We start from the raw sequence: 125312 nt of genomic DNA on the forward strand, positions 1-125312 counted from the left end.
CCAGCTCCAAAGGCATTTCATTTTCCCTCAGTTTTGGCATGGGATCAGAGGGTGGCTCTCAGCCTCTGATCTAAATAAATACTCGTGATTTGAGGCGGTGCTGTTTGCATTGTTTGTTGCTCCTGGCAAAACAAATGTTGATCTTACAGCATGGCCATTAATATTTTGATAAAGTAATGAAGCCACCTGGATTTTGGGCAGAGCCAGGCTGCTGTATGAGGGACCTGTTAGCTCACAGACCTGGGTGAGGAAACCCAGCAATGGCAGGTGAGTCTGCAGTGGCATTCCCAACCTGGAAGGTGGGAGTGCAGGCTTGTCATCATCCTGTGTGTCCTGGTCAGGTGCTGCTCAGGGGAGAGCAGCGAGTTCCCAACCCTGTGTGCTCCTGGGCAGAAATAGGCCTTAATGGTTTTGGTTTCTCCTGTGAAAATGACCATGCTTGTAGCAGAGTCTGAGGTGGGTGACTCCTTTGGGCGTTAATCCTCACAAGATTAGGGGAGGTAGGAAGAAGCTGTTCACAGCCTCCTCTGTGCTTGCCCTGAGTGGAGGTTTCCATGTGAGACTTGTGGAGTTGTTGATGGCCTGAGCTCCCCGTATCTCTGCTGTACATGGGGCTGTCGGGCACCTTTTGTGAAGGCTTGACAGCATCATCAATACCAGCATTAGAGCTCCTTGTGCAGCTTATGAGGACAGGATAGGTGTGATTGGATGCAGAGCCATGTGAGAAATTGGGCAAGGTCACTACCATTTTTTTCTTGGCTCTCACAAAGGCCGTGCTTGCTTCCCTGATTCCTCACACAGGGACATGAATTTTTCAATGCTGCTGCGACTCAGTTGGCAGGATGAGTAAAGAACCCCTGGGGCTGGCTCTACCTTCCTGACAGGTTGGGGTGAGTCCAGACAGAACTCCCAGACAGCTGGGGTATCAGGGCAGGGGTGCCGGCATCCCCTCTGAAGGCCCATCTCTGTGGACAGTCACTCCATGTCCACGGGCTCTGTGAAGTGGTCTGACAAATGGCAGTGCCCACACAGGGCACTGCAGAAATCAGGCTGTCCTGCCTGGTCTCTGATCTCCGGTTTCATTTTCCTTTGCTGCTGCTGCCTCTGGCTGTGGGAGCAGAAAGTGAACCTTCCCCAAATGTCTCCCGATCGGCACCTGGAATGCACTTGCCGCTGGATGAGCTCCTACTGCCCTCGAAGCTTGGCTGGACCCTGAGGAGCCAGGCTGTTCGGCTGCTGGGTGAGGGACTGTGCTAGTCCAGCCCCCAGCAGCAGCACTGCAGGAGTGGGGGGCAGCAGGAATGGGGCGAGCAACCATATTGCAACTCCCAGAGTCTCTGTGGCTCCATCGCTGCTCCAACCGGGAAATAATCTGCACCAGACTTGTTTCCTGGCATCAATCAGCTCCCTCGATGCCAGCTCTGATGTGTAGGCTGGCACATTGCAGGAATGGGGGGTGGAGCGGGTGGAAGCAGTGGAAGCAGTCGTGGCTCCGTTGCCTCTGCCCTGACCTGCTGTGGCCTCCCCTGGTCCTGGCTCCATGGGGATTTTCTCCTCAACTAGACATCCAGCACAAGACATCCCCTTTTCCCATTGGGTTACACCATTTCCTTCCGTTCCTCTCTTTACTCATGTTGCTTACAGACAGAGAGTCCACTGTGATCTCCCAGGTTAAAGCCAAATCGTTCCCATTCCACTGAGAGTGGTTCACATTGGAAGTGGGAAGTTGCTTCCACTGAACTGCTCATGGTGTTCTGCCCCAAAGCAGGTCCAGTTGGGAAGAGCCAGTTTTACACAAGTTAGATTTAGCTGCATTCCTCAAAAGCCAGCGGAGGTATAGCAGCAACATGTAACTGCCAGAGCCAAGGCTGCCACAGGGGCTTGACATGGGAGTGAATTCCTGTGGTCCTTTTGCTTTACAGTGAAGGCTGGCTTCGTGCTGCTCCATGTGCGAAATGGGATTTGCCTCGAGCTGTGTTTTCAGCAGGGCTCGAACACGGAAGTTCTCACGAGGCGAGACCTTCCTGTGGTGGTGGGGCTGTTCTGTCTGTACTGCAGCAGGACACTGAGCTTGTGGGAAATGACCTTTGGCAAAATATTTCCATCAGGTTTTTCAATGCTCCCACTCTTTCCAGATATACCCCAGTTCAAATGTGGCACGGGTAAGCCAGCAGCTGACAGGGCAGTGTTACCATGGGACGTCCCGTCTGCACCAGAGCCGGGCTGTTCCATGCAGAGGAGGCGGGATTGTGCCTTATCATATTAACTGTGGGACCTTCTACCTGGAGATGAAAGAACAAAAGCCTGGGCAGACAGTTAATTATAGCTTCAGCTTCAGAAGCAGAGTTAATGAATTTTAACGTGCCTCAATTAATAACTAATTGGGTTTTGCGCCTCGACTGTGAGTGGAACTGGAGGGGTGTCCAGGAAAAAAATGGGCTAAAGATGAGCAATTTTAATTGAAATACTATGGGATCCTTGTACAAGCAAATGGTACCTGGTGTTATTATATGGCTTGAATGTAGAGGGAAATCAAAGGGGAGATTGTTTCCAAGAGGAAACAAGTGGCAGCATTACAGGGCTGACAGGGCACAGCATTATTGTGTCACCTGTACTGTGCAGGTTGGACAGTCCCCAGTTCATGGCATTATTGTGTCACCTCTACTGTACAGGTTGGGCAGTCCTCTATTCACATTATTGTGCCACAGGGGGAGTGAGTCCTGCGGGCACACCAGGGTGTTCCACCTCGGAGTTCCAGGAGTCAGAGAATTTAGGTAGAAGAAATAACACGTAGCATAAATTTTTTTATACTTTAGGCTGGAATGTGCCTGGTAGTGCTATTGGTCTAATGAGATATTTTATGTCTTTTTCTGTGGAAAGAGAATTATTCTTTAAGCCCACAGTTAGGAGAATGTCCAGTGTTTTGCTGTGATTAGCGTTAATTCAGGCTCTGGTGGGCAAAGAGGTGAAGGTAACAAAGGTTAAATTGTGTTTGCAGTAGTTTAAAGGAGCAATAAATCCTGGAGAGGTGCAGAAATAGAGGAACACTCTGCATCTCAAGCAGCAGAAAATTGTTGTCTTTTGAATTTGGTACTCTGAGTATGAAGGAAGAAAGGAAAATATATCTATATGCTGTTCTCCTTCTTCAGTACCCTTTCCAGGGAATATTTATCAGCAGCCTCAGCCACCAGGCAGGAAAACACCCAGAAGCCAAAGTGCAGCTTTAGTTTGTTTTGTTTTACTCTTTCTTTTTTTTTTTTTTTTTTTGGCTGGATTTGAACCCCCTCAGAGAGAACATGGCATAATAAGAAGAGAAGAAATAATTAATTTGTTCAATGCTGCATTGTCAGGCACCGACCCTCCACTGACAGCTATTTACACCGGGCTGCTCATCATGCCCTTCACAACTGCTGCACAATAAATAATAAAAGATTAAAACCTTAAACCTGGAAAACTTAGGAAAAAAATATTAGAAAATTTTATTTCGGATTATAAAAATCCATGAATGATTTACTTTAAGGGACAATTTCATTGCTGCCATGTGCAGGAACTAATGATCACGGAGGGCTCCGGATTGGTGAGAAGGCTGCTTGGGAAACATAGTCATGGGTAGGTGATAAAGTCCTCCTTGCTCCTGCGCTGCCTCACTGTCACCGTGATGGCTTTCACCGTTTGTTACAAGAAAATGATGGGCCGTGTACATATTTATACCTGGATGGCAATAACATTGGCAATAACCCTCTGGGAGCGAGCCACCTTGTTTTAGGGAGCCAGCTCGCTTCCCGGTGCCAGCAGCCCTCACCCTGCGTGCGGGGGTGTGCATGGGGTCCAGTGATGGACATTTGCAAGGGCATATATTCTTTGTCATGAAGGGTGCTGCTTAAACTGGGAACAAGCACCAAATGTGCACGGTTCTTCCCTGGGTGCTCCCCTGGTACTCCCTTAGTGAGGGAATTGGGTCCCTGAGGGCCTTATGGTCCCTTTTGGAGAGCAGTATGTGTCCTGTGGTTCCTGGGATTTCAGTGGCTAGAACTTACCTGTCTGGGCACTGCCCTTGTGTAAAAGTGGGTTCATGCTGGCCATGAGGAAAGGGTGGTGAATGCAGGGCTGGATCAGCTGGGAACCACTATTTGGGTTTTATTTTTTGTTTTTAAATCCCCCTATGCAATTAGCACATTTGTGTCCAGGCTGCTGTCAGGCAGAGCTGTCAAATGGAGCAGCAGGTGGTGGTGCCAAAGCCCAGAAGAAAATACACTTTAAAGTGAAAAACAGTGTAGGGTACAGAAGAGAACTGGTCATGCTTTGGGGCACAGAGAGAGGCAGTTGTGATGATGGGTGGAGGCACCTGGGAGGTTTAATAAGCCCCATTTGGAAAACTTCTCTGTGCATCCCAGCCCTCTTCCTTATTCATGTCTTGCCGCATTTATTCATGCTAATTTTTATTCTTTGTTCCAGACTCAGCGTTTGCCATTTATGAGCCTTGATTCTGGCACTTACCATGTTTTAGCCCAGTCTGTCTGTCTGTCCAACTGCAAAGTTCCTGTTATTGGTGACTTTATTAGAGCTGTAGTTCTAGGTGTGTCCCTTGCCCTTTCCTCCAGGCCTCATGGTCAGGAGGCTGCTAAAACCTTTATGCTTCTTCACTACCACCTTCTGTTGAAAAAAACTCAATGTGAAATGGTAGGAGAGAGGTTATAAACTGAATGCTTCTTTGATTATCAAATTCTTTCCATGGGGCCAGCTGACAGCAGACAGAGGGGTTGGGATACAGTCCCTGTGGCTCACAGGCTGTGGTGCAGCCCAGCTCCACCTTCCCCTTGCCCTCTGAAGTGCATCCAGGCTGGGCAGCATTTTGGCACCTGCCTGTGGCTGCACAGAAGGGGCCGTGAGCAGAGCCTGCCAAGTCCTGGGCCCTGGAGGAGCCTCCAGCCCAAGCCCCACAGGTCACCGGCCATGCGTGCGCAGTGCCGGGCCTGTGCCCGCCTCGGCCAGCTCCCTGTGCCATGGCCGGGCTCCTGGCTGGCTCCCACAGATCCCGGTTCCGCATGCCTCCCCTCGGAGGGACTGTGGCCAGAGGACAGCAGCAAGGGCACAGCCTGGGCACGAGGAGCCCGTGAGGGAGAGGGAGGTGTCAGGGTGTGCTGGCTCCTGAGCCCGCAGTGGCAGCGTTCGCACCCGGTGGGGTGTGAAGTGCCCCTCAAACCCGTGATTCTCTGCTCCTCGCACCTCAGAGGTGACCAGAGCACAGGGAGGATGGGCACCCGGTGATGGGCAGGGGCCAGAGGAGGAGCAGGCTATTCTTAGTGAATCAGTGTTAAGCTGACTTAATTTATCAGTGTTAAATGCTCATTTGGAAGTTGGATGTGGGTGACTATTTAATGGCAGCACTCTATCTTTTTACTAAGCAAGTCTGCACATGTGTGTTCACGGGGAGCAAACGTGCAAAGTCCTTTAACATGACCAAACTGCAAATAGTGTTCAGAGCCAAACCAATATGGAGCATAATTTGCCCACGTGTTTCTTCTGTTTCATTTAACATCTGCCAAGCATTTTAGGAGAGGCCCTTGGTTAGCTCAAACAATTCCTCATGGGCCACCAGGAATCCTTCCCCATCAGCTCCTATCCCAGCCCTCCATCCCAGTGCTGCACCCCCTCCAAACAACTCACCTTTGGTTACCTGCAGAGCTGTCAGCTGAATGCCCTGTGCCCATCTTGGCATAGGGAGGGTTTGTGCTTCAGTCCTTCCTTTAAAACCACTTCTCTCTCACCTGCACTGGTGCTTTGCCTCACAGTGCCTGGCTGCAGCGAGCTGCTGCATGTAGGGACACCTTGCACTAGATTGGGTGCGAGTATCAGTGGCAGAAACGTGTGGTGCAGATAAGGCAAATGCTGGGATAAACTGGTTTTAATTTATTCCCCCACGCTGGTAAAGAAACTGTTGTGGGCACTTACTGTAACCATGCCTGGTACTGATGTAACTCAGTCTGGTCCTGTGGGCATTTAAGCTGTATTTGACATGAACTGGAGTGAAATGGATTTCCATTCATCCATGCAGACACTTCCAGCAGTTTGACCAGCTCAGTTTCAGAAGTGGTTTTAGGGCATGGGATCTCAGGCACAGCTGGGGGAGGTGGGGATGGGGAGGGAGCTGTGGTGGCTGAGGAGCCCGGAGGTGACAGCCCGTGAAGGGATGGTGCAGGTACCTGGGTGCCCACTCCAGCATAGCTGGCAGGTGCTAAGTCACAGCCCAGGTTGCCTGAGAGGGATTTAGAGCTGATGCTGCACCCTCAGATGGACCAGCATACTCTGTAGCAGGGGAAACCATGCTCCAAGCCAGCAAATGGGAATATTCTGCCTAAAGCAGTTTAGGTTTTTCATGTTGTTACTGCTCTGATGCTGAGCAGAGATTTATGAGGTGCTCCGAGGTGGTGATTGAATGTATCTGTGCTTCAGGACCTAATCATGTAAGCAGGAATTAAAAATGGGATTTTTAAGAGGAATACCGACTCTCCATCAGTTGCCACGGTTATCGGGGATTCTTCCAAAGCCCACAGCAGAGCTGCATTTATTTAATTTATTTTGATATCCAAATCTACTTAGGGAAGGAATTGGTAAGATAAAATAAAAGGGAAGCCGGGGAAAGATGTGCAAGTTTCCCACCTGAGAGGTGGAGCATTGGGTCTAACAAGAGTTCCTGTGGTATGTAATGTTTTACTCCCATCTCGCTCCTGCTCTGCACAGAAAGAGTTTCTCCTACGTGTATGTCAGGAGGGTGGCAAAACAGTAATGCCACCAGTGACTGTGAAGAGAGAGGGGGACTGATCAGTACTTCCCAGGGGGTGGAATCCCAGTGAAAGGGCTCAGCTTCAGGATGGGAACCACGTTCTGTATCTGCAGGGCTTTATTGCAAGTTGGTGGGTACCCTGAGCTAGAACAGTTTGTGACCCAGGAGTGAGGCACTGCCCTTGCTTCTTCTGACTCTTGCCTGCTGTAGTGTGAGTGGGTGACATGGAGCCCCCATGGAAGCCCTCAAGGATGTGGGTTAGCCCTATGGGCACTCAAATGTGACTCTGTTGGTGTCTCAACTTCGTGGAGTTTTCCTTGAGCCAGAGCTCAGGCTGGAGGTCAGAGCTCTCCTTCCATTTGGGTCTGTGCTGTTGGTGGTTTTCCAAGGGCAGGCCTCCTTCTACAGCCCTTTGGAAAGGAGAGAGCCTGAGCATCAGTGTCTCATTAGGGCCAAAGAAAACATAGAGCTAGCTGCCAAAGCCTGACATGTCTCACTGTCCCTTCTTCCAGCATGTCCCATCCATTGCACTGCCCCTGTGGGGAGTGTGCTCCCTGGAGCAGGAGGAGAAGGAATTGGGGAGCAGCAGGGTGTGAACCACTCCCCAGGAGCTCTGCAGGCACCTAGGGCAGAGGCCGTGGAGGTGTGGGTAGTGACACTGTACGGAGAAATCCCATGCCTTCCTATCTCTCCATGTACACTTTGAAGAGCCATGCTAACTGTTCCTTTTGAAGAGTGAAACCCCTGAGCTTCTGAACCACCAGTTTCCTGCCTTTGTGCCAAAAGCACTGCCAGATCCATGTCTCCTGAGCCTTCCTCACCACAGATTGCTAAAGCAGGTCTTCGTGTTCTGTGGTGAGTCATTTGTGTGTTACAAGCTCCAAAATGTGGGTGTGGAGGCAAGTTTCTGAGGGTAAGTGAGAGCTAACCCTGGATGCAGTAACTGCCACATAACTGTACAGAGTGCAGGCACTGCTTCTCCGGGAGATCCGAGAGCTGGCTCCAAGCTCGTGGCTACAGCCACAGGTCAGCATGAATTTGGGGCCAAACTACAAACCCAACACAATGGAGGAGATTCAGGAGGAGGTCCCTGCTCCTGCTTGGCTTGGCTGAGCAACCAAGTCGTTTGGGCTTTTCTCTTTTTCCATGGACTCTTAAGCTGGAACCAAAACTCTAGAGGGAAGGAGAAAGCTGCTTGGGTCAGATCTGAGCAGGGTCTGAGGAACCCATAAAAGCAGAGTTTACAAGTTGTTTCACTGCTGTGCTGGCAGGCACTGCTGGGCTCTGCAGAGGGTTTTCAGAAGGTCACTGCATGCGGCAGTGACTCATTGCAGCCACAGTCCTGGAAGCATGAACAGTTGGAGCAACTTGCAGCCTGGAGTTTTCCAAAATACGAATGTTCGTGAAAGGAAAAAAAGACACCAAGGGTTTTTAAGGATTTGGTTTTGTAAAAGACATGTGAGTTGGAGGATTATGGTACCTCATGAATATCTGGATGTTTCATGTGCTGGTATTTCCCTGCGTCACCTGGCTCCGTCTTTGTGTTTGGATTTCCTTCCCGTGTGCCTTCGCTCTTGTCCCATTTTTACTGAGTCTTCAGCTTTCCAGAAGTAAAAGCAGTTTATAGCCTTTGCAGGGATGCCTTAAATGTCCTCCCTTTCCTCCCAGCTGCTTCGTTCTCTCTTGGCTCTGCTTTGGGGATGTATTGGAGGAGCTAGGAGATGTGACCTTGGGACTACAGGCAGATAAGCTCTGTGCAGAGAAGCCCTTTTCCACAGAGGTGGAAAACAGCTGCTTCTCTGCCTGACATGAGAGGAGGGGAAACTAATTCCAGCTTTTAGATGGTGCTAAGAATAATCCCAAGAAACTGCCATCAAACCAGTGACATGTGGCTTTTGTCTCACCACCAGTGGTGTCTGTTCCTCAGAATGGTCGAGTGCCACAAGAAAGCAGTTCTTTGAAAGGCAGGATATGGTAACGTACCGGGATTCTTTGTGCTGGCCGCATCTCATAGTGTTGCATCACTGGTGAGTGGCACGCAGGACTTCCTCACCATAACTGCAGCCATCATCCAGCACAAGGTGCCAGCCAAAGTCCCAGCCTAGTTGCGACCCCCTGTTTTCCCTCATGTAGGGGCAAGGATGGAAGGAACCAAACCTGCTGCACTTGGTTTACAGGGCTGGAGATTAACACAGCCCAGTGCTGGTGCAGGGCCCAATAAAAATTAAAGGTCTTTGCGGTTATAATGAGATATTCATTCATGGCAGTTCTGGATATAAATTCAGCTTTTACTGTGTGCTTAGCTAGGGGAAATGGAGCACAACAGGGCTGAACTCATGCGTCCCACCTTAGCTGCATCCCACAAATAACGGGCCTTAAACACCCCTGTCAGCAAGTCCATTTCCCGTGGCTGCCAGTGGCAGTTCCCAGGCCAGGTATCCTCTGCAGTAATGGAAAACTGTTGTTAAATAATTAATATAACCTGTCTCCTGGGAATGCTGATGGTGACAAGGCCATAACTGGTGTTTGCAATTTTTGTTCCTGCCAGAGGAGGGAGTACTGTGGGGGAGGCCGTGGTGCGCTGGGGACAGGGAAACCGAGGCAAGTGGGACACAGGCCAGAGCCAGAGAGGCCTGGCTGGCTTGGTGACTGTGAGCTCAAGTCACCTGCCCTTGACTGAAGCCACTGTATACCCTGGAGCAGAGTTTTGGAGCCCCGGGAGGCCCTAGTGATGGAAGAGGATAATCCCCGGTGATGTTCCCCCAGCCTCATGGGGTGGTTAGTGGGAAGTAGGGACCTGAAGGCCAGAGCTCGTCTCAGAGGGACCAGGTGAGGGAGGGTGACAACTTTCTGGCTATGTCCCTGGGGTTTGCTAGTGATGTCCCTCAGACCTCCCTGACTAGGAGACTTTCAGCTCCTGCTGGTGTCTATCCAGTCTGTTCTGTTGGTTTCTTGGGGTTTGGGGGTGGAGGGATGTGGGGCACAGTGTGTAAGTGGATTTTCCAGCTGACTTTGCAGCTCAGAGCCTGGCATCTTCCACATTGCTTTCCTGCTGGAGTCCCTTGCAGAGTGAAGAGCGCTCCCTGAAAGGCAGGCTGCTTTGGCACTGCTTTCATTAGATAGAATGGGAGGTTTGCTGCTGGTAATCCTGCCACAAATTCAGAATTAATCACAGCATAATGGAATCTGGTAGTGCTAGTTGTTAATTCTCTATTGAGTCTGCAGCCCTGTGTTTGTTCTCATTTGTTCTGATCAGGGCCATTGTCTCTAATATTGCTGCATAAAGGGTAAGAAATAAATCAGCGGTGTTTAGCTTTCCTAACCATCTGCTCTGGCTCCCATCCCAAACTCGGTTTTTAAGTTGGGCGCAGTTTGCGTGGTTTTGCCTTGTGACAGAGAACATCTCTGGGGAGAGGAGGGAAGGAGAAGTGGCTCCTGATCTCGTCTCAGGGATCAATCATTGCAGGGATACTGCACTTGAACTCACCAGGTTTTCATTGTCGTGTAGGTGGTTGGGCTGAGCTTTGGCAAAAGTGTCTAAAGGAACTTCTTTCTCTCTGGAATAATGGGATTAATGCTTTTAACAGCAATGTGCTACTTGTAGGTGTAAAAGCACTTGGTTTGGCTGTGGAGTCTCTGTGCTTCGAGGGCGTTCGATCTCAGCGAGGTTCATCCCCAACCTGTGTGCGCTGTAATGCAGCTCTCGGGTCGTTACAGAGCCTTCCTGTGGAGCGAAGCCAGTTGGTTTTAAGAGGTGTTGTTAATGCAGTGAAAATCAGGGCATTTGGGAGCTACTGCATCGCCACAGATGGGACATACATCTTGTAAACTATAAATTTTTAAAAATTATTTAGCATCTCCATTGCTGTGTTGGCCATGTGGCAGCGAGCATGGGATAATTCCACAGCTTTCATTAGAGCACACAGTCATCAAACATTTAAAGTCCACAGGCGATGTTTTCAGGAACTATTATAATAATTAGGAAAGGAGAATGGGTTTAATAAGAGTTGTAAACAGTGGTTGCCAGCCAGACCCTGTCCCTCCCTGCAGACCCATCTGCGTGGCACATCTGGGCATGTGGAGCAGGGAGCAGCATGTTCCGTCCCGGCTGCCCTGACCAGAAGGGAAGTTGTGGGTGTCTGCGGTCACTCTGGGACACAGCGGTGACAAACTCGAGGAGGACAAATCTGTACAAAACACAAAAAGGCTCATCCATACCCTTCCAGTAGACACTTGTGCCCAGCCTCCTGGCAGCTGTCACTGGGTGCTCCGGGCTCAGGGGCACAGAGCCCTGCAGGCACAAAGGGATGTCCCCACGAGGGAAGACCCGCAGCTGGAGCTGGCAGCCAGTGGCCTCACCCTCCCCAGGGACCTGGGCACAGAGTGCTCGAGCCAGATTCTTGTTGTCAGGCACTGTCATCCCTCTGGGACCTGGCAGATACAGCACCGTAGGGTTTTAGTGCATTCGAACTGTCCGAGGGAGACATGGGAAGTTAAAATCGTGAACTCTTACTTTAAACTTACAATGGCCGCTCTAATGTATGGTAGTGGTGCAGAGCAGTGCAATCTCTCAGAGTAGCTCCTCCTTGCAGGGGTACAACGTGCTGTGTGGAAGGAAGCTCTGGCAGCTGGAAATCCAGTCGGGCCGTGTTGATCGTGAGTGTCTTCTAAGTGATGAGAAGTTACAGCCCCAAATTACACACAGAGGATTCTCTTATTCTGGAGAGAAGATTCCCATGACTGTGGTTTGATATTCCATGAACAACAGCCGTGGTCTGGAGTGCTTCCCTTCTGTGTAGAGCAGTGTGGGCTGCTTGGCTGCTCTGGTCCCCATTCCCTGTCCTGCTCTCTGCATTCCTTTGGAATTCCCCTGGTGATGAGCAGTGGCTTTGTTCAAGGTGATGGAGGTACTTGTGTTTTTACTAAGGAAAAGAGCAAAATAAAGATAAGGTGGAGGGGAAAGAGATTCCAGTGCTCTTAGTAAGCTGTTGAATAAGTTGCTGCTTGCTGCAGCTGCATTGTTTGTCCTGCCAGGTGTTAAATAGGCTTTGCTCGAGTCAGAAGGTCCATTATGTCATTCCATGTGCAGTGGCAAGTTCAACCTCTTGAGGAAGCAGCCAAGGTACTGGGCTGGGGGCCGTGGGTGGGCTGGCTGCAGGCACCTCTGGGCTGGCTAATCCCCAACCAGGAGAGACTTCCAGTGCAGGCAGTGCTTCCAGCTGGGCTCTCCCTTCTCCCCATGAGCAGACCCCTCTCTGGGCGGGGGACACAAACGACAGCTATGGTGACCTGCCTGTCACCAGCTGCCTTCCAGACAGACCCCAGCAGGGTCTGCACCAGGGAGCTCTACTGGAGCCACACCCTGAGGTGCACAGCCAGGCAGGGGGGCACCATGGCATGGGGGGAGGCATCTCCTCCTTGGCTTTGAGCTGAGGGCTCCTCACTGGGCCTGGCAGCCTGGCTCCAGATACCAGGTGGTCTCCCCCGCTCCCGGCCCTCTCCACGGCATGGGCTGGGTACCGAGTTCCACGGAAGGGTGAGCACCCTGATAGGAGCAGGCACCACCACCCTGGCTCCCCGGCCTGGTGTGGGGCTGTTGGCCACTGACCTAAATTGAGACTGAGCAAGGAGAGCAGCTGCCCCACCGCTGCTGCTCTGTTTTCAGCGCAGATCGAGCCTCCCTAATCCCCTCGGATTTTGTATCTACCAAAACAGCTTGGGCCCATCAGTAAATTGTGGTGGCATATGGTCCAGGTTTATGAGTAATCTGGCACACGCTGAAGGCAAGGAGGACGTCATCCTTCAGCAAATACAGAAAATATTGTGGGGCTTTTTTTTATGACTGTATTCAATATAGTTGATGAGAAAGCTGTGAGAAATGTTTACCTTTGAAGCCAGTCCTGTTTCAACTTCAGCTGCTGGAAGAAGCCGCTGCCTAATGGGAAACAAATAGAAATAACAGGGGAGTCTCATTGGTCCTGCAAAGATTTTGTCACTTAAACTGACCCTGTGGGGTGTGTGTAGAGCTGGAGGGGAAGGCAGACAACCGGTGTCATCAGTCACCCTGGATACAGCTAGTGCCACATCAACCGCTTGGAAAAGTCCTCATCACCTCTGTATGGGTGAAGAAGTTCCTCTAACTAGGGTGTTTAGCAGAGGCACAGGCTCATTCCTGAAGAGAAGAGGGAAGTGCAGTTTGGGTTGCTCTGGGAGAAGGAACCTGACCTTGTTCGGAGGTAGCAGCAGGTGTCCTGGCGCAGTGTCTGGATGTTCTGTGAGGGTGCAGAAAGCACCTCCCAGTATCAATGTACTCAGCATTGGCTTTGTTGGAGCAACTCACCTGAGAGGTTTCCAGGTCTTGGTCAAGGAACCCTCCATGCAGTCCTGTCCTGGCAGGGAGATAAAGCTGCAAGCGGTTCAAGCTGCGCCAGCCCACACGACGGCCCTTCTGGAAGGGCTGGGGCCATCCCTGGGCTCAGCCCATGTCCCCAGGAGACGTCTGCTTCAGAACTGGGGCGTCACGGGGAGCAGGAGGACAAGGGAATGGAAGGAGCTGTGTTGGGTAAAACGCTGCAGCAGCATTGGCAGAGCTTTCCTTTGGCTCTTGATTTCTCTTTGTGGCTCTGACCAGTGACACTGCTTTTCCCTTCAGCTGGGATGCAGAGCTGATGGCTGTTCTCTCCTCCCCTCTCAGGTGCTGTGGGCTCTGGAGCCCCATTCCACAGAGGGCTTGAACTTCCTTTCACTCTTCCCAAAATTCACGTTTCCTCAGTGCGTTTGAGAGCCCAGCTACAGGAACTTCGCTCTCTCCCAGCCTTCCCACACTGTGTAATGCTTTGGCAACACTGAATGTTTTCTTTGGTTGCGTAGACATGGAGTGACATCCGAGGCAGAGATCATCTCCGAGGGGAGGTGCACGTGTCCTTTCCCGTGACCTGTTCAACAGCATGGAGAAGGAGAACATGGCTGGCTCCAAGTGCCACCCTTCTCCTGCTGCTGAATTCCACCTGGAATCACCCCAGACTTCAAGGAAAGTTTTACCTCTTTAATCCAAGAAAGGGCCTCAAGCAGCTCACAAATAGCTTAAACCTTGGGTTTTTAAAACTTTAAACAGAGCCTTTGGGATTGTATTTGTTCAAATCTTATGTATCTTGGTGGCTCAGATTTTTAGCTCTTTGCCACACCTTTGAAGCAACACACTGTGCAGTTTAAAAGACTGCTTTGCTTTTAAAGTGGAAATTGATTTTTTTTAAGGCTGGAGATTGTAGGTTTTCTGTCTTTCTTTTGCATAGCCCAATTTTGCATGCTGGAAACTAAAGAAAATACATTAAAAAGCTGGGATCCAGAGCGTGTGATCGCAGCAGCAAGATGGGGCAGGGTGCAGTGTCCTGGTAGGCACCAGCAGCCCCTCGTGGGTCTGCCATTGTTGAGGGAAGTTGCTGGAGCTCCAAGCCAGGAGCTGAAGTTTCCTGCAGTTCCTGGAAAGCCAAGGGCATCTGCTCACAGTTCTTATTTTAAGTGTGTGTTGACAGGATCTTCACATGCTCCATTCTTTGTTGTCAATGCTGTGTGTACTTGGATGGATCAGGGACGTCCCCCTCGTCCTTCTGGGCTACCCTGGCACAGCCAAGGCCCTGCCCAGTGACAGGGGCATCTTGGGGGGTCCCTGCCTGCCCCCGGAACACCAAGGCACATGTCACACCTCGGGCACTTCCCACCTGGCAAACGGGCACCACGCTGTGTCTCCTCATGCTGCCGCTGGTGTGAGGGAGGGCATGGCTCTGGGAAAATCTACTGGGATTTTCCAAGGCAACCTAGGGGACAGCTGAGCCCCAGGTGTGCAGTGGAGCTGTGCTCTTCAGCTATCTGTGCAACTGCTCTGTTTTCATATGGATGGGACATCACTGGGGGTCTTTGCAGCCGTGATGACAAGATGTCTCAGGGATTTCTTCCCTGGGATGGGGCAGTGGGTGGTGGTGACATGGAGTCTGTATTTGCACCCATGCACACAGCATGACCTGGTGTCCTGCTGCTTCTGCAGGACATGTGCTGGGCCCTGGGAACGGAAGGAGTTAAACTGCTTCCAAATTGGCCTCTTCATGCTAATAAAGTACCTTGGAGCTGGTCCAGCAGGCAGACACCTGGGTATTATCCGAGCATCTGACACCCCTAGAGAACCAGAGCCTTGATGAGCTTTATACACTCGCAGAAATCTTGCAGAAGAAAGGAGGCTTTCCATAGAAAATGGATTTTCAGGACCAGCTGAAGGACATGATGTTCAAGATCATTGCTTTAAAATAATTTCAGTTGCATTTAATGTGAAGCAAAGAAGAAAAGAAAACCCAAGACAGTGAAAGGATAATTAATTCTGAGTTGGAGCTGCAATTTGGAAGGGCTGTATTGTGAAGTGACCCTTTACCAACTGATACCTGAACTGGCTTTTCTCAGAGAGGCCTTTGCAGTGAAATGTCGTGTTGTTTTACTTTTATACCGTATGTTTATTCTTCCCTGGTCTTACAGAGTGACCTTGGATTCCAGCCTTGCCTAGAAAGGCCCGGTGTCATGAGGGTTTTCCACAGGGAGCCCTGGCATGGGCTGAGCTGAGCAGAGCCCTCCAGAGCCAGTCTTCCTTTCAGCACAGCACTGGCTGTCCCTGGGCTCATCCCACCCTTACTTCTGTCCTGCTTTGTCCCTCCTTCTCCCCAAATCACCACAGCTTGCGCCCTTGCCAAGATAAGTTTTGCAGAACTCCTCTCTGGACCATGGAGCATTCCTTTGGAGAGGCACAGTGTCCTCACTCCCAGGGTCTCACCCCACAGAGCTCTAAGTGAACTCGGGTCAGGGGATCACCCTCTCCGCTCCAACCTCCTCTCCCTGCTGTGTTTTCTCCATTCCTAGCACATGTTCTACTGGATTTATCCAGAAGCTTAGAGATGCTTTTTATGAGGAGCTGTTCCAGGGACCAAAACCTGTACAGAATATGATATTTATTACTGGGCAATTCCAATGTAATTTGAAAAATATCTATTTCTGGCCTACTTGCTCTTCCTCAGCTTACAGAGAAACCACATAAAAAGCATTGAGGCCAGAGCTCTAATGAGATTCACATTTTGGACATCAGATTAGTACAATAATGCATTTCACACTGTTGTTTCCTAATTTGCCTAATCAGATAAAGGGAGATGAAGCATCCTGGAGCCCAACCTCCCCGTTCCAACAAGGCAGTGCTGAACCCATCACTTGTGCACTGCAATTAGTGTTCCCCACACAGGTTGGTCAACACACAAAATTGAATCAGCGTCTCGCAGCTCTGTCAATAGGCACCATCCATCCCTGGGCTGGCAATGCCCCAACAGATGTCCTGAGGATCTGCACAGTGCGTGGATAGCTGGAGAGGCCTTGGGAAGGAGGGAAGGCTCTGGGGCCACTGCAGTCTGTGCCGCCGTGGCGGGGTCTCAAACAGGCGGGTTCTGTGCTGTGGTAAATCCCGGGTAAATCCTTGCTCCAGCACCACAGTCAGAGCAGTCAGGTCTCCCTGTGCCCCCAGAAGACTGTCCAGGGCAGTGAGAGTGTCGCTGGGGGTTGGGCAGGTGTCAGGGCCAAGGTGCGACTTGTGTCACTGCTAAAGCAAGGGGGGTGGTCAGGGAGGAATCTCTCCATGGCTGGGTCTTGTGTGACATCCTGAAATACACTGGAGTTGTGCTCCGGTTACGTCCATGTCCCTGAAGGCAGCTTAGAAGCAGTGTGATGTTGGGAACAGGTTTTCCTAACTGTCCTGCTGAGCAGTGCTGCAGGGAGCTGGACAATTTTGGGTACTGCCCGATCCACCACACAGAACAAGGCAGTTCCACTTACAGCAACTGGGTGCTGAGATCTGGGACCCCTCTACTGACTGTGGAGCACATCTGGAAACCCCACAAACACTGCAGGATTGGTGCACTGCAGATGCTTTTCTCTGACAGTGTATTAGAGAATTGAACAGAATGGGAAATGGTGTTTTTAAAGGAAATCCAACCAACGGGGTTAGGCTTGGAGTTTTGCTGCAATTCACTGTAAGTCAGGAACAGCATTTCAGTGCTGGTGACATCAGAGTAGACCTAAGAGTTTTGCTAAAAACCTCCAAAGTATAATACCATGTTTGAGTTCTGTTACACAGGAGATTTCTCCTGGATTTGGTTCTGCTGTAAAGCACATCCAGCTATGCAGAGGGGATTTTTGCCTCCAAAGGTGCATTCATTCCCAGACCCACTGCGGAGATGTTGGTGTGGTTTGTTGTGGTGGGCCCCTGTGCCCTCCTGGCACATCCCAGAGCTCCCCAGAAGGCAGCAGCCACAGGCCCCAGCTGAGCATGCCTTTGATTTCCAGTTTGAGAAAATAAGCTCATTTGCAAAATCAGGCAGAACAAGCAAATGAAAAAAATAAGTGTGAATTAAATAATACGATTTTAGTGCAAACATGGAAATAAATTTCCATAGGCTGCAGAACCATCCTTGTAACACAGGAAGAACCGTTTCAAGTTCACTGCCAAAAACCAAAAAATCACTAAGTAAAGGCAGCTTCTTGTATCCAAAATCCTTCATTATATTAAAAAAATTATTGCAGCACAAAATTTACAAGTGCATCACAGGACCCACTTGCACTGTTAAACAGATGGCACCTACACAGGACCCAAAAATATATAACAATTTTAATTGAGCCAATGCAAAACAGATTTGTGAAATAAAATAGTACATACCAGGTCTAATAAAGCCCTCCCTAGAAATGGTGACATTAATTTTGTAATGGCACAAGAGGTACTCGGAAGCTGCTCATTAGCAAATGTGCCGCTGCGGCCTCTGAAGTCCCTGCTCAGCACGTTTTCCCTGCTTTGCCTGTTCCTGGGAGTTCTGTGCCAGCTCTTTGGCCACCTGAGGCCGTGTGCCTAGTGTCCTGTTCAGGGGCACCTCTGTGGGCCAGAGCTCTGGCTCTTGGCTTGGGACAACAGCCAAACCCACCTCTTTGGCAGTCAGGTCTGGGACACTGTTCTGGCTACAACTGAGCTTGGCATCCACAGCAGGTGACCTGGTTACCTGTGCCCATCCTGCTGAGGGTGTGGATTTTAGATGGCTGGGTGGGGGGGTCGGAGCCAGGTCCTGCCTCCCAGTACTGCACAGTGGAGCTTCTAGAATTCCCCTCAGCGGCTCCTCTGGCAAGGGAGTAGTTCCCTGAGCTGAACTCTGAAGGCGGGTGGGGATGGCACCTTCGCTGCTTCCCAGTGAACTGGGAAAAAGTCCTGTCCTGCAGCAGAGCAAGACTTCTGTAGTCAGGAGGCAGCAGTCAATGACTGGTTTTTTCCCACCTGGAAAAAACCCACATTGATAGCACTGGTTTTGTTCACCCTTCCGTGCAGCCTGAATTGTGACCAATAAAAGTGCTGGAAAGGGAGGTTTGGTCTAAAATGACAGAACACAGAATTCCCAAGTCCTTTACCTTGTGCAGGGGAAAAACCTAAAACCTCCCCTAATTAGAACTGCCACCTTTTTTTTTTTTTTTGCTTGAGTATATCAGCTTGATTTGAACTGGAAGGGGGTACGTTAAAGGTGTCAACAGAGTTTTGCAGAGGCCAGGTATCTGAGTCCTGGGAGTCTGTCAGAATCCCAGGAAAGGGATGCAAACATGACCTGCATCAGGTGCCATGTACTGAGAGCGGTCAAAGATAACCTTTTCTTTGCCCTTAAACCCCAGCCCCAGCACCCCCAGGAGTGGGGCTGCACCCATGTGTGGGAGCAGTCCTGTGTGATGAGGGCGAGTGAACAGTGTGTAAAATGAACTGCAGGGTGTGAAGTGCAGAGTTGTGGTGTTGCATTAGGGACAATCAGAAGAAGACATATGTAGCACAGTCATTTCCTGCAGGAAAAATCCCAACCAGAATTTATACTGGCCAGCCCAGGCTGTCCTGCAGGGTGAGCCTGCGTTAGGGTTAGGAATTCCCTTCCATTTCCCCTGGGATCAGCCTGACCCAGCTCTCCAGTTGTACCCGGCACATTCATGCCTAATGTGCTGTAGTTCTTGTTTAATCAAAAAACTGAAAGGGAACATGGAAAAATTCATTTTTATTTCTTACTAACTGCAGCCAAGTAATTTCTGCTATTATCAAAATATATAAAATAAACCCAGCCTTGCTATATTGAGGATCTTGTTGTTCCCATGAGTCCTGCCTTGCATCGTTGGTGAGAGGGTGCCCTTAGGGCTGCCTGGTGGCATTGCTGGGCTTTTTGTACATGACTCCTCAGGGAAAAAAGTATCTCACCCACTTGCTGTCCTTGCTGGTGATGCTCTGGTAGGTGGAGAGATGTGTGATCTGTTGGCCAGTGGGTTCATACGTGCCTTAGGTAAAACATTGGCTGGTTTGCTCCCAGGCCCATCTACTTTTGCAAGACACTGTTTCTGTTCTCATGCAGTCTAAAAGTGGTGCCAGCAGTGCTACTGAGACATGGTCTGTTTGTAAGGAGATACCAAGCTTTGATAGTGTGCAAGGAACATACTCTGGTAAACCTCCCACTCGCAGTTCTCAGGCACTCTGAGCCCTCCTGCCAAGGAAGTCTCACTTGTGTCATTTAATCAGTGGATTTTAAAGTATAATTAATTATCACCCTTCGCCTCTTGCCCCCCAAATTATTTGTGACGGTTATTCCACACTGTGTAATAAGGAAACTCTCAGGTATTATCTGCTGTGAAATGCCAAGTGCAATGTGCTGTGATACTATGCCAATTAAAAGGGAAAATCCATGTAGAGACCTGAAATCCCGTTTTGCTTGGTATCCGCCATTCTGTGAAGAACTGCTCATTCCACAGTTTTGGATGAACATGAACAGACAGAGAGGACAAAAGATGATGAGTGGATTTCTATTTCTGTGGCTATGTTGGTTAAAAATATTTTTTGAGAAGCAGCAGATACATGAGGGAAAAAACCCTCTTCATCTGCATGTTCTTTTACCAATGCAGCTCAGAACGTGAGCGGACGCTCCAGCAGTGCCTTGGAATGTGTCGTGTGTACGTGGAAAATGGAGGATAAGGAAGAGGGAGCTGAGTGTCTTAACTTGGCATCTGCTGAGCTCTGCGCTTCTGCCTGTAGCACCTCAGCACCGTGGGGAGCAGTGCAGGAACCTCACCTGTGTCCTGCCACACCTGCCTAGTGTTGGCTCTTGGTCTGGCCTTAGGCTGGACAGCGCACAGAGGTTTAATCAGGGGCTCCAACTAAGCCAAGGGCTTGGTGGTTGGGAACTGTGGGCTCAAGCGTCCCCAGCCCAGGGCCAGTGGCACCCAAGCTGCAGTTCCCCAAGGTATGGCAGTGCCAGGGCGTCCCTGCGGGCACTCAGTGGTTCTGGTTGCGTGGCTGATGCCCCGTACGGCATGAGCCAGTGTCCAACAGGGTCTCCGTGGCTGGGGGGAGTCGGAATCCTTGGGCGCGGCCGTGCTGGCTTTCCCGCCGTGCCACTCAGGGCCAGGGGCTGGGGGCAGCCTCTGGAGTCTGGTACCGTGGGTGACTGTGTAGCTGGAAAATGAAGGTCTGAGCTGTGCAGACCCAGGAGGTTACGGGGGAGGAGAAGAAGGAAATAATGACTGAAACTCAGATAATAATTTTATTTATAGTCTAATGTGCAGACATGGTTGTTGCTGATGAGGCTACCAGTGACATAAATAAACTCAAGCAGAAGATGTAAGCGAGTGCATATACGTAAAGGCTTCTTTGGGCAATGCCACGGATTTGGATATGGACCAAGAGAATTATTTCTGTCCCTTGCGATTCTAATGAAGAGCACAAAGGAGATAATTAGCCCAGGATGCTCCGCATTGCTCTTTCCATCTTGCGCACACTCATGCCCACCAAATGTGAAATGTTCGCCTTTTCCCCTCCAACATGATGGTTGTTGAACTTATTTTTAGTGTCATTTGATAAGCCTCCCTGCTCGCAGAGAGACATCCCACTGACCCAGCCACTGGTCATTGTCTATACCAGTTCCCATCAAAGCGGGCGCGCTTTGTCAGGTTTCGACTCGAATATCCATTCTGCCTCTGAAGTACAGTATCGAAAGTGACTGGATCATTTGAGCCTTTTTCTTCAGCTGCTCCCTCCTTCCTCCCCCACAGTGTTTCCGCTCACGCTAACATAATTTGGCATCGTCGACGTGACACGACACTGGTTTTTCTAAAAAATTATAATACATACATTGTCGATGTTTTGTGATGGCCGGCACTCCCATAAATTTAATTTCCAAATTGGTGGAAGGAGGTCTTTCCCACTGCGGAATCGTACCCAATGCTTGGCGCCCCCTTCACCGCCGAGGAACACACATACAGTAATAGGTCATTCAATGTCAAAAGGCATAAAAAAGATGAGCAAAATCTTCACAGGCTGCTGCTTGCTGTTGCCTTTAATTATATTAATTAAACTTTGAAATTCTCATGCAAAGAGAGTTGCTGGCTTGTGACGCTGAAAAGCCCTTGGAGATTTGTGGGGGGAAAAAACCCTGAGATACCAGCTTAGTGGCTACTGCTTTTTTTAATCTAAAAAAAATACACAAGCCTACGACTGCTAGGTATGTTTATAGATGATGATGTTTTATGCACTACTGAACTGTGAATGCAGGAAAGGGGAAAAAACCACCAGCCACAGTGTCAAGGTCTTGAAGCATCAGTCCCTCCAACTCAGCTCCAGATCTCTACTTACAGGCTGTCTTCCCGTGGAATAACGCTCTAGTAATTCCTTCCTGTCCCGGGTGCATAATGAGAGAAAGGTGTCTTCAAAAACTAAAGGGCAAAGTCTTGCTCGCCACCGATACCTCGAGGCATCCTGTCTACATTTTGTCATGCGTGTGCACTTTTCAGTGTTAGAGTGACAAGATTTCCAGTCAGAAGGTTCCCGTAAGGCACGACGGAGGAGCTGGCGAGGGTTGGGGATCTGACATGGCTCTGAGGCACTCGGCTCTGCGCCTGCTTAGCCTGGTGGGAATTGTTATCCTGCGCCTGTGGCAAGTAGTCCCTGTGTAAATACCACGTGCCTCCACCGCAGCTGAGGAACGCTGCGTCTCCGCTACAAGCACATTGTGTCCTGAGAATCTGTAATCCTTAAAAAAACAGCAAATAACAAAAATAGAAAAGCATTCTCATCTTTGGTGTCTGCGCTGTCCTTTGGTGTTGCACGGAGCAAGGCACACGCGGCAGCACTGCCCGGCAGAGCACCAGCGTGTGGGCGGCACGCAGGAGCCGGAGCAGGGATGCAGAAACCTGCGGAGCTCGGGCTGGATGATGGTCCAAGGGATGCGAGGAAGGGCTCGGTTCTCTTGGCTGGGTAGGACAGTGGCAATGTGGCTGTCTCTCCTCCTGGTATCTGCTTCTCCTCCTCTACTGAGAGGGAACTCGGGTGAAGTTGATACAGCGGCCCTGGGGAAGAGAGAAGCTGTTACTGGCAGAGTAGCACACACAGTGAGGCTGCTGCATGCTAGGAGGAGGCTGTAATTGAAATTCAGATGTTTGAGAAAATAACAAGCCCATGAAAACCTTTTAAGAATTAATGGAAATTATCCAGAGTGAGGCACCACATTTGCCTTACAAATGCAGCTGTAGGCAAATGCGAGGACATGGGCGACACATTTTGACACTCCCATGTCTTCTGTGAGCATAATTCACAAATTCTGGGTAACTGCACTGAGCAAACCTAAACCCATCTGACCGTGGGAAAGGAAGAGCACGGGGGAGGCAAATCCTGCCCCCTGGATGCCCCCCGAGCCAGGTCCTCACACGGTGAGCATGGAGAGATGTGACTGTTAGTTAGTGGAGCTGCTGATGATCTGAAACTGCATTTTATTAGCATTAGCCCCAGCTCTGCATCTGTAAACTCTGTCCTTAAGGGCTGTAAATCTCTGTGCACAGAAAGAAAAGGGGTTTCTCATGCCATACCTGAGCAGATACCATTTGCCCATCAAGGGGCCCGGGTGAATCCTGACAGCTTTTGGTGTTGCTGAATGAAACCAATTCGCTAGCCTAAGTCATGAGCCCTTTTTATCCATTTGGAGCTTACTTAAATGCCCAAACTCCCAACGGATCATGGAGCATTGCAGTAGGATGTGCTCCCACACAGCAGCTCCCTGGCACAGCAGCGATCCCTTCCCTTTTGTCATGGGCACGTGTCAAGGATGGTGCCCTGTGACGGTGCTGGGTTTGGAGCAGGCAGCAGTGCTTGTGCTCTGAATCCTTATTTCTGCTTAAAGATGTATGGCTGGGGGAAAATTGCTGCTTTCTTGTGAAACCTGGGAGATTCTGGGCTGGGCTTCATATTCCTTTCATTTATTTAGTTTGATCAGCAGTTTTACTGGGTAACAAGGAGGGTGACAGCACACAGGTATCTGGCATGGCTCCAGCAGGTCTCCACTGGCACAAATGGAACATCAAGGGGTTTCCTGATGCTTTCCTAATGGTTGTGTTTCTGTTTAAGGAATATAAAACTGGTGGATGAACGGGGACAGGAATTGTAAGAACTTCTGGCTGCTGCCATCTGTGTTGTAAATGCAGAAGAGGTGCAGAGAGAAAAATCAGGGAATTCTTTAGGTTGGGAAAGTCCTCCAGGGTCACCTAGTTCAGCCATTCCCCCAGCACTGCCAAAGCCACCACTAAACCATGTCCCCAAGAGCCACATCCACATGACTTTTAAAACCCTCCAGGGATGGGGACTCCACCACGGGGGTCTGACCCCCTTTCCATGAAAACACTGTTCTGGTATCCAACCTGAACCTCCCCTGGCACAGCATGAGGCCATTTCCTCTTGTCCTGTCTCTTGTTCCCTGGGGAACAAGACTCCCCCATGGCCACAACCTCGTGTCAGGGAGTTGCTGATCAACCAGGAGCACAAAGAGGTTCCTTTAAAGGCAAAGGATAATAGGCCTGGCATCTTTATGTGCCTTTCCATGGGCTTCTTCTGATGATTATTGGGTTGGGTTTTTTTAAATAAGCATATCAAATGAATTCTGAGATAGAAGCAAAGTATTTCTGGAGCTCAAAGTCCTGAAATGCTGTGAATTCAAGCACTTGTGATGACAGAGCTGATGTCAAAGAGCCACTGACAGCAAGGTGTTCACAGCCAAGGTAGTGCCACAACAGCAAAACAAGACTGCAAAACATCAGCAGGAAGCAGGGAATGGGGAATTGCAGTAGTACTCAGTGATGTAATTAATATTGCAATTTACCCAGCCATGCAATATTTCTGCTGTTGTCTGTAGCTTTCTCACTGCTCTTTAAAGACAATTACCAGTGCATGAATTTAGATGAAGTTTGGGCTGGCTTGGAGGGTTTTTCCTGCCAGAACGAGTTCCAGGCAGAGGGAGAGAGAGGAGAACCTTAAATGAACAATGCCTGTTCTGGTTCCCCACTAATTCCCCATGTCTCTGCCCTCAGCCTCCTTACTCCAGGACTCATGGGGAAGGGAGGAGAGAAAGAAGGAATGTGGTCAGGCAGACCCCTAATTATGTAAGAGGCAGGGAAAAAACACCCTGAGCTGGGGAACCTCAAAGCCCTAAGAAATAACAGATCCCCAAACACTATCAGTGTCAGTAACAGGTAATAACAAATACTCAGTCAGTTTAAGTGGGAATTTCAACCATGTGCATTCTAGATGGACAAACTGAGGCCAGCAGGAGAGAAAAGACTGGTGTTCACTTGTTAGCGATTTATCACTCCAGATCAACATGAACTGCAGGTTTTATTAGAAACGCGGGCTGGGTGTGATGTGACCAGCATCACTGTCTTCTGCAAGCTGGTGTGGAGAAAAAAACTGCATACTCATGTAAGTCTTTCCTCTAAAGGCATCCAAACCCACCCATACAGCAATATCTGTGTCATTATTGAGACCAGCTTTTAGAAACAGAATATTAATTTTTTCTTCTGATTAATCTGATCTTTAGAGACAGAACTATTTATTAAGTGGAAGCACTATTTACCAAACAATAGTTTAATAAGTCTGGTTTTGGCCTTTACAATTAAAACCTGTGTGTTCATGTAACCAGTTCCACCGGTGCATTCCCATGCTAGTGGGACTGTCATGATCCCCCAGTGTGGTGGTTACTGTTACACTCGTGTCCCTGTGCTCAATTAAACCATCACTCCAACCAATTTGAGTTCAGACGTACCATGCCTTGTAAATCACTGGATCATAAACCTTAACAATACCAACATGTAGTCAGTATGAAATTGCACTAAATTAGTGGTTTAGGACTCGAGTAATTAAAAAATGAGTTATGCAGGCATTCTGTGATCTTTGTAGGGAATATGAGAGCTGTCTCCATGCACCAGATCTAGGAGGAAAAAATCCACCCTTAAACGCTCACAGATGTACCACAGGTGCTGCAGGGTCAGAATGTGGTGGGTGTTTAACAAAGTAAAAGAGGAAAGAGATCTATGGCTGGCAAGAGGGTTTTACCTAAGAAGGAATTCTTTCATATTACATCAAAGCCATTCGTTAAAACTGTTGAGTTTTTTTTCTGAATGTAAGCTATGGGATGAGCAAGGCAGAGTCCTCGTAGGGCACAGAATCTCAGGGAGTGGGTGCTCACACCCCACCCCAGGTTAGAGCCTCAGCTGGCAATGCCCAAAATGAAAGGCACCAAGAGGCGGCTGCAGGAGCAGCTGTGTGTCACTCTCTGATCCTATACAGCTCCGTGGAGCAGTGCTGGAAGCACATGGGGCAGGAGGGATCCCTTTGGGATGGTGTCCGCTCTGAGCCTGGAGCTCAGAGGCAGGTGTGACGAGCACCTTGGGGTGTCTGTGTGTGAGCAGCCCTGTGTCACTGTCCCACGATCCCAGTGGGCATGGGGACACGGCACAAGCTCCTCTGGAGCCCAGCCTGCCTCCTGCCCAGGCTGCCCTGCACGCCCCTTTAGTATTCCTCAGGAACTCAACAAGGGCAGGCAAAGCAGGCTGGATCTGGGATGGGATGTGACCATAGCCAGCATCCAGGCTGAGCTGCTCCACCTGGTCTCAGGTACTTGTCCTTGTGTGTGGATTCCTATAATGTGCTGCGTAGTAGTATCCATGAAAAAAAGTTCCCTTGGGCACTGCTGAGGTGTTCAGCATCTGGCTCAGGACTAAGAACAACTGCTTTTCCCAGAGGAGCAGTGGTGTTCTGTCAGAACAGTTGTTGTTACCCCCTGTAATATCTGATGGCCTAAAAGCTTGGCTCCTTCTGACCTTGGAGAACTGAGATCCCTCACTGCCCATTGCTGAGGCTTGTGTGCTCCTCTCTCTGCCGAGCGTCCCATGGAGAGCATGTGCCCTTTTGGGATTTGGCATTGATCTGGCACATGTGAGCTCTGTGATCAGTGCCCACAGAGCTGTGAGGAAGGAGAGGACTTCGGAATAATGTCTGTGAGGAAGGAGAGGACTTCGGAATAATGTCCCTTCTGAGACAGGTGTTCAGCAGTGTTGTTTCTGTGGGTCCTCACCCTCAATGGGTTCCTCCCTGTAGGCCTTGCAGTAAGGACACCTGTGTGCACCTCTTCCTCTCTACTAATGCAAGGGAACAGGCTGTTCCATCCTTTCCAGACCTCTTCAGAATCCTTACCTCCCAGACAGAGCTCACTGGGATAACAAATGTGCTCTGGACCTGCACACTTGTGTGCACTGTTGACAATAAAAGGGAATTCTGAAGGAGTAACGCCAGGAGGGATTCCAGCTGGGCACTGATGCCAGTGCCTGGCAGCACCAGCCTCAGAGTCCTGTTTCCTTACCGGATAAATCCTGGCACTTGCCTTGGGCGGTGAGAGTGGAACCAGACAGCCTGTGCGGGGCCGGGGGTCACGACCCTGCTGCCCGACGGGGCCCTCGGTGACCTCCCCACACTGTAGGTGGCAGAAGCAGCATTACCTGAAGCTGCTGTCACCTTGCCCATCTCCTGGGCATTAAAATTCCTCTGGCATTAAATCCAAGTGCTCCTTCCCTGGCTTCTCTGCTCAGGATGTATTTCACTGTTACAACGCTCCCTGACCCCTGAACACCCACTGACAGGCTGGAGTGTACAGCTGAAGGGAACTATATATATATTTTTAAAACTAGCTATTCCTGTGTTTACTTTGGAGAGGGGCTGCTAACCCACCCTGTCCTGTGCAGCTCTGAGCAGCCATCAGGGATTTAAATTGACATCTCTCTCCCACTTCCTCTTTGTCCCCCAGGATTCAGTAATATCTCGTCCCAGAGACCTGGGGAGCTCAGAGTATTGTGAGCATTTGGAACTGCCTTTTCACCCTGCTGACACAGCCCAGATGTGCTGCCACCAGCACACTTACTGGATACCAGGCAAATCCACTGGCAGTTGTCCCCTGTTCCTGCCCACAGCAGAAACCCTCGCTTGGTGTTCACCCCCTGCCCAGTGCTGCCATCCCGCAGCCGTGCAGGTGGCACCTGGAGAGCTCCCACTGGGCAGCCCTGAGCCATGCTGCAGGAGTAGGGATTTAGTGCCTGGACAGCTGCCTCACAGCACTGCATGCTGCTGGAAGGGCTGTTTGTCCCACAATAAATCAGCAATGATCCCTTACAGGAGTGATCCTGAACTGGTGTTACTGCTGCAGTTACCAGCATCATTCCTGGGGCTGCCAGAGGAGGCTTTTCCCTAGAATTCCTGAATTGCTGGCTGAAACACCCTTGACAAAACTGAGGTGAGCTCTGAGCCCCAAGAACATGGCAGGGTGGGCTAAAAGGCCTCCTAAAATAACCACATCATAAAAAGGAACAAAATACAGGTGAGGGGTGCTACTTGGGCCCTAATAAGGATTTTTTTTCCCCTTTAACAATTTTTACCAGCAACCGAAGTGGAAAGGCATATAATTTGTGTATTTTCCTCATATTTGTGTGATGTAGCCTCCTTAGTGTGTGCGTGTGAACCTCACGATCTTTCCCAGCAATCAGACAGTCCTGTAGGTCATCTTCCAAAGGTCACAGAGCCTGGGGTCCAGGAACTGTGGTTTCACAAGGAACCTCAAAAAAATGGCTGCTGTGAGGACAAGGTGCCAGCACAGTTACAGGTACCTCACAACCACTTTCCACCCCTTGGGTCTACTTTAGCTGCAGGCAGTAAAGGGCAGGAAAAGGAGGACAGGACTAAGTTGTTTTAAAAGATAGTTCTTGTCTTTCTGCACCTGATAAACACTGTATTTTGGAGCATGGGCTGAGAAACCAATCCTGCCAGGGACGGGTTCCAAAGAGGTAGTTGAAAGATGTTTCTTTCAGTGCCTGTGATTTAGGTGTGTGTTTGGAGCAAACACTGAGGGGTGCAGGGCAGGCATGTGTGTGAGAAATACTGCTGTTGGCAGCTGGGGTATCGAACCCAATGCATGGATGGAGCTGCTGCCGGGGGAGTCAGGGGTATTGGCCGGCAGCTGTGAGGAAATGCCCTTAGAGCAAGCTTTCCACACACTAACAGCACTTACTTTGGAACTGGGCATGTGGACATGTCGGCACAGTTGCTCCAGCACACCACACCTCGAGAGTGCATGTCACCAGTGCTGTAGCCCTGTGGGACCTGGGTGCAGGGCTTCTGTGGCACCCCAGGAGATCCACCTGCTCTCCTCCTCTGTCCTGGGGCCCAGCACCCGGTGGTGGACCAGGCGGTGACGGCACAGGCTGCGGGCAGCCAGGGAAGGGACAGAACGAGCGCTGGGCTTGGTGTGGGCATTTGCCGTCCTGCCCTGATGGGTTTGGGGAGTGCAGAGGGAGGGATTTCTTTCCTTTGCCAAGTTTTCTGTGACTGCTTTATTCAGCAGTTCTCCAAATAAACTCCTGCCTTGACCCAGAGTGGTTGTGACAGGCTGCCTCTCCTGCGAGCCGGCCTTCCAGGGCTGGGAGGAGGGAGCGTCGAGCTGCTGAGCCGGCCAGTGGGCCTTGGGGGAGGATAAAACTGGCTGCGTTGGTAGCATCTGCTTCAAAAGGAGGTTGTGGCAGATATTTTATTCAGCAGAGCTGGAGGTCTCCTGTCTCTAGAGGGCAGGAGTTTGTTGTTTTCCTCATGCAAGGCAAACATTGCTTATGCAAAAGGAAAGGATGTGGAAATGGCCTGGAGAGTCCCCGTTTCTCTAGCAGAGATCCTTTGGAGCGGGGGCCCTGCACACTCTCCCCGATCCTTGGCAGTGAGCCTCCCTCATTCCCAGCACATTTCCAGCCTCCCTGGAAGTACCCCCAGCCTGGCAAGGTCTGACCCCTCTTTCCTGAAGGACACGTTCTCATTTCCCTTTGCGGCCTGCCAATGGAGGGCTCTTCTCCTGGAGCTCTCATTACTCCTTGGAAGGCAGACTGAGCCCGTTCAACTGCCAGAGGGAAGGTGCTCTGTGTCCTGGCACCGTCCCAGTGCACACCTTGCCCAGTGTGAGCACTCACCCGCTCGCTCACGTGGCACCAAAACCAGGACACATCTCCTGCCATCCCAGAGTGACACACAGAGCTGTCCCTGGGACAGCTCCCTCCTCCTGTGGGAAACTAGAGGGGTGGGATTGTGACCCTCATTTCCAGGTGAAGCTCCAAGAGCCCTTCCCTCATTCCTGCACCATATATGCATCGCTGCAGCAGAGGGAGAAGGACAGGAGAGAGGTTTTCTCTGAGATATGTCTCAGAGAAGACTCTTTGACCTCTTCCAAAACTTTCTGAGATGAATCTTGCCATGAATGGGGATCTCATTTATGTTATGGGGAACTCCAGCCACCCTGACAGCAGGCCTGATCTCTAGTGCCAAGAAGTGTCCTTGTGTCAGCATCCTAAATGACACCTTGGGTCCTCTATGTCTTTTTTAGGGAGGAAAAAAAAACATAGTCTGCTACTATAGATGCATCACACTTCAAACCTTGTAGAGTCAGAAAAAGAGCCCAATTTTAAGCCCATTAAAACCAGAAACCATCCAAACCTGGTGCTTTGGTGCTTTTTTCATCTAAAAAGGCAAAAAATATCAGAAATACACAGTTACTAGGGATAGCAACCTCTAAAGCACAAGTCAAACATGCTATTGTTCATTCCTCCCTTCTGTGCACCTACCATGAGAATAATGGAATTTATCCCTCTCTGAAATCAGGGGTAGCAACATATAAACCGGAACTGACAAGAGGAACCGTTCTCCTCAAACTTCTATCATGACCCCAACTCAAGCCTCTCCTAAAATCCCCCTCCTTTAGGAATACTTCCCAGTGTCCTTTTCCTGATGTACCTCTCTAAGCTCAGCCTTTCGGAAGAGACATCGTCCTCTTCAGATGGCTCAGAGATTTAAGACCCAGGTGCTCTACAGCATCAAGTCTGTAAGTCATCCAGGGTCACGTTCTGAGCCCGTAACAGAGAAATGACACAGCCAAATCCTGGCCTGTGGATCATACGGCATCTGACTGGCTTATGGCAATGGCTTGTAAGAAGAGAGGGCACCCCCGTTCTGTGGCATTCAGGACGCTATGGAAATTATTTTAAAATAATTGTCACGCAATTATTAATGACAAAAAATCCACTTTGTAAGTTCTGTGGAAAAATGTGAATCTCTGTGAAGCACTAGGCAGGGGTTTAAGTTTTAACGGGTCTCTTAGGAGAAAGACTAGCAAGGCTGCAGCATGGTGGGAGGGTGCAGCTCTCTGGGGTTGTGCCCACTTGGCTGGAGCTGGAGCTGGAGCTGGCTCTGGCTCTGCAGACGGTAGGAGAGCCCAGCAGGACCCCTGCTTTGCATACACACTGCACGTGGCAGCCCTCTAGATGCCACTGTGACCCAGCTGTGTCCGGTGGCCAGGGTAATTCAGCACTGGTGAGATGGAGCGTGGGCCCAGGAAGGACGTGGGTGCCAGGGTGTTCCCCACCCCTCAGCCATGTCGGCTCCCCTGGCACCACAAGAGTAAACTCTCCTTCCTGCACACAGACCCCTCAGCACATTGTTAGACTGTGGGTGGAATGCCAAGGGATTAGTAATCCAAACTTTCCAGATATTTGGACATCCCGCCCCCCAGTAGTAGTCCCTGATTTCCTACTACCAGGGTATTTGCTACAATTCCCCTGCTGGTACCACGGTCGCCAACAGTTACCAGCTCTGTTAATTTTTAGGCTCTGCTTCTGCTCTCATGTGCCTTGCGGAAAATCGGGAGTAATTCCTTTCCGGTCAGCTGTGTAAGGCTCACGGTACTGAGATCTGTACAGTGACAGTGTGGTGTCCATCAGGGGCTCCTCCTGGACCCCCCAGCAGCTGGCCCATCACACACCGTGCTGGCAGCCTCCAGGTGTGTGCACTGGGGTGCCCTCCATTCCTGCCTTGGGCTCACTGGAAGTCACTGTTACCGGTGTGCCTATGGGAATTCTGTTCTCTGGCAGGCGGGAGAGGTGTCCCATGGGGACACAGTCACACTGCATTTACTCCCTTCCCTGTGCATTCTTCCTAAGTGCCAGCTACTACTAAAAAGGTGTGTTTGTTGGGATGTTAGTGTGCTCTGAGTGCTGAGGATGGACAGGGTGTTTATGGGGTTTGCTCCATCACTTCTAGACGCTGTCCAGATCCTTTGACTGCCAACCCCTCTGTGCTGCCCGTGTTTCTCTTTAGGACCTCTCCCGTAAAACCCAGGAGTGGGTACATGCTCCTCGGTTTGTCCTTGTTTTCAGTTCCCACCTTTCCCCTTCTCCCTTCTTTCCTTTGCTCAGTATAATTTATATAATGAGTGGGGGGTTTGGAGAGGCTTTGTTACACACATGCCCAGAGATTGTGCCATTAAGTGCATTTTCTAAGTTAATAAATAAATCTGCTCATTTGTTGTAGGATTCTGTTGTCGATTTGGGAATAGTGAGCTCCTGCAAATCTCAGCTTTCACCTTGCCAACCCTCGTATCCCTCTAAGTGCACTGCAGTTCCTTGGAACCTGTTGGGGGTTGGTGTTGGCATCCCTTTGCTAGATCACATTTATGCATTAGTGCCATCTGTGCCTGCTGCACCTTCTGTGAGCCAGCCCGGCCAAGTGACTGGCAGCTATCTGGGACTGCACACAAAAGGAGAGGGAACAGAAAAAGGGGAAAGGAGGCAGAGTCAGTAAGGATGGCACCTGGAGCTGCCTGTGTGCTGCTGGCACTGGTGGCACAGGGGAGCACCGACCTGCACTGGGGTCTCTCCCTGCTGCTGCTGCTGAGGAGACCTGCCGAGTCCTTTCTGGAGCTTTCTCTCTAAATAAGAGAGAAATAAATACCTGTTGTGGCATTCAAATCAGCACTCCCCATCCTTGTGTTCTGGAGGAGAGACAAACTGCCAGGACTCGAGAGAAGCATTGGCTGCAGTCTGGGAACAGTTTGGGGTCAGCGCTGGGCTTTGCACTACCCCGTGTTTCCACTGGGGCCGGGCGGGGCCCAAGCAGTGCCGTGGGCTGTCAGAGAGCACTGAGGGTCTGTGAGCACTGGAGGCAGGAGGGATGCAGGGTGGCAGTGCTGGGTTACCTATTTGCCTTCTACTTGGGTAAAACCTGCTGGAAAACCTTAGGTGTGAAACAGCCTCTCAGGGATTCTCCCCGTCACTAAAGGGAGAGGGGCGCGTTTGCAGCCGTTCCTGCGCCAAGAACCGAACTGCTCTGAGGTCCCAGTGGGGTCTGAGGATGTAAAAGACTGTGAACTAAAAGCTCACTTTACTGTATTTGTGGTTTAAGACCAGTTCCCTTGAACCCAAGAAAAAGGTTTGTGCATACTCTCAGCTGACAGTTTGGATCGATGTGTCCTACGCAGGCAGGTACAAAATACAAGAGCAGACAGAAATACAAATGGAAGAGTTCTTACACTGGAACAGAACTGTCTGCTAAGAATTTAGAAGTGAACTATCTGGCTTAAAAATTAATTAAATCGGTGCAGTGTCAGTCTGTCAAGAAAAATAATGTACCTTACCAGCCTAACCTACATCAGGGAGGAGCACAGGAGCTCCTGGCAGAGGGGCTGAGCAGTGCCCTGAGCTGAGCACCCTTGGTGCTCAAACACGTCCCTCTCAAAGGAGGGCTCACCTGTGTGTGTGTGCCTGGACACTGCCCAGACTGAGCAAACTCTCCTACTCGCAATTAGGTTTATAAATATTTATATATAATAAGTGGGGGGGAGGTGTTTCATTCTGAATGACCACTTTCACACTGTAGAGTCTTTTCCACTAAGAATATGATACTTGGAATTCAAGATTTGCTTTTTCTTTCTTTCCATATGTTCTGTGTTAAACATATGCTATACTTTATATTTAAAAACTAGCAGCAGACTGAAAAAAAAATTGCCCACACCACAAAAATATGTTTGCTTCATTATCCAAAGCTTCTGGGTTTCTGTAGATTTTTACCAGGCGGGGAGCAGCACACTTGAGGGCAATCTCAGAATGGGGAATAAATGAGAGGAACTATGGAGAGAGGGAACATCTGGTTCTTGTTTAGGGCATGGATAAAGCTGGCCAGGGCTGCACATGGCCTGGTAGAGGTGATAATGGAAGTTGGGAGCTTTGGAATTAAGGAAGCCCGTGCACTTAATTTAGGAATTGGTCTTGAATACTTGGGTAATACTTGAAGTGGCCCCTCCTGAAAAGCTGCACTGATGCAAGTGGAAAAGGAGCAGCATGTGGCGTGTTTAGGTCCCTCCCCTCCCAGCTGGGTTTACATGGGGTTTGCTCCTCACTGTGGAAGCATGGAAGGCTTGGCTGGGGTGGGCACACACTTGGGCACGGCACTGCCAGGGGTGCATTGCCCTGCCAGGGGGGCACTGCCCAGCAGGGGCCCGCCATGGCAGGACAGGGATCCATCCTGCAGTGCTGAAACGTGAAGGAACATGCTTCCCACTATTTCATATCCACCTGGGCTGGAGGACAGTGCTACCAGGAGCAGTGTGCTCGAGGGCATTCCCAGAGCCTGGAGCAGGGCCGGGGCTGCTCCCAGAATCCCTGGCTACACTGGGCCAGAGCTGTCCTTCCCCAAAGGAGCTTTACCCCCTCACCTGGTGAGCTGAGCTCTGCTACAGAGCCCTGGCCCAGCTGGCCAGGTGTGTGGGCACAGCAGACCCCACATACTGCCACTGGGAGCCTCACTCCAGGCTGGCTCCTGCCTCCTGCCTGAGGAGACACTTGGCAAGGTGAGCAGGAGGAGGGGACAAGAGATCTAAGGGATTTGAAAGAGATCAGAATTATCCCACCTAGTGTGTTCCAAGCTTGAGGCAGGAGGTACAGATTAGTTTGACTGGTCAGAGGAAAGGAACAGCCCCCACACAGATCCCTGTGTGAGAGCACGGAAATGGCACGGAATGGTTACATGGAGGTGAGGTGTGAGAATGCCGTGCTAAATGGTGACTTTGGGAAAGGCGGCGGGGTTTGTCACTGCTATATAAAACCGAATTTCGGGGCGGTTGCCATGGCGACGCCATGTTTGTTGTACACAGAACTGAGCCATGCGCTGCCCGGGGACCTGCTCCCCCGGGTTTGGGGCTTTTCCGTGACTGCTGGATTCACTGTCTGGGATGGGGGAGGCGATGCCCCGGCATCCTCATGCTAGGTGTGGATGTTTTAAACTTTATGAAATCTCGGGTAATTCAGACCTTGTCTCTGGAAGTACCTGGTAAATGACCACAGCAGCACTCAGGAGTAAAAAGCAATGAGGTGTGCACAATTATCTTCCAAAGCTGCAGCCACACGGACTGAACCTGAATTTAATTATAACGTGGGTAGAATGGTGCCTTTCCTAAATCCTCTCACTGATGGGGATGTCAGCTCCTTGGAGTTGAAACCATAACGGAACTAAAGGCTGCACTGGTGAATTAGAAACTTCTAAACAAAAATTCTCTGGCAAAAATGAATCATAGGTGCTATTGTAATTAGTTGCATATTTCAAATTATATTTTCAAACAGGTGTAGTTAAATGAGTAAAAATAGCTTTGTGAACTGTCCTCAAATGGCTGCATGCATTTAACTGCAGTTAGTGAAGGGCTGATTGAAGCTAAATGATTTCTAAAATTTTTAAATGACCCAGGCATGTTGTAAGGGGCCTTGTACCAGCTGTAATAGAATTTAATCCAGCTGGTCTGTCCTTTGCCTGTGCAAAGCCTTGCTGACATAAATGGCCCTTTTAAGCCCCACTTTGCTTGTGTAAAACACCTTTGCACGAACCAAGGGAAGTTTCAGAGTCTGTGAAGTACATCTGACAAACAAGTACACAAATTCAAGCCCTTTTTTCCTGAGGCTCAGTTCACACAGGGAGGTGCACAGAATCCTGCCAGTATCATGTAACACTCCATTAGAACGTGTGATATGTAAAGATACTGGGAAATACAGTGAGGAGATACACTTGCAGAATCTAGCCAAACAATCAGAAAAAAAATTAAAAATCCAAGAAACCAAAACCCAGCAGGAGCAGCTGGAATGTGATCAATCTCTGCACTGATTCCAGTCTGAGCAAAGTCTTTCTAAAGTAAAGGCTGCTCCTGCAATGCTCCAGCCCCACTACCACAGCATTATAAATTAATGCCAGAGATGCCAAAAGGCCCCTTAAGTAGAAAATGTCAACATGTAAACGTTGAGCAGGAGATTCACAGAAGCACAAAGAGTCCCCAGGTCCCCCTGAAACGCTTCCCAACCCCTGAAGCCCTTGGAAAGCCTCAGCCCGCCAGCCCTGCCACAGCAGCTTTCCCAGTGGAAGTGCATTCCCCTGCTGACCAGGGAAGCTGGCAGGGACGGCCACTCCCCTGCCACGGGTGCCATGGAACAGCGGGTGAAAGGCAAGCTTCCATCCTGCAGAGGAGCCATGAGCTCAGCCAGGGTCTCCCCACAAAGAGCCAGCTTGCACTTCTGCAGAGCTGTGGCCTGTGGACAGGCTGGCTGAGACAAAAGGAATGGATAACATGGAAAGAAGAGCAAACAAAAATCCCTCCACTGCTAAAAGGAGGGATTTACACTTCGCTGATGGCAGCACACGGTATTTTAGGAGAGCTTAGTACAACCCTCCAATTTTTTCGGGGCAAAGCCTGTAATCTGTAAGGTTTGCTGTGGGTGGAACATGAGCAGGATGGAGCAGCAGTGCTTCTCCAGGGAGTGTTCAAAGGTCTGTGGATGTGGCACTTGGGAGCATGGGTGGCCCTGGCAGTGCCGGGGGAGCAGCTGGCTCAACGGTCTTAGAGGTTTTCCAACCTGACTGCATCAAAAACCCACTTCTGCAATGTGTCATCTCCTGGTGTCTTCAACCGAAGTAAGGACTGTAGAAGCCCGGTGTGGAATGACACCAGGACACACTCAAGGAAGGTATTTCTGTGAACAGCTGAGGTTCCTGTGCCACAGCACTGTCCTCCCTGTGTCACCTGTCCTCCCCTGTGGTACCTCTTTGGGAGGACATTCTCACCACAGCTTCGCTACTACAAGTACAGAGCAGAATAAAGTGTTTCTGCTCTTTATCTTTTTCCTTCTCCTTCCCCCAGACAAGTGATTTGGATTTGGATGTACCTAATTAAAACGAAGAAAAAAGTGGCATAAGCTTAATTAAGATTTTAATTCAGTTAGAGCCTATAGGAATAAATCACTGCAGACTTGGAAGTGACAATCAGAAAATACAGTACCTGGATCCTCCTCTGTCATAGGGATGGTAACAAATGATGGGGAATCCTGAGGAGGAGACAGGGATGCAAGAGCTTAAAGGTGCAGGTGCATCTCTAAGCCAGGGAACCCTGTGTTTGCACCTACACAGTCTGGATCAAAGTGCAGCCAAACTGGCTTTTCCAAATACAGTTTCTGACTGGTGCCCATGAGAACCAGAAGAACTGTTGGATTTTTTGGTGGGATTCTGGGACATGGACCCGTTCTTTGGAAATGTAGGCAAGAAATTGGGAAAAATGTGAAACGTTGGATTTTCCTAAGCAAAATAATGTCTTTTCTTAGCATTTAGTACTGATGGTGAGCACAAGAATGAAATGCAGACTCCTCTCAGCTGATGGCCTGACCATGGCAGGCAGGGTGAAAATGGATAGAAATGAGGCCCAGGCAACCTCTCCTCCTAAATCCATGCAGAAATCCTGGGTTTATTGTGTTCACAGAATAAACCTAATTAAGATCCCCTGAAGTGGACAAAGTTCCTTTAAGTAGCACCTCAGCTTGTACACATTAATTACATGCATTTTTAAACTAAAAAACTGCAGTAATTTTAGTAGTTCTATGATATTACAGTGTTTAGAAAAAAGGGGGAAGGGGGGGGAGAATGTACCTTCACTCCTTGGCTAGTAAGTTCTCTGCAACAAGTATTATTCAGACTTCTAGCATAAGTTTTCAATTCCAAGTGAGGAATTCCTTCAACTTCCTTCAGAGGAATCACCATAGCATTAAAAAGAAGGACTGCTTTATGTTAAGGGCTACTTCTTGCTTATTCAGGGTGCCTAATAAATTGAGCAAGACTAACTACTGTACTGCTGTCATTAAAAACAACTGTATTACCTGAGCATTAAACAAAATGCAGTAGGAGAAAAAAGTTCTGATTTTCACAATACTGTATTTTAAGGATTATAAGGGAGGGGAATACAAATATGCGTGTGGTGTGTATATGTGTGTATCTATGTATATATATATATTCCTAAACACAGGCAAAATGATTCTCACACTCCCCCATCTGGCTCAACATCTGGTCCCCACCAAAGGGCAAAGTTAAAGTACTTGGGTCAGGGAACTAAAGGTCAGGTTTGGACTTGGGAGAATCCCATGAAAGGCAGGCAATGGGCAGACTGGGAAGGCAGTGCACAGGACTGCTGGCACAAGACAATGGCAGTTTAAATGCAATAGCTGTTCAGCTCTTGAATGCTTTAAGCACATCCCTCGGTGCTGGCAGGATCTCCCGTGTCTCCGACTCTGTCCTGGAGTGACCCTGTGGCTGACAGGGACAGGGATGGGGACAGGGACCTGCTGGTACCCATCTCCGAGCACTCTGCATGTTCAGGGCCCTTGTCCTCTCCCTAAAGGCAAGTGTGGGTTTGTGTCTGCACAGAAATGGACACACACTCAGCCTTAACTATCCAGCTTTTTCCTCTCTGAACTGATTCAGTCATTCAGCGAGCACGTCACTTGGCAGTTCCGGTGGTCCTGCTGTCCCTTAGGTGGGCTGTGTGCCTTTGGCCCCAGAGCCCCTCCCAGGTGCTCCCTGTCCCCAGCAAGGTTACATACCAGTGCTTGCCCACTTGTCGCTCTTGGCAACAGGCAAACAGACTGTGTTCAGCCTTCCCAGCTTCTAAAACTGTGCCTTAGGTGAGGCAATGAGTGGCTCTGCCATCCTGCCCACACCTGGAGACGTGGTAGTAAGAGCTGTGCTAACGCTGTGCCTGTGCGGGATGGCCCAAGCACTTACTGAGAGGTGTGATGGTTTGAATAAGTCCTGACAAGGCTGAGAACAATGGAAATGGGTTGTAGGATGCTGAACAGGCACAGGACAAATGTAATTCGGTTTTCCTGACTGGGAATTGGGCTCTTCACTTGGCTGTCCTCAGCTCAGGTTTTAAAGTGCAGGTTGAAAACTCTTGGCAGAGGTAAACAGAAACAAAGCCAGTGATGGCCCCTCACCTGTGCAGGATAAATGGGAAAGGCTAAAGCTGTGTCCCCACTCCCCAGCCTCAGCCCACAGGTCACACACTATTACTCACATGTGGTCCCTGCCTGTGGGAATCGTGTCACACCAAGCAGTGGCCAGAGAGTCCAGCCCCACCTGGATCATGGCATTGACAACACTCCCAGATCAGACATTTTCATACAGAAAATGCTGTCTCTGTAACAGTGACAATGTTATTTTAAACTGCATTTTCCTTTGGAATCCGCCTTGGTGCAGTTACAGTCACACAGTCACACTGTCAGCTGAATTGTGGATCCCGCTTGGCTGGGTGTTCCCCTCTTTGCCTTGCAGAAAGAAGCCACAGCGGAAAGGGAGGGAAATAACACATCTGTGCTGTGGCCTGTCTCCTCATCCGAGCTGGATGAGGGTCCCACACCTATGCTCTGTGCTGTCCCCTCCATCCCTGTCACTCCCCTGGGCAGGAGAAGCAGCCCAAGCACAGGCTGTGCCCGGGCAGACCGTGGCAGACTCCTGAACACCTTGAACACCTTCCCCCCTCACAGGGCACTTCCCAGAGGTGCCATTCCGGCGCCTTGCTGGGCCGGGACAGGCCCCAGGCAGCTCCCAAGGCCGTGTGGCCATTGTAGCTAACTGTGCAATTGCATTTTCAACATAATTAGGTGCCTAATTGTGCGCCTGGGCCTGGCTGCTGTATTTGCACGTGTACCTAATGATGATTTATCGAGGAGCTCTCTGGCCACAATGCCTCGCTCTCCAGCCTGGCAGAGGGGCATCCATAGAGTGAGAAGTGAGCCTGGGTGCTGGCTTTTCCCTAGCTTTTATTTTAAACCCAACTCCTTTTTATATTGGAGTTTTTAAACCATTGAAGCTGCCTGAGCAATGCAAGAACTCCAGCCAGCAGTGTCACAGGGAGACAAGTGCAGTGCTGCACTAACAGCACGGAAAAAGGAGAAATTCCAGGGGAAAGGCCGGGCCCAAGTTAATAAATGGAATTGCCGTGCCAGGCTTCCTAACAGTGCTGATGTTAGACTTCTCCGGTGGTGTGATGTGAGGCAGTAAGAACCTGCACCAGCCATCACCAAGGTCAAAAGGGATCCTCTTTCAAGACAGATAAATTCTCGGTGTCCTCTCCCAGGATTATCCAGCTCCTTTTAGCTCAGAACTGGCTGAATTCCGACACTGGAGTTCTCAGGGCCAGCTCAGCTGCGTGGCCATGCAGTCGGACACTTAATAGACACAGCACTGTGAAAATGTCTATTATTTCCCTTCAGTGAAACACTTTTTAACTACAGCATCCAATCACTCTTTACGGCGTATGATGTCAAAAACACTTACTGCACAAGCGGAGATCTGTGTTTCTTTTGCCACAGACAATAAATCTTTAGTGTCTCCTCTTGCCACGCATCACTCCACTTGCTCTCAGGAGGCACCATACGTCTCTCTTTCCCTCTGCCTCTTCTAGCAAGGTCACTTTCCAGTGATGAAACAACTTTTCCAGAAGGTATAGTGTTCAATAATTAATACCTACAGATAATAGCTTCCCAGAGCAGTGCTTTAAAGCTCTAATGCTCATCACAGACTTACAGCAGGAAGAACCCTCAAAATAGACCTGCGTAGCACGTCTGAAAATATCAGCCTGAGGAACTGTGGGTGCATATGGCTGAACTTACACAGGTACCGACAGACCTGAGCCCTGGTGCCTAAGGAAGCCCAGCCCTTCCTCCCTCACCAGCCAGTGTCACTGCATTGCAAGTGTGAGCAGGTCAGGTCACCCTCACACGTGTGTGGTGTCATCTCCTGTTCCTTCCGCCCCTGCACACGTGGGTTCTGCAGGAACAGGGTCCCCGGCATGAGGGTGCTCGGGAAGGTGCCCGACTGCAGGCTCTGAGGGCACTCAGGCCGAGAGCCACAGGTGGGGGACAGGCCCTGGTTCAGGAGTGGCAGTGACCCAGAGCATGGTCCCTCCTACCAGCCATTCCATTACCACCAAAGTGGCCTTTCAGGCCACCTCCAGTGACAGCAGCATTTGACAGAAGCACAGAAAATAGTGTACCTGAGCATGCACTGGAAACACCAGGTTATCAGTAATTTCAGTGTTTCTCCTGGCTCATGGATGGTGCCACCATCTTGTCTCCAAGGAGGCCTGGAGGCATGTGACTTAGCCCTAAGGCAGTAGGTGAAGCAGTCACTAATAAAACTATTATTCAGAGCCATCTCAGGAACAATGCCCTCCATGCCATGACTTTCTAACTTAAGAAGTGCATGCCATATATAAATACAGGTGGGTTTGTGTGGGTCATTCTGGGCTGGTGTTAAGATCTGACATAGCTTGAGTTTTGTCTGTGTGTGGAAGTGAAATCTCTGCGCCTGAAGCTCCAGGACAAATGAGAATGTACTCATGGGAGCAAAACTCTTTTATGTTGCATTTCTTTTGCACCAAATGCCCTTGTCTCTGATATTAGAGTCTAACTCTCCAGTTTTCATGCCATAAAAATGGAATATGAACCCCTGGATCAATGGCTTTCTGTTCCCAGCTGGTGTTCAGGGCTCACCAGGGGCATCTCTCTCCTTTGTTTCATTACTTGGGGTTCACAGTGTCTCTGTCCATGTGCCTCAGTCCCCCTGTCCCTCAGGCGAGCCCCACTGCTCTGCCAACAGGACATGCTGCATTTAGGGATGTTTGGCCGTGGCCCAGTGGGAAGGCATGTCCTCCCTGCTGCTGGAGGGATACAGGACACTGATTTTCTCCTGACGTCTTTGAGCCGAAGCCTAATATTACTTTCCTTTCCCTAAGCAGAGAATTTATGGGTTTATAAATCAGGAAGGACTGACATCAAACACACCCTGAGCGTGCATCAAAGCATTCACAGAATGCCATCTGGGCATGTGGCTCACTTGGAAGGAAAGGGCTTTAATTACAATCAGCATAGGAAATATAAATTTATGGAAAGAGGAAAAGTTCCTTCAGTTTACCTTCTTTCGGACTATTGAAATATATTAAAAGTCAATTTCAGGAAGACCTTAACATTTGTGACCCAAACCACTCACAACCTTTAAAAATCCCAACACAGGATTTCCCTTGCAGTGTGCACCACAGCTGTAATATTTGTCTGCAAATATTTGCACTGCAAAATGGGCTTTCCTTTGGTAAAACAGGTTATACTTGGCAGGAATTTAACATCACCTGGTATAAAGTGCTGTTCCAAGCTCCATGGCTCTGTGCTGGTTATGGATTTGGCTCTGACCAGGAGCAGTGTGGAGCAGATACACTTGGGCCTGCTCTGCCCAGGGTCAGGTCTGCAGAGACCAGCCCAGAACTTTATGGGGAAAGTTGGATGGGAAGGCATATCATGAATCTGGAGGGAAAAAGGGAGGATAAACCACATTGCAGCTTTTAAATGCCTGTACACCAAAAAGCAGCTGCCAGGAGCAGAAAGGAAAAATGTGTGGCTTTTCCTTTCTTTCAAGGAAAAATGTGAGGCTGTTGTACTCTGCTCACCAAAATGTAAGGGATGCAGATCCTCAAGAGCAGGCCCTTGGGCTCTGCTCAAAATGTTCAGCCCTAAATAATCAACTTTCTTCTGGATCATACTCGCTTCCTAAAGGTACCTGTCCATCATTTTACAGCCATTCCAGATTTTAGCAGGTTTTATGTTCAACTGTAATGTAAAATAAAATATCATCCATCTCCTTGGGCACAGAAAGATACAAAACGTGCTATGAGCTCCTGTGTGCTTTGCACCTGCACTTAACCTCTGCTCAGACAGTCATAGTTTGCATCCAGCAAGGAAACTCATATTTCACACCAGTAAAGAATTTCTTGTTTCAGGGGAAAAATGTGATAATGAGCTCCAAGAAAATCTAATCCTTTTTCACTGGATCAAACTGATTTAAGTTGCAGGGTTTGGCTTGCTGGACTAAGCAATAAAAACAGAACAAGACCGTGGGCGAGAAGTGCAGGCAGAAATGTGTATGAGAAATAACCATGATCTAAGAAAGACCAGTCCTGAGCCTCAGAGCACCTGCAGTGCCATGGTGGGGAAGCGCTGTCCGAGGAGGGCTGTGTCACCCATCCAGAGGCTTGTGTTCCCATCCCAAGGGTCGTGTCCCCCATCCGAGTCCGTGGGTCAGGGACACTGCTCCTCCTGTCCCGCTCACCTGTCCAGCTGCGGCTGGAGCCTGGCAGGGAGCTGAGCCCACCTGAACTGATCTCATGGAGCGTTTGCCCACCAGTCACAGCCGGTTACAGAATTCATTTTGGAGTGACTGGGCAGGGACAGACCCGTGTGCACCCACAGACTCTCAGTGACAGTAGCACTAGGAACTCAGTCACTGCTAATTGCACTAACTTCCTTGGAGCCTGCGTTTAAAATACAGGAGGCTGTGACAGAACACATGAAGCTCAGCAGTCAAGAAATGTTCTGGCAGAGTAAGACTCAGCCAGTTTAAAATGTCAACAACTAAAATGTTCAGGGCTTTTCGTTAAGGCTTTATGGATCCATAGTTCAGAACGGACTTAGACATGCAAAAACTGATTTCAGAACAAAAATAACTTTGAATTATAGGACTACAGTAAAAAGATCAGAAGCAATAAATATAATTTTTGAGCGCTCTTCTTTCTCTCCCCACTGTCTGCCCCTGCTATGTAGCTGTCACATCCAGCAGCATGTGTGCTGTGGTCCTTCCCAGCTTTTGAAGAGCTGTAAGGGAACAGCCCGCCTTCTTTTGGCTAAGGTTGTATTAAAGCTGATGAGAAAATGTGCATGCACAAAAGGACTAACATGTGCAACTGCTTGCAGGCTCTTGAGTCCCCATTTGGGACAGGGAGGGTCTGGGTGGGCACATCTGAGCATCCTCTGAACTCCAGCTCACCCTGAGTGAGTGGGTGAGCTTGGGGCTGCCACAGCTCTGGCAGGTGACACCACACCTGCCAGGTGATACAGAAACTCTTGCTTTCTAAAAATAGTATTTCCAAGGTGTTTTCACATGCTTTTGCTGCTGGTGAAGTCTCAGGAAAACCAGCCTAGTTCTGTTCACCTCATTCTGTCACTGTCTCCCATCCCAGAGCCTCTCTGGCTCTGGTCACTTACTTCCATCATCACCTGTCCCTGTTTTATCAAGGGTTTGTACTGATCTCCCCCAAATGGCCGTCAAACCACAGTTTGAACCTTTCAAAACAACCCAGGTCACTCTGGAAGCGCTGGGACCTCTCACTTAAATCTGCAAACCCAAGATTGCCATTTGAATGCTAATCTAGATAAATGGCACATAGAATTGGTCTGGATTAATATACGTATCCACATAAGCAGAGGTGTGCGTGTTCATTGTGTGGGACTGTAACCCCTGCGCAAGGTGTTTTTTCATTTCCACCGCATTTCGCTGAGGAGTGTGTGAATGCAAACACTTCCCCGGCTCTCCGTGTGAGTGTATCCCTGTGAGCGGTTGCCCATACAGCGATGTATGTATGTGTAAATTGTGTGAATGTAAATATAGATAGGCCATATGTCCCCAAAGTCCCAAAAGAGCATCTCATGTTGATATGTAGACAGTGTGTTAAGGACCTTCCTAATTAATAACCCAGATTAAAAACCTCTTGGCAATCAATTAAGATTAATGACAGAAGTCATTCTGTCTCCCCCTCCACCCGCGTCTCAGGCTGTGAAAACCCCGGGTCAGGAAACTTTAATCCTGTTATCTGCTGCCTCCTTCATCTGCAAAGCCTGGAGATTAGCTCAGCAGCCATTCCCAAATCCCAGCCAGCCGCTCGGACAGCTGCCCTGCCTTGGCAGTTCACGGGGAGGAATAATCTGGGTAGGGGTACAGGCCTGGTGTATCAGTCTCTCCTGCAGCCCGCTCCACAAAAAGGGTGTTATGAGGAATTAAGAAATAAAATGTTTGTTCCCTGTGAATCCTGCGCAGTGAAACACACAGTGATTACCAGCCCCTGCCCTGCCCACAGAAAGGTTTCCTTCAGCTCAGCCTGGGGGGCTGCACTGCCCATGCAGTGGCAGGAAGGTGTGTGACAGCTTTGGCACATCCATGCTCCAGCCAGCACTGATGTTCCTTTCTCCATGGGCACCACCTTGTGCTGCCATGGCCTCAGAACTGACCAGCAGCTTTGTTTGTTCCTCCTCTCACTCCTACCAGTGTTCACAGAGGGATGAGTCCCGAAGGCTCCTTTAAAGAGAGCAGCAGACTCATCTGCACCAAGAAAGGCAGTGCCAAGAGCAGCTGCCTATGTAGTTTGGAAAATATCCCTGTTTTTCCTGACACCAGCACAACATCCTCTCTTCAGCAGGATGGTCCCTCCCACTTCCACTGACTGACAGCAAACCCAGCTTCTATGAGAAGAGCCACTCCTGCCCAGATGAGCACCTATGAGGCCACCAGGACGGACCCTCCTGAGGGCAGCCTCAGCCCAGGTCACAGGGTGAGGCCATGATTCCACTGACCAGGAGCATCCCTCTGGAGGAAGCACTGCTATCCACATGGTTCAGATCCAGGCTTCTTTTGGCCCTTCAGCACAACAGAACTCTGGTAAATTCATGATTGATAACTGTGTTAATCTCTTGCCTTGTCAGTCACTATTTTAACTAAAGGGGCAGGTGTGTCTTCCACAAAAGAGGACTTCTTTCCGTTTGGGAGGCCACAGGACAAATATTTTCTGGTATTTAGTGCAGTGCTTCACTCAGCAGGATGCATCACTTTGTGCTGGGGACCAATCCTGAACTCTGGCTGAACAGGGCAGACAGAAAGGAATACTCTTACAGGTGCTTTCCTCCACTTGCTCTAACTGTGAACTGAAGAATTTTAACAGTAATACAGGTCTGTTCTGGAAGTTTAAGAGACATTTTTGTGCCGGTTAAGCTCTCTAGTCTATACAAACAAATAACCACTTAACAAATGGCAGTGGCAATATTTTAGCAGGAAACATTTAAGGGAAAGTGGTGCTCCAGCTTCCTTCTCATACTTAGTTTTGCATTTCCTTGCAATTGCAGCAATTTAGAAGATCCAATGTAAACATTGACTTGGCTAAGTGCTACTGAAGTTTCTTTTTTAAAACCCTCAGTCGACAATTTCTTGAGCATAATAATTTCCCCTTTTCACTGAATACACACCACCAAACTACCACTGAACAAGAAGTGAACTGATTCTTCCACTGTAACATCGGTTACTGCTGGGGCACTTAGATTTTCAGTCTGGGAAGTGCACTACCTGTAAGCAGCTACAGTAATCTTTCTCCGAGATTACTTGATATGAACATACTAAGATAACTTGTTATTTCTCTGTGCATTTCACCATTTCGCAGTGATTAAAAAGGAAACTAGAGGAGGAAGTGCAGAAGAACCACAAAGGTAACTGGTGACATGGCCCCACCTCAGAGGACTCAGCACTGTCAGTGTCTCTCACACTGCAGGTAGTGCTGGTGGCAGTCACCATGCAGAATGTAATGCTTTTGTGTAATGCAGAGATGCTCAAAAAGTAACAGTTTAAACAGATGTTTGTGTTAACTCTGTACCCATTAATTGCAAAGAACCTTTAAAGCAAATACTAATAGGCTTAAAACTAAAAACAAGTACGAGTGTTTTCCTTTTTAACAGGCTGTTTTGTACATGAAAGTACCAGCTGAAAGCACTCTGCACTTCTACTCTATTCTGATTCTTTTAGAATGAGCTATAATTCTTTTTCCCTTTTTACCCGTTGCACCTATTTGCACCCTGATAGGGCAAAATCTTCACTACAACTGCCACAGGCTATTTGTGGACTTAAAAGACATTTGTGTGCATAAATGCACACAGGATCAGAGTCTCAGCCACCATCGTATTGCGACAAGCTCAAAGAATCCAGAACCCTGATCACCTTTTGGTGCTAAACTATGAGTTGGAAAATAAACACAAGGATTTAGAGGAAAGACCAGAACCCTGGGGCTGACGCTGTGACTCTGCGTGAGGCTGTGTTCCCAGGCAGCCCTAGACTCCTGGGAAGAGGGGTTTGGTACAGACCCCTAGACACTGAACTGGTTTATGAGAGTACCCCAAACTGCTTAGTCTTCTTTGCCCCTTTAATAAAAAAAAAGAAGAAAGTCTAGCTAGGAGCATGGACGCAGGGTAATGCATCATTTATAAATTACCTTGTTAGTGCAGAAAACAACACATGGCTCTGCAGCCGAAATCTCCTGCTGCGGACTCGCTCTGTTTGATGGGAGCCCTTCAAAAGCATTGGTGGCTTAATGGAGGCAGTTTGTGGGGACCTCGCTCCGTACCTGCTGTCCCAGTGCCTCGCCGGGAGCTCGGCGGCAGCTGCCGCGATGTGCAGCTGTCTCTGAAGTGGCTGCGTGTCCTCAGCCCCAGCACAGGCAGCCTGCATTGGATCTGTGTTTGTGCCTGAGGCGAGCTGGGGAGCGCAGCTGTGTCCACCCCGCACTACCTTTGGTGTTCGGGCCCCGGCCCCGCGCCGCCCCGACCTGCCCCACGCGCTCCTGCAGCTGCCGCCGCCCGCGCTCCCACGGCGCCGGGCCCGCCACAGCTGTGCCCACAACCTGCCTGCTCGCACCTGTGCCGTGCCTGTCTCAAACAGCATGGCTCGGAGGACCTCAGCCACCATCAGAGCCTCCCGGAGCAGCCCGCGCTCCGAGCCACCCTCGGCACTACCGGGCACATGGCACCAGTGGGACAGGACAGGGAGGCAGGAACAGCTTGCTCTGCTTTGATACTTCATGCCTAAATTGCAACTGCTTGATCAAGGACTCAAATTCAGCAATGAATTCTTCTACAAATGGAAGTACTGAGTTCTTCAACAGTAAAAGAAGGAAGATTAAATAGAACAACTCCATGGCTGCTGTTTCCAAGGTAAGTGTTGCGTGTCTCGCCGAGCACACACATGCACTGACACAAACTCAGGGGTGCACCATGGCATCCCTACCCAGCACCTTAGGAACAAGGAAAAATATGTCATTTTTTCCCTAAGATACTCAACACCATGCAGACAGAAATGGCACTCTTGCAGTGCCACAGGTCACACCCGACCCACCATTTGGTTAGTACAAATCCCACTCCTTTTTCTAAGAGCTGTCTCTCTGTTTTCCACAAACCAAGGTGCTAGCCAGTGTTCCTCCTGTCAGGCCCAGAGAAGTCAGGTGTCTGACTGCACAATGGCTCAGCAAAACCTTCTCTAAAGGCAATCCTTACAGTAATTCCCTGCCTTTTAGGGTCAGAAATCCCCAAAACAGGGCCCGACTGACACTTTTTTTAGCCTTTTCAGGCACCACTTCTGCTGTGTTCCTGTTTACATTGAGTTTACCTGTTAAACTGTATTGTGCCAGGTATTTGGTGTGTAGATTTGCTGTTGTTAATGCTGCTCCATGTCACATGCACCCTTCATGTATACAGTGAATAACTAGCCAAGGTAAGAATGCTAACACTTGGCCATTCTGCTGCTTCCACCAGTTGTCTTAATTCTCACCTTTTCTTCCTTTACAACAGCACTGAACTTCATACCAGGAAAATAATCAAAATTCTCATTACCTCCCATTCTACCACAGGTAACTCCTCCCCCTTAACCTCTCTCATTCTTTTATGTCATCTTTATGTTGTATGTTGCATAAACAAGGTTCCTGCACACTTGTGCTCTGTGGTACTTGTGATTGTGATCTCTTGCCATCCCATTTAAAGGGAAGCATTTGTTCCTGTGGCTCTTCCCAGGTGCTACAACCAGCAAGCTGAGTGATCCCAGGAGATGTGAAATGCCTTGGTGATCAATCAGTCCCCAAGATAACTGCTGACATTCAAAGTGATACTCTTCTAAGGACCAGCCATCAGAAATACCCAGTCTGGCCTCACTTCACTATCAAAGGTGCAAACAGCAGCTCTGCATCCCCATCAGAGCAGCCTTTGGGGGAGGCCTCTTTTTCCGGGGTCACGAGTGTCTCGGGAGAAAGGATGGTCTGAGAAACACATTTCCTCACCTTTTGTTCTGTGAAAGGTGCCTTTGGTATGGAAGTGCAAACCTCCAGGAAGCAACTTGCATGGATGTTACCGGTGTCACATAAATTTGATCCAGTTTTAGCATGCTGATAGGCAGCCTCTGCTCTTACAGCCAGCTGGTTCTGAGAGAGATTTGGGTGTCTGCACAGAGTTATTACCCTGCATGAGGTGTGGGCTGTGTTGCTGTTTTCCAGCTCCCACCACCATTCCCTCTGCCTTTGGGAGATCTGCATTGGTGCCATGTCTCCAGGCCAGTGTGATGCACCTCTCACTGCAGTGATTGCCCAGTGTGTTACTTTCCTGCAGTGCCACACTTTTGTCTCTCTCTTGCCGTGCCCAGAGCTGCCCAGCCCAGCCGTCCCTTGCCCGCCCCGCGCCGCACACCAACCTCGTCTCCTTGCTGGGGCCGCATCAGCGAGACTCTGTCGTACTGCCGCCGCAGCAGCGCCCACAGCGCGTCAAGCCGGCCCTGCGGAGACAGCACGGGCGTCTGTCAGCGAGGAGCACACCTCACCTGCACCGGGACTGGCCACAGGGACCCCAGGGACACCGACTGCCAGGACACAGCCAGGTCAGCACAGTGTAAGCCTGGGCTGTGTCACCCACAGCACGCTGCGGTGCTGCTCCTGCCCACCTGGAATGCCAGGAAGGGCACTCCCTAACGCACCTGCTCCCTGCTCGGAGCCATCTAGGAGTTGTGCTCAGTCTGCCATGGCTTGGACTTGACTGCCACATGTCCATATAGAGTTTATCCCACGTGTGTGTGCTTGTTTTACAGCACATACTCAGGCCCTGTTGGGCAGGACACACACCAGCTCTGCTGCGAGTCAGGAACGTCCTGCTCCACATGGATGGTTCCAGGGCTTGCCTGTGTGTCTGGACAACATGGCTCCAGGCTTGCTGGGGGTCAGAAAGGACTGACAGGGAGTTGGGAAGACAGAAGTATCCCTGCTCCCTGCTACACCTGTGTGTCCTCTGCTCTTACCTCTTAAAGCAAGGTATTTACAGACCCACCCTCAGTATGTCAGAAGCGCTTGTGACGGGTTTGCAGGTGACTCAGGGCACTGTTATTATGAGCCAGGAAAAACGATTCACTTTCCGTCAGATTTCTTCCATTACGTTGTTTTATGTAATTTTTTGCTTTTCTTGGTTTGTAATGAGTATGCGTGTTTAAAACTTAGTGTTAACAGCTATAAATTGTGTAGTTTTGGGCTTAATTAGCTCTACTTTGAGATAAACCAAATGCCAAGGAAGCCCTCATAGATTTTAATGCTCTCACTGTACAATATGTCCCTTTCTGGGGGAAGGCAAACAGAATGTGGCAGTAATGATCAAGTACTGCATTTAGGGCTAAAAACTGCTCCTGCCATTCATGCTGAGTAGGTGTTCCCTTTGAGAATAGCACATCACACTTGAATGGGAACACTTGGAAAATACTGTACAGTTCAGCCTGCGTAAGGCTGGCAAGACAGACAGAATCCAGCCTTTATACTAAATCATACCAAGGACTGACAAGATTACCTTGATTGGCGTGTACCACTTCTGCTGCATGGCTGGTGAGGTAGGCTTTGGTTTAGGTGGTTTAGGGTGAAAAGGTTCTTCTGGTTCTTCTGGGAGTTTCACCACAGCATTCTTTGCTTTTTCCAACCTGGCCCCTTCTTCCGTGGAGCCTTTGTCACCCCAGCGCACCTGAGGAAAGGCAGAGTTCAGGTGTGAGTGCACTGCATGCACAGGGCAGGGAAATGCTGCAAGTAACAGAGGGATAAATTTGGAAGAAGTTCTGGGTAAACAGGAGGGGAGGTACTGAGGAAAACATTACCTCTTCATTATTCTTAGTTAAATATATTTGTAAATGAGTCTCTCAGTGGTGAAAAGTCAAGAAAAATACTGAAAGAAAATTCCACCATGCCTCACACTGGCTGTACAGGAGAAAGGGAATCTGGGAAGCCTTCTCTAAGTAAGGATGTAAAAATCTCATTTCCGGTTCTGATTTATCCTAAAATACCAGATCTTAATCTGGCACCGATCAGAGCTGACATTTCTGTCAGCCAGGTTTCCTAACCCAGAGTGTTTGTTGAGAACCCCAGTGTAGATCAAAGGTGATGCCTGGGCACATTTGAGCAGAAGCTCCTTGAACCTGCTCAGATTTCCACATTATTCTGCAGGAACACACATACTGGAGAACTGCAGGTGAGTAGTCTAACCTGCCTAAGTGCATGTAGAACATGTAGCAATGCGTATTTTAATCACTGCTGCAAGTATATAAAATACATACAAAGAGTTCAGAGAGAAGGAAACCTGTGTTATCTCAGCTGGGCATACAAGCAGGTATTCCCACTTCCATAAGGCTGTACTCACTGCGCTCTGCAGCGGAAATACAGGGAAAACCTTCCCTCTACGAGATGATCTGTCTTGCTGAAGGAATCCTATTTCACCTTGTGACTGGAAGCACCATACAGCAATCTGAGCAGGTATGTTTGCTGTATTGAGCAAAGAAACAAGCCTAGACAAGGCTGTTCCCCTCTCAGCCCACAAGGAACAGCTAAAAGCTATGGCAGGAGTTCGAAAGTCCTTCGTGAAACTGGCCTGGATTATTTCAGCAAGGCTTTCTCTAATCATGCTATTTGCTATGATCTGGCCTGCAAGGAAAATCTCAAACACTTGTGTCTTTCACTGTGATCAATGGTGGTTGTTACATGGTTGTTAGAATGTATTTTAAACACCCTTAAAACCACTTAGAGATAGAAGGTGGATCCCTCACTGATAAAATTACCTTCTCCTTCAGATTAAAGCCATTTCACCCAGAGGAAACCAGGATTGGTGAAGTCTGACAATCCAATTTTGACATAAAATGTATTGACTGTAATGAGTGGGTTCTGGCAATGCCATCACAAAACTTTAAAGCAATGCCAAAAGACAGAGCAAGAAGAGCAAACAGCACTGCCTAAGCTGTGGGACTGCCACAGAGGAGTGAAGCTAGTGGGGAAGGCAGGAGTGGATGGGTAACTGCCCCGAAAGGAAATATAGGAGCAGTAAGGAGAAGGGTGCTGGATCATTTACTCCTTTTCTCCATGCAGGGAAGCTGCCAGAGCAATCAAGTTGCTGGAGGAACAGCAGAAGAACAGAGGACAGAGAAGCAGTGAAAACCAGACAACTGTGTTGCCACACAGACTGCAAACAGGGAAGAAATGTCATGACTAGTGCAGCAGTTTTGTTGCTGGCCACAGCACAGAAACCACCTCTAACTGCCAGGTGAGGAATGACCTCCTTTGGACTGTGTTTGCTTTCTCTCTCTTCTCTGCCCTGCATGCTCTCCTGAGCCAGGGAGAGGTGTGAGGCCTGTCCTCCTCTCCCAGCAGCCTGAACTGAGCCCATTTCCCAAGCCCCTGTCACCGACACTGCAGGGCAGAGGTGAAGCTCCCCAGTCAAACCCTGAGTCACTCACCATGCGGTGCCAACCAAACCTGTCAGTGCTCTGGGGTGCCAGAGAGGGACAGTGCCACAGCCCCACAGAATGGGGGCCCTTCAAAGTCCCATGACTGCACTGGCACCAGTTTCAGATGGTTCACATCTTTAGCCCTTAGTCCTTTACAAAATTCCTACCACAGATGAAAAGCTTTTCTAACCTAAGCATAATGTTCTGTTCTCTTTGTATTTTTGCCATGGGCTGAACATGCATTTCTGTGTGGTCCTGATTTTACTTGTGTTGAGGAGGTTTCTGTCAGGTTTCTGTTCCATTGTGCGAGATCCCATTTACAGACTGGAATGGCTTAAACCCTGGAACCCCTTCTGGAGCCTATCATGGCTCCCCTCAGAAATCCAGACTTGTAATTCTTTGTGTTGGAAAGCATTTGCTAGTTTGCCTCTGAAAAACACTGCACAAAATGGTTTTTTTGTGAAATATGAAGCTCTTCTAAATTAGCAATTCTGAACTGCTGAAGGAAATGCATATAAGCAACACAGCTTCAAACCTGCATGTTCTGCAGGTTTTAAATGCTGCTGCATTTAAAAAGATCTAGAGCAAAACTGATTCTCAGGCCAATACCTTTAAAGTTTCATCAAGACACCTCAGGATGGCCTAGGTGGGTGTTTCAGAGAGAGACAGCTTCCTGGACTGCAGTTAAAAACTGCTTTGCACATTCCATAGAGGCTGACTTGACTATAAAACCTGCCATAAGGATGTGCCCATAAGGATGCACATTCTTCATTCTGTTTTAATTAACATGATGCTATCATGTCTCTTCAAAGACAGGCACTGTTGTCGCTGCGAGTCCCTCTGAGATCAAGCCTCTCCTCAGCGTCACCATTGTCAGCGCATTTGGCTGGCCCACACTTGGGGGACTTATGTTTCGCTGTAATTCCTTCCAAAACATGCAGAAAAGGCTCTCACTCTCTCTTTCTCATTAGCTTGATGGAAAGAGCATGTCTTGAGGCAGCTATTAAAAGTCCCAGTCAAATGGAACTACTGAAAGCTGTTCTTTCAGAGGCAAGGTCAAAATTGCTCGATATGGTAAAGAATTTTCCAGGGCTTATGCCAGTGGGAAGACAGGCACACATCATGGCCTTGTATTTTCAGTACACTTTCAGTCTTTGTTTCCACACTTGCAGCCTCAGAGAGCTCGGGTTTGAGGGTGATCACCAGATTATACCAACCTCCATCCTCTTAATTCCCCCAACTCCTCTTCCACCGTAGTAGGAAGCATCCACTGTAGGCCACTTCTTGGTAGGCAAGGGCTCCTGTTCTTCTTCCTGTCAGTACATTCAGATGATATTTACTTCAAAAGGATACCTACACACACACACTAAATGTCTTTTCAGTATATTTCACTGGAGTTCACAGAGACTAAGTTTGCCGCTGTTGGGTGTGAAAGGGGCACAAACACCAGCAGAGTGCACCACCAGTGCATTATTGCTCCTAGGTGGGAGAGAAATTCCCTTGTGAAGGTTCTTAGTGTCTGGAATGCCAAAGCTGGGGGAAAATGCTGCTCAAGTCCTACATGAATCTTTAGATGTTGTACAAGGGTGATTTAGTCTTTCTGCTCGCACTGCAGAATGGGAAAACAATGTCCAACTCTCTTGGGATAAAGGCTCTAAATGTCTCGGTCGCTATAGGCCTTAATTCAGGCCACACTGAGCTGAGACAGAGCAGAGACCTGGACTTTGGCCACCACGTTCTCAGCAGCACCCAGACAAGGGTGCTGGATGTGCAGAGTGCAGGGAAGCACGGGAGTGGCTCCATGTAAGCAGTGTGATGAGATTAGAACCATCAGACTGTACCTCTTTCGGGGCTGATGGAGGTGGAGGGGGATCCTTGATGACCTGAAAGAGCCAAACATAGAGAAGCATAAGGAGCTGCACTGGCAGCGGCCAAAAGGCAAGAGCACATGGTAAGAGTGAACTGTTTCCACCCATGCCCCCCATGTCTGCTGCCAAACTGGCAGCTGGCACTGCCTGGTCCCCAGGGCATTGACCACTAAGGCCTTCTGGAAATTAACACCATCCATCTGACAGAACATGCCATCCCTGGCCTGCAGACACTCTGGGCAGACGTGTCTGCCACTGCGCTTCCTGGCCGGATGAGCCTCAGCCACTCTCAGTAGCAGCCAGTGCCGAGACCCCATGGAGTTCATTAGCGATCCCGGAGGAAGAGCATCCGAGGCCTGTGTGAGGGCCTGCGTGGCCGTGGGCCAAGCTGCTGCTGCTGCTGCTGCTGCCATGCTACTGGGTAGTCTCTGGCCCAGTGACAAGTGTGAAATGCCTTCTGGCAGCTCAGGCTTCACCTCTGGACGTCCCAGACGCTTCCGTGGCTCTCACAACTGAGGCCTGCAGCTCCTGACTGTGCAGGGCCTGCAATGGACTCGTGCTCCAACACTTCTGACACTGCTGCCAGGATCATCTCTTACACCTCTTTATTTAAATCTCTCCCTACAGCCTCTTCCTGTTCCCTTTGTCACATCCACACTGTAAAGCTCAGGGAGTTCCCAGCACTGACAGTCTCGGTAGGGTAGAGGGAGGCAGGGACCCCCTTCAGTGATTCAGGTGAAAACTGAACTCACAGCTGTTCCTCCACGAGAAAAGCAGGTGTCTAAGCTAAAAATAAGTACTTTGGTGACATCAAGTCATTTTTTGGGCTTGAATATTGCCTAGAAATGACTAAAAACTACCCCATGAATATAAAGGAGTCTGTTTCTGCTATGCCTTTGTATGATACAAACACACCTAAAACTGTCCATGCTGACAAACACCTAAATCTCCTAATACAGACAGGATTAAGTACCTTAATTGAAATATGCCTTATTTTATCCACTCTGTGCTATTAATTATAGAACTTAAATTTACCACTGCCTATAAACAATATCACTGCAGAGATGGTCAGCATAATACATGAAAGAAACAAATTTTTCTTGACCAATAATCAAGACTTTTCTGTCTTGATTTACATTTTAACTCGCAGTGCCACCAAGACAGTTACTGGTTACTGCCTTAACAAGCTATGGACTTTTAGCACTACATACAGGAATTCTGCCCAGTAGGAGAACTAAGTCGTGGCACTCTTGGAACCAGTTTTCCACAGCACTCCAGGTTTAAGATATGGAATTGTTCATAAAGGCAGGCTCAGAGTGCTTTGGGCAGATTGGAAAGTCAGCTATGGATTTTAACCACACTTCTGTTCGCTGCTATGATGTTGCAAAAACTTGCCAGAAATTATTTTTCTTTAAATAGTTCTCCATACTTTTTCTTCCCACTCATCAGGAGTTTCCAGATTACTTAGCAGAAATCAATTGTTTAATTAGTGAAACGTTCCTGAGAGATACCTGGATGCTGAGTAGGATTTTCCAAGTCAATTCAGAGACTGGAAATGGTAAAACAGGACTTTTGCTCTATGAAGGGCCACCTTATCTCACTTAATTCCTGTCCTTATTTCCCTTTTGACTGTCTCTAACCGTTATCTCCAGTAATTTATTTCTCTGCCAAGCCTGCAAGCTGCACAGAGGAAAGGCCTCCTAGGCAGCAGATTTATATAAATCCACATGAAATGGCATTGTCACTCTGCTTTCTATAGTTGTGTTACTCTGAAACCTTGCAGTCTGAGCACAGGTGGCTTTGCCCAGCAAACCTCTCCATGGTGTGGGATGGAGTTCCCATGGGCCCTGTGCCCATTGGAATGTAGGAATCACAATTTCCAGCCCAGAGAATCAAGGGAAACCTGACTTGTTGACTTCTCTGTGGCTTCCAAAAGCAACAGTCAGTGGCAGCTTTTGCTTGACTCCCTGAGCAGAGGACCCTAAACCTGTGCCAGCTCCTGAGCTCCCTGAAGTTTGAGCGGAAACCTGATATGAAGCCAACAAATCCATTAATTAGCTGTTATTTCTAATGGCTCCAGAAAATGAAACTTGTTTTAAAAGTGACAGTGGTGTGAGAAAATAATCTGCTTTGAATAGCAGCTCCTCACCCCGCTGACAGCACTGGAATGTCAATGCCTGCATCCTTATGCTTCCACAGGCTCACACACTCACACACTCGAATCACACATGCACACATAAGGATTATTTTCAGTTGCATGATATTCCAAGTGAGATCAGTAGAAAGCTGTTTATAAAGAATAGAAATCTGAGGCACCTGTGCAGCTCTGCATGGAGCTGCATGCAGAACTGCACATAGGAAGATCACAGTACTGTAAATTAACTTTTCCTGAGCTGGATTCAGATTGTTTAAATGCAGAAGCCTCTGAGAAAACTGCTATCTTATCATCCCCATGGAGAGATGGGCTGCTTCCTCGTTTTGTTTTATCATCAGCCTCTCCAGGCAAGGCTCCATCTCATTTAGAGAGTTGCAAAGAATGAAGGTTTGAGTTTGGAGAAGAGCCGATTTCTTTAAAAAAAAGAAGAAGTTGGTGCTTGAGGCAGCAGTGCCTCTGATCCACTCATTAACACTTCCCCACCGCTCCGTGATGTGGGCATTAGGAGATGTCAGCACGGAGCCTGCAGCCAGCTTGCTGCGATCATATGTTCCATAGCGAGGGACGAGTGACAGAACTGTCACACTGACATCCTGTAAAGGGCGGGAGGAATAAGGAAAAGGAAGAGGAGTCCCCCTGCCCCACCCTGGGAGTGTCCATGGGCCTCACAGCACAGAATGCTGCTGAGACCGAGTCCTGGCCAGGATGGAGCTCGGCCCGTGGGCAGGGGTAACGCACCCGCCTGGCTCCGGACTCTTGTTCTGCCCACAAACACCCTGTACCTCTTTCTTCTGTCAGATTCTGACTCCTCTGCTCCTTTGTCCCAGGAAACCAGGCACTGCCAGGGAAGCAGACCCAGAAGGAAGGAAGAATAGGTCATGCCTGGGCCTAAATGCTGCCCATCTCCTTGAGGACACTGCCCTGAAGCCCAGGACTACAGAGCCACAAGGGGCCCTTCCAGGTGATGTCCGAGCCTCAGGAGCAGGAGAGATGGGCAGGAACAGAGGCACAGCACAAGAACCCAGGGAGCAGCCAGCAAGACCAAAGAAAGGGTCAGTATTTGGCAGTAGGTTCAGTGCAATAGCATGTGGGTTTGGAATTCAGTATCGTAGCAGAGGCCTAAAATTACCTTTTCTTTTAAAGAAACAAATAGTATCCATGAGAGGTGGGAGGAAACCACAGAGGACATGGACACTTGAAGTGCTGTGGTTTTGTATGGCTGGAAAGTAATACTATAGAACTATGCATTGGTTTGTCTTTTATTGTAAGATTTGGGCTTTTGAAACCAGTAAATGTGAAGCTGGTTTGTGAATCGAGGTTAGGCAGTTATTTTAAATTATGAAAATAGGAAACTTTCTTCTTACTGATTTCCAGTGTTCCTTTTCCACAGCAAGGCTCATGATATAAAGTGGGAGCAAAGTGACTGACAGAAACCTCCCTGTATTTCTGATGCTGGGCCTGTGCCGTGGAGAACAAGACACGAGAGAGGCTTTTTATTACAGAAGAGGTCATTGTTCTCGTCTCAGGAACCCCAGACCGTGAGGGTGCAGATGGAGGCTGAGGACTTCCTGCCCTCAGACAGCTTGGGGCCCCCCGGACCCCCCGGATTATGGGAGCTGCACATGGTCAGGTGAGAAGGCCAGTTCCTCTCTGCCCCACATTCCACAGGCCCCAGACAAGACCAGGAATACAGACCAGCCCGGAAGCAATCTCTACTTCCTAAGTCCTCTGTGCTGTTGTTGAGCTGGATGAATAATAAACTTTCCCCATTTAACCCCCCCACCAAGGAATGGCAGGAGTCAGTGCTGAGCACTGCTGCTGCTGGGGTGAGGATAGAGAGCACACTCGGATAAAGAGATGGATATGTGCAGGGATTATGAAGACGATAAGGGATTTCCAACTTGTGAGCCCATAATGGACCACAAATACCAATTTAAGTGACAGCACTTTTAAATTGGTCCTTGATTTCAGGGTAACATCTGCACACCATTATGGTCACCCCATCTCCAGGAACAGCATCATGCTGGTGCTGATTCCCACACGTGCAGCTCACAGGCAGGCAGGGGCTCTGTCCAGAGCGCAGCCCCAGTGCTGGGGCTGGTCTCCCCATCCCCTTCTTGCCTGTCACAAGCCCCCCACCCCAGCTGGCTCATGTCCCGTGTTGCTCCCCTGTTTCCTGCAGGATCTGTGTTTCCCACCCCTGAGTCCCAGTGCGGTGGCTGTTCCCCACGGTCTGTACTTACCACTTTGCAGCACAGGGGCCAGAACCACCAGAGCAGGCCGAGTGCCACCAGCAGCAGCAGCACGAGGACGGCAATGAGCGCTGCCACACCACTGGACTGCAGAGAGAGCAGGGACAGCGTCAGCACGGGCTGCACAACTCTGCCTGGCTCACACGCTCACCCCAAAGCCCAGGATTAGTTCTGCTCAAGTCAGGGATGCATTCTCACGTGAAACCAATATAAAACTGATACTCCTGAGATCGGAATCAGGCCAAGCTAGACGAAAAGGGAGAGTGCATTGACTGCTAAGGAACGAGCCATTAGACACAGGCAGGGGAAGTCTCCTAAACCTGTGGATGAAAAGTGCCCTTCTCCTCCATGAGGACACAGGTCTGTATGGACTGGGGGTGAGGGGCAGATTTTAAGGCATCTCCACTAACAGTACACATCCCAGGCTTTTATGCTGATCGCCCACACACCTGTACAGAGTGTGGCACACTAACTCTCTGCAGCAGTGCTGTTTGAACCTGGAACTCTGCAGGAGTGCTCCTGCTTCCAGCAACACTTGTTGTAATGGAGAACTGAGCAGCCCAACTCCCCCACACCCCACACCTCCAACCCACTTCCTCTGGCACTTTTATTCCTATACTTGGGGTTTTAGAAAAATACTGACAGAAATGCAACAGTGACCTTAGGAAAACAGAAGTTATTCAGACTTCAGGTGGCAAAAAAGGAAAGGAGTGACCCAGAGAAATGCTGAGGCTGGAGTACAGCGTGAGTAGTTCTGTCCCAGTGAGAAGGGTTGTACTGGAGGTGGAACAGAGCCCTATCCCACGACCAGGTCGGTGCAGTGAGGCACACGGGTATGATGGGTGCCTCAGTGCCTAATGCTGTGTATTTTTGTTTGTTTTCACTGCAGCAATGTGTGTTTGCTGGGAGGCTGCAACTTGTAACTCATCTCCCAGCCAGCCATCAGCTGCTCAGCTCCCAGAATTAGTGAGCAGTTCTAGCAGTGACCCATTTCTGGAGCTGCCCATCTGCTACTATGGAAACAGCAGCTCCTGTGTGGAGCTGCCTTTGCTGCAGCACAGGCCAAGAGCAGAAACCAAAAAGAGACAAAAAGGGCTGATGAGAAGCACGGCAGTTCTTCCTGCCCATGCACATCTGTACCCCTCTGCTTCCTGCCAGTGCAGGCTGTGACCACAGAGCAGCACAGTGGGAAGGCCGTGCTCAGCACTTCACTCTGATCTGCTCTGCATCAGGGCTTTGCTGTTACCTCTCCGTGCACTCCCAGCAGCTCTTACAGAGGCACAGACTCACCATGTGCTGCCTTCTCTGCAAGGGCTGAGGTAAAGGCAGTCTTCAGCTGGGCTGCAGCAGGCTCCTGGGTGACTGCCCTCAGTCACCGCGCTTGGGTGTAAGGCTGGGATGTTACCCAGTAAACTATGAACTGTGAATTGGGGAGTGTGTGCTCCTTCAGCTCCCAGCTCAGTCTGGCTTTACCTCCTCAAACCACAGGGCTGCACTGAGGCTCTGATTTCTACTGCACCAGTATTGAGGTTTTAAACGAATAGAAGAAAAATGCCATTTTTTCTCTTTTAGGTTACTGATCTACAGGCAGTAGCAATCCTGTTGGAGAAATGCAGGCTGATGAGCAGAAGGGACTGTTCTCCATGCTCCACGCCTGATGGGAAAGCTGCTCTCAAGTCACACTTCAGATGAGACACATTTAAAGGCACACAGTGCCCATGCACAGCACGTGTTAAACACTGGGGGCTTGTGTCTCCCTGCACAAATCCCAACTGTCCTGCCCACGTCATGGAGAGCAGACATGCAAGACTAGAAAATTGTATTAATCTATTGATTGTATAAAGGTACTAAGTTCAAACAGTCACTCTCTGCACAAGTGTGTGGTTTCTCCCAGAAGCAGTTTTAACTCTTTTCCATAACCTGTGATCAGACTCAGCAGGATGTTCACCCTGCCTTACCCCCAGGTGTAACTGGGGTGCTCCAGCCTGTGCTTGGACTGCCTGTCTCCCCAAATTAACAGAGTTAAGAGCCTACACTCATTACTCAGGCTCCAGAGTTACGGAGCATCAGTACCCTCCTGCAGGACTGTAACCGCCCTCCACACCCAGGCTGAAGTCCCAAGGTTCTGCCTACTCTGCTCCCCCTCCCTCACTCAGGGAAGCCATGCTGAAATGGGACCCCCGGTGACTGTGTCACACCTGCCCCTTGGGACATGGTTATATTTACAGTGAGCAGGTCTCTGAGGGCAGGGAAGCCTCCCAGTATTTTGAAAGCCACAGCTTTCCACAGGGAAGTGGAATCAGAGATTCCCCGCACTGAGAGGTCCCACAATGGCCAAGCCCTAAGAGAAATGGGATTTGGGAATTTTACACAGGATTGTGGTGGTCTTTTACTTACACACTCCGAAGCGGTGATGGTTAACGAGCTGGACATGAAAGACTGGCCTTCCTTCAAACTCACCAAAACCTCCAGGGTTCTGCAAAGAGAGAGAGAAAAAACATGAGTGACCGTGGAGCAGTCAAGAAAGGCTCACACCTGCTCCAGAGGCTCCTGTATTTGAAGCCTCTGCTCCACAGAGTGTCCCCAGAGGGGAAATGGAGGCCTGTGCTTATTCTTGTTTGGGAGTAAGTTTGGTCTCCTTGATAGAGCTATATGAGTAGAGACTATCCCTCCTCTTTTCCGTGCAGCATAAAATACTCCCAAAAGTTTTACATAAAATAAATTGAAGTTCAGCTGTAAAATCGGCATTGTTTTGTCTGTTCCATAACCATCTCTTTAGTCACATGCAGGCATTATGGATAAAAATGTCGGATAATTATAGATGGTCAGGACTTGCTATAAATAGCCCCAAACACTGCATACAAATGGTATGTGGTTTACATTTTACAAATTAACCCTACAAGAAAACAACACATGGTGGATGTTAAACAGAAGAAGACTCTTCTCTGGCTTGGATTCCCAGGATTCAGACAGTTTATATTATGCATAGATGTAATTAAATAAAAATATAGATATCCATGAACTAAAATGATTAATCATTTATACCATTCTTACATGTCATGAGTTTTTATTCTGGCACAAACCCTTTAGTCAATATGGAGTTCAAAGCTATTTTAACTAATTTGGCTAATTTCTTCTTCATTGGTAGCAAAAATGAAGTGAGTTGCTTCCACTAAACTAATTTTTAAATTATCTGTGTCATGAATAATTGATCCAACAGAAAGAATAACTCTAATTTCTTTCTAATTATTACTGGAATAAGTGAATCAGAACAGATAAAAAAAATCTATTCTCTTGCAGCACACTAAATAAAACAAACTACACCAGAAATTTTGTCAGACATGAATTTTTTTAAGTGTGGTGCTTTTTATTATTTTTAATTCCAGTGTTTTGCTTTGGCACTGCAATGAGGAATGCTGAGGGAAATTCCAGCATGAAGATTCTGCTCAGGTTTGGCCAAACACTCCCCTGATTGCAAGGCAGGAGTGTTTCCTGCCTTCCCTGGGGGAGAGCAGGACCCCCCTGTCGAGTTGCTCACACACTCCTGCAGCCTCCCTACTGGCCCTGTGTGCCCTGGCAGCCTCCTGAGTCCTGCCTGGAATGTCACTAGTGAGGAATCAAGCTGTCTTTGCTATGAAATGGAGCAAAACAAAAACCTGCAACACATCTGGATAAAACACGTAACCCCTGCTAAAGAAAAAGATCGTTCCCAGGTAACCTGGGGATCTTGACAAGTCCTTGAGCTCGCTGGGACATATGAAAAATTGGGTATAATAGCAAAGATTTCCAAGTGGACTAGAGCCCATGATTGCACCTTACTGTTTGGAACACAGAGCTGGGATACATAATTGTTAATAATTATGATACATAATAGCTGGGATTGCATTTCCCAGCTCCAGTGCCATGTGCCACCCTGTGCCTGCAGCTGTTTGTCCCCCAGCTCCCGCTGTCAGCGCGCTGACAGATCCCAGGGAGCAGGCTCACTGAGCAATGAGCTCCAGCACAGGCACACTGCGGGAGAACAGCCCCCTGCCCAACCCACTCCTGTCCTGATACACCGCTGCAGGGATGAGCCACTGGAGATGTCACTGGAGTTGATCATACCCGCTCAGTTCTGGAAGCCACAGAGTGAACTCACACAGATAATTACCTCATCTTCAAAAGGATGAACCTGTCAACACACAAAAGCACTCCTTCCCTGAGACTGTCATGGCTGTAGGGGATACCGAACGTGTTCTTTCATTTCTTCAGCAGCCACCTGTTTGCTGGGCTGTGTGTACTTGCCATTCATACAAACACTGCCCTTTAAACCAGAATCCCAGAAGGAAGTGTCCTGTTTCTGCTGCTCATTCACACACAGCCCAGAGACAGACGCAGACACAAACACGTCTAGTGTTTACCAGCAACTGTCCACATGCTTTTAGCTCAGCACTCTGCAGAAACTGCAAGTATTTTGAGAAGAAAACAATATGCAGCAGCCATGCCATTTCCTGGGCCCTTCAGTTCCCACTGGTGACCGTCAGTGTTGTCTGAATGCTGCGTCCCTTCAGCAGAGCTCAGAGCAGCCAGGTCACCAGGGAACATTCCTGTCCCTGCAGCCAGGCAGCCCTTGGGAACAGCCCTGGTTCTCCAAGGAAGGGTTGGGCTGTACTAGTTTTGTACCAGCACAGAACCGAGCCAAGGGCTGAGCTCTGGAAAGCCCTGGAAAGCTCCCACAGCTTCCCTCAAGGCTTCCCAGATAAAACCCCAAGATTCAGGCAGTGTTCTGTGGCACCCCAGGAGCCCTCCCACTGCTGCCTGGCACCAAGGACATGCGGAGTCAAGCAGCTCCCCTCCATGTAGGCAGACAAACAAGGCTGCAGGAGCCAGGCTCCAGGGAAAGGCAGCACAGCCTTTCTCACACCTCCTCAAAACCCCAACAGTGCCCAAAGCCAGCAGCTATTCAGGGCTTGGAGCCAGGACGCTCCTTCCCATCTTCTGCTCCCTTCAGACACAGCACTTGAGTGAAGTGGATTCAAAGAGCTGGCAAATGAGCATGAGTAATTACCGTGCTGTGCAGCACAAACCTTATTTCTCTGCCTCTCCTCAGCCCCAATGTGCACTTTTCCAGTGGTCTATACTTCAAACCCATTTCACTGTACTAGGAAAAACTGGCTTTCATTTACAGTTCACAGCCCTTGCTCCATGTGGAAGGGATTTTCCTACCCTTTGTCTGTGCAGTGTTATTTCTTGGATGGGAATCAATCCTGGAAAACTTAGTCTGAAAAGCACTTTTTAAAAATGTTCTGATTTCTGACCAAAGGTAACCACAAGACTCTTGCAACTTTAAGCTGCATCAGTCCTGGCCCATCACCCATCCTAATAGACAATTTACCAAAATATGTAACTCAAGGCAAACCAACAGTTGCAGTTCTTTCCTTCATGCCCACTGCTGGTTTATTGTGACAGCAGAGGGACGTGGCCCACTGCCATATGTCCCTGCAGCTCTGGGCTAAAGCCTCCCATTCCCTGTGAAATACAGCTGATATTTCCATCCACAGTAACCTATTTGCAAAGCATTCATTTGCTCCTTACTTTATGGGGAGCTACTAAAAGACTGCCATTTTATGACCCATTAAAAAAATGAAAAAATTAAATACAATTGTGAAAGACATTTGCTGGAAGTAATACATAATTTACCTCCAATTTTCACGCACTGAAAATTAAACTGGCAACTGCTCAAAAAGTTACTAAAATTATGGTGACAAAGGTATTTCAGAATCAAGTGCCTGCATTAAAATAGCAAAAATGCTGTACATAATAGGAAGGAAAAGAAAGGTCTATGTATTTGATGGACGCTCTCCCTTCCAAGCCCTGCCTCTGGATTACTGGATAGCTTAACTGTGTGGGCTCCATTTCACCAATGTCACTTTGAAACCCTTGGCACTGCTTGCTCGGGCACAACTAATATTCAGCCCTCCCTTCTCTCCAGCCCAAGCAGAGAGCCTAAGGCCAGCTGCATAAGGCAGGGAAAGTTCCCCTGGAGCAGGGCTGCAGCCCTGCCTACCACGTTCAGTGCAGTCCCGCTGTGCCACGGGCCGGCTGTGCCTGGGGAGCACTGGGACCAGTTTACTCCAGTCAATGGGAACTGTGCTGGAGACAGGACATGACCTGCAGTTGGGATAAATGGTCAGAGGTGTTTTCCTCCCACCAGCCACACAGACATAAAAAGGAGAACTGAGTATTCCCTGAGGACAGCAAAACCTGCTAATCATGGAAATCATTATGGCATTTGGGGATTCTGGTAAAGAATTAGTATAAACTCTTCCCCTAGTCTGTCCTGGTGTAGCTTAGCACTTATACAAATTCAGATTATGGTTCTTTAGGATGCCGTCCTGTTACTCCAGAAACCTTTATCTTTCCCAGCTACATGTGCAATATACTGGCCGTCTGGGCTTAGCTTTCCATGGGAAGGGACACAAGTGCAGAGAGAGCCAAAATTTCACTGCTGGGAAATGCTAGGGAATGTGAGAGAACTGGAAGCCAGCGAGGAATTAGCTCTGATCTCATGGAATGACAGCAACCTGCAATAAGAGGGTATGAAATGTCATTATTATGTTAAATTAGACTATTAATTCAGCTCAGGATCCTATGGCCACCGCATAATGTGCAGCACTTAGTTCTGCTCACGCGCTCTTCGCTAACGCTCTGGGAACACTGTGTGCCCTAGGAGGGACGTGAAGGGCTGTGCCAGAAATTACTACTGATCCTAACACCACAGCCATATGGCTGAGGGGGCAGTTAGCCTATATAATTCATTGAGGATGTTTCCATCTGTGAATAGTTCCCATTATAACCTAATTGTGTCAAACTAAATGTATTTCTAAAATATTTTCAGAAGTTAACATTTATAACAGATATTAAGCCTAATCCAACTCTATTTTTTATTTCCCCCCACCTGTGTTTATCTCTCTGGCTATTTTGGAGGGGAGAGGTTGTCCCATGTGAGTACCAGGGATTGGGAACCATACTCTTTTTTATTTTTGTTGGAACAAAATGCTTGTGTAGGGATAAAATAGACAGTGCTGAAATGCCCAATCGCAGTGAGTCTGCAAAGGAAGGAATTAGTGCAGGTAGAAGCAGTTGTGATCCACTGCAGCTCCCTGCCCAGTGCTGCAGGGGAAGCACAGCTGTTTGCAAGGAAGGATAATGCCAATATCCCATCAATGGGTGTGCATTAGCCATGGGCACTTCTGTGATGGGGATGTATTGCATTCACCTGAGCACAGAGGCTCTGCAGTGGGGAAAAGAACAGGTAAACAGGTTAAAACAACCTGGCCTGGAGCTGGCATCCCACCAACTGGGGAGCAGCAGGAAGTCAAAAGGGGAAGTACAGCTTGCTGCCTTTTCTGCTGGTGCTGGGAATGGCTGCAGTTTGTGTCAGAGAGCTGCCTGGCTGCTGGGTTACAGTGAATCTTGAAGAGGGCTGAGGAAGCCCAGAGCTCATCCTGGGGACTAGAACCTCCTCCTGCAGCAGCAGGAGCCTGCTTGCTCTCCTTCCCAAGGCGCTTCCCAAGGTACAGTTGGGTTCTGTTGTGGTTTTGCTTTTTCATAGTAGTGACCAGTGCTAGATGGAGTGGGAAGTACCTCAGTCAACATGCTGCCTCTTAGGGAAATCCAATCAAATCCTCATTTTAATTGCTCCCCTTGTCTCTGCATATGATTTTTCCAAGTGATATGTAGTTACCATATAGGTTTTAGACTAAGGATGAGACATAGAAAATCAGTCCTTAGAACCACACTTGAATAGTGACACGAGCTGCTGAGCTCTTGAGTGGCTCAGTACTCTGCGCAAGCACTGCCCCTTACATTAATGGCAAATTCAGCTTTGTGGCCAAATGACACTCCTGCTTTCATAGCCACAAAGGCCATGCCAAGGCTAGTTAGTGAACAGCACCACAGAAAGGGCTTGGTGTCACTTAGTTGGAAAGAGGACAGAAATGCTCTACATACCCACAAAATATTAATCCATTCCTGAGTGACCCTGGAAGCTACAGGAGACTGAGCTGCACTTTGCAAACACCCTTTCACTGGCACTGCTTGGTGCTTGCAACAAGTTTCCTAAAATGTTACCTCTCTCAGCAGAGGAAGGAAGTGACAAAACAAAAATAACAGTAAGGCTAAGCCATAGCAAACAACAGTAAATATGTCCTCCTCTGGTTTTTGACTACTCATTTCTGTGTTACAAGGGAACTCAACTAAGGTCCCCACAACCTTTCTCAGCACTCATTAAGGCAGGTAAAGAGATGTTCTATTCAATTTAACGAACCTGACTAAGTTCTGGACCTGCTTGTCTAAACAGGTCATTCTGTCTTTGTACCTCTGTGTGCTGGAAATCACATGTGTTTGTAGATTTGAGTATTTGTGTGCGGTTTCTGTGGAGACACCTGGGGTGGCTTTGAAGGGCATCTTTTAAATGTGGGTTTGGACTTGACAGAATCACAGAATCGACGAGGTTGGAAAATACCTATGAGATCATCAAGTCCCACCCTTGATCCAACCCCACCATGGTTACCAGGCCCTGGCACTAAGTGGCACATCCAGTCTCATCTTAAAAATCTCCAGAGATGGTGAACCCACCACCTTCCTGGGCAGCCCATTCCAATGTCTGATTACTCTCTCTATAAAAAATTTTTTTCTAATATTCAACCTAAACCTCCTCTGGCACAGCTTAAGACCACATCCTCTCATCCTACTGCTGGTGGCCTGGGAGTATTTTGTAATAGCACAGTCAGAACGTCTAATGTTAGTTAGACACCCACTGTGTCTGTTTGTCCATCTGGCAGAAGGTGGTGAGACAAAGGTGAGCTGTAATTACACGTGTTGCTGAGGTACCAAGTAACCGGGTGTTGGGTGAGCACTGCAGAGAGCTCCTGGGTCAGACCTGTGTAGGCAGTGGGACTGCTGGATGAGCCCAGGTGTGAGAGATGTGGTTCAGCTGTGCTGGGCTGTTCTGTTCTGCCAACACTGAGACAGTAAGACATGAAAATGGGTGCTGGTCAGGTGTCATTAAGAGCTCGTTGCCTGTTTGGTTTGAAGGCTTGCAGAGTCAGAGGGAAGTACAAGCGCACCACGATGACGTGAGGTACTGATGCTGTGTGTGGAAATGTCAGTGTGTCAGCCTGAGCACTCCAGTGCCTCCTCTGAGAGCCATAATGGTGCCGGATCGGCTCTCATGCTACTCAGATATTTATTTTGTATTTGCTTCAAGAATCAGGCCAATGTTTTTGAAAGCACATTTAACTATACCATATGCCTACTTAAATCATCCCTATCAAACAAGTTGTGGGTTGCTGCTCTGGTTCATTCTGCTCTGTTTTCCCTCCCTTCCCAATGTGTTTATGTATATTTATCCAATTTGCTCTGTTCCTCGTGCCAAATGGCAGGTCTGAGATCCTAGCTATGCAGGGCCAGCTGTGCTATTGTTGGTGCCTGACAAAAGAGGTCAAGGGCTGGGCCCACAGCTCTAGCTGTAATGACAGCTCATGTTGGACATGATGGTACAGGCACAGAGTAATTGGGGTTCATGTGACTTCAGAAGTAGGAATAAATCTTAACTTGTCCTTTAGTAATAAAGAACTCAAGTCTCACTTTTAAGAAGTAATTTTTTTCTGCAAATTAGCCTCTTGCAAAATATCCTGCTGTCCTTATTTAATTTATTAACATAATTCCTCCCTCTGTCTGGAAAAAGAACCAACTTTAAACAACCCCACCACAACAAGCCAAAACCTGAAAAACCAAATGATGGCCTAGTTGGAAAGAAGGGCTTCTCCTGTATGGAACTGATCCTAGCTGTTCTCACTTCTGAGATTGATGAGAGCCACCAGCTGTGCCAGCCTAGGAAGTTACTGCCCACAGAAAAGAGTATGCTACCCCGGGAGGATATTTCCCTCACGAGAAGGTTGTTCCAAGCCCAGCAGCTCCAGGCAGTGACACAGCAGGGAGGGATCGTTCCCAATGTCCTTTGTTCAGCAAGAGATTAATCTGCAGGGCTTGGGAATTCCACGCTCTGCCCCTTGGGTGGCCTGAGATTACTCTTTCCCCTGCTGCCTCGCAGAGCAGAAGCCAAGAGTGTGAAGTTGGTTACAGGGGTTCTTCTCAGACTGCCCATGGGTTTGAGGCAGATGAGGAGGGCAGGCACATGTCCTCAGCCCTGCTTGGGGAGCGTGCAGCTGCCACGAGGCCGCTGGCTCCGGCTGCGTCACCACCGCGCTGTTAATTATTTAAGAGACAGCACTGGGGAAACATCACATCTGTCACCCACACGCAGGCACAACCTCCACTCAGGGCAGGACCAGATGTGTTTATTCGAAACATGTACTAACTAGCTACTTAATGGCTTAGAATTATTAGCCTGAAGTTAATTAGGCAAACATATTCAGCATCAGTCACCTTACAAAGCATGGCTTCTCCTTCCTCAGTGCCTTTATCAACCACGGGGAAAAGTAAAGATCCCAGAAAGGTGCAGCAGTAAGAAACCAATGTATGGGATGTGTTCCTGGTGTCCTCATGAACACTTACAGTGCCCAGCTAAAGCCCTAGCTGGATGCCTCTCTGTGCTGCTGGAACACTGGCACAGGGGAGAAAGCAGGGGCTTGTTTATGGGCCTGTAGGTGTTGGGAAAGTAAAGGAAAATAGCAGTAGAAAAATTCATTTCTTGATGGTATAGTTAAGTGAAACTTGTAAATGCTGGCTTCCTGGCTCCTGCATGCAGTGGGTATGTCCCTGATGATGCAAGCACTTGCCTGGCATCCTGCTGGCACAATGCCAGGACTGCTGCTGCCCAAGGGAACAGGCTCTGGTTCCCCAAGAGATGAGATTCAAAAGCAACTTTTTAGTTCCTGGCTCCCAGGTCGATGTCACAAGCAGCAGTGGATGCAGTAAAGGCAGAATAGGATCCATCTTTGGGCAGGGGGGACAGTCAGGATCGTTGGTTAGGAGCCTGCCATGACAACCATTCTGTAGAGCACCTTTCAGCTGATCTCCAAAGGGACCAGCTGTGTAGAAATCCAGTGAGGTACTGTGCAGGATGGAGCCACAATCCATTCATCTTCACTGTTTGCTGCCATGTGTCCATGATCTACCTCTTAAATCTGGTGCTGGGATTAGTAAAAATCACACTTGGAAACTGGAAAGCAAGATTCAAAGTACCCCTGCTTCCACTGTTATGGAAATAGCTTCCTCTCAGAAATCCAGAAATTGTAGAGCACCTAGAGCTGACTGTGAGGCATGTGTTTGCTCTTTGTACTGAAGGATTTTCCCAGGGAGGTGGGAACTGAGGGCAGCAGTGCCACTGACATGGATTCCTGGGCTTTCAGCTAGCTTTGGTTTTTGCCTACACAGCTGCTGTGAAGGATGTCCAAGGCCCCTAAAGCAGTGAGCAGGAACTTCTTGGTGCACCCTGTGAGCTGTCATGAATGCATTATAAGCAGACTCCCCCAGTACCATTTAAACTGAGATTTTCCGTGAGTTTGTCAGGAACCCGTTGGAAGCAAAGCACTGGGTTCACAAGTCTCCTCCAGTTGCCCAGAGTCCCAGGCTCCTTCAGCAGTCAGGACCTTGGCTTCCATCTAGTCCCTCCTGAGATGCCCTCCGAGCTGTGTGTAACTCAGAGCTTGTGACTGACTCCCATTGGCTCAGCCCTGCCAGCACAACAGCAGAGCAGCTAAACTTGTACTTCAGAGATTAAGATCATAATACCAAAACTTGGGCCAAACAATGAGGGAACTCTTGCCTGCAGTCAGGCTATCAGAGACTATGAAAATGGTATAACAAGGAAAATAAATGGGCCTTAGTTTTGCACTAACTCAAACAAAAATAGATGGAGGGCATGTAATGCAAACAAACATAAACAGCCAGAGAGTGTTAGTGACCATTACAGGGTTGATGTCCTGCTGGGGAGAAAACAAATGCTTTTCTAACAGTCAAAAAGAACCTGCACAAAATATTTTCATATGTAGAGAAGCTAAGGAACTTGTAAAAAGGAAACCACAAGACTGCAATAGGTGGCTACACTGGTTCCTGACATAGGTTCTTTAAAGGCTGAAGGTGTTAAGATGATGGAGATGGGTTCTGCTGTCTTCCCTCATCTTTTTATTCCCAGGGGCTAAGGGCCAATATCTCACTTGTCAATTCAGGATCAAAAAGAAATCGGTGACAAGCCCAAAAAAAAAAAAAACAAAAACAAATTAAAATCTAAAGCCCTGAGTGATGTGAGTGCAGACACCACCCAGTGCTGTGGGTGCTGCAGTTCCCCCTGAGCTGCCACCCCATTCACAAAGAAGTGCACAGGCAACAGAACAGCTGTTGGCAACAGGAGGAACAAAGACTTGAGTGACACGGGCTCCTCCTGTGAGGACTCTGGTTAATGGCCATATAATAGCATGTCTCAAGGTAGCATTTGCAGCTCAGGAACATAAAGCTGCACACTTAGTCCTAGAGATCATTTTCCAGTATGTTTTCTTTCTAGAACAAAAGCTCTTGCTTGTTCTTACAGCCATGAGAGTCTGAGCTATTGATTCTCCAATTACTTGTGGACTCTGGTAAGCCTCACTCAGTAAGGTTAGACTTTCCCTCAGTAATTCCTTCTTGGAATGTCTGGCAAAGAAGCACATTGAAAGGTACCACTAAACTTGTGAACTTAGGCTGTTGGTGAGAGCTCTTACTGCTGGCAGTACATGGAAAAAAAAAAATCAGTGTGGTGATTGGTAACAGACTATCTCCTGCAGTGCTGTGTGCTTTGTGTCAAGTCAGCTGCCCCAGACTTCATCAGCTCCTTGGAAACTGCAGGCAACCAAGAATTTGGCAATACAAGAGTAGTCATTTTCCTTCCTACCACCCAGAAAATAATTCCTATTAAATCTTTGCTCTTTAAGTGCCACCAGCTGTTTGTGTTGGACAGGATGTAGGAAGGGATAGATGGAAGCAGAAGCCAAGAGGATTTGAATAGAAGGTGAATAAGGTCATTAGCAGCAGTGTTCACTGTACCACTTTAGCATGCAAGCTGATCATAAAGTCAAGGTACCTGTGAGAGAGGTTTCACTCAGGTTTAGGCTGGGATTTGTCCTTTTTGGCTTTCTTATTCCTTAAGCTTCCAACCCCATGGAGAAGGACACTGCCCACTTCTGTCCTAGCAAGCCCTGAGTTTAAGTGCAGGATGCACAAAGATGGAAGCTGGCCAGCAGCACTGCAGCTGCATGAAAAAATAGACTACTGTAGTTCTCTGAACTATTTTAAGAACAATGACAATTCCTCAGCCTGTTGGTTCAGTTTGAATAATCCACTGCCTAGCCTAGATCCATCCTTTCCTGCCTGGCTTAGAGGACAGTCTGCACAAGATTAGATTGGATGTTTGCAGTGGGCATCAGCAAATTCAAAATGTTACCGTAATATTCCAGTGAGAAATGAGAGTTTAAGCAGACTGAGGTAGTTGAGTAGTAGTCACATAACTATTCACTACAAGCATTTCAGTAAAATAGTGTGGTGATGTGCTACTTTAGCCAGTAATTACTGCCATCCACTCATCTAATCAAAGTGAATTTTGAAGCATTCAGGTAGTAAGAGAAATGCAGGTCTCACTGCTTGGCCTGTCCATGGAAGGCAGGGGGGGTTTCACCACTGGCTTACCGGAGCAGAAGCCAGCTGTGTTGGTGAAGCCAAGCCTGCAGACAGATCATTCTGAATGCAAACTCACAGGGCTTACAGCAAAATGGAGAGAACAAAAGTGAAGATAGCAAGGAATGTACACTTTTAAAATGTCCTGGTTGATCCTGTACTAGTGTTCAAAGAAACAAGGGCCCTGTTTGCCTACCAAGGCACAATGACTATAGAAACATGTATAATAACACAGAGGTCAAAGCCATCTCTGGTTTGGTTTGATTCCCTTGAGCTGTGGCAGGACAGCAAATCCAAGTCTGAGCTACAAAGGGGAACTGATTTTCTCAAATATTCTGCCAGACCTGAAAAATATGTGACTTGTAAATGGGCAGCACAGTAAAATCTGAGTCCTTTTCACTAACCAGCTTGACTGTGTTGTTGCACCTGCTATCACAGTGTGTAAGAGATGGCTCAAAGCAACTCAACCTGCGGTAGCCTCCTCACCTTCCCAAAAGTCTACGTGTACTTTCCCTTTCTGCTTTATTTCAATACTTTGTGACATGTTTAATAATTCATGGGTTGCTTGTGTGGAAATGATAAATAATTGTCAGCTGTTAGCTAACTGGGAGGCTTGTAAATGAGCTAAGCACACTATGGCATTTTGTACTTCAGAAGTGGCAGTACAAGAAGGAATTTTAAATGGCACAAGCAGCACAGCCATGTTGTCACCCAACCTAGGGATACCACATTCATCTGCTACAGAGGACTGTGCAAAAGCAGATTTTGAAAAGAATGCTTGGTTAAATCTACAGCTGGCCCTTGGGAGACTCCTGACGCAATCCAGTCAGCAGCTGGGAATGAGGCAGAAGTACACCATGGCCAAAGTCCAGGAGAGCAGGGGCACACGGACCCAGTATTCTGGGTACTCAAGCATTTTATCTATTCCACGTGGCTTTGTACTGCTCTGCATGTGAAAACTGCTAATTCATCAGGCAAAAAGAAGTGTCTCCCATCAGAAAAAAATACAATGACCCCTGTTAAATGAGTCTTGATGGTTTCCCCAGAAACCAAGCTGCAGGTTTAAAAGCCACAAAGGTACCTTGGGCTGCTTGTGTTCTCTTAATTCCACCGAGAAGAACACTAGAAAAGAGCAGAGCGGTTGTTGCTACATTAGTGACTAATATTAGCTCCACTACATGAGGAATTACTGGGAGATATCCAGCACTAGTCTGAGCTGTGCCAATGGGAAGTCAACAGTTCAAGTATGTACATATCTTTCATAGCTGTCAGTCTTCTGCACAGCAAACTGCTCAGCTCTGGGCCAAAGCTCCAGAGCTTCAATAGCAGGTTAGGAAACAATATTTCAGGTGGTAACTTGAGAAAATAGACTTTCCTGTGAACCTGTACAACTCCAAGTGTATTGTGCTGAGGTGCTCTATCCACGTTGCAGTTCCAGGGTGGCAGCTGTCTGGTTCAGTAACACTTTACAGCAGAAGGAAAAATGCAGCACACGCAACTAACTTCCAATGCTTTAGTTTATGCCAACATTCCATGCATTTCACATGCATTTGGCAGGACTGGCTGTTTACATACTCTGGGACTAACAGTGTGTAGAAAAGCATTTACAGCATCAGATTTGGGGGAGCTTAATACTGGACCTGGTTTGCAGCTGTTCATCTGCTCTTCCATGTTTCACTGAAATACCTGGCATGGGGAGGAGGAGTTCTAACCCAACCGATTTATATTGTTCTGATGACAAAATTAGTTCTCTTACAACTGCAATGGTGCTGACTAGTTTTAGCCAAGCCAGCAGCTGTCCAGCTGTTGTGCTGCACAGCTGGCCCACCCCCGCAGCCCAGCTCAGCTGGGCACTGCTGCTGCGTCATGGGAGGTACAGGCTGGGCTCTGACACCCTGCTGCACACAGGACAGGATGAGCGTGTCCCACAGCTATGGGAAAGGCCATGTGCACATCAGGAAACACACCAGCATTAAATGCCTTGTCGGTCCCTCCCTCTGCTCTCCGTGCAGCTCTGCTCCGTGCTGGTTCTCCCACCGGCCATGACCCAGCTCTGGAGGCACTGCACTGAGCCACCCCATTGGGGTCAAGCACTGAACTGTATTCCTCTACAGCTTTCCAACTTCCCTCCCCCAGCCTGCCATTTAATGCACAAACCAGATGTCTGTTTGGAGCTTTGCTATCCATCTTACAGCACAACTGAGGCAGTGGATTGCTGCTGAAGTCAGCAATGTACCTACAGAGAAGTCATCTGTACAATCTGCTTTGTTCCTCGACTGCTAGAATTACCACACAAAAATGCCAATGCAGAACTGCTGTGCTTCCTACTGGATTAGGATTAACCCATCCCAAATAACTCTGTGAGAGCAACTTCTTGCCAAATGGGGAGAAAGCCAACAGCCAAAGCCTTGGACCTCCCACAGGGCAGTTTTCCTTCTTCGGGTTAGCTCAGGGTCTCAGGAATCTGCGCAATGATGTCAAAGTGATCAGAAGGGCCTGGGGCTCGTCTGAGTTGGAGAGGAGGAGGGAAGGATTAGTTCTCCAAGGGCCAGAAGTAATGTGCAGCCCTGGCCAGTGACACTGAGAATAAGGCCAGCGCTGTGGTTTAGCCCGAGTGCTAAGGCTGTTAACTCAGAGCCTCGTTGGATCAGGATGTGTGGAGCAAGGGTACCCGTCCTGACACCTAATTTTAATAATAGCTTGTAAGTGTCAGTGGTAATGTCATCTTTAACAGTGAGCCTGAAGAGGATCCAGAAGAGAGCATAATATGCCCTGTTAAAACAGCTAATCTGCATAAAACGTATGACAAGCCAGACCTTTTCAGTTTCATAAACTGGCTGAATATTCATTTTTAAGGCACTGTCCAAATCGGTTTGGTCACAGATAACTATTTAAAGCCCATTTCAAAGCTGGCATATATACCACAGAAATAACATAAGAATGGGGGAAAAGGCAACAATAACAACCCCCTGTGAAAGCAATGAAGATTGCCTCTAGCCAAACCCCTGACGATGAGCATCAGTGATAGCGGCGCCAACTCCGGCACAACATGGTATGACATTTGGTCAGTACTTACTGGCCACTTTTGTACAGGATCGGTGCAGGGCAGAGCAAAAAATCAGACTCCACTGTTTTAGGTTTTTCATCTGAAAAAAACAAATCACATGAGCTTACTATGCTGTGCTGCTTAGATGAGGAGCTGCTGTGTGAATGTGCTGTGAGGTCCCTCCTTTCCTAATCTCCTTACTGGTCAGGTCGTGTCTGGAGCAGGCAGCAAGGCAGCCCAAGATAAGGAACATACAGCCCCACACTGGCTTTAAATGCCAGGTGAGCCTATGTTACAGGGTGTATTTTATTTAACTCAAGTCAGCTCATGCTCTTCCAGAGAGATCATTTCCTAGAACCAACACCATTTTCGTGGAGAATGAGAACATTATTAGGGGGTTCCTGGTAGCTGGAAGATGAAGGTTTGTTTCTAATTGGCTCCATCTGTGTGTACTGCATTCCAGGACTGTTCTGTTAATTGTGATTGGAGTGTCTGTTTTTTTGGTGTTATCCTTTTGAATCTGTCATATGCAAATCTCTTACACTTATAAAGCACCTACTTGTAGAGCACATGTGTCCAGCACAGTACTTTTATTCTGCACATGTGAGGAGAAGAGGAGGGAGCTCTTTTACCTCATGTGTTTGGTAAACTGGGGAAAATTCTCCTCCTGTGTGCAGAGCCATCCTCCCAAACTTTCCCACAGCAGGACTGGTAATTTCTTACAGGGATTATGTCCTGATTGCAGGGTGAGAGCAGATAAATGATCTGCCAGATCTATGTGGAGATGACTGTCCTGCATTTTGGGAACAGGCAGACAGACAAGTAGTTCAGGGGCAGCTGAAGGAGGAGCTGTTGGCATAAATGAGTTTTTCTTATGTGCTATAATCTGTACTGACTGCTTGGCCTAGATTTGGGGCTAGTTGTGAGGTGGGGAAGAGGGATTAGCACATTGCCATATGTTTTTGTCTTAATGGTATGTTTCATAGATTATTTTTCTATCCCACAGCTCCATTTGGCAGGTTTCCTTTCTAGCATTTGGTAATGGTTCTTTATAAATGCAGAACAAGAAACATGCCAAATGCATCTTCTCAAAGCAGAGGCACTGACACAGTGCGGGTGTGCTCAGAGGCTGGTCCCAAAGCGAGCCTAGGTGCTCAGGGAGGGGAACTCCAACGTGAGCACGTCCTCACCTGATACCCTCTGCTGTGCCCTCAGATACTGAGGGCTCTGCTGAGGGACTGCCAGTCTCCTGGAGAGGAGAATGCAGTGACACGAGAATGCTGGTTTTCTCTTGGGACTGTCTCCTTCTTCCTGCTACTGCTCCAAATGCCCTGCCTACCTTCCTGTCCACCCTGGCTTCACTGACCCCTTTTAGGCTTCCTCTGAGACAGAAGCACTTGGAGCCAGCACAGAGCTGTAGAGAATAAGCTTGTGTATGGGGAAAGGACCACGTGAAATTCCTTTGTCTCCTTCCTGTGCAAACGTTTGCTGTTGTCCGTTGCTAAAGAAGTGAACTGGGGGGAGATGTAGAAGGCCCTGGCAAGACCCCATAGAGCAGATTGTGTTTTTATAATCAATACATCACTGTGCCATTCCCCTCCCCTCGTGTGCTTCAGCACACCCCTTCCTGAAGCCAAGAAAAAACAAGCAGCCCAGAGCTGTAGTTGGCAATTCGCACATCAGATGCTAGTGAGTGTTTGTGGGCAATGGGAAACAGAGGTGACAATTGTAATGGAAACTGAAGGGAAATTTATACAAGCAGAACTGACTTGCACAGGCTGCCGGCACCCAAAACTACTGGGTTATCTGTTATTCTGCCAAATTATTGTAGATATTTAACAGGCAGGAGGGATTGGCAGCCCATTCCAGTATATATGATATCCAGGGTAAAGACAAAAATGCACTGGAAACACAAGTTCAATTGGGTAGGAATTTAAGACAGGCTAATAGAGAAATCAGACTGTAGGCAAGGAAAAAATCAGTTGGACTTTTTCTACAAGTTCAGTTTTGGTTGCTTTCCAATCTGGCTGGCTTCTAAGGGATGCTGCTTAGAGCTGGAAGTTGGATGTACTTATCCTAGCCATCCCCTTGAGTTTCTGAATATAAAAACCAAAGTCAGATAAAAGCTTAGAGGAAAGTGCCTGTAAAAGGTACCACGGTCACTGTCTGAAACAGAATTGCTTTGGGATGTGGCTGCAGTGAGTCCCACCGCTGGAAGAGAGTGCTGCTGGGCACACTGAGCTGATGAACCATGGTGAAACACAGGGACAAAATACACCTACTGTTCTGACCTGGCCTTGTTCTGTGCTGTTGCAGAAAGAGGGCTGACTCCGTGTCACGCATCCCTGAAACCCACAGCATAGTGGCTCCACACCTGGCACGCCAACCAGAACGGGCAGAGACCGTCCAAGACAACAAGGTAAGTGCCTTTGGGAATTGCAGTGAGATGTTGTGGTCTGGGTGGTCTTGCAGAAAGGGCCCTCGGTCAGTACACTGTGGCCATGGGTTTGTTCATCACCAAACATCTGTCTCCCTGATCATCAGGAGCCAACAGTTCTCACCACGTAATGCCCACAGCCAGCCGGGCTGCCAACACTGTTCATGGCGCACAGCTAATGGCATCTGGTACCAAAATCAAACCCCTGAGCTAAGTGTGAAGTAACTTCCCTCCTATCACTAATCCTCAGCGCTTTCCTGTTCTCCTCTTCTTCGATATATTTCTCTTGGAATTTTAATCAACTGAGGCCATGAGAAGCAAAATCAGTCCCTGCATAAGAACTACAAAGGCAGATGATCTCTAACATCAATACTTACGGATTGTAGTCCCATTCACTTGATAGGTACAAGTCACGCTGTCAGTTCTCCCACCAAGGGTTAAGCCGCTTCCTCTAAGAACAACTTGAAACTCCTCTGGAGAGAAAAGCAAACACCCAAAATCACCCAACTTCAGTAAGTTACACCAGGACAATTTCAGTTTAGTCTACAATAAAGGAAGCACAACATAGCAACACTTCCAGCTTACTGAGATCTCCTTTTTACTGGAACCCTTGTACTGAATTCTCCTTAGGTCACACTAGGGAAAATCAAGATTTGTTCCCAAATCTTTATCACTGAGGCAGCCCTATGAAACTGCCAGTGAATTCTGCCTAACAACAGAATCTGGGGCTCAGTTGCACAGTAACAAACAATTTCTCAGTGAATGAGAAATCTGAGACTCAGAATGAGAACACTCCCCAAACCTGGATGAGGCTCATTTGTAGTGCCTCATGAAGAAAATCTTTCTCCTTAGTGTACTATTCCTCTGGAAATTGCCTAAGGGCCACACTATATCTGTGAGCTGTGCAGAGGAGGAGTGCAAACAGTTAGTTTACCAGGGCCACTGACTTCACCCAGACGATCTATGTTTTCACAGAAATACCCAAGTAAGATTTTGCAACTACCTTATTTTGACTGGTCTCCAACTATGAGTGGATTGTGAAGCCCAGAAAGAAGACAACCCCTAAAATTTTCTCCAACTCTTATACTTCAAAAATGCAGTCACATGCTTTACTGCTTACATTCTACAGATTTTGGGGAAGATATGGGGCAAGTGCAGAGCAGGAATCATAGGAGAGGGACTGGTAAATGCTTTCCAACTTCCATGTGATTTCACCCAAGCTGTGGAATCAGGCCATGGCAGACACCCCCTCTAAGAAGGAGTCAACAGAGAAGGATATATCTTTCTTGAACTCCTTAAGGACTTTTTTTTAAGTTAGAGATGTTTTATTCTAGAGACGTGCAGTTTTCCTTTGGGTAAAACAGGGAAATCACAGTATTGTAATCATTGAATATTCTTTTAAAATTATAAAGACTTACCTCCCACACAGACACTGGATGGCTCCAAATATAAGATCTCAGTGCATGACTGTTTCAAAACCTATTGCAAAGGAGGAAACTAGTCATAAATAGGTTTCGGAGGGCTATTTCAGTGAGCAATATTACTTTAAAACAATTGCTTGTCCCTGGAAGACAGACATACACAGCTACAGGTTTGATTTGCTAAGACTTTGTAAGACATTGCCTGGAGCACGCACAGCTCCTGCAGGCCTGCAGAGTCAAGTCTAATTGTTCCTAAGGCTTGGATTAGTTTGTTATGCCTGGGATAGCCTTCAAAACATAATGATGTCCACATCCCTAACCTTATTTTCCATGAACCCCAATCCTCACGTTTAAGCCAAAAATTAGTCACAAGGAGCCTGATCCAAAACCTAATCCAGTCCAAAGCAGTGTTCCCACCATCTGTGGGTGAAGCCAAGTGCACATTATTCTGAGTGCTGGCCCCCTGCCCTCCACAAAGCAGTGCAGGGACGCGCGGCGTTCCCGATTGCGCTGCCCGCCGTCACACAGGGATGGCTCACTTCGGCCTGCCCTGTCAGAAGTGGTATTTCTAACGGGTGTTCAGAAATACTCCACGGAATCAATTCAGGTCCCTGTAACCACGTGCACAGCAGAAAGTCCTGTTACTGTCCCCTCTCTACCTCTATTTGCTGGAGCTGTGTCTTCTGCTGAGCTGCCCTGACTGCCTGGCAATGTCCCTCTTGGCTTACTCTTAACTCTTTCTGCCTTCTTATAGGTACAACTCTTTTTACTCTGTCTACAGTTTTCGCTAGTGATTTCTATTGCTACGCATCCAGGCCCAGCAGAAACAATGTAGTTGCTGCTCTGACAAAAAGCATGCCAAGCTCCAAGAAAGATAATAGCCTCCCTCACTGAACACTTCCCACAGTTCCTCTCTCCCCACAGACTGTTGTGCACAAATTATATTTTTAGTGATTTGAAACCCATTTGTATTAAGTAGTATTTAAGGAAAATAGAGACCTTGCAGGCACACACATTTGGATGAGACACAGCACCAGAAATCTTAGGAAAGAATGTTGAACTGCAGTTCAGTGCAAGCCAAGCAGTTTGTACGAGCTGAGGATCTTGCCTTGCTTCCAAAAAAGGGCTTTGGCTTTTTGATTCCTATTGCAGTGTGGAGAGAAGTTTCCCGTGGTTTATTTGGCGGTTGGGCAATATTTTGTGCAAAATAAAATACAGCAAGAATACAGCATTTTATTCCTTTGCTGTAACAGCATGTTCTATTTTTTTCCCTGAAGAGTCAGATGAACAGCCCAAGTGAAGCTGAGACTAGAGACAAGCCTTATGTGAAGCACAGATCCAGCAGCTGGCATTGAATGCAGTAATTGTGGTTTTTTAGAGCCGCATTATATAGACAGGGAGAACCTTCTGAACCCCTGTCCTGGCCCCATTTGCCCAGTGTCTGATGAAGGGTCCATGTTATGAACTGGGGGTCAGGGAGAGGGGAAGACAATGTGGGACAGGATCTGACTTCCCTTGCAAAGCAGTAGTTCTCTAATGTGCTGCATCCTAGGGTGAATTTTCTAACACTTTGCTTCAAAATGCAATGCAAATCAGGAAAGAACCTATTTGGACATGCTTAACTCCCTTTGGATTTAAGCATAAACTGGGAGGGGTAGACATAACAAATCCAACTGAGATGAAATATGGCCTAGATGAAATGATCAAAAATCATGAACAAAAGGAATTTTCACTATAGGGTTCAGGATACACAGATTTCCTGCATGGAATCCATTTTTACACATGTGCCACTCTTGACTAAAGCAGGAAAATACTGAAAACTGTTCTTAGAAATAACTGCTTTGACAGTAATTTTTCATAATTTTTATTACTGCTGTTCTCTGCTTAGCTTAAGCATGCTGTACTGTTCAGAGACCCTCAGCCTCTTTGCAAAGGGGGTGGTCTGAAACTGCCATTTTGCCCCAAACAAAGCTTAAACTAGGAGGAAAAAAAACTGTGGAACTACTAAAATTTGGGTTTCTAAGTTTAGAAGGTTCTTTTCCACCCTTCAAAAAGCTTTTTGATAGTCCACACTTTAAAGAAACAGAAGGATAATGGTACAGAAATCTGCCTTGTTGCCATAAACCCCTCCCTTCAACAATCAAGTCAGCTTCAAAAGCAGAAATCAAACCTTGTAAAGGATTAATTGGAATCAGGTGGAACCAATCAGAAGCATACAGAGAGCTCTTTGTTTAACCCTTTATAGTCTGGATTCTCTTCAATATCCCCTCTAAACAACACTGAAACACTGTTCAGAACTACATTTTGCAGCAGTCACATAAAAATCAGAACACTCTTTGCAGGGTCCAACCCACAAGCTGTACCAAGCACCAGCCATGTGCATGGTTTGGCTCACAGGGACTCTGCTGCCACAACAGAAAACCAAAAATATTTTCCAAGGCAGTAATCACTGCTTGTGCTTTCACGTGTGGAGAAAAAGCACATATTTGCACATCCTAAAAGAAGGTACAGAAACTTGAGGCCTTGCTTTATTTTTGCTCACTCTTCTGTATCTGTTTTCATCTTTCTTCCCTTTCCATGCAAGCTATTCCTTCCCAGACAGCACAGGGCACTCCAATACACAGTTCATTTCTCTTGGGGGCAACTGATGTGAAGGCATCTTACCCATTTTTCCCGTGATCCATGTGCATTATTTAATATGCCTTCATCCCCCTGCCCTTTATAATTTAAAACTAACTTTAAACTATCCTGCTGTGGAAACCTGGACTGCAAAGTCAGCAAGGTCAAAATGAACTCCACAGAAATCCATACAACGCTTCCCCTTTCCCCTTTCTTATAATCCAAGACACCACAAATTTGTTATTTAGAAACCTACTGCTCACAAGACAACTTGAAATAATCACTATATAAGGCCATCCCTGGGTAGGATAGTTAAGCACTCTGCTGACATAAATTCAAATAAGACTATGAATTGCCTTAGTTTAACAGCATGCGATGAGAGATTGAGAGAATTTATGTCATCCACTTGATTCCAAGAGCTTCACACCAAATATAGGACTCTGCTCCCAGGCTCGCAAAGGCTTTTCTACCATTCCCCCCCTTTCCCACTCAGTGCTGGCTGGCACAGAGAGAACCAATTCCCCACAAACCCAAGTGCAAAATAGAGCAGAAACCTGTCCGTCCTGTTGTCCTGCAGCTTCAGAATGGAGACCTGTGGAGAAACTACAAGGGTGTTCTTCTCCTTCTGAAGCAGAACTGTGCAGTGCAGGACTGGTTCAGCTGGAACCAGAGCCTAATCAAAGTAAAGAGACCACAGCTGTGAGCTCCTTAGGAACTGTGTGGCTGCTGGAACAAGAGAAGGCAGTGGAGTCCTGCTCTTGAAGGCAGTCAGCCTCTTGGACTTAAGAGACATGAAATCCAGGCCCCAAACATCCTCTTGTTCAACACCACCACAAAAGACCCCTGAGGAAATTACTCCATAGCTCCTCCATGTACAGGACTTGCTACATTGCTGCCACCAAACTTGTTACATTGCAGCAGCCACCAAACATCTAAGATTTGAAAAATGTTCCGGTGCTTTCTAGGACCAGTTGTTAGAGCAGCCACCCCAGGAACACAGCTCATGCTCCACGCTAACTCTGCCACCCGGCCCTGCTTCACAGGGCTGGTTTGAGGCAGAGCAGCCTCCCAGCGAAATCCCTTCTTAAGGCTACCTAGTGAATGGACACCGCAGAGTCTCTACAGCAGCTCTCAGTAAAGCAAGTCAATCACTTCAGAACACTTCTGAGAGCAGAAGTTACCAGAGTAGAGGCAGCCCAGATACCTATGGGGGTTTAGAAGCAAACTCGCTGGCACACGCTGCCCAGCTCCCTCTGTGAGCACTGTGGCTATTCAAGCAGGAGCTGCTGGGCTCCAAACAAGTGAAATGGGGGCATTTTCTCTATAAGTCCCACTGTCTGTCACTTGTCTCCATTTCAGGCTATTTCAGTGGCTTACAGGCAAGCATATGTAAATCCTCTCAAAACAGTTGTAGGAAGTTCTTTTATCAAGTACATTCATTCACTTATCAGAAGCTTTATCAGCTTTTCTGTTTGGCACCACTTTTCACTAGTGCATTTTTTTCTTGACCAACCTGACTGTGGACGAGTACTTAAAATCCCTTTCCACTCTCGTGGATTTCTATGCACTTCCCCCTAGAAGGTTCCCGAAGGCTCACACAAAGGTCTCAGTCCACCTTCTGATGCAGTGGGTTCCCATTTTTGTCATTACTAACGCATTTCCTCCCAGTAGAGCTGTTTCACAGAAACGCCATCCATTTCTGACCCACAAGTGTCCAAACCGACCACAGGCTCCAGTTTTGTCAGCTCTAAGCTGCAGAAACACCCCACCCACCCAAATCGTGCCAGTAGCACAGAAAGGGCAGGTGTCCCTGCAACACGCTGCAGAAAGGCAGCCAAGTAACAGGCTGACATCAGGCTCCCCAGGGCTTGTGGCCTTTGCAAACTCCACCTCTGTTTATCAATCTAGCCTTGTCAGAGATCTTGCCCCTGCTTTATGCCAACATTTCTTCACATGGCCAATGTGTTTCTGGACCTTCCAGGACCTCTTTAACCTGGCTCTGCTCTGACTCGCTTTTCATCTTTGCTGCTGCCTCTTACAAGTTCTCAGCACTTTAACAGCGAAGCAGCAACTTTCTGAGTATTTAGCCTGCCACACCCTCGGAACATACTGTGGAACAGAGCTGTACCAGGCCGCACAGTGTTACACGCAGGCTAAAACAACAACTTTCAGCACTCTAAGGGAGGTCATGTTCCAAGAAATTGAGAGAACAATGCACGAGTAAGGAGCTGTGAGCAGCCCAACTGTCTGGTGACAATTAACAAAACAAGTCAAGTGTCAATTTATCTCACAGAACCACTCGGTTTTGCTTAGCCCCATATGCAGTTCAAAAGTTTTTGGTAGCAGGCAGCACCATAAATCATAACTTGCACGGCATCTGCTCCTGCCCAGCACTGTACACTACAGTGGGTTCAGGCTTTGCGGCGGGTCATCAGTACAGCTGCATTCTTTACTGAACCACCATAATGATTTTAAGTCTAGAAAATGTTCTACAGCTGTGTAAGGTGTTTAGCTCCTGGGACAGAGGTCAGGATAACCAGAAACTGCTGGAGGGGGACACCTTCTGACACATTTTGGTCAGACTTAGCACGCTAATGATTCTGAATAGCTAAGAACTTCCACAGTCACCAGTGGCTTTTACTCCCTACAGTTTCATCCAAACATGCACACCTCTGTTTACATTAGTGCTCTCTGGAAGCTGATCCCAAATCAGACTGCTGTGATTTCCAGGGGGAAGCAGCATGGTTCCCTGACAGAAGTGTATGTCCTGCAATGAAACAAATGCATCCGACTTGCTATTTGCAGAACCAAGTTTTCAAGAAGAAAAAATGTTCACCTTTAAAAAATAATCTTATTTGCTCTACTTGTGTATGGCAAGTAGACAGCAAAACCTGCTGAGAGCACAACATAATCAACCAGAGTGCGTGTGCAAAGATGATATTCCAGCAGTTGTATCTCCTGCTTGGTGCACGGAGCCTGTGCCTCGAGTGCTGCTCTTGGATGGACGTGCTGCCAGCCAAAGTGTGTGGGCACAAGTCAGAGATGGCAGCACAGCCCTGAGAGACCCTCACATGGCAACCTCACAGCCAACTCCAGGCAGCGGCTTTCCTGTGGAGATTCCAACCTCCCTTTCTTTTCTCTCTCCTTTCCAAATGCGGGATCCTTAATTTTCCCTGGGGATGCTACAAACAGAACAGTTAGTGAGGAAAACTATAACCCCAAGGAAAGCATAGCTAGAAACTGTGGTAAATTGAGAACCTGAGTAAAACTGGAGGACCGGTGTTGAGTGTGTAACATGCCACAAGGCTGTGCTTTCTGAATGTGCTGTGCCCAACTCCTCTTTCAGGTGACCACAAAACAGGCCTCACCAAGAGCTGCACCTCTTATCAGGATATATATCTCAAGATAGAGTGGTAAACATGACTAAGAACTTGTCACTGCTAAACATGGATATGCAGTGCGATAAACGTACTGCAAGCAGGGGGCAGGAAGCGAAGGGCCCTGATAACATAAGAGTGTTTAAATCCACCTGGAGTATTCTATGTCTCAGCTGGATCTGTGCACATAGGCAAAGCCTCCCTGACTGCCAACTGTGACACTCCAGTGCTGTGGGCTCTTTTCTCATGAGGAATTGGCTGCACTTTTGGCTGGTCAGGAATGCCACCGGGCATAGGGGCGGCCACTTAAGTGGCAGGCAGGAACAGGGCTCCTGCGTGCACAGGCAGAGCAGTGTGTGCAGGTGGAGTCTTAGGAACTCTGGTCAGTGCTGCAGGAAGCTGTCCCAGCCTGTGGAACACTGCTGTCCAGTGAGGCCTGTCCCTGGTGAGTTAATGCCTTTTTGAGGCTCATGCCAGCTCCACGTGGAGCTCCTCAGAGGGATGGGTGATGAAGGCAGCATTGTGCTGGTGCTGAGTTAGCCGTGTCCAGCCAAGCTCACCCAGGGGCTCAGTTTAGTTCCCAAAGCTAATCTGCTTTGTTCCTTCTGATTGGCTGAATTAGGACTGGGCTCACCCCATGTTTTAATGTGAGTTTGTTTTTCTATGAGTCACTGGGAAGTACTACTGGCAGCTTGCTTCCTTTTCTTCCCCTCTAACTTGAAACGTTTTTTTCCACTATTGCTGAGGCACTAAAAAGGAAATTAAAGAAAAGCAGAAGGTGTTTAATTGGTGTGATGGACTTCCTTGCTGGTTTTGTTGTAGAGAATGAAATGCTGACTGTCCATAGAGCAGGATTTTTCATGCTGAATTCAGTGACCTTCATGGCATGTAAAGTGTACACATGTGAAATCAGGGTGACCAAGAATTTAAGGTGTACGTAGGCTGGCATGGTTACAGGTTTCTTTCATTCATGAGCTGTTGGTTTTTTTACCTGATTAGGACTTGTGCCCCTAATACTGTGGCAGAGTTAGGCTTTGAAGATAAAGATACTAGAGGAAATGAATACAAGTAGAGCCTCTGATGTCAGTGATTACACTCAAGTAACCTTAATCATGAACAGGATCTCTGAGTCACAGTCCACCTTAGGCTCTGGACAGGCCAGCTCCTCCATATAGCAACTAATGCTTGAACTCCCTGAAATTAATTGCTTGTTTCCAAAGTGAAGCCTTCCATTCTTTCTAGTGTCTCTGCTGTGTTCAAGCAAACCCTATATTTACTTCTGCAGTGCTGATCTGTGCAGAAAGCCACGAGGCAGCAGGACCACCTCACACCAGACCAAAGGCAATCGATTCAGGGTAACGTGGAAAGAAACACATGCTTTTCTTGGAAACACCATTTTGGTGCTTCTCTCCAACAAAGAGCAGGAACTGCAGCGGTTAATATCTAACAGGCCCTACCTCCCTCTGTTGCCAAACATCTGTGCTAACTGCACTTGGCTGCCAAGCCTGGCCTGCTCCCTGACGCAGCGCCGTGGACAAAGAGCAAGGGGAAGGGGAAGGCTGCTACCCTGTCCCCTATCTAAGAGACAAAAATCCCGGAGACATATGGTCTTGCATAAAATCACCACCCGAGAGAAGCCTGGCACGGTGTTAGGTTAGTGAGAATATTCTAATTACACCAAGGCTGAGTAGTACCTCATTGGCAGTCGCTGAGGAAAGCAAATGGAGATGACAAAACTGTGGGTCATGAGATGCGGATTTTAACAGCACTGGAACCTTTACCCCCAAATTACTAAAAACAACCCTAAACCCATTACTTACCCAGTAATGTAACTAAGGATCAAGAAAAACTGTTACTTTCCATAACAGGAAAAAAGTTGTTCGGCCTATTTATTTTTTTCCCATTAGTTAGAAAAATCTGGCTCCAAGAAACTTACCACTACAGAAACACTGGATTTCATTTGGACCTGTGACTGCTTCCTTTGGAGCAAGTTGTGCAGCATCCCTTACGTAACGGAGCTGCCAGGCAGGGATGTGCAGGGATGGCTGACAAGTCCCATCCCAATCACAGGGCACAGGCACGCTCACACTAACCGGAGCTGTGTCAGTGCCGGTGCTGGCTTATCAAGCTCACTGTGCTCCAGGAGAACATTATATGGTTTGTAATATGTCAGAGAATGTCAAATTAAGGGCTGCACAGCAGTGAAGGGTAGAGCAGAAAGCATTCTATTCCAGGCCATTGATTCCTTTTAACAACTACATGCAGTAATTCCCAAAACTATCTCCTCGGTCTCAATCACATGGAAAACATAGCGCAGTGTTAGTTCTGAACCTTGCACCCAGTGCAGCTTGAAGATTAGACCGTCCAAGGGGATTAAAGAAGATGACTGATTTAATCAGAATAATTCTTTTAATGATAACTTGCTGCATTTCTTCTCCCCCCCTCCTTAAATGTCTAATAGTTTGCTTCCTGGATTCCCAGTGCATAAACTGAGCATATTTTCTTCCTACAGGAAATGATCCAATTAAGTTGATGTATAATTGATAATGAACCGTTTAAGCTGATTTTGGCCTTGAAAAATCTTTACTGTGTGCAGTCAGCTGTCTGACCCCTCATTCACAGCAGAGGGACAGCAGTTAAGGAAATGGGGAGCAGCCTCAGCACATTGAGACCAAGGCAGTGTACAAGGCAGCTCAGCTCAAGGGATCTGGGCAGGCTGGGCAGAAGTAGGGACTACTTGAAAATCATGTAGTCCCTGATTACTGCTCGGTACCAAATCGCAACCTGGCCCCTGAGACACGAGTGGTTCAGAGAGCAGAGCTTGGTAAGCTCCCACATCAGGGACATGGAAACAGCATTCCCCACTGTCCAAAGCTGGAGCACCACCTGTGGCAGTGGGTAAGTTTCCTGCTCTCCATAAATATGAACTCTGCTACCTTACAGCAGGTACCCATGGGAGATGCTGCTGGACTTGTGTGAGTTCAATAATTCCCCATCCCCCAGTGCCAAAGCCAGGTCAGTCAGAGGAAGTGCTGCTGACAGCACAGCTAGAGCAGAAGGTATCAGATTCACAGAGAGAGGATGGAGCACATCTTCGGGAAGCCAGCATGGTAAGTTTTACAAACCTAAAGGCAAAAATTGTTCCTCACACAAAAGAGCTCTTTGCCTACCTCAACAGAACTGACTCACCCTCACTAGACTTTGGCTTTGTCCCGTCTCGAGCACTACCTCACTGTCCAACAGAGGTTGCGAGCTTCCCTCCCTGCTGACTTTGTGTTAGTAAGGCAAACAGGGACAGGTCTGCTTGTCACCAAGACCTGTCAGCAGCCTGTGGGGCCCCTCTCTGTGCTGAGCACTGGGGCACAGTGACAGTGAGTGTCACCATGCTCCAGATGAGAAGTGACTCCATCAGGTACCGGCTGAGCGTGCTGCTGCCATGTACGGTTTGTGCAGCGGCTCCCTTCGGGCCCCACTGAGCTGGCTGTCACCAACCCGTGTAACTCCAAGGTAGGAATGCATTGCCATGCACAGCGAGTGACACAGGAACCATCCAGCTGACATGGAAACCCCCAGGATATTCGGTAGATACCCTTCGCTGGTGTCCAAATGGATCTGAATGCCACAGGGATTTTGCTGACTGCTCTTTGCAAGACAAGCAGACTTTACCCACCACGCTTTACTAGAGAGAATTTATACTTTTATAGCAGAGAATTTGTATTTGTATAGCACTCCCTACTTACGCCCCTTTAGCCAGAGTCTGTCCCTGTATAGGTGGTGAATATAGTTTCTAAAGGACCCTGGGTGTGTTTAATCCTTTGTTCAGCCTCACTGTTCCCAGATGCACTCCTTTGATGGGTCTAAGTAACTCCAGCCTGGGAGTTCACATCCTGCAAATCCTGAGGTCTTCTCTCCCCAGGTCCCCCCTTCAACAAGAGATGGATCCTTAAGTATCCAAATTTGCAACTCTTCCTGGACAAACTGACAGCTTTATGCTAAGGCCTAGGGTTTTTTCCCCAAAGGGCTCAGCCAACTTGGATACAATTTAGCTTGCATTTACAATGTTCTGGGTGGTCCAACCTCTCAGTTCACAGGACTTGATCAATTTTGGTTTTGTCCACTACGTTTAAGGTCGGGTTTCCCACGTAAAATGAACAAAAAAACCCGAGCACCTGCAAAATGAACAAGCAGAAAGAGCTTAGCAATTCTATTTATTATCCTTCCCAGGTAGAGCTCTTAAGAAACTTATAATCCTTCCTGGGTAGATTCCTTAAGAAATTGTAGCAATGAGAGATAAAGGAACTTCAGGCTGACCCTTTTTTGAACTGATTACTTCCTCTAAAGTTCTGCACATATTAGTTCTTGTAGTCTTATCTGGTAAGTTTTCGTGGGCTTTCCTAAGTACAAAATATATTTTAACTTCCTGTATTAAGTGCTGTCAAGTCACTTTAGTATAAAAATGTGTTTAAGTCTACTTAGAGCTGTCACACACTCTAATAAGGTTACTAAAGTGAGTTCCTTTAATGTAACTTTTAAAGGCACGAGCCTTGTCCAATTCTGCCTGCAGAGACAACCAGACAACTTTCACTCATAAATCAGCAGGACTTGTGTTTAATTAAGGGTTTCATTTTCTTATCTAGTACTGAACTGCCGCATGGTGACAGGAACTGTGCCCTCCCCAAGCCTTGCAGTTCACACTGCCCTGGCTCGCTCACGAGGCCACACTCCGTGTAATTACCAGCCAAACCCCATCAGTTACTGTTCCTGAGAGTGCAGTAACTCGCCTTCAGCATTTTGCTTTTAAGCTGTAGAGTTTTGCTTAGATTTATTCACCCTGACAATGCTGTTTAGTTACGACTTCGTAAAGTTAGGTATTAGCAATGCTGGCAGAGTGGGAGACTTCACAAAGCAGCCCCTCTTCAGAGTTCTGCACAGGGCTTTGGAATCGGTACTTGATGTTATTCAGCAGAAACACATGGTGTGATGGTGCTTAAACCCTTCCCACTTCTCTGGAGTTTTATCTGAACTTAAGGTCAAAAACTCAGTGCGAGCTCTCCAGCATCTAAGCCTGGGCTACTGTAAATGCTCATCTCGACTGTCTTCCATGTTAATCCCTGGGTACGATTAAACATATTTCGTGTATCTGTCCAGAGAAAATAAACTGGAATAGGTGCTTAGATTGCAAGCAATTGCAAGAGCAGGTACTAACAGACACTCTATGATAAAGCTCATCACTTTACCAACAAATGCAGTTCAACTGCTCAGCTCTCCTGGAATAGGGTACAAGATATAACAAGATAGCAGCCAAGAAAATCTCACACCTGGAGAGATCAATGTAGAAGAGGCTCCTGCATCATTCCTACTCAACAGTTCTGGGGTGTAGTTTTGCTCAGGGGTTTTAATTGCTGTGCCGCTGCCATTTCTGAAAGCTGTGATTTTTCTAAACAAAAATTGTTTAGCAATGTTCACGGAGGGTTTCACAACTGCACCTTTGACTCTGCACTTCGAGAGATACTCCTGCTCATTTGTGACCTGAGTATCTCATTTTCATCTGGTTTAAAATTAGTTCTCCCTTTTAGAAGCATCTCTTTTAGTCTGTATTCTCTAGCTAACTTGCAAACTGAAATGAATTTATAATAGTAACTAAAAAGGAAAACTGTGAATATTTCATGTTCCATTTGATCTGCTTATCGATGTTATAATGTTATGAGAATGATTTGTCAAAATTATTTAAAACCCCTGCAAAGAAAATTGAGTTATAACTACAGCATACAAAAAAATCATGTTAATTTAGCCACCAAACATGCATTAAAAAAAAAACCCACAAAACTCACACACAAAAAATCCAACTGAAACAAAACCAAACCCATAGCTGTGGATACTTCAATCCATGCTCTGTGGTAAAAGCCAAGTGGTGACATGCTTGTTGAAGCTGCAGGCTGTAAATAAACCCTGGACCAACTCATGAGTTTAGTCTGCAGGGGCAGACCTTGCATTTAAGCTGTAGAACTTTTCCTGTCAGTGCTAAGCTGTTACCTTAAAACAAAGTGCTGCCATTCAGTGTGTCTGGTCCTGCTCTACAGCTGTGATATGCACACATCTGGGATTTTTACACTCAGGTTTTTCACAAGTGCCAGAAGAAGCTGGATTGAGGCTTGTGCAAGCACCACCTGCCAGATCTTATCAGAAAAGCTTCCCTCACTGCCCCCAAGTGAAGGTGCTTGAAAGCCCCTGGGAGGTATAAAAGATGCAGACTGGCACTGCTACTGCCCAAAAACACCTTGGCTGAGAATGGGCATCCTACAGCTTGTGCTAATCTTCATGTGCTTGAATTCCAGACTCCTCAAGGGACTGTACTCCTGCTGCACTCCTGCTGCTTCCTCAAAGGACAAGAGGAGTAGTGGAGAGACTTGACTCCTCGGAAGGCTCCAATCTGCAGGTCAGTGACCCTCATTGGAGGGGAAACACTGAACACCAATGTCTTTACTCCTCGATCTGGTTCTGCCTTGACACACACATTTTGAAAAGCAGTATCCTTGGAAACATAACATAATCAGCTGGGGCTAAACATTCAGCTCTCATAAATAAGCCTAGCACTAGTGGCTTCGAGGTTGCATCATTTGCACCAGCAACACAGCTGAGTCCTTTAAGTCTTTCAAGTGACGTAGGATGAGATTTTTAACAGTAAAGGTTTTAAGCAGTACCATGTGGGGTGCACTGTCTTTTCAGGAGAATAAATGTCAATGCATCAAAAGGTTGATTATCTCTCTTTAGAATGTGCAAGGAAGATTCTGAAATTACATTTATTTTAAGCAATAGAAGGAAAAGAAGTTGTTGCATTATGACATGCACAAAAACCACTGCTCAAGGGAAGTGATAAATTTGTGACTGTGTAATATCCTGTATGTGAGTCGTATCCTTTTGTTGTTTAAAAAAAAGGAAAGGGAAATAGATGATAGTGAGATCTCTCTCAGAAAAATAATTCCATTTTTGATTTTGACTTTACTTTTGCCAGTAAGCCTGTTTGCACTGTGCTGCCTACACGCAGCAGCAGCGCTGTTAACCTTGCATGAAATACGCAGCCTTTAGTTTAAAAAATGTTTCTCTTGCTTTGATCCCTTCTCGCAAACCACAGTAATCAGCTGAATGGCCTCATCTCACTGATGGGAGCTGGTCATGCCATGCTCAAAAATGGAACTGAGTCTTATCACTTACTGGGATAACAAGTGGTTAAAGTCATGTATTTAGAATGTTTCTCTGTATGTGAAGATTTGGACAATTCCTAAATTGCACTTATTCCCCAGGATTTTAACAAGTTCTTCTCAACTCTCCCACAGAAACAGTCTCCATTTTTTCCAGACTAAACCCACAGCAGCCATTGCTCAGAGCATCCCTCCAGCTTCCTGCATGAATTCCCCTCTCCTTGTGAGAGTCTTCAAACTCTCCACAAGGTCTGAGCATGAATAACTGCAGGAGGGGCAGGCAATGCTGATTTACAGAGTTGCATCTCTTAAGCATGAGGGAACTTGAACTTCTGCAATTACTGACTTAGGAATTAGTTCTACCTAGAAAAGTAAGCAGGACTGGAGAATGCTGTAATCTTGAGGAAATGTAAAACCTATTGCCTGGTACTCACAGAATTGATTATCCCCTTAAGTGCTTGGAATCCTCCAGTGACAGGGAAGACTTGCTCTTTCACATCAGCAATTCTTTCCAGCTTTGGAGAGAAAACACATGCAAACAACATGAATCATCGGGCAAACTAAATTCATCACGCTGATTTTCACCCTTAAATGTAAATGGGTGCCTAAAAGCAACCCTCATCAGCTCTTCAAAGAGAAGGAAACTTGAGAGCTCTCTCACAGCTAACTATGAGTTTTCTAAACAGGAGGACTTAATAGTGCTGACTGCAGCTAACAGAATGGTGGGAAGCCATGGTGGCAAACATCATGCTGAGGAAGCCTTTAAGGGCTTGTATCTTGGTAGTGATTTCATAACTGTCCAGAATTACCTTCCCTGTTTGTTCTGTCCTCCACTAAAAAGCCTTCCTCTGCACCTTCTGCAGGAAGAGCCTTTTGTGTGCGTCTCTATTTAAGTCACTTTGATGGAACAGACATAGCTACAGCATTCACTGAGACACAGCAACTCTGGAAGAGCTTTCAGTCAATGAAGAACATGGATCCGACACTCTTTTCTTTATCCCAAGGCTGTTAAATGCTGCTTGAACCTTGTCTACAGCTCCTCTGTTCACGCAACCAGCACCCTGACCCGACTGCTGTCCCAAGGAGAGGGGTTTGCCTGCACCCTCTCTGCTGCCAGCTCCCAGCTAGCAAGGGGATTTCCGACGGGTCTCCTCGGCAGTGAGCGCGACACCCACTCTTTCTATTTATGTCTGCATCCACATCTGAGTGCGTTTCCTGAGCCAGAGAAGACATTATACTGCCTAATGTAAGTAAAATTAATTTCCATACTAAACATAAACTGTGTAAAACCCAGGTACTGCCTAGTACGCTAAAGTATTAATGTTCTTATTCTTACCTGTTCTTGTTCAAAATCCTGGACACCAACACAGTAAACTCTCGCTCCCAGGTCTCTGGATTTCCTTGCCTGTCCCATAAAAGAACAGAGGAATAAGCATTTTTTTATTCAACAGGCAGCACTCAAACTTTGCAGAATATGACGTGCATTTCCAGCTCGTGCTCACCTCTTTCTCTGCATACAAGGGAATCTGACCATCTAGCTTGCCATCTGTCAGTGCAATGATGATACTAGAGAACCTCGAGGCTCCTTGCTTCTCAATTTGCACATTGGCCTGAAACCAAAAAAAAAATCATCCAGCTTAAAATTGCACCTGAACTTCTAACCAGAATGCATCTTTTAAGCATCGAATACAGCAACTGAAATAACTCAGCCTCATCCTCAAACCCATCCCTCTTGACAGTTCTCTGCCCCCCTTGAATTCACTACCAGCTGGGAAACCCCTCATTGCTCCTTTCCAGTTGCCAGTGAGGCCATCTCAAAAGCGCTGGGGTCACTAACCCGTCAGTCCTTGCTAACACTCATTTCTTCCAGGGCAGATCTCTTCAGATCCACTGTTACAGTTTATTTTGCCACCTCCCAGATTTCAAATGCAGTCAGCAGGTTCCAAGATACAAAAAGAATGGCTTAAACTAATTTTTTCTTTTTAAACAGCAACAAAATTCTCTTTGCCCAGCTTTTCAGCACACAGATCTCAGTCACAAACATGGTTCCACAGGCACAGAGGAAGAACCAATTTGTCTGTAACAGTGAAAGCTTAGATCCTCACCTTACCCCTCACCTTCAGGGCCCAGGCTTTCAGCAAAACTGCGCGGTATACTTTAACTAAAAGAAATATAAGCAGTTGGGAACTCCATAATTAAGACAGTCCAAAATTAAGAGCATTTGTCTTGCAAATGCTGCTCTGTGCAGTAAAGTCTCCCCAAGGAGAGCGCTCTAGAAGATGCCGCAAGCCCCACAGCCCTCCAGAGCTGCGTGTGACTATTTACCATGTCATTGGTATGCTGGGTTAGTTCTGAGATTCACAACACAGACCCGCGCTCTGCTGCGAAGGAGCAAGTCAGAGAAATTCCATATGGCAAATTTCTGTGATGGCTAATCTGCATGGGATTTGCACAGTGTCTGGGCAACCCTGGGACCACTTAGGCAACTAGAAAGATTTGAGCATAACAGACTGAGGCATACAGTCAATCCATTTATGTTACAGGTTGTTAACCAAAGGGTGAGAACACAGCATGTGTTGATTGCAAGAAGATGAAGAAAACCTACCTGTTTTAGTCCTTCATGTATATATGTCTCACCTGCTGGTATCACCTCCTCCAAATCCTTAAGACCTTTCTTGATTTTCTCTCTGCAAACAAAAAAAGGTAAGAGACTTAGTGTGATCTGAAATGGGGAAAGGGGGCAGTTTATCAATTGAAAACAGTATTGATCCTAAAGGAGATCTGAAATGAAAAGCTGTAAATTAAGAGCCTTTAGCTGAGATCCCACATGGAGGCAGACTGTATTTGTGACAGAAGTGTGGCACTTTGGGAACAGGTATTTCAAACCTAACTAACTAACACAATATGCTTCAGTAAGTCAAAGAGCTAGAGCTGAGGAAAATGTTCAGGTGGAGCAGATATTGCAAAGAGGTGGCAAAGCCTCAGCATTACATAGTCCAGTGGAAATTCTGTTACATTAAGTCTATTTTGCTCAGCTAAACCAACTTTGCATCCAATCACACTGCAACTGAAGAACAAATCCTCTAAAACAGCAGTTCTATCCTGACCGAAATCTTCCACGTCAATATGCAGGAATTTAATTGGGTAGAACTCAATTGCAACAATAAAAATTTTCACCCTTAAAGAAATAAATAGCAATAGGCGAATCCAGCATTTGCCAGACACCTTTTGTACCCAAGGAAAAGGAGTGAGATTGAGGATAGTTTCTCATTTTTGGCTCTCACTACTTTTCTGTGTGACCTTTGATAAGACGTCACACTTACGCAGGTCACAGCTCACTTAAATTTAACAGGAGAATATGGTTGCACTGTGATTTCTCACGGGCACTCTAGCAGATCCATCTGCGAGATGCTCACTGACTATGGGGATGAGAGTGGAGAAGCTGGTAGACAGCATGACAGGAATTATTTCCAGTGAAATCGGCACAAGTGGGGAAAAAAAAGGCAGAGAGACTTTCCTTGAAAAATCAAATCTGGAGGGTCTTGAGTCTTCTGTAAGCACAGTTCCAGTGAAGTCCATGGAAAGTTGCGGTAGGAAAGGACAAGTGAAAACTAAGTTGGGACAAAATTTGGGCTGGAATATATAGAACACTATGACAAACCTAGGTGAGAAAGAGGAACCCAGCAGGGGTGAGGAGATGCAGGAGAAATACATCACAGGATGCATGAAAGCTTTCCTCAGGCCAGACCAAATGAGAAAGAATGCATATGCCACACTGCCTGAATGCCACCCACTCGTCATTTGTTCCACGGATGGGCTTCCTCTATCTTTAGCAGCTCTGTTCTAAAGTACAATCCGTAAGCTCCCCATCACAGGATCGTAGAACCGGGGAGAGGAGGGGGTAAAAAAGAGAGAGATGTGGCATTGAATGTATGGAAGGGAACAAGTTATGTAAGATAATACAATCTGTTTGATCCAAATATTTTATATTCAGCATCTATAGAAACAACTTGCAAGTGATTATGTATGAACGCAGATTATAAACCACATAGTTGGAGCTTGCCAGAAATGAGTGGCAGCACATCACAGGCGTTAGTGCTCTGCTGCCAAGAAACAAGCAGCAACTCAAGTCCCAGTTTTCTGAAACAGATTTCATTTTGCAAAAATAGCTTTTGTACAATCAGTTCGGTTTTATTTATCTGCAACGTCTTGTGACCCGGTCACACAGAAATCTCTGGTGTTGCCAGGCCTCTGCCTACAAGGGGTTCCAGGAAAATCTTTGGCAGCATGAGCTTTTTTAGCTTCGTTTAATCAGTCATCATGTCTTTCCTCAGGGCACAGTCACACTAGACAGACCCAGGCCAGATGTGAACAAGCTCCACGCATGCTCTGAGTCAGTCAGGTACCAGCGAGTCCTGGTCTGGATGTCAGCTGCCCAGTGTGGGTGCAGGACTTGGGCCCAGCAGCCAGCAGGAGAGGTGGGCTCTATCACACTAAAACCCACCCCTGGCCAGTTTAGAAGGGTGGGCAGGGGAGCTCATGTCTGCCTGCACCACTCTGATAACGGGACTCTGCAGTCAACCAGCCACAGCACTTGGGAACCCCATTCCTGCTGTTCAGTGCTCTCACAACTTCCCTTTCTTTAGTTTCTGTAACTACTTTTGGTAGCCACAGAAATCCCCAGAGAAGGCCTGGTTGTGTAACTCATCTGTACCGAGACAGCAGAGTCCTGCCCTTGGCTTGGGTGCCTGGACATAGAGCAGCACAGCTCGGGAACAGTAACAAAGGCTGAGTGAGGGGCCACTGGCTTCATGGTGCTAGTTAGACACAGGAGGGAGGTGGAAAAGGCAAACAGAATCAGCAACTTGCAGCCTGCCTGTGTTTGGGCTGAGCAAGTGCAAATTTAATCTCTCTTCCCCACTGAGCATACACTGCAGCCCATCTCTGTGTTTTAGCACAGACACAACTACTTTTTAATAGCTATCCCCGACTCCTGTTTCTCTAAGCTGTGTAACTGCCTCAAACAGCTCTCGCAGCAGCAGCCAGGCAAACGCAGCTGTTAATACCCATGCGGTTTCCAGAAGGGGTGTTCTTAGCTCCTCTGGGTGAGGGACAGTGTCCTGTATGTCTTTCCCATGTCACATTCCACCCACTGGAGTGCTGGAATCTTGAGTTCTCTCAGTGTGTTGAGTGTACAAGCACTGGCAGCAGAGAGTGGCTCTCGCTGAGCAGGTATTTATGGTGTGGAATGAGGCTGTGTGCTGCGAGGCAACGGACTGATCTCTAACCAACGAAGACAAACAAAACAGGTACTTGGGGTTTGCTGCTAAGAAGGAAGTACAATAAACAGGAAAACACCAACTTGTTCGTGAAACCAAGAGGGAGGAAGTGTTCTTTGACTGAAAAGGGGACCACTCTATCCCTGACGATGTGTGGGGTTTCCTTTCATCAGTATGACAACTCACATCAGCCTCCTCAGATGTGTCATTTGGAGGACATTCATGTTTTCTATGCCTCTTAAATACTACAAAGGGTTTGGTTAAATTATAATAATTACTCTGCTTCAAACTTGAGGCCTCCTGCACGGGCTCCAGGTGGAAACCACATCAGTGGCCAGGCTCCAGGTGGAAATCTCATCAGTGGCCAACTGCTGTACTTCATGCACCCCACAGAACACACTCTCTGCAGATGGCTTTACTTTGGCAAGCTACTTGGATCCAAGCGCAGGCACAGCTCACATGACCGAGGCTCCAAGCACATCCATGTCCTACTCACCCCTGTGAAACCAGGAGCAGTCAGTGCACCACCAGGCTATGGACAAGCACAGGATGGTACAGTTGGTCACATACTAAGTACTCAAGTGTTCTATCTTCCCACCTTCATTAACATAATCTTTTTATTTCCAGTAAGAGTTTCACCCAGGCAAAGGCAGCAGGGCTAGTCCTGGCCACTGGCACCAGTCAGTGCTGCAGAAGCAGGTTTACAGAAACCAGCACATTGGCCAGAAGAGAGCACAGGCAACGCTGTGCCAGCTGGATGGTATTCGTGAGTGTATCTGCTTTCCCGAACCACTTGCTTTCCAACACTGAGCCCCAAATGTGAGTACACCAATCTTTGTTTACCACTTAGTGCACAATTTCCAGCTGAACTTCACAGACGTGTGTGTCCCAAATGGGCTGTAACCACTGTGAGAAGGCTTTTCCATCTGAGTGTTGTTATTATTCTATGTATTTGTTACAGCACTTTGTGCACTGCGATTAACAGTGACTTCTGTTTCCAGAGTTAGTCACAGAGTATTGTTCAAAGTCACAAAATATTTGGGAATTCAGGGGCTTTGGCACTATGGTGTGGCTTTCTTTATATCCACAGCTTTATTGTGCAGTAAACCCAGCAAGACCTTTGTGCAAACAACCAGAAGCCTAAGGCTTTCAAAATAAAAAATACTGCCTTACTTTGATCTAACTGCTGGGAAGGAATTGTGGTTTTCTGACATTTGGGAATTAGCAAGTAAGTGAGGGCAAAACCATGTCTGCTAGTCCAGAGTGCACACAACAAACTGAGGCCATAATAGCCCATAATCACCCACACACACCCATCCCCAGAACTGCACTTAGCATCCTCATCTTCTGTTGGGAACAATAGGAGTCAGACAGTTTCAGTGATTCTCCTCTGTTGACCTCTTTAATATTTAAAAGGACAGCTGTTCCAACTCTATCTATCCATTCTTGCCTATGTACATATGGTCACAGTTACTAGTCTCCTTCCCATCCTCCTTATAATTCCTCCTGAACAGTAAGGGTGGCACTTTCTTTCCCCTGCCACACTCACAAAAGCATCAGCCAACCTTGCACTAAAGCCAAGTCCCCCAAGGGAACCCACTAGAGCTCCAGAGGTTCTTTCTGTGCTTTAAACACAGCTCTATCCATGGCTACAAGCATGCCACAGACAGGCAATGAAAAAGGCACTTGTGTTCCTGTGGCAGGGCTCCAGCATCCTGCCCAGCATTCCAAGTGGTCTGTGTGCTATCAGTGCTGGCTCTTGTGCTTGATAAGGAACAGGCCACTGACAGGCCTATTTTAATGGAGAGAAAGGACTTCATTGACTTCAGCAGGCCTCAGAACAGGCTCAAGTGTCCTCTTCTGACCCTTCTCAAGCCATCTGGAAGTGGCTGTTCTCAAGTCAGACCACTTTCCAAATGCTAAAACAGGAGGGACTTAGAATTGGATTTTTAGGCATCTTGGATGTCAGCTACATTTCTGTAAGCTTAACTCCTGTCTGTTGCCCATGAGAGGTCTTTCAGGAAGTCTTGTACTTGCCCTTATGTATTATTTAAAACAATCAAACAACGCCATAGCAGAAACTAAGCAACTTTGGCAGACCACATTTTGCATTGACCTACTAAAGGAAGCAAAAAGGAAGGACCATCTCACTTCCACCCAGCCACAGTTAATTGGAATTATTCCTAAACGCTTCATCCACATTTTCAAAATCCAGAAGGTTGTGTGCCGCAGTAGGTTCTGGACAAAGGGGAGAGGAGGTCGTGTTGGTTTTGACAAGGCTGAGAGAACACTGAAGGACTCTCGACAGCAATGCCACTGTCTGCTGCCAAAAGCACTCATTCCACAAGATCATTTCCCAATTTGTGTGATTCCAATAATTATTTCTGCAACTTTCTCTTCTCTACCTGGTTTCCTCCTTCTGTCTCCCCTCACTCATCCTTGAGCTATCCTAACTGCTAATCCTTACTTGCTTTAGAAATCAGAGTGAGCAGCCTTGAATTCCAATGCCTCTGAAACCATCAACTGGAAAAAGAGTTCAGGCACATATGTACATCATCACGGTGCCAGGAAGACATCACACCCTTCAAGTGGCACCAACTTCACTGTTTAAACCAGAATCTGAAGTCATATTTAGGAAATACAAACTAGAATACCTACCTTATGTGAGATTGCAGGAAACATTTATTTACTTTATGCTTTTCCTAGAGATGAAAAAAATCCTGAAAACTTATCTACGGATATGGCTTTACAACAGTAAATGCAAGAATCATTCTCCTGCTGGGCCAAGGGAGATGCAGAATCACACAGAGATGAATACACTACTGGTGTTGTTCTGCAAGGCAGTGGCAGAGTTAACATCAAGGATTTGTTTCCCATCATTCCACTTCTTCCTTTTTTACAAGGCTATCCACTGATACGGTCACCAAATTAAATCAGCTCTGCATGGAGGCTTCACGACTAGCCACCACTTAGAGGTATCAGCTGTTGTTCTGTTACTGCTCCTCTGGTTCAGTAAGAGCCCTTGGGGGGATGGAGGGGGAATTTAAAAGCAGTGCACTAACCTGTCTCCAGTGAGCGGCATGATGACGTGTGCCTGGGTGGAAAACACGATAAACGATAATCTCATCTTGGGGCTTTAGAAAAGGGAAAGAGGGAAAAAATATATGTCAGAGAAACGTACAGCTGCACAGCATTTCATTCGCTTGTTCAGGCTTCATTCACATCATCTTTACCCTCCAGCTTCCTAGGAACATCCTTTTGAACTACAAACACAAAATGAGAGGAATTAAAAGATTTCTGCCCATCTTTTCCTTACTCAGGTGCTTTGAGAACAAAGTAGCAGAATTGCTACTCTCTCTCACTCAACTAGAGTCCAGTGAATTCCCAGGATATGATCTCTCCCCACAGAGAAGGTAAGGCACATTCCTTGGGTATTGTTGTCGCTGGTGTAACACAAAGCCAGGGTCACAGATGCAGAATTCCCCCTGCTCTCTGGGTATTAACCACAGACACATTTCCCCTTTTTTTCCAGGCTGACACACTATCAATTTCCAACTGTGCTCTTTGGTCATCAAATCACTCCAGTCACAGAACCAGTGCCTGATGACTGCCTCAGCCCCAAAAAAGCAGCATGTAAACTCTTCCAGAGTGAGTCTGGTTTTGTTTCGGTGACAGAGTTGTGAGACTGGCAATCAACTTCCCTAAAAGTATCCAGGGAAATGTCACAGTAAAATGCAATACTGTATGAATTGATTTTTATCAAGGAGTTCAATCTTTTTTTAAGAAGCTAACCTGTCTCTTTGAACAAGGTTACAGAGAATCATGCAGTTAGCAGTGGAAAATGCTTAAGAACTGCCTGATGCTCTGAAAGCCCAAGACAGGAACTTTACTAAGGTAATTTGTAACATTTCTCCTACTTGCTTTTAATTTTTATTCATTACAATTCCAATACGTTCAGTAACTTCATAATTCACTGTATATATGTATCAGCATTAATTAATCAGGTTCATGTTCATAAGGACATAACACCTGTAAAGCTGAACGACCCTACGTTTTCAGTTCACTGACGTCAATGATGCAACTTCAAATTATTTGACATCATGGGAATGTAAGTATTGCAAGTCTGCACAGAATTGCACAGACCTTGGATTTAGGATCCATCCTTGCAGTCTATCCACAAAATTCTGAGATGCCCTAAATTAAATCAGAATCGAAACCATGGGATTATCTATCTTTCTAGTTGCAAAATACTTGCAAACTCAATCTGTGGTAGTTGCATCATTGCCCAGTGATTACTGTGAGACTTCGCTGTTTGAGATGCAACTCTGTGTGCAATAACCTCCAAGTTATGTTTTAGCCAACTTCTCTTTAGGCCACCACAGAACAATCCTCTCCGTGAGCCATCCCATCCCTGCTCTGCTCCTCGGGACACTGGCAGACCTCCATGCAACTGTTGCAAGAGGGAGTGTCACTTGGCTGGAGAAGATGCTGAACTGAAAGACTTCCACTGAACCAGCACCATACTTCTCAGGGAGGGCAAATGTTTTACCGCTTAGTCCAAAGAAGTGCTGCTTCAGTATCTCCTCAGGCTCTATTTTTACATTTTTTTTTTAACTCTAGAGCTCACAAAACAACTTTTGAAAGTTTCTGTTGTCCCTCTCGACAGAAGTTTTACAGAAGTTTAAAGATTTGCTTTTACAAGATGAAAATAAGCAGTGTTTAATTATATAAGCCTAACTGTATCCCTTTATTAGCAAGCCAAGATCACAACTGCACACTGCACTGTTTTCCTTAACGAAACCTACCACAGTATCTCTGCCTGTGTATTGGAGGATTCCTTTGGTTTATTCTGAGTTTTGTTGTGAGTTTTTTTTAAAGCAAAATGCTGCAACCCAGCAACCCTCAGTCAGTCGGGTTTCACAGCAGCCGTTTCAACGGGAGAAGGACTTGCCAGACAACACTGCTGGCAGTAGCAAAGTTGATTACAGGTATGTACAACAAATACATTGTTACATGGCATGGGCTCCCTCTGGGTTTGAGGTTTAACACTGTTCTCTTCCTTCTGATCTGCACCATATATTTACACATAGAGAGACCTGCTGCTTTATAAAGATCTCCAAATGCGGCATATGAACAGTACTCCATCAGAAATGAGGCACGTGGCTTGTGGAAAAAGAAGTTTAAAAAACTATCAAATCACATCTTAAGAGTAATTTTAGAGGCTAAATATTTAAAGATGCATATTACCACCTTTTCGCTGAGCTCCAAGCACGAAAATAAAGTGCAAGTTTCCAATATTTTCCAGCACTTGGGGTCTTAGAAGCCAAACTTTATGGTGTTTGTGAACATCCCCTAAGCTTGCAAAAGCACGGGAGGGGTGTTTAACACAGCCCAGAATCACCACAGCATCACCCCGGCAGCACCACGCACCTCACAAATCTTTCTGTCAGCTGACGTACAAAATCAAATATCTCATGCCAGTTCGTTGCCACGCTCCCAGACCTGAAAGGGAAAACCACGCACATAAGCGGCCTGATCTCGGGTGACATTTCAGGGAGAAACTTAACAGTATTTGCTGTTCCAAACACTTGGAGTCGCGGCCAGCCCGGCTCGGGGCGGCAGGCGCCGGTAAGTTTGTCGCGATTTGTCGCGGTCCCCGCCGTGAGGCAGCCCCGGCCCTCCTCTCCCCCCCGCCCCTCCCTGAGGGCGATCGCGGCCGTCGAACTTGCCCACAAAAGCCCGGCCGGCGGCGGCCGCCGCGGGACGAAGAGAGGCGACAGATGCTACGGCTTTCGCTCCTCCAAAATGTCCGGCCACCAGCACCCCTCCGGGGAGAACTTCCGACGCCCCCGTCCGAATCCGCGACCCGCCGGCTTGCAGCGAGGTCCAGCGGGATTTCGCGAACTTCCCGCCGAGCTCCTCTCGGAGAGTCCCCCTCAGAGCCCCTCAGCCGCGCGCGGCCCCTCAGCGCCCCCCCCCGCCCGCGCGCGCCCTCAGACGCCAACGGCCGCCCGCGCGCCGCCCCCTCCCGCTCAAAAGCGGCGCCGCCGCCGCCGCCCCCCGCTCCCGATGGCGGCGATCCCCATCTCCCGCCTCTCTCTCTCTCCTCCCTTACTTGTCCAAGACGAAGTACATATCGAAGGCTCCGTGGCACGACGGCTCGCCCGCGGGCCGGCACGGCGACGGCGGACGGCGCAGCAGCGGCAGCAGCAGCAACGCAGCTGCAGGGGCACGGCCCCCGCCATGGAGCCTGCGGGCGACGGAGAGCGGAGGCGGGCGCTGCCGTCCTGCCGCTCGCCGGAGTGGCCGCCTCCGCGCCGCCGCCGCGGATCGCCGGGCCGCCCGGCCGCCCTCCTCGCGCCGCTGGGCGGGGACGGGCGGGCGGGCTCGCGCCGCCCCGCTCGCCGTGGCGTCCGCGCGCGGGCCCGGCCGTGCCCCCGCCCGGAGGGACACTTGGATTCGTGTCGCTGCCGGCATTCCCCAAGTAAATTTAATGTTATGGAGAGTCGGGGGGGTTGTGTGCACAAACACCTCAGGATTGTGGGGGTTTTCAACAAAAACAACAACAGAAACTGACCTGACAGGGATCATGTGTCTCCCATAGGCCATGGAGGTGAATCAGACACATCGTCTGCTCCAAAAAGGATCTCGAGGTTCTTCCCTCCGCAAGAGGAGGTGGGGAAGTCAGAGTCATCCTGCCAGAGAGCTTTCCTTTCATCCGATTTCATCCCATTTCCTGCCCTCTCTGGATGGTTTCCTGAAGCCACAGTGCTCTGACCTGACATGTCCATGTCAGAGTGCCTTCTCTGTGCAGATCCGAACACCAAGCCAAGCATCTGTGTGATGCAAGTTGGAAATTTCATGAAAGTCCGTGGACCAACAGTGATTTATGTCAGCCAGAAATCTGGCTCGTGAAGTTCTTAATGTCTTAGAGCAGCGAGGCCAAAGGGTAAGCAAGCACTGTTTTACAGTCCCTGTGGACGCACAGAACATGAAAGATTAAGGACAGAGCAGCCTGTGCTTTGCCAAAGACCAAACCAAAGGAAAGGCCGTGCAGTGCCACCTCTCCCTCTTTGCAAAGGCACGTGAGACAGAAGAGTAGGCTTGCTGAGCTTCCCAAAAACAGCTGCACTCCAGCTTTCTGAGCTGCATGAGTCCTCCCCAAGCCCTGAGAGCACTCGCCTTGTCTGGGAGTATGTGTCACGTTATCCAGATGTTGGAAATCTTGCTTCAGGCACATGTGACCCACTGGTTGGAATGAGCCACTCCTGCCAGTTTGCTCTTTTCTTGTTTCCAAGTGTATGAATTCCTCTTTTAGGCTGTGGTTTCTGCTGAAGTAGCAGATAAATCATGCCTGTTTGCTGGAATGGCTGGATGAGAGGGAGATAGGCACAGAGGAGGTACAGGGCAATGGATCGTGGCTATTTGCTTGCGTTTGGTTTCATTCGCACACGGGCCCAGAGCCTCCTTTCCCGGTTCCTAGAACTCATTAGCTGATGCTTGGCTCTGTCCCAGCCTCCTCCAGCATCCCAGTGCTTCGTAAACCTTGGCCCAGGGTGCCCAGCCCCAGTGGGATGGGCGTTTCTCACTGTGTGCACACAAAACCTCAGGAAAGCTGCCTCCTGGAGCTGAGCTGATATCTTCCTGATATCCAAGGAGCTGGATGGGGCATTAGCAGCTTGCCAGCACTGAGACAAAGATCTTGTTGCAGCAGCAGGAGGAGACTGCTCGTGCTCTTGACTGCATGGAGGGAACCAGGCTGGCTGCAGCCCTCTGCCACTAAGTCTCCTGCTGCCTCTGGATGTTGGTTCCACATCTGGAGAAGCAACAGGTGGCCCTCGCTCCTTGACCTGTTGGTCTGGAGTGGAGCTTACAGGACCTCCTTTACACTGGTTTCTTGTGCTGTAGTATTCCCTGGTGGCTGGGACAGCAGGGAAAACAGAGGGACCATGGGGTAACCATCCTTGGTCATTTAAAACAGAACCCTTAAATAAACACAGCTTCAAAGTAACCCAGCACTAGAAGCAGAAGTTTTCACATGAAAGGTCGATGTGCAGATGAACACAAGTACACTGCCAAGATTTACTGCAGAGAAAGTAGTAAACAGAACAGCTTACAGCACCTTTGGGGTTATACAGTTCTCTCCTTTGTCTCCAGCATTTGCAGATGATCTCCACACATGTTGTCATTTAACATCCACCCACTCCCACCTTTTTTTTGGCCCAAGCCAGTCGGGAAGACCTCAGGCAGGCTGTGTGAGTGCCAAACTGAACTCGGTGTGTTTCAGGAGTGAGCAGTCGGAGCAAAAAGTCACCCTCAGTGTAAGCTGGCTGTGAGCCTGGCCCAGCCTTGGGTCCCTGGGAATGCTGCAGCAGAAAGGTGGAGTTTGGGGGGAGGAAATCCTCATTGCTGTGCTGAGGATCAGAGTCAAACAGCAGCTCGGCAACCACACAGGCTGCCTTTTCCATACAATACAGAGGGTCAGGAAGGCTTTGTTGCTTGATATATCCAGTTCTGGTCCAGGATACCTCTGCTCAACAGCTGTGAGCCAGCCTGCTTTCTGCAGGATGCTCGACAATTGCCAAAATTTTGTCTGGGAAAAATGAAACCTGGGTGTGTCTGTATGTGCGGCTGCAGTGCTGATTAATTAAATCTCCTTTCTGACTAAGGTCCGGGATTGCTGTTCTACCAAATGCTCCAGGAGCAGCATGAAAGGGGGGAGCTGGAGGTCCTGCTCCACAGCACTGGCACCAGCCAGCACTTCCAGACGCCCTGAGCTGTGCAACCCCAAGGTCAGGTGATGCTGATGGGAACCCTTCCATTCCAGCTTAAAACAGAATTTGACTTAGGGCAGCTCACAGAAAAATATTTTTCTTCTCCCCTCACAGGATATGAACCACACATGGAAGTCTCATGCTTTATAAAAAGATAGAGAAACCAGAAGGACCCCATACAACATGCAGGACCTGTTTGGGAGCTGCCTCCTGAAGGATTAGGTACAAATCCTTTTTCCTTTACAGCTGTAGCCTCCTGTCTGTGCTCATCCTGTAAAGCAGTGTAGAAATGAATAAATAAAAAGGACAGCATTAAGTAACAAAGGAACTCTCATTTCCCTGTGGTGTTGCATGCATCACCCAGATGGAAACTATCTGTCCAGACAAATTTGGGAATTATGCAAGCTCAGAATGCCTGAATAACCCTTCTTTTCCAAGATCATGAAGCATTCTCAGTACCCACTGAAAATACACATGAAAACACAGGGGGAGGGAAAAAGCCCTCAACTCTGAAAACTAGGAAACATAAAGACTAGCAGTATGGATGAGGGAAGGTATAAATGTGGGAATACAGAGTAATGACCCTGCTGTGTGCACAGTGGCCAATTGGCTGCCCTGAGGAGCCAAGGATGATCCCTGGGATTCACTTCTGTTTCAGCAGAGGTGGAGCAGGATCCGTTATTCTTCGGTGTGGTTCTCTGCTGGCTGGTGCCCTGCCCTGGCGCAAACCACCACAGAATAAAAATAAATCCCTCTTGGCCCAGGAGAGCAAAAGAAAGCAGGACAGAAAACATGGAAGTCCTACTCTGGCCCAGGAGCTGCTGCTGGCTCAGAGCAGCACCCAGGGATCACCGGGGCTGGGAGTTTAGCACAATTCTAGAGTTGCAGTGACCCTTTTTGGTCTTGTCAGGAAACAATGGCCCAACCAGAGGAGGCAGAGGAATAGAGCAGGCAGGAATTCTGCCTGCAGAGCAGTGCCCCCCAGAAAAGGGGCAACACATTTCTGAGGCACGTATGGAGAAAAATAATTTTTAAAAAAGCACAGGTCATGATTCCACAGCCACCCAGTTTGTGACAGTTTTATCATTAACTCCAGAGGAACAGGCTCAAACCCCCCTGTGGTGACAGAAATGTCACTTGTGCTCACACTGGGTGAAAAGGGGCTGATGTTTATCCATCCAGCCTGACCCCTTTGCCGCTGCAGAGGAGAGAGAAGGCATTGTGCTGTGAAGTCCCTTGTGTCCTCCCAGGACCAGGGGAGAACGAGGAAAGAGCAACTGGGAGGATGAATGATAAAACAACTGCTTGTACTACTGTTAGGGGGCAACTAGGTCAATATTTACAGAGGAGCAGCGGGCTGCAGCAGGACAGTACGCCCGAGCCACGGTTGGGTCAGCAGCCCAAAAAGCAGATGTGCCAATTTCCTGTCTTTGATGATGATGGGCCCTAATTACACCAGAGCTGTGGCAATGTCCTTTCTTGTGTATGACCCCTAATTTGGTTTCATGAAGTCATCTGTGCCAGGTTCTTCCGGCGTGCAAGGCTGGGCGAGTGACAGTCCCGGAGAGCCATGTGCCCCACAGCAGCAGCGTGCCCAAACAGCTGGCCCAGGCTTTGACCCAACACAGTTCAACTGAGGGCCAACCAGAAGTGTCTCTGGGATTTGGGTCTGTTCCTTGGCTTGCTTTACCTCCTGCAGGTTATCGTGCCTGCTGATGAGGAGGTATGGGCTGGGGAGACATTCTGGGAGGGATATGGGTGCTCAGTAAACACCAGCACTTAGAGAACTTGTTTGTTTTTGGGGGGAGGAATTTTGGACTCGGCGTAAAAACCTACTCCTCCGTGTTCTTTCGCCAGGGAGATTTCTTTGCTGGCATTACTACTGGTGCTTCTTTCAGCAATTTTCCACCACTCCTTTCCATGGTTTTTGACACTTTATTTATATTTTTCTTCCCCTTTTTTCCTCTTTTTTTTTCTCTACCCATGATTTGAGGGGTTTCCCAGTTTTGGAGTTTGCCGGTTGAGCATTTACTTTAGTTGGAACCTGCAGGTTCTGCTTTCTTTAGGTGAGGATCAGTTCTCTAGGTTGCTTTTGGGCCCACCTGCAGCTGCCAACAGCTGTTTGTTGTTCCCTAAATGTAGGTCTCTGTTTATGAGGGCTGTACCTGGAGGCTCCCCTCTTTTTTCCTGGGGATCACCTGGGCAGCATGCTGCTGCTGGTGGGAGAGGGTCGCGCGTGGGAGCTCAGCACAGAGTGTGGAGGTTTGCAGAGCAGCAAGAGGTAGAAATACTGTTCCGAGGACATCAGGGATGTGCGATGGGAGCTTGGTAGCTAGTTGTTACCTGGTTCTCCATATGCCTGGGGGAAGCAGGTGCTGTCAGGAGGAAGATATGGGACTGGAGTCTGGCCTGGTGGAGCTCTGTGGAGGAAAGAGCTGAAGAAGGGGTTGGGACTGTGTAGCACCAACAGGGGCAGATGAGGAGATGTCAGACCTTTGGTGGAGCTTCTATCATGACCTGCCTGCAGGTAAGAGCCAGGACACAGGAGAGGAGGGCTGGCTGGAGGTGGTGCTGCTATGAGAAGAGGTGGAGGCTCCAGAGTGGGGCTGGGTGGCAGCTTGTGGCACCTGGAAGTTGGGGAAGGGCTCTGTCTCTGCTTTTTGGTAGCAAGTGAGGGAAGGAGCACTGTGGAGCGAGGCTCCAGGTGTTGGGCATGCAGGGCAGGGTGATGTGGGCAGGAGAGCCCTTGGAAGGGCTCAAAGAGCTCAGAGGTTCTTGTGGCATGGCCAGCATAGGAGGGGCAGAGCCTCGGAGTGTCCTTGCTGGTCCAGGATGCCATGCCAGCACTGAGGGGGACAGATATGGGCTCTCTGGGGGATTGTCCTCTGTAGGTACAGAGATCCTCAGGGACAGGTGATGGGCTGGCTGCATGCCTGAGGCTGGGAGGAGGAGCAGCAGAATGCAGGGGAACTTTGTTACCACAAAGCCAGAGCTGAGCACTGGGCAGGGCAGCCCAGAGAGGTGCAGTTGGCTCCCACAAGGGGTTTTAAGGCCTGACTAGTAAGAGCCCTGAACTTTGGCCTGGACTTGGTGTTGATCATGCTTCGAGCAGGAGGCAGGATCATCAGAGGTACTTCCCAACCTCACTGGGGGATTTCCCTTCTTTCATGCAGATCTTGCACTCGGCTGCAGTCCTGTGTTCCGCTGCCTTGTGTAACGTCAGGTTACTGAAGACTTGTACACCGACCTGCAAACTCCAGCCAGACCTTCCAGAGGATGTGCTCAGTGAAACACCACATTTAGCAGGTAGGTTGAGATTTTATTGCAGTCAGCTCCTGGTTCTGCTCCTTGTCAGACTGCAGGGCAGGAAGGGTGCGTGTGGGAGTGTTTGCTGGCTGAGTCAGGGCCATGCCTGATTATTTACCAGCTGAGCCCTGCCGGTGACTCCGTGTACGTCAGCCTCACTTGCCCTGTTCGTGTGAGCTGCTCCCCCAGCTGCCTGGATGACAAATGCTTCTGTACATCAGTGTGACTGTGCTGGCCCTCAGATGGGAGTGAGGTATCTGGGATGTATCTTATCTGACTGGTGTTTACATCTGCATGACTGAATTATTTTTTCCTCAATTTCTCCACACTTAAGAAGTTTAACTTGCACTATATGGTGAGCTGTACTCATGTCTTACTGTCTGTCATCCAAAAGGTTATCCTTTTCTCTTCCTGTGTCTGGGCAGGTAGGGTGGCTGGAGGTGGAGCAGTGTTGTCGGGATTGCAGGCTGTGTTTCCAGCAGCGGTGTTGGCAGAGCAGCAAATGCAATAGCCTGTAAAGGTAGGAAGGGTCACGTCCCTTCACCCAGGGATGAGCAGGTGAAGCGGCTTGGTAAGGGCTTCATGTTTTCATGGATCAGCTTATATGCGTGTAGAAGGTGGCATATTTGGCCTTGCTTTGTGGCAACATGTACAACTGACATACAGTAATAGTCACAGAAAAAGAGCTGTGGTACTAAACTGTCATCCCCATGGGGCAGTATTTTAGTGTTCGACTTGAATTCTTGTGGTCTCTTGGCTGTAAAAAAGACTTTGTACAGGAAATGTTTTGTTCAGCAAAGTTAAAGCAGAAGCACAATAGCTTGTGGTACCATGGTACCATAGCACAAGACATATGTAGTGAGGCACTTAGAACAGGGAGGGGCTTCAGTCCCTGCTGAGGATGTGCGAATAAGACTTGGTTTAATTCCCCAACAAATTCATTTCCTGAGTCGGAGACGATTATGAGTCAGTGTGTGCTCACTTGGGCAACTCACCTGGTGGCACAGACAAGTGTGCACAAGCCCCTCAGCAGCTCCCTACCAATCCTGTGCTGTCCCATCTGCACAGCTACTCTGAGCTGGAAATGTGGCAACTGCTCATCAACACTGCCTGTCCTTATCTGCAGAAAATAAGGAATAACCCCCATAGATCCTGTCCTATAAATTGAACTGTACTGATCACAACTCTCATGAGCCATGTCACAAACCCTGGATGAGTGGCAGGGAAAGGCGTAGATGAGTCACCAGCAGGGAGCCAGCCCCTTGCTGCCTGCCCCAGGGGAAGCTGTACACACAAACATCTGCCTGCTCCGTCCTTGTCTTGAACCACAGAAATGATCCCTGAAAGTATAGTCTAACACTTTTCCAGATGGGCAGGTGACATCACTGCATGGTGTGACACTGAATGTGCATGTCAGGAATATGTTTCAGTGAGAGCGCTGAGCAGGGCTGCTGTTGCCTCAGGAATAAACAGGAACATGGATCTGAGAGATCCAAGTCACCTACAGATTGCCGGTCAGGGTGGGCATCTGTTAACAAGGATGTGTGACCACAGCCAAGGCAACAAACCTTGCTGGTTAATAGTCACTTTTCCAGTTTCACTAAGTGTGAACATCAGGGGGAAAAAATACATATGAGGAGGTGTGGGGCATATTCTGTATCCTGGCAGCATGGGGAAACTGAGTCTGTACAACATCCCAAGTATCTGGGTAAATCACCCAAACTAGCCTTCAGTTGTAACTGAAAAACAACATAAAAATAATGAGAAGTTTCTCTGGGACCTTGACTTGGGTTTTTCCCCCGGTTCTGCCTTACAGAAACATTTGATGTCTCTGCTACTGTGTGGTGAGAGACAGTCCTCATCTCTGGCTGGAGATTTTTTGAGTGTAAGGTAGAAGGGCTCACAGCTCTGTATCTTATTTGTAAAGTTCCTAGGCTTCCTCAAATAAGATGTGTAACTAAAAACGCCAAACAGAACACTGAAAAACAAAAACAAAAACAAAAACAAAAACCAAAACCCAAACAAAACAGGCAAAAGAAAAAAAAAACAAATCAGTTTCTCAGCTGTTATGCTGAGGGAATTTTCATTCAGCATCTTGTAGGAAGTGTTTCATGTCTTGCAGAATGAAAGTTACTGAATGTAGCTCATCAAGGCAAAATGCTGCAATATAATTTAGAAGCTCATTAGAGATCATAATCACAGTGACAGATGTTGGTGGGAAGTAGGAGCCATCACAAAGAAAAATAGGGAGCTGTTTGTCATGAGGGTGTTAGGTACATCGTTTGGGGACATTTTCTGAAATATCTAAGGGGTTTGATTATCACTTGGAGGTTTCCATCTAGATTTCTTAGTGCTTAAATCCATTGGAAAATAAGAGTAAAGCTCTCAAATACTGAAAGGAGTTTTCAAGACTTTGCTTCTAAGAGCCATATATTGAAATTGTGCATAGTAACCCATGTTAGAATGGTGCATGCCTTTCTCTTAGGTGAGCTATCCATGCCACAACAGCTTCGTGGGATGCAGTGGGATGGCACCTGTGCTGCGAGGTGGGAGAATTGTGCCTGGGTAGGGAGCCATTAGAGCAGCTGGATTGTACACGTAGCTGGAGAATGGGCTTGGCAGCACATGCCCCAGATAGCGGGGCTCTAAGCAGCTGCCAAAAGGTGTTACTTGGCCTGTTACCAGGGTAAGTGTGAGGTCATCACAGACTTGGAGATGTGTGCCCTTCCTTTGTGCTACCCACTTCCTCTTGGTTGCATCATCAAGATTGAGACAGATTTTGCAGGAAATCCAACTGATCATGCACACAAGGAGGGACTCAGAAGTGAATGCCAGGATAAGAGGCGTGTGTGGCTCCTTGAGGATGGAGCAGAGGTCTGTCCACCAGGAAATCCCGGGTGCCAGGGCCAGAGCGGGGTGTGAGCCCCCATCGCCGCTGCTCCCAGGTGCTCTCTGTGCCGTCCAATTTGGGAGCGCAGAGATGGAAAAAGGCCCAGTGGCCAGCCTTGGGAAGTGGAGCTGCAGGGCCTCAGTGGTGGAAGTAGGTTAACAAAATCACCATTAGACTGTGCTGGCATGTGGGCTCGCTGGGGTATGAAGTCACCTGACGGAAGCACTGCCCAATAGTAGAAATTCTCTAGCAGAAAACGAGCTTTTGTTTCTGCAGTGCTTTTCTTCTGAGGTGTTCCATCTGCTTTACAAACACTGACTGAGCCCAGCAATGCTTCTGTGAGAACAGCATCTCTAGTGACAGCTTCCAGCTGTCTAGCAGACAAGAGCACCCAGGTGCCATGGAAAACCAGAGAGGGAATAATAACCACCCCATTTTGCCAAGGGAGGGATGCTCATGCAAGATGGGAAGGGACCACCTAGTTGGACTGTTCGACAGCTGAATGTCCCTATGTAGGGACTGAAGATGTGAGCAGAGAGTGTGATGTAAGATCATACGAGCAAATAGAAGAGGATAACTCCAAATAGTTCAATTAATTTCACCTTTGGAACGTGGGCTAAGCAATATTTCCAAAACAAGTTGCTTCTGACGATGATCTTTCAACTTCTCTGTTAGGAAAAGCTAGCAGGGCCTCCTGCAGAGGAGAGCCCAGCAGGACCACCCTGGGGCCCAGTGTGGCCGTGCCCAGGCCTGGTGCCAGCTCTCGTGGCCCTGGCAGGGCAGGAGGGGTTGCTGTGTGCCACAGGGCACAGAATGCAGCCAGAGCCCGGAGCTGGTACTGTGGCACAGATGATCTCCATAAACTGTGATGACATTAATCTAATGTATGCGTTCCCCTACGAATGTGAATAGCAACAAATACAAATCCTATGCAAATCAGGCCCTCGTGCAGTATGTGCAAATGGCTGAACATCTGAGGACTCAAATATTATATCAGAAGTTGTTCGCAGACATGCCTGTTCCAAAATTTGCTGTTACAGGGCCCTTCTGTGTTCCCATGGGAACCCTCAGGTAAGGAGATATGTGCGGCTGCTCCCCTTCAGCTAAAAGAAGTTTGTGAAGCAGAAGCTGGGTTCTGCTGGGTTCTTCCTTCTTTCCCAAGCCTGCAGCTCCTTGCAGATGCCTGGCTGCCTGGAAGGACTCCCCCCAGCCTCTATGGTCCCCTTCCTGGGGGGAAAGGTGGATGTTAAGGGTTCCTCAGAAAGGGAAGTAGTACCCTCTGCCAACTGGCAAAGAACAAGCGCTGGCACAGGCTGCAGGAGAGCAATTATTCTCTCCTTCCACAAGAGCACATATTGGAAATCCCTCTCTCAGTCGTTTCCTGGCTCTCCCAGCTGTTCTTGCTGCAGCCCAGGTGCTGAAAGGGGTTCAGATGTGTAAGTGCCCCAAAGGGGGATAGAAGCTCCTGGGGATGGTGTCTCTCAGGTGAGAAATCTTTGCCTCTCCCCACAGAAAGAAGAGGGAAGCAGAGGGCAGCTGAGAGCTTTGCCCAAGGAGGACAGAGTGAATTTACTGCCCCTGTGCCCCCATCCAGCACCACTGGGAATTCAGTTTGAAACAGGAAAAGAAAAAGGTAGGAATAAGTGTGGAATGCGTGAGAGCCCTAAGTGTGAAAACAGGATGTAAAAATAGTCCATGTTTTTTGGGCTTTTTTTTTTTTTAAGTGTCTGGGGAAAGCTCGGGAGGTTTTCACAATGGAGCTGGATCTCGTAAAATAAGAGTGTGACGGATGCAGCAGGGTCCATAGAAACATCCCAGGAAGAACAGGGGAAAAATAATGCAGCAGCTCATGTACAGGCAGCCAGAGGTGATGCTCCAGGTGGAGGGACCAGGGTGCAGAGGTGTGGACCTCAATGAAAATAGGTAGCAGGAGAGGTGTAAGGATGTGTTATTCTAAATATAGAGCTGCTCAGGTTGTTCTCTCTCCTGAAGCCATGGTTGCTGTGCAAGAAAAGGGTGGGGTTTAGGAGAGGAATGAGCCTATCGGGGGTGTTATATCCCACATGAGCACTGCTCTCCCTTAAAACAGGCCAGATTTTGTGGTGGCATGGGGAGACTGCAGATGGGAGCTGTGCATGGCCCTGGAGAGGGGTCTGTCCTATCAGGGGTGGTGGGTGTTCATGGCTCCAGAGAGGGGGTGCCTATGGAGAGAAGGAGTACCTGCTGCATTCATTAGCGTGGGTTTGGGTTTTCTCTGCTGATCTAGAGCTCACAGATGTGATGAGCAATGCAGAAGTACAACGGTACCCCTTCCAGCTTTCCCCTCACCATCCCCTCTGTGCCCTCAGCTGCTCCAACAGTTCCAGGTGAGGGCTTTCTGCTGACTTTTGTGCTGAGAGAAAATAGTCTGGTGTCTCTAACACAGTGGCAAGTTCTGTGGGAGGAGATCACATTTACTCTTGGCCTGAGCCAGCAACTACTCCATGTATAGCCCCCACTTAATGAAACACCCCCCCCCACCTCTGCCAGCAGGTTAAAAGTTAGGGCCAGCAATCCCTGGTATGTCGATAAATCTTGGTCCTTAGCCCATTAAATCCCCAGCCTGCTCGTTCAAGAGGGATTCACAAGAGGTAATACAAGACTGACCTTTGCTCTGCCACAAACGCCGGTGCACATGAACCTGCTCAATCAACGGGCCCTTTTTTTGGCTCCCTTCCCTCGGGGTAGTTTGTCTTAGCCTGTGGCTGCAGGATCAGTGCAATGTCCTGTCAGCACAGTGAGAGGCATTTGGCTTTCCCTGTCCCCTCCTTTGTCAGCCCCATCAGGTGGTTTTCCCAGGGCTGTCCCCAGCTTTTTGACCCTGTTGGACTGTTTTTCCCTCTCCCCATGACTTCTTATCTTTCAAAATACTCCGTGATTGCTGTAGCATTGATTTTTACTGCAGTAAGGGAAAAATGTGGCTTTTTTTGATAGCCAGATTGTATGTTTGTTTGTTCTTTTATTTTTGGCTTCTTAGGAGCTTTTTGCCACTTTTCACTTTCTAATTGTCTCTTTTTCTAATCCTGGCACTTGGACTCAAAGCCAACATTTCTTATGGCAACTCTTTATCACCTGCTGGCTAGAACAGAATAGGAAGAAACTGCTCTGGCTGAAGGACCTGTGAAAGTAGGAAAACATAAAGGCTTATTTTAAGGTTTTCTTTTGTGAAATAGAATAGAAAAAACCCCAATTGTTTCTATATGAAAGACCTGTCTGCATGCAGAGCTCTGGCTTAAGCTTTTTAACAGAGTATTTCTGTAGCTTCAGAGGAGCAAAGTGGGATCCCAGTTCCTGTTGCAGAAGGAAAAATCTACCAAAAAGGAGGTACTTGAGCACCCAGATGGTTTGCAGTGGGGGCTGGCAGGAGATAGGAAGTAATGAGCAGGTCTGATGTGCACAGGTAGAAAGTCAAGCAGAGGCTGTGCTGGGAACAAGATGCCCATGAGGGAGGTTGTGCTTGCTGAAATGGGATGCTGCAATGTAAGACTGGCAAAGAAAGGAGCAGCAGTCCTTGATCTCTTGGGAAAAAGGCATCTGTGTGTCTTGAATAATGCTGTCATATCTGGACATGGCTGAATTTTTTCAGGTCCTTGTAGAGGTTTTTGCCAGGAAGGTGTTCAGGAAGTCATGGGTTTGCTGGTTTTGACAGTGTCAACTACAAAAGCAATAGACTGAAAATGCAAATGTTTCTCGGAGGCATTCCTATTTGTCCTTTCCTCCTGAGGCTTGCCTGTTTTTTTGGTGTCACTCAAAGCCATGGGATGCTGAGCACTGGCCCTGGTGATGTGCAACAGTACCACTTCCAAGGTGGGAGGGAGCTGCAGAGCAACTCGTGAACATGTTTGATCACTCCCAGAATTTCAGTCTCCTTGTACACTGATAAACCGAAAGACAGAGGCAATGGTGGCAACAGGGAATGTTAAAATGTTTGTTGTGAATGGCAAGGCTGAATGTTAAACAGCAACATTTTGAAATCCTTCATCGCAGCAAGATCCCAGGCGGAGATGACAGGCTCTCTGCGGATGAGAGGAGCACCCGGAGTAGCGCTGCCAGAGATGGTTAATGGGATTGGGTGTTGATTCCTGTTTACGTGCCGGTGCTGGCTCTGGAAGGAGGGCTCCTGCCTTCTCAAGGGGGGTCTGAAGCCTTAGTGGTGCAGAGTGCTGCATGTGAGCTCTGTGCACTGCCCTGACACTCTGGCCTCAGTGCTGCCGGCCTCTCTGGGGACAAGCCCCCAGCCACGGACCAAATCTGTTGTCGCTGGCCACTGGCAGAGCCTTGGCTCACTGGGACTGATCCCAGCCCAGGTCAGAGTTTGGCATCTGCTGTCCACCTTGGACCACGTGTCTGAAATCATCTGTTTCCTCCACAACTATTGTTTCCTAGGGCCTGTTCCCAAAAGCTTTGTCAGCCTGCTTGATTTGCATCAGCCTGTGAGCGGGGCCAACCCACCCGTGTTCCCCAGGAGGTTATTCCTGGCCGAACAGGCTTCACTCTGCACAACTGATCTGGTTAAATGCACTTCCCTTCCTTGCTTTCATTCCACTAGTTAGAATGGGCACTCTCAGGCTGCTGAGATAAGGTCTGTCTTTGTTCTGATGTGAGACTGTTTTGTAGGTACACAGTCACCCCAAAAGTGTATCCTTGAAAATAGACAAAATGCCTTTTCTAAATTGCAACTTAAATTGATTTTGATAGAGAGGATGGCAGAATCATATACAGAAGAAAAAAAAAATCTTTTAAAATGAGAACTGAAGCAAATATAGTTTAGTAGTATACTCGTTACAGAATGAACAGCATATTGTATGTGCTGTGTTAGAGGTATGTTATGAATAACAAAAGCACTGGAGCATTTACATATTTGTTTTCAGAAATCCTGGCAGTTGGATTTCACTATTCTGTGCCTCTTTGCCAGAATCACTAAACAGTGGTACATATGGCTTCTGAAGTACCATATGCCGTGGAAAACGTTAGCTGATGCCTATACTGATGCGACACGCTATAGTCTTTATTTAGATTTTTTTGCAGTTTTGAACAAAGAATATTAGATCATGCAAAACATTGTGCAAGCAGTATGGAGTAGTACATAGAGGAAAACATAATACATTGCACCCAGAGAAAAGCCAGCTAAGAAAAGGGGAAGAAAGGGTGGTGTTGGGAATTAGAATGTGCACGTGCCAAGAAATGCATGAAAGGATGGGACATGGCTTTGTGCAGCCGAGGCAGGAGGTTTTTCAGTGCTTGAAGCAAAGAGTCAAGAGCCAGAGCTCTGTGGACATGCAGGTTTTGAATCAAGTCCCCATTCTAAGAGATGCTCCCTGTTCCAAAAAGCACTTGGGCTTAAATTTAAGTACATGCTTGAAATCCTTGGAGAGCAAAGGAAACACGGGCATGAGTGCTTTCCTACAAAAACCCTCCTCATAGGAGCAGCAATAACTCTGCTCTCTCCTGCTTCATTGTCTGAAAATAGTGACAATGAATACAATGAGTCACGTGAGAAACACCTTGAAAACGGAATGAAACAAAGTTTCCAATGCAGTAAACACAAAGCCCAACCCAGAATTAGAAAATTAATTCAGGCTTTTGTGTTGACAGGAGCTTTTAAAGCACGTTTTTCCCCTCTATTCCGCCAGCCCTTACCATTGCTGCCCTCACATCGCTGATGTCAGTGGCAGTGCCAAACCCTGAAGGGAGCCTGCTGCCGGGGCTGTCAGGAGCAGCCGAAGGAGGAGGTGGCCCTGAGGGGAAGGAGAGTAGGGAGGTGTTTGCCACCACCATGTCTCCCCTCCGGAGCAGCGCCCTGCTTTCCCCTTTCCCCTCTCTTCTGGCTCCTCTGTGTGCAGACCACTGCCCCGTGAACACTTAATAGGCTTAACTTTAAGCACCAGAGTAGATCCAATGGGATTACTCATGTATTTAAGTGAAGGTATAATGTTTGGAGAGGGGGGAGAAGCATCACATCTCTGCCTCTTGATTTGGTTTCTGCTCTTAAAGCCACCCAGTTCCAGTGTCTGAGGATAGAAGGTTGTGGGATTCACAGAGTCCCTGCCAGGAGTGTGTTGGTGTGTGTGGTACAGCAAGTGTCAAACCACGTAAAGTAGGAAATTGGGGAAATATAATTTGCAGACATGACTTGATTGAGGCCAACCAACTAATCAGAACAGAGACAAACCCAGTGCAGAAACAGAAGGTGGATAAGGCTCAGCCCGGAATGCAGCCGGAGCAGAACGACTTCCTGGGGAGGTGGGAGCAGAAGCGAAGGGCTCACAGCTGAGCTGTGCCGCAGATGGCTGGGCAGGGGATGGCGGGGGAGCCACTGCCTGTGGGAAGAGTGTCCCATCAGCCTTGGGCAGAGCACGTGTGGTGTTGGAGATGGGCACCACCATGGAACAGTGTGCTGGCCGGGGGGGGGGACAAGTGGCTGCAGGGCTCTTAGGGGGCTTCAGGAAGGTATATGTGGGGATTTAATAGGACAGGTAATCGCAGAGAGACCAGTGCTGGGGGAAAAACCTGTAATTCCCTGCCCGGCTGAAAGAAGCAGGAAGAGCACTGCGAGCTGCTGGTGGTCTTTGACAGCATGAGCAAAAGTAGTGGAAGATTTAAGATACTGAGGCTGTCACAGGAATTATCTGAGAGGCAAACACTGCGTGCATGTGTAGGTAGCATCTTACATTTTATGAACCACTACTTAAGTGAATGGAGGTAAACAGAAATAGAAGTTGGAGTGGAAGCTGAAGGAAGGCAGGGCTGAGGGGAGCTTTTACTGAGCACTTATTTGAGGTTGCTTCACAGGTTCACTGGAAACCAAATAGTGGCTCAAATTTAAACCTCATTAGGTGGTTGTAAATTTATTAAAGTAACAAGAGGGGAAGATTAACATCTTTACATCCATCTCATCTCAAGGTGTTTTAATTCCTTCGTAGGAACAAGGACCTTCACAGGGCCTTTGAGCAGAGGAAAATAGAGCCTCTCTTCCCAGAGATTGATGTTCGTAGCAGTGCCAAACAGGTGTTCCTTCCCTCCACCTCTGGCTACCACATCACTCTCAGAAGAGCGTGGTGAGTGCCCCGCCTGCCCCAGGTTTGCAGCTGCCCCTCTGGGCTGTGAACCAAGCTGTCATGACCAGCACCGAGCCCACTACGTCACGAGCAGGGCAGCTGTCCAGGCTGCAGCAGGTAGACCCCCAGAGGGGAAGGACACCTGAGCCAGGCTGACCATCAAGCAGATCAGCACACCTCCTTCCCCTGGCCTGGGTGGTTTTTCTGGCTGCCCTGGCATTAGTCTCCCCAGGCTGGTGTGTGTGTCCTTCACATGGGCACAGCGAGGTTATTTGCTGCATTAGCCTCATTACCTTTCCTTTCCAAAAAGCATCCACCACTGTCTGATCTGCGGTTTGGAAAGGGGTTCTCGTTTTCCCCTCCCAAACCTCGGCTCACCAGCACATCTCCCGTGTGCTGCAATTATTAAATGACATTTCACAACTTCATCTCCTCTCCTGCTACATCTGCTTGCTGCTCCCATGTCCAACCCCGCTCACATCCCAAACATCTAAATGCATTGTTTCCTCTGTTTCTCCTGCCAGCATGGAAAGAAGCCATTCCTGAAGCAGGATTGCCTTTGAGCTGGCAGCAGATGAGTGACTGGCATTGGGCAGCACTGCTGAGGCTCTGGCAGGCCGTTTAGCAGAGAACCTTGGCTAATGAATGTCATCCACACCTAACAGATGTGCCACTGCCTGCCATGCCAGATTTTTGACATAATACAGGGCTGCTGGACATGATGGTGCTTGGGAAAAGCCACGAAGTGACTTGTGCCTACAACGCAGTGTTCAGTCCCACCCGTGCTCTGCGAGAGAAACCAAACCTGCGGGAGGGAGGGAAGCACATCCATGTCTCTCACTCCTCACCCCTGGTTTTATCGGTGCATAAATCTTATTTGTGTTGTTCTCCCTCACGTGCCAGGGGTTCTTAAATGAAAAACCCACCACCCTTTTTCTTTTGTCCCCTGTGCTTCTAGCTCTGGCTCCTGCTGGTCTCTCTAGGCTCCTGCCGTGCCGGGGGATGGGGGGCCGAGCAGGGGGCTCAGTGCCTCTCGGGAGCCGGGATGGCTGCGGGCAGGTGCCTGGCACCTGCATCTCGCCGTCGGCAGCATCCCGGGCTTCGTCTTTCCTCTCCTGCCCTCCATCGGAGGGAAGCAGCATGCGCCGAGTAGAGCGTGGAGACAGGGGGACACGGCCCCCCCGGGCACCCCGAACTGAGCTCCCGGGGCTCTCCCTCCCACCCTGCCCGGCGGGGGAGCAGGGACGGGGCCRCCTCCTAATCCCGGCGTAATCCCGGAGAGCGGCAGCAGCGCGGGCGGCCGCTAATCCCGTCCCTCCGCCGCTAATCCCGCCCGGTGTCCGTGGGTCCCTGTCCGTGTCCCCGCGGGCTGGGGGCGATGTCCACGCCCCAGGCCGTGCGGTGGGAGCCCCGTTCGAACACCCGTCTCTCAGAGGACCAGCCAACTCGGTCATTAATCCGCTAATTGCCCGGCGGGCGGGAGCGCAGGAAGGGGCGGGGGCCGTCCTTCGCCGGGCGCTCCCCGCCCTGGGCTCCTGCACCCCCCCGGGGCTCTTGCAGCCCCCGGTCCATCACCCTCCCGCCTCCCCCTCCCCGCGTCCCTTTTGGGGTGACACCGTTGCTGCTTTTTTTCTGTACAGCCGGGAGCGGCGCCGACGGGGGAGCGGTGAGTCCCCCGCGCTGGAGGAGGGGTCCCGCCAAACACCCTCCGGGGGGGCAGCCTGGCGGCCAGGGAGGCTGCGGGAGGCGTCCTTCATGACGGGGAGCTCCGAGAGAGCGTTGGGGGGGTCCTTCCCTCCCAGCCGGCTGGAAAACAAGTTAAGCGCTGCGTGGCCGGGCCGGGATGAGGCCGGGGGAGGCGCGGGGGTGTCGGTCCCGGGGATATCGTACCCCGATCAGGAACGCTCCGGCTCGCTGGCTGCGTGAGCTCGGGCGCTGATGCACCGTGTAACGCAGGTCGCTTTGCCATGCTCCCCGTTTTTTCCCTCGGCCTCTTTATCTTTCAATTGCAAAGCAATTAAAGGTCTGTACGAATCTGCGAGCATCCCTCCCCGCGGGGCCCTCTGATGCCCGCTGTATTGCCCTTTAGATGCCTCTTCCTTTTTTTGTTTTACGATTGTTGTATCAATATAATGCTTCCTTTCTTCCTCTGTCTCTATAGATACAGATATACAAGGCAAACCAAAGGTTTCGGCTGCTATTCAGTGCCTCCTCATTTGTCCTGGAGCCGTAACAGTGGTGCCCTTTCTCTTCTGGCTGCTTTTCCCTGCTTCTGGAGCAGCAGTTATGGGAGAAGCAGATGGCTACTGATTGGGTGAGCTTTGTGGCTTTAATACTGAATACTTTATGGAAAAGGACTTTATCATGCTTGGTTGGTCAGAGGAACAACGGGATGAGATTTATGACTACAGAAAATAAATCTTTTTAAGTTTCAGGCTCCTTCACACACCCCACGTCAAGTTGCTGTTGCAGAGCCAGATCTGAAATCCTCAGCATCTTTCTTTTTTCCCTCCCCCCGGCCCCGTCTGTCTGTCCTTTCACAGCTCTCCCCACCCCCTCTGCGCCAGGGTTTAGCAAACCTTTGCAAACTTTAGGGACTATCACTCACTGGAGCATCGGAGGCCTTTACAGCCCTCAGACAGCGCAGAAAAACGCCATCCCCAGATGGGGAACATCCACCTGACAGTCGGATCAGTTTGGGCAGCCAGCTCCTGCCAAGGCTTGTCCATGTGTAACTTGGACAGCGGCCACCCAGGGTCTGGTGGGGAGTTGTGAGTGACATCCTCATAGACCCGACAGCACGGAGGCCGTGATGCCACCAGAGAGACATCCAGGCCACATCTCTTTGCCAAGCTCTTTGCCTTCTCCTGAAGGAAAGGGAGCCCAGCACTGCCTGACCCCACTGCACCCCATGCTGGGCAGTGCTGGGCCGGGGGCTGTGGGACTGTCCCCCCAGGGACAGCCCTCTGCAACACCCCCCAACTGCAGTGTGTCCCCCATCAGCTTGTGGCTTCTGCCTGGCCTCATGCCAAAGCATGACCAGGGGCCATGCGGTGGGGTGGGCTCTGCCCCAGTGTGGGATGCTAGTGGTGGCATACGGGGACAGAAAGGCCAGAGGGTGTACAGGAGGTAGAAGCAGATTTCAGTCATACAGGGGTTCCCCCCTTTCCTTTCTCTCCCTTTTTTGTCCCTCGTAGCCTATCATGTCCTCTATCAGGCCGTTAAACATTTGAAGGAAGGTGAAGCTAGGTGAAAGTTTTCCAGGTTTTAAACCTTGGTGCTGCTGCTGTCAGGCCAAGTAAGGAGGAGAAGCAGAAAGCTGAGAAAATAATTTTGGGACAGAAAGTCAGCAGTGATATGGGGCTATGTATGAGCCATTTAACCAGCCACCTGTATTATATTCAATGGTCTGGGTTTTGGTCAGCTATAAAAAAATTTTTGTGACTCTTTGGTGAATACACAAATTAATATTTCTCACTAGACTCTGCGCTTGCTCGGAAGGAAGTACAGGGGAAGTTCGAGCATCATCAGGGCTGAAGAAACAGCCAAGGTGCCCGTGGTGTCTGAATCACGAGAAAACAGGTGGGGAAGGTATATGGGGTCTCACTGGGGTTCCTGGGGAGCAGGAGCACTTAATCCTTGGGGTGAGCCATAGGTGAAGCTGATGTCTGGCCCTTTTTAAGGATTTGTGTTTTGTGGCATGGCAGTGACTTGACCTGGGAGTCCCAGGCACCACATCAGTGAGGTACAGCTGAAGGGTCGAAGGGAATAGGAAGGGACAGGGACCATAGGTGTGTTTGGGAGCTGAGCTGGAAACAGGACAGGACATTGCTGATGTGTCTCAGCCCTGGTGAGGGCCTGGTGGTAGGGACATATCCATCCGGTTGTGGGGCTGAGGATTCCCGGTGGGATCCATGTGCTGCTTGGCAGGATTACTGGTGAGAGAAGCACAATGCTCTGTACGCCGTATGCCGGTCTGCAGCGTGGTGGTGACACCGCTGGCACCCTGGCATAGGGCTTCCCCAGAAAAGGCACCGTTTGTGAGCCTAGTGGCATGCAGAAGGGATGGTTTGTCATTTAGCTGAGGCCCCCGATTTATTTCCACTACAGAGGCCTGTCTATCTCCGGGGAAGGGAACCGTTCTGTCTGCATTTCTCCAGGCACTAGGAAAGCTTGTGGCTCTGCGTTTGGTTTCGAGTGGCTTTTCCATTCCACCTGGTGTGGCTCCCCCTGGGACCACAGCTGGCCCTTTTTCTGGCAGCAGTGGGCAGAGAGGGCAGCAAGGCAACTTTGGGCATCCCTTCATGCCTCCTCCCCATGGTCCCCTGGCATGGTGGGAGCGAGTGTGGCTGGGCTCATGCACTTCTGGGAACTTGTGTATTCTCTCAGTGATTTTATTTTACAGGTAACTTTATATCAGTCACCTGGGAGCTGAGTCTCAGCTGTGTATGTGTCTCCTCAGAGGAGTAAGCACGCATCCGTAGGCCTGATGCATGTCACAACTCAGGAAGCATTTCCCAAGGGATGCAGTAGTGTTTCTGAGCACAGGTTGAGCAGCCTCCTTGGCCCCTTTCCTCTCGTCTTTCTGGGAGAAGCCCAGGGAGGAAAGAGAAGGCTGACGCTGCTGAGGAGCAGGTGCTCTTGTCCCTTGCAGCCATCCCCCCAGCCGGGGAGCAGAGGACCCTGGGCCGCCCCCCTGGGGCTGGATGCCGCGTGTCCGTGGGAATGAGGTTCGCCAGCCCGACCCCTTCCAGGTCCCCGTCCTGCCCGGCTGCTCCCGGGGCCTCCCCTTGCCCGGGAGCCGGTTGTACCGTGCCGGTGCCATTACCAGGGGCTCGTCGGGGCTGGGACTGCGCTTTTGGGGGACTGAGAGCAGCGTGGAGCAGCGAGGGGTTGCCGGCTGCCGGGGTCTGTGGGAAGGCGGCCGGAGCTCCTCAGCCCGGGTCGCCCTTAGCTCTCCGCGAGAGGTTTTATGGAAGAAGAAGCGGATAGAAAATGCATGGATGTACCGAGATAGGAGCGTGTGGCAGCCGGGAGGCGGCGGGCAGCAATCGCACGGCCCCACAGGGTGACACGCACCCGCTGGCCGCGCGGCTGGGGCTGGATCGGGCCCGGCGCACCTGGGCCATGTCCCCCAAAAATCCCAGTGCGGCTTTTTAGTGAGGCCGGGGGAGCGCCGCCGGCACCGGACTCTGCGGGGCGTCGGGCTTTGCGGATTTGCGGTGGGCGCTCCCGGCTGGAGCACCTCGCAGCAGAAACTCCAAAGGAAAGAGCTCGCGTCCATCCCATTGCTGTTCTGCAGGGCGAGGGACGCCGTTCCCTGGGATCCACTTTTAGGGTGGCATCCGAGGCTGGATAAATGCTCAGAAATGCCGACGCGGTCCTTTCCAGTCACGGGGAATTTCGGTAGCTGAGATCATGCCGAAGCGATTTCGAGATCGTTTATTTGCCGTGGTGTCTCTTAAAATTCTCGCGAATAAAAATAACGCGTAGGTTTTCTTTCTCCCTACTAACGACAGTCATTCGGACAATTTATATCTCACAGCGAGAGCTGCAGCCTCAAAAAAAAAAAGACAAACAAAAAAAAGGGAAGATGAATAGGAAAAAAAATCCCCACATTTGAAGCAGGAATTGAGATTCAAATTTTTAGACTCCCATATTTTTAATGTTATGACAATCTCCGTTTTAGGAGACGCTGCGTTTTGTCGAATTAATAAGATAAATGTTGAAAGCATATTATATGCAGCCTTTAATCCTAATGCAAGGAAAATCGTAATTATGGGGAGGATAAGTGAATTTGAGAGCCAAACATCAGCCCACTCTCTGATTGCAAACCTCGCTCCGTTCGCCCTGGAAAACGCTTTGTCTCTCCTTTTGTTTAGTTTAAAGAAAGGCTTTAAATTCCATTTTTTTAAATCTGTTTTGTGCCTGAAATGACGGCGAAAAGGGAGGGACCGGTAAACAGTTTTCCGTGCGGTGACCCTCTTATTTCGGCATAGAGCATCTGCAGATGCTTCTGCTCCCCGAATCTGTGCGCGTGTCGGTGAATGTGGAAGCCCCGCGTGTGCAGGGGTGCGACCCCGCGGCCGCCCCACGCTCTGGAAAGGCGAGGAATGGGCGGGGGGCTCCAGCCAGGTGTCCCCCGCTCCAGTGGGGACCGGGCTCCGGCGGGGAGCGCGGGGCT

General features: G+C 48.5%; 1 protein-coding gene and 3 long non-coding RNA genes across 10 annotated transcripts; 3 read left to right on the plus strand and 1 right to left on the minus strand.

The window, feature by feature from the left end:
- Positions 1 to 20387: 20387 nt before the first annotated feature.
- Positions 20388 to 103271, minus strand: ANTXR2 (ANTXR cell adhesion molecule 2). Of its 4 annotated transcripts, none has more exons than XM_029964520.1 (17): positions 103177 to 103271; positions 102492 to 102563; positions 100124 to 100195; positions 94388 to 94469; positions 93285 to 93392; positions 93119 to 93187; positions 92217 to 92297; positions 78585 to 78645; positions 77544 to 77639; positions 74760 to 74829; positions 60428 to 60506; positions 58022 to 58117; positions 53597 to 53638; positions 52973 to 53068; positions 49841 to 50008; positions 48708 to 48788; positions 20388 to 22207 (listed from the first exon to the last, which is right to left on the minus strand). In XM_029964520.1, the coding sequence occupies exons 1-17, from the start codon at positions 103194 to 103196 to the stop codon at positions 22169 to 22171; spliced, it is 1332 nt and encodes a 443-aa protein (XP_029820380.1). In that variant the 5' UTR covers positions 103197 to 103271; the 3' UTR covers positions 20388 to 22168. The 4 variants fall into 4 exon arrangements, with proteins under 4 accessions (XP_029820380.1, XP_029820379.1, XP_029820378.1 ...); XM_029964519.1 differs by lacking the exon at positions 103177 to 103271 and adding an exon at positions 102791 to 103028; XM_029964517.1 differs by lacking the exon at positions 20388 to 22207 and adding an exon at positions 47017 to 47265 and having other exon boundaries at positions 103177 to 103257.
- Positions 46929 to 61281, plus strand: LOC108641691. Of its 4 annotated transcripts, none has more exons than XR_001922208.2 (6): positions 46929 to 47877; positions 48660 to 48890; positions 51397 to 51571; positions 56606 to 56830; positions 57169 to 57408; positions 59603 to 61281. It is a non-coding gene; the product is annotated as an uncharacterized LOC108641691 (long non-coding RNA). The 4 variants fall into 4 exon arrangements; XR_003916305.1 differs by having other exon boundaries at positions 46929 to 47185; positions 48514 to 48890; XR_001922207.2 differs by lacking the exons at positions 46929 to 47877; positions 48660 to 48890 and adding an exon at positions 49022 to 49317.
- A 1746-nt stretch (positions 103272 to 105017) lies between the features above and the next one.
- On the plus strand, positions 105018 to 109135 carry LOC108641682. The gene is made up of 4 exons (XR_001922196.1): positions 105018 to 105316; positions 105731 to 105853; positions 105950 to 106057; positions 109009 to 109135. It is a non-coding gene; the product is annotated as an uncharacterized LOC108641682 (long non-coding RNA).
- Positions 109136 to 109562: 427 nt separating this feature from the next.
- Positions 109563 to 121577, plus strand: LOC108641683. Its single transcript, XR_001922197.1, has 5 exons — positions 109563 to 109661; positions 113544 to 113664; positions 118994 to 119128; positions 119653 to 119990; positions 121290 to 121577. It is a non-coding gene; the product is annotated as an uncharacterized LOC108641683 (long non-coding RNA).
- The last annotated feature ends 3735 nt before the right edge of the window (positions 121578 to 125312 follow it).

The sequence above is a fragment of the Manacus vitellinus genome, unplaced genomic scaffold, assembly GCF_001715985.3.
Source record: "Manacus vitellinus isolate BGI_N305 unplaced genomic scaffold, ASM171598v3 scaffold_73_pilon, whole genome shotgun sequence".
NCBI classification, from domain to species: Eukaryota; Metazoa; Chordata; class Aves; order Passeriformes; family Pipridae; genus Manacus; species Manacus vitellinus.

Excerpts from the sequence above, each read along its gene's own strand:
- ANTXR2 (XM_029964520.1), bottom strand. The coding sequence starts at position 103,196 with ATGTACTTCGTCTTGGACAA. Across the intron at positions 100,196-102,491 it reads CTGACAGAAAGATTTGTGAG|CCCCAAGATGAGATTATCGT; the intron begins GTGCGTGGTGCT and ends CCTTTTCTAAAG. Across the intron at positions 50,009-52,972 it reads GGGGAATTAAGAGGATGGAG|GTGCGCTGGGGTGACAAAGG; the intron begins GTTGGTATAATC and ends GCCTTTCCTCAG.